A 124269-nucleotide genomic window follows, 5' to 3' on the forward strand; every position below is an offset into this window, starting at 1 on the left:
CCTTGGCCCCTGTGCTTTAAAAGGTGCCATTCTGGTCCTGCCCCAGCTCCCACAGGTGAGGAGGGGGCCCTGCTCCAAGTGGGTGTGCTCACCCGGAACCCGTACCACCTCCTTTCAGACCTCGTTCCGGTGACACAGGACCCTGGAATTCTCCACCGACAGGCCCCAAGCCCTCTTCCAGGGTCTGTGGAAATCTCTTGCCTGGGTCGCTCCTGAGAGCTGAGACACAGCAGCTGTGAGCATCCCTAAACTGGCAGTGGGACTTGTGGACGGATGTGTTTGCAGGGGGTTTGGACAGAGCTGCGTATCCTCGCACACACATTCAAAGCCTCGTGGTACAGGTTGAGGCCTGGGGTGGGAAGAGGAAGGGTGCAGGACGAGGGCTGATTCTCCCCATGTTGCTGTGTTCTGACATGGAAGCCTGAGCCGGAGAAGTCCATCTTTTTTTTTTTTTTTTTTTTTTTTTGTAGAATTCCATCTTTGAACCTGGGCTTCCAGGTTCTGCAAAGGTGTTGCTTGTCAAGGAAGGAAGATGGAATGTGTGTTTTTGAACACTTACTATCTTGACATATAACTTTTAAATATTTATTAGTTTAGTTTAGTTTAGTTTTAATGTTTATTTATTTTTGAGGGGGGTGGCAGACAGAGGATGTGAAGTGGGCTCTGTGCTGACAGCAGAAAGCCGGACGTGGGGCTTGAACTCACAAGCCATGAGATCGTGACCTCATGATCAAGCCGAAGCTGGAAGCTTAACCCACTGAGCCACCCAGGCACCCCAACTTTTAAATATTTACACTTACTGGATGCAAGGCCACATCTGTGTGTCTGCCCCAGAGCCACAGACGTCAGCAGTGTGCTGTGCTTTCTGCCGAAGGGGGCCAGTGCCCTACATCACCTACTTCTGAATGTCTGCTATACCCTGTACATCAACACAGTCCTCCCTGTGTGAGATCCGTCCTTGGAGACAGACCGAAGACAGCATCAAGGATGCAGTGCCTGGAGGGATGGGGCCAGGAGCTCATGGCTCTCCAGCACCAAGAGGTGGTGTGGGACAGCGTTTAAGAGGCAGGCTCTAGAGCCAGACTGCAGGGCTTTGAATCTAGCTGTGTTGCCTTAGATGAGTTCTTTGACCTCTCTGAGCCCCAGGTACCCTTGTATAAAAAGCAGAGCGTGATGATGGTAACGACACCTACCTTAGGCAGTGGTTGTGACAGTCTAAGGAGATGACGTGTGCAGGGCAAATGCCTGGCACGCTCAGAATCCAATAAATGATCATTATTACTGTTATTAATCTGCTGCTAGGTGCTATCTCAATAATGAAAACAACAATAGCTGACATGGAAAGAGCATATAAAATGATCGGTGGGGAAACCTGACAGGAGGAGTGAAGTTCTCTTTCTCTTATCCTTTGGTGGAGGGGGAAGAGTCCAGGGAATACGGAGCTTCAAACCAGAGCCCTTTGGGTACCTGTGGCCTTTGGAGTTGAGGACTGAGCACCTTCCAGAACTCTCTCAGAGGGAAGCAGTGCCTAGAGCTGATTTCCATCATAGCAGGTATGGAGAGGAAATGGGCCTTTGGGTGGGCCAGCTTCCTCTTCAAGCTGAGGAAGGAAAATGGAGAGTGGAATGCCAGCAACCCAGGAAAGCCAAGGAAATGACCCAATTCTCTTGAGTTTGTGAAGTGTCCTGTGAGAATTCTAGAATTTCCATGAAAAAAATTCCTTGGGGTGCCTGGATGGCTCAGTCAGTTGAGCATCTGGCTCAGGTCATGATCTCTTGGTTCATCAGTTTGAGCCCCCGCATCCAGCTCTGCTTGGGATTGTCTCTCCTTCTCACTACCCCTCCCTGCTTGTGCGCTCGCTCTCTCTCTCTCTCTCTCTCAAAATAAATTAACTTCAAAAAAAATCCTGCACTTTCACCAACACTTTAGCGAGTGCCTGCTTTGCATCTGTTACTGTGTTCTAGCAAGTGAGATTGTCATAAAACAGCCAGGGTTCCTGTCCTCACACTCTTACATTCCAGTGGAGGAGACAGATTTCAAACACATCATTGCAGATGGCAGTGGGTTCTGAAGACATGGTGGAGGTAACCGAGGAGTTAGCAACTGGGTTGAACCCCGGGAGGAGGAGGAACCAGGCATGGAGCAATCTACAGAAAAAGCCTTCTAGGCAGAGGTGACAGCAAGGGCAAAGGCACTGAGGAAAGAGCAAGTTGTGAAAATCTAAACAAGTCACTAATTGTCACAGACTTTGAGGTGTGTAATATTAAATGGAGAAATGAAGGCAGCTTCTGAGACAATATCCATGGTGGGCATGAAAGGGTCCAAGGTACAGCCCCCAAAAGGCTAGTCTTTTCTTTAATTGTTTAACTTTATTACTGTTGCACCATTTATACAATTACATATAACTTCAATGCATCCATTGTATTTTTTTTTTTTTTTTTTTTTTTTTTTTACCATTTTCCAATGAGTGGTGGGTTGGTGTCTGTGACACAGAATGGAAGAGAAACCAGAACTTCAATAATGCAGACTTTTTTTTTTTTTTCATTTCCACTGACCATTAAACAGAACTACAGGTGCACCCAGCCACGGACACACATTAACAGGTCATGAGAAATCTAGGGAGGCTAAGTAGGATGACAGAATGTTTGTTACTCCCCAAAATACCTGGGGACGAAGAATGGAGTCTTGGCATCAAGATACGTGTGGACAGGCTAAGTGGGCTGTCTGAAAGTTGGCGTTCATCCACAACATTACAAAAATGTCAAGAAAAGCTGTAAATTAAAAGGAAAACACAGAACATACTACTTTCAGAAAGACCTGCTTGCCTTGGCATAAGCCCTGTGGGTAGAACGTATCATTCCCCAAACCCTTTGTGAAAGACAAGATACTCGGATTTTAGTGGCAGAGTGCACGTAACGGCAGTTCAGGTACAAAACTTGCACTGCGCTTTCAGACATTGATTACGAAGGCTAGTCTAAGAGATCTGGTAAAGATTTTTTTTTTTTTTAAGTTTTATTTATATGTTTTTGAGAGAGAGTGAGTGAGTGAGCAGGGAGGGATGGAGAGAGAGAATTTCAAGCAGGTTTCTGTGCTGTCAGCGCAGAGCCTAACTCAGGGACTGAACTCACAAACCGCAAGATCATGACCTGAGCCGAAATCAACAGTCGGAGGCTCAACCCACTGGGCCACCCAGGTGCCCCCGGTAAAGATTGTTTCTAACTCAGGTGTTTGCAATATCCAAGCAGATGAATTTACAAACAGGGGCTTTGGAACATAAGCTCTTCAGAGACCAGGACTGTGTTCTGCTGGATACCCTGCTTGGTTGCCCCGCCCCTTCCCTCAGATTAACCAGTGACAGCAAGAGGCAGTGTGGTTGGCATATAAGTGTGTGCTCTGTCCCAATTGGGCTGCTTCCCAACCGTGTGATCCAGGTACACAGCCTCAGCGGGCCTCTCTGGGCCTTAGTATCCACATCTAAAAAATGGGTGAGGGGGGGGCGCCTGGGTGGCTCAGTCGGTTGAGCGTCCGACTTCGGCTCAGGTCACGATCTCGCGGTCTGTGAGTTCGAGCCCCGCGTCAGGCTCTGGGCTGATGGCTCAGAGCCTGGAGCCTGCTTCCGATTCTGTGTCTCCCTCTCTCTCTGCCCCTCCCCCATTCATGCTCTGTCTCTCTCTGTCTCAAAAATAAATAAATGTTAAAAAAAAAAAAAGTTAAAAAAGAGGGGTGCCTGTCTGGCTCAGCTGGTGGAGCATGTGACTAGATCCCGGGGTTGTAGGTTCGAGCCCTGTGTTGGGTGTGGAGATGACTGAAAATAAATATATAAATAAAGAAACGTAAAAAAACAAAAGGGAGGTCTAATACTGCTATGTCATACAGTTGTGCGATATTAAAAGGACTTCTTGTATGCAAAGCACTTGTATCTGGAGTTCAGGAAACCATGAGTAAATGTTAAGAAGTGACATTGATAGTCTGCTTTTTGCTGATGCCCTAAAAGGGGCACAAAGTTAGCACAAATCCTACCGTACAAAGAGTTCTTCATTCCAGCTTCCATGATCTGTCCATTGGCCTCTCCCATAGAATGGTGCTTGGTTTTTGCCTGCTTCTCAGAAAACCATAGCACCCTGGACAAGAGAATCAATATGCCATTATTTAAGCTCAAATTCACTCAAGGTAAGAAGTTTACCAGAATGCATGGTATTTCTTGAACATAAATCAAGATGAATTTTAGGTCAACGAAGAAGCAGCTACAGAAGCTTTATGCAGGGATTGGGAATCTCTGAAAAAGATGAAAATTGACATATAAAATTATCTGCAGAGGCTCAATCTTCAGTTGATTACCAGAGACGGTTGGCTTGCATCTAGAAACGGACATTTCAAAAAAAATACTAAAATCATTTTTGCCAGAATCCTTGGGGAATCCCCACCCCTTCTTTTGCTGTGAGCATGTAGTTGCCTTCACTAAGCTGGATACTCCTAAGATGTGACACAAATAACTAACTCAAGGACGATTTTGCAGATTTCTTTAACTGGACAACAGGCATGTTACACAGCTTTGCAAAAATTCCAGGGAACTGGGGTGCCTGGGTGGCTCCGTCAGGTCAGCGTCTTTTTTTTTTTAATGTTTATTTTTTGAGAGAGAGAGATAGAGACAGAGTGTGAGCAGGGGAGGGGCAGAGAGAGAGAGAGAGAGAGACAGAGAGAGAGAGAAGACACAGAATCTGAAGCAGGCTCCAGGCTCTGAGCTGTCAGCACAGAGCCCGACTATGTGGGGAGTTCGAACTCACGAACTGTGAGATCATGACCTGAGCTGAAGTCGGACACTTAACTGACTGAGCCACCCAGGTGCCCCGAGCATCCAGCTCTTGATATCGGCTCGGGTCATGATCTCACGGTTCATTAGACCGAGCCCCGCATTGGGATTCCCTCTCTCTCTCTCTCTCTAAATAAATAAGTAAACATGAAAACAAAAACAAAAACAAAACCTCTAGGGAACCACTCTGGTCCTTTGAAAAAGAAAACGTACTTTTGCCTCAAACATGTTCCAGTCTGTTGGCACGGTTACAAATGCAACATAATGCTGAAATTACCTTTCAAAATGCTTAAATAAGTAGCACTTTAAATAAATAAAGTGGAGTTGGCCCTTCCTCGACCAGTGACCTCAGCATGCCCTCCTTTCTAAACTGGGTAAGCAGAAGTGACTTTTTTAAATAAGGCCAAAGAAAGCTGAAAGGGTCTGCCACAGATGGGACTTTCGGGTTTACACCACCACGCTGAGGAAACCCTGTTAGACTGAGTCGATTTAGTTCAGGGTTTTTCAACCTTAGCACCAGCTAGACCTTGAGGCTGGTATTTATTTAAAGTTTATTTGAGAGAGAGAGAGCCCTTGGGGATGGTAATTCCTTGCGGTGGGGGTTGGTTAGCAGCATCCTACCCACCTCTCTCCTGCTGCGACAACCCAAAATGTCTCCGGCCATTGCCAAGTGTCTCGAGTGCCTCTTGGGGACAGAACTGAAAACTAGTGATTGGCAGCAGGTTGAAAACGACTGCTCTAGATAAAACCCAGGCACCCTCTGCTGTGGAGAGATAATGACGCTTTGGAAGCCTTTTCCTTTTGTTCTTTACTGGAAGCACCTGAAATGTAGGACCACAGAGAGTCGCAGTTTTACTCCAATCAATTAATAAAGATGCAGAAGTATCAGTCGATTTCAGGGGAATATTTTAAGTACAATAGTCATTTACAGTTTTGGAATATTTTAGAAAGAATATTCTGAATTCAGAAGCACTAAAGCCAAGCCATGTCCTCCTATGTTGGCAACCTCTGTGAACCTTAGAATTGTATCCCACTCAGTGCCCAAGTTGGCTACCCTGTGAGTCTTCCTTTGTAATCCTGCCCCTCAACGGCAGCAAGAGACTTCTGTCTTCTCTTGGGAACCCACTGTTCAAACTAATGAGTTAAAGCGAATTCAAGAGATAAATAAGAATCTTCTCATGACTGGATTTTCCCCTCTTTCATGGGGAGGGAAGGAGTAAGAAGAGAACCTTACTTAAAATAATTAAAACCCACTGTTAATATTCTCCATTAAAAATTATTTTTGTTAGTTACTGAGGCCAAATTTTACCACCAATTGAGAACTACATGCTTACAGCTGCCATAATTACAAATGACCCCAAAACTATAGCTTGATATATATAAATATATATATTTATATAAATTGATATATTTATATAAATTACTATAATAAAAACAGCTCTATTTTTTAAAACTTTATTGATTTATCACCTGATTAAAGCATGGGATTTTAACAGTATTATACATAATATTTTTACATAGAAAACTTTACATAGCATTTCATATTATATAATTCGGCTTATTCTTTCAAAAATGTATACATCCATTGGGCAAGGAATGCTTTTCATTAAATTACCAATATTAAATGCACTTAATCATCATGTATAGATTAAACAAAAGTAGCTATTAACTAACTTTTTAGGCAATTTAAGGAGGTAAAACACATTTTTGCACATAAAGAAATATTTGATGCAAATATGAAGATAAAATTTTTTAAAAATTAGAACACTGAGAAAAACTACACCTTTGATGAGTGTCTTTGAGAGCAAGGATTTCCAGATATAATCATTCTTTTAAATATTCAGCTTTGGTTTCTTTGTTTCTCAAACTACAAAGCTGCTGATAGCAAAACTCCAGGATTTCACAGGAGTTCATGCTATTTCTACTTTAACAGAAATGGTAAAACAGAACTCAGAAAACGTGGTACTAAGGATCTAGCTTCTGTCTCAGCCAATATCCGTTTGCATCGTAACAGCAGACATCTGAATGGGGTGCTCATACTTGTATCTGTCAGCAGGTTCCTTCAAGAACTGTGACGGCTACGAAATGTATAGCCATAATGACAAAAGAACAACAAAAAGGTTTAGGGTTTTTTTTTTTTTGTTTGTTTGTTTTTGCATGTTGTACAAAAGTCATCTGTCAGAGGAAAAGGTTGTGTTTCCAGATATTATCATACAATTTCTATAATGTAGTTCTTTGGTTGTACGTGACGAGTAACAGGGAAAAGGTGTATTTGACTCTCAAGATGCAGATTAGGAATCAAATTTCCCATCCACCGTTTGTTGTTACGATGCCAGAGCTGGTGATTGCCCTAAAGGACAATGAAGAGAAAACAAAATTGCTCAAAGTAGCAGTATTATAACAAACAAAACTTCTCTAGAGACCCAGCACATATAATCAATACTTAAAGCATTCTGAGAAAGAAATAAGGCCTTGGAAATGCTCCATCTTCTCTAACTTTGTGAACGGCGTCCTGGCCCGGTGCTGCAGAGTTATACGCACTCTTTTCACTAGTGTTTGAGTGGCACAAGCCACGTTTACCATGAGATAGAACAGACTGATTCACAAAATAGAATTTAGGCTGAATGGCTTATTAGTAGAGGTAAGGAATTCCTCTGTATGTCACGGGCCCCCTACGAGAAAGCTACCCCAAATGGTTTTACATCCCTGTTTTCAAAAGGTCCGTGCTGGTACAATTCAAATGCCTCATTCAGAGAATCCAATCTTTTAAAAGACAAAGTTTAAAAAAACTCCAAGGCTGAGTGTTTCAGCATGTAACAAAATGCGCTCAAACATTTCCTGCTCTGCAAAAGGAGGCAAAAATGAAAGAGAGGCAGGAAGACACTGGTGATGCAGTCAGAGATGATGAAGACAACGTCACACGGGAACCCCAGAAGGAAAGGAAAAGTCTCCAGTCGGGAACGCGGCGATATGGTACAGAAAACAGAAGTACGAAGGGACACGCGCGTTCCTGTGTGTACTTTTAGTACAAAGGCGGATGGACGGCACGGACTTGGGGAGGCTGTGACGGGCTACAGTACCAGGGATGGGTCTACAACACAGGTTCCGTGCTGCGGCATAAAGATGTCATGGATTTCAGGACAGGCAAGTCAAAGGTGCTAATATTTTCCATTCACCGTAAGATACTCTCCCACGGTCCCTTCCTCCTAAATTATACAGCTCCTCTTCTCTAATGTATGTGAATAACATAAAAACCTAAACCTGCTCTTTTTTTCTTTGGTAGAGAAATTAAAATACTTTGGGGGAAAGGAAAAAAAAAAAAAAAGTACTGCTGGCCCAAACCAGACATTTCTCAAGGCTGTTACAAACAAAAAACGTTGAAGAAACCGGTCTCTTAGTAAACAAAAGCACCAGAAATCCTTCTCTATAAAGAAAACATAGCTGATCTTAGATAGTTTCCCAACTTGCTAACTTCTAAGGCACCAGAGTTGACATCAATACAACCCAATTTACAGGACGAGAGGGCATAGGTAGAAGTCTGAATGTTTTAATGACTCTGTGTAACGCTTTTTCTAATGCTGAGTGCGGCTTGTGGTGAGCACTGGATGAGGGGGCAGAGTGAAGCGTGTGTCCTCTTTCTCGCTGACTCAGAATAAATTCAGCTTCCAAACAGACTGCTTGCAGGCGTCAGGCCCTGCCTGTGTACTGCAAACCTTTACAGAAGCTGCCGCGTCAGGACTCCGTTCTAACTGCGGTGAGGGGTACTGCGACCCACCCTTCCCAAAGAACGCAGCCCCTGAGCTCAAGTTGACGGAAGCACTTGGGCACGGGCCATCTCCTGCCGCGGTCACGGTTCAGCTGTGCTGGCCCCACAACAGCACAGGCCTACTCCGGGTCAACGACTCAAGGTTCACAGACGGCCCCTGTCACGCACAGCCACCGTCCCTCTCGAGGGCCCTTTAACGGGGACTGTGCACAGCAGGGACGCTAACAATTGGTACACGCGCTGTTCTGAGGTAAAAATAAAAGGTTTACTCAAATATAAATTAACTCTGTTAAATTACTACTTCATTTTTGTTACTACTTCATAGATTAGGTTTCAATGTGTGAGATGGACAATGCATTCTGGAAATTTTAATACCCATCCACAAATACTTATTTCAAAGGAAGGCTAATCATCTTCATTACATTTTTTACTTTTTCCTACAGACGTTTTCTCCCCAAGTTACTCAAAAAGGGAGAGCCAGGAGGCACTACCTGTTTTTGTTTTTTAACCTTGCAAGCTCTTACTTCTAACTTAATTACTAAACTCTGCTGTCAATGAAATTTTCAATAATATCTTTTCATAAAGTAATTTAAAAATCACTCAGACGTTAACAAAACAGAAAAAAAAAAAAAAAAGCAACAACCCTTTTCCCCACTAACTTTCTCCAAACTAATTTAACTACAGCTGACTCACAACTGACAAAAACACTCAAAATTCTCCAACACGCTCAAACAACAACAAAAAATCCAGCATATTTTAGGTGGCACTTAGCCGTTACAACAAGAAATTTTATTAACATACTCTCTAATAATCACAAACCTACACAGCTATGTTCAGTGTTTTCAAGGAGAGCAACTTCCTCGGACAAAACACGGACAGCCAATCGTGGGACTCTGCTAGGAAATGACCACATGTGCAGTGACAGGTTTGACAGTTTAATCAGTAAAATGGAATGACGGAGAGGAAACAGACTCCCCACCTACTGTGTTAACTGGGTATGCAACACTTGAATGAAACGGCACAACGTCTTAGTCAGGGACCGATGGGGCCAGCGCAGCGGCCGGCTTCCTCCAGGCCGTTCTGAGCTCCCAGAGGCCGACTCCTCGTGTCTAAGACCTGACCCGTCACGAGATGTGCCAGGCAGAGGCGGCATGGTGAGCGTTCTGCAGAGCTGCAGCAGTGGCCCGCCGGGGCCGGGGCTACCACACTGGTGACAGTGTCCCCGGTAGCTGCGACGGCTCTTCTGGAATCCAGATCTTATACACAACGCCTATCCGCAGGAAGAACTTGCGCAGGACCGCTCGGAGCTCAGGGATGAGGTCAAACTGCATGATTTCACACAAGTAGGGGTAGTACATAGAAGCGTGTGCTTTAAACTTGAGGTGGGAGAGAAGGAGAGAGAGAATTAGACAGGGAGCTATTTTTTCTGGCACTACTTTGCCAAGAGTATTCATCTCACCCTGGAACTTCTTGCAAGATTCTGGTGGTTTTTCTTGCTATTAAAAAGTTGATGTGAGAAATTTGCAAATTAGACTGTCTCTTAATTACGTTTAACTCCAAACACAAATTATTTGGGGGACAGCTTTGCTACCGGAGTCAACTTTCATTTTAGCAAAGCAGATTCCCAGCTCTGAACCACTGCTTCACAATCGCCACCCTCTCTTCCAACACAGCCGCACTGAAAATCACCGCCGCTGTTTCACAGCTGCATGGACGGTCTCAACATCAGCCTTTCTCAACTGGGCTTCTTTGAGAGAAAGAGCCCCAATGGGCCACAGCATCGCTGTCTGTCATGAATTAACTTTTCTCCAATGCATCTAGAATGGTGCTAGTTATGTAACCATCCTTAGAAGAATTGAGAAAAACAGTCTTGAAATTCTGAGTAAAATGCCAACCCAAACCTATGTCCTAGTGGAGACATTAGAGTTTCCTGGTTTATACCTTGTCATCGTTTATTTTGAGGGTTTTTGTTAGAAGTAACAACAGAAGACTTGTCCAGGCCTCCCGATGGCTTTCCGAATTCACGGTGATGAAATAGGCAAGGGCCTCACTGCACACGCTAGAAGAGTCGGAAACAGGGAGGCACATCAAACCCAAGATTAACCTCAGGGTGCCTGGGTGGCTCAGTCGGCTAAGTATCCGGCTTAAGCCCAGGTCATGGTGGGTTTGAGCCCCATGTTGGGCTCTGTGCAGCTCAGAGCCTGGAGCCTGCTTCAGATTCTGTGTCTCCCTCTCTCTCCGCCCCTCCTCTACTCACTCTTTCTCTCTCAAAAATAAATAAACATTTAAAAAAATTTTTTAAAAACCCACAAGATTAACCTCTCACATTTTACTAGACAATTTTTTTTTTTTTTTAATTTTAGAGACAGCATGTGAGTGAGGAAGAGGGGCAGAGGGAGGGAGAGAGGAAGCGGGGGTGGGAGGAGAGAGAGGGAGAGGGAGAGGGAGAGGGAGAGAGAGAGAGAGAGAGAGAGAGAGAGAGAGAAAATGAATGAATGAATGAATATCTTAAGCAGATTCCATGCTCAGCACAGAGCCTGATGCCAGGCTCCATCCAACGACCCTGGGATCATGACCTGAGCAGAAATCAAGAGTCAGACGCCCAACCGACTGAGCCACCCAGGTGCCCCATGTAGTGGAAAACTCTTCATTCTGGCAATGAGTATTTATTTCCTGGGCACTTGCTCTGGCTTCTGGCTATGCCATCTTGGGCAAAGCTATAAAACAGGGATAAATAACTGTACCCAACTCAAGGGACTGTGGTAAAGATTAAATGAGACTGGTGTGTTGAATGTTAGCATAGCTCAGGGCCTGCTCAGAGAAGAGGGCCCAATCAGCATTTGTGCACAATGAACATAGAGCCTATCATCCACAGCTGGCTACACACTGCCTTTCTCTTCTCCTGTCACATACAATTGCTTTTTTTTTTTTTTTTTAATGTTTGTTTATTTTTGAGAGAGAGGGAGCACAAGCAGGGGAGGGGCAAAGAGAGAGGGAGACACAGAATCTGAAGCAGGCTTCAGGCTCTGAGTGGTCAGCATAGAGCCCAACACCGGGCTCGAACCCATGAACCATGAGATCATGACCTGAGCTAAAGTTGGACGCTTAACTGACTGAGCCCCCCAGGCACCCCACTACTTTTTTTTTAAAGTAATCTCTACCCCCAACATGTGGCTTGAACTTGCAACCACGAGACCAAAAGTAGCATGCTCTACCAACTGAGCCAGCTAGGTGCCCCACAAATGCTACTTTTATTTAACTTTTTGGTTATTATTTCTTTCAGTTTATTTTTGAGGGGGTGGGGCAGAGAGAGAATCCCAAGCAGGCTCTGCACTGTCAGTGCAGAACCCAACATGGAGCTCAATCCCATGAACTGTGAGATCATGACCTGAGCTGAAATCAAGAGCCAGAGGCTTAACCAACTGATCCAGTCAGGTGCCCTACAACTGCTACTTTCAAAACACATGTTATGCTGGGGTGCCTGGCTGGCTCAGTTGGTGGAGCATGTGACTCAAAATTGTGAGTTCAAGCCCCACACTAGAGGTAGAGCCTACTTAAAAAAAAATGTTATGCTAGAAATTGCAAATTTATCTCCTTTACAGAAACTTTATGAGACTATGTAGATAATTATCCTTTGAGCTTGATTTAAGTTAATATGAGCTATTGGTGTCTCTATAATTAATTATGATGAACGAAAAGTGCAAAAAATTATAAAGGAGAAAAAAATACCCGTAATTCCATCATCCTAAGGGACATATATCAAAATATTGTCCTATTTCCTTCTAGTCTTTTTGTCTGTGATATTTAAAAAACATTGCTGAAAAATCAGATCTATATGGTTTTACATCCTGTTTTGTGGTGAAACTTGTATCATGAGCACATTCCCACATTCTGGAAAATTATTTTGTAAAACTTCATTTTCAATGCCTGCATAATATTCTACCACAGGATAGACTGTAATTTAGTTATCCATTCTACAGCTGAGCTGTTTTAAATTTCTTCTCTTATTTTCGCATTTTTAATTTTTAAAAAGTAATCTATGCCTAACATGGGGACTCATGAGAGTGAACTCATGAGAGATTACTTTAAAATCTTAAAAGAAAAAAAAAAAAAAAGTCTCATGCTTTACCAACTGAGCCAGCCAGGCACCCGATATTTCTTCTCTTTATAAGTAAGTCTGCAGTGAAGAGTTCTTTGTGGGAATCCTGGTTCCTATTTCTAACAAAATTTCTTTTTTAAAAAAAATTGTTTTGTAAGTAATCTCCATGCCCAAAGTGGGGCTGGAACTCACAACCCTGAGATCATGAGTCGCACGCTCTATAGACTGAGCCAGTCAGGCACCCCTCTAAGACATTTTAGATTCCATGACAGTGGAATTACTGTGCCAAAGAAAGGCACTGAACATTTTCACGTTCCTGATTTTAATGCCACCTGCTTTCTAGAAAAATCCCCTCACTGTACACTCCTCCTAGCAGTGCAGGAGAATACACATCCTATCGTGGTTGCCAGAACCACAAGCTAATGATTTGAAATCATAAAGGAGTGAAAAGGGGGCGCAGACATGGTGTCTTGCTCACAAGATGCTGGGTGGCGAACGTCTACTTTTCTAATTTTTTTAATGTTTTACTTATTTTTGAGACAGAGACAGAACATGAGCAGGGGAGGGGCAGAGAGAGAGAGGGACACAGAATCCGAAGCAGGCTCCAGGGCCTGAGCCGTCAGCACAGAGCCTGATGCGGGGCTCGAAGTCGCGAACCGTGAGATCATGACCTGAGCCGAAGCCAGACACTTAACCAACTGAGCCGCCCAGGCGCCCCTCAAACGTCTACTTTTCTGTCTGGGACTCTCAGTGCCACCCCCCATCTCCTCCTTATGCGTTTCTGCATAATCTAAGTCAGGACACCCTGGTATCCACAGGATTCCAACACATGCTTCTTGGGAAGAAGGAAGGGTGGGAAGTTTAAGTGGACATTGCCCTAAAGAGGACTTAGTCAGGACTTCACTCCGGACCTGCTGACTCAGAGTACTTTGTACTGCCCATGTTTTTGTGCCTTAAGAAATTTATGAATGAGGGACGCCTGGTAGCTTAGTCGGTTGAGCGTCTGACTCTTGATTTCAGCTCAGGTAATGATCTCAGGGTTGTGAGATTGAGCCCCACGCTGAATGGGGAGCCTGCTTAAGATTCTCTCTCCCCCCCCCCCCTCTCTCGCCCCCTCTCAACCTATAAATGAAAGAAATGAGGCCCCAGCCTCCTCAGGGCATGAAGAAAAGTGAAGTAGAAGTGTCAGCAAAGGGGCACCTGGGTGGCTCAGTCGGTTGAGCATCTGACTTCAGCTCAGGTCATGATCTTAAGATCATGAGTTCAAGCTCCACAACAGGCTCGCTGCTGTCAGCACAGAGCCCGCTTCAGATCCTCCGTCCTCCCCTCTCTGCCCCTTCCCTGCCTACGCTCTCTCAAATAAAACGTTAAAAAAAAAAAAAAAAAAAAAAGCATCAGCAAATAGAAAACACAAAAAAAGAAAAGCAGTTTGTGAGGGTGTCAGCATGTATATGTTTTTTTTTATTCTTTTCAATTCAGAGTATTACTGTGATGCAGTTTGTGTTTTACAGATAAGACATTTAATCAGGAACCAATCTTCTTACGTTAAAAGTCGCTGCTGGATTTCATCCCAGGAATCCCTGCGGTTCTCGTCAACATACATCCGAAACAGGATCCTCAAACAACAGGCCAGGCTGCTGGTTTCTTGCTTTAGAAGATTGGGTTTAGATTTGCCTTTAAAACCTAGAGATTAGACAGTCAGATAAACAGTGCACACTTCTAGGATAAGACTGAGAAGTCACGCGGGAACCTAATCTAGTTACCTTAGGGAAAGAACACTGAAACATCTCACCTTCTTTTTAACTGAAGTCTGGCTGACATATAACATTACTCTTAAACACCTTTTCTTAAACAAAGCAGTACCAGTCAGCCACAGAGATACGTAAACAACTCTCACAAGCAAAGCCTTATTACAGGCAAAGGCATAAAATACCTAGATCTGTTAAAGTCATAAAGGAAAACAGTATTATAAAACTGAGGATTAAAATAAGCACTTGGGAAGAAAATGAATGGTTACCCAGTAACAGTAACAATACAAACATTATATAAAGTCTCACTTTTGTGCAAAGTTCACAAAATGAGACTCTTACTGGCACCATGCATGCACACCTATCTATATATAAATATATCTATATAAATGTGTGTATGTATCTATATGTATCTCTATATCACCTCCAGAGTTTATGTATTTATTTTTGGAGGTGGGAAGGAGAACCCCTAAAAGCCTCAGAAAATGTCTGAATGCTTTTCTGTTTCTCCTAGACCACCACAATTTTTGATACAAAAATATTTAACTACATAATTTTACCTTGATTTGCTAGATCAGTTCCGGTCTCTATGAATTCACTTTTCCGCCAGATACTTACTGAAAATCCCCCGCGTGCCAGGCAGTATTCCTGGAATTCCTGGTACCGGGATGGAATGTACCCAGCATTCCTTCTTTTTCCCTCAAGCATGAAAATTATCTGCCAAGTTATTCCAGCTAAGTGTACAAGTATCAGGAGTTTCCCAAGGGCTTCCATGTTTTAGGGTGGTGACCGGTGTGGCCACCTGTCCCATCTGCTGTGTGGCCTTACCTGCTCGCCACAGGACAGTCCGTTGCTCGTAATTGGAGTTGAAGGCCTTTGAGAACGAATGGGACTCCTGCAAGCAGTCCAGCAGCTTGAAGAGATGCTGGGAAGACATGCACTTGTACATGCCCTGGTCCTCTGTCTCTATGTGGATGTCTGCATCCAGCGTGTCTTGCTAGAGAGGGGAGGGTGGGAGAGCTAAGTGAGGGTGGTTTTGGAGCCGTCACATCGAGGCACTCATTACTCGCCACAAGTCATACGCACACTTCGTTCCTCACCACCCTGAATGTCTCCCCTTTACACTCTGTTCACCGGCAGGGGCAGTGGGGAGAATTACGCCGAGCTCTTGCGTGACGTCAGGCTTTGCTGGCCCGAGTGTCCGTTCTGTCGGTACTGCCTTCATTGCATGAACACAAGTACTTCTCCAGTTATTTCACAATAGGACTGCACGGTCCTCTACTTATCAAAGAAACAATTTTTTAAAGACTTTATTTTTAAGTAATATCTACACCCAACGTGGGGATCAAACTCACAAGCCCGAGATCAAGAGTCGCACGCCCCTCGGACTGAACCAGCCAGGCGCTCCTCCTCTTTTATTTATTTTTATTTTATTTTTTATTTTTTTTTAATGTTTATTTATTTTTGAGAGAGACAGAAACAGAATGCGAGTGGGTTAGGGGCAGAGAAAGAGGGAGACACAGAAGCAGAAGCAGGCTCCAGGCTCTGAGCTGTCAGCACAGAGCCTGACGTGGGGCTTGAACTCACGAGCTGTGAGATCATGACCTGAACCGAAGCTGGACACTCAACTGACTGAGCCACCCAGGTGCCCCTATTTTATTTGTATTTTATAACGAGATTGGAACATGAGAAAGTCAAACTGTACTGTATGTCATAGAAGGTGTGAGTCTCAAACCATACTTATTGAAAGACCAAAACTGGGGTGCCTGGCTGGCTCAATCAGTTGAGCATCCAACCCTTGGTTTTGACCCAGATCTTGATCTCATGGTTCAGGGGTTCGAGCCCCAGGTTGGGCTGTCCACTGATGGTACAGAGCCTGCTTGGGATTCTCTCCGCCCCTCCCCCCCTGCCCCACTCACGTGCTGTCTCAAAATAAAATAAACTTAACAGCAACAACAAAGAAACTGCTAAGTGAAGCCTGAGTGGCATCTTTAGCTTCAACTTTGTTTACAAATGTGAAGGGAAAAAAACATAAAAATAGGTACAAAATGATAGACATTTTTATCAAACATGTTGCCTAAAATGTGAGACGTAATTAGGGATTTTATATTTGTTGAGCATTCTAAGAATAGAATGGATCTATCCTTCTTATAAGCCGGAGGTTAATGAAAAATGGAGTTGGCCATGTTTCCTAAATTGATCTATGAATTCAATGCAATCCTTATCAAAATCCCAGATTACTACCTTTTATTTATTAATTTTTTTTAACGTTTGTTTATTTCTGAGACAGAGAGAGACAGAGCATGAGTGGGGGAGGGGCAGAGAGAGAGGGAGACACAGAATCCGAAGCAGGCTCCAGGCTCTGAGCTGTCAGCACAGAGCCCGACGTGGGGCTCAAACTCACAAACCGTGAGATCATGACCTGAGCTGGAGTCGGTTGCTCAACTGACTGAGCCACCCAGGCGCCCCAGATTACTACCTTTTAGAAATTGACAAGCTGATCCTAAATTCATGTGGAAACACAACTGACACAGAATAGCCAAAACAATGTTGAAAAAAGAAATGCAAAGTTAGAAGACTCACACTTTGATTTCATTCAAGACAGTATGGTGGTATTGGTATAAAGATGGACATACAGGTCAGTGGAACAGAACTGAGAACCCAGAAATAAATCCTTATATTTAGGATTAAGTGATTTCCAACATGCATGCCAGAACAATTCACTGGGGAGAAAACAGTCTTTACAATAAATGGTACTGGGACAACTGGGGATGTCCATGTGTTAAAAAAAAAAAAAAAAAAAAAAAAAAGATGATCTCCTATTTCCCATTATACACAAAAATGAACTAAAAAATGGATCAAACACCTACATGTAAAAGCTAAAATTATAAAACTCTTAAAAGAAACCGTGGGCCTAATCTTTGTGACCCTGAATCAGGCCATGCTTTCTCAGATATAACACTAAAAGTACAAGGACTCAAGTAAAAATAGTAATTCAGAACTTCATTAAAATTAAGTTTTGGTGCTTCAAAGGCCACCATCAAGAAACTGAAAAGACAATGCACAGAATGGGAGAAAATAGTTGTATCTGATAAGTGGCTAGTATCCAGAATATATAAAAACTCATATAATTCAATGGCCGAAAGATAAATACTCCAACTTAAAAGTGGGTACGTGATTTGAAAAGACATCTCCCCAAAAATACAAATGAGCCAATCAACACAGAAGATAGCTGTTCAAGGTCATTAGTCACTAGGGGAATGGGAATCCAAATCACAATGAGATACCACTTCACACTCACTGGGATGGCTGTGATAAAAAAAAAAAAAAAAAAAACAAAAAAAAAAGAAGAAAGAAATAAGAACAATAACAACCATTGATGAGGATGTGGAAAATTAGAGCCTTCATCAATTGCTGATGGTAGGGTAAAATAGTCCAGCTGTTTTAGAAAACGGTCTGGCACTTCCTCAGAAAGGTAGGCATAGAGTTATGGTGTCACCTGGAAATTCCACTCCTAGGTACAAGCTCAAGAGAATTAAAAACATGTCCACATAAAAACTCATATACAAATGTTCACAGCACTGTTATTCATAATAGCCAGGCAGTGGAAACAATCCAAATGTCCATCGACTGATGAAAGGATAAATAAAATGTGGAACAGCTGTACAATGGAATATTCTAGACATATATATACACATATATGCGTGTACACACACATCTGTATATATAGAACAACGTGGATGTCACATGCTACAACACGGATGAACTCGGGAAATGTTATGCTAAGTGGAGGAAGCTGGACACAAAAGCTCATGTATTATAGGATTCTATTAATATGAAATATGCAGATTAGGTAAACCCATAGAGCCAGACGGTAGATTAGTGGCTATCAAGGGCTGGGACGAAGAGAGAAGGGGGACTGACTGCTAATGGTTAGGGCATTCCCTTTTGCAGTGACAAAAATATTCTGGAATTAGATAGGGGTGATGTTTGTACAACTTTGTGAATATTCCAAAACACTGAACTGTACATTTAAAAAATAAAAACCAGGGGTGCCAGGGTGGCTCGGTCGGGAAAGAGTCTGACTCTTGACTTTGGCTCAGGTCATGATCTCATGCTTTGTGAGTTTGAGCCCCACATCAGGCTCTGCACTGACAGCGTGGAGCCTGCTTGGGATTCTCTCTCTCCCTCTGTCTGTGTCCCTGTGCCACTTGCTCTCTCTGTCTCTCTCTCTCTCTCTCTCAAACAAACAAAAAGGAGGATAGCCTTTGGGCTGGATCTAGCCCACAGATATATTCTGTTCATTGGTAATTATATTACTTAATAAACAGGAGATTTCCTATATGAAAAAAAATCTCGATCTGGCTCCTGTTGAAAAACTGGGAGCCTGTCGTGACTTGACCCATCTGTTAGCAACACACCGCTGGGCTGGGAGGCGGCTGCGGCTCTGGCGGGGCTGGAGGTGCCTGGACTCTCTGCTCCTGGTCCCACCTAGGCTGAGTAGGCATTCACAGGATGTTAGTCCCAGAACCACGTAAGTTTACAACCTATGGTGTAATGTTATGGTTCAGCTTTTGGACACCCAACCCTCCGTCGCCAAGAACAATAGGTTGTACATACAAGACAAAAAAGTAAACTTTCTAAAGGAAAAAGTGGTATCTTCACCCATATATTTTTCTCTCTCGGTTACTTATGGTTAAACCATACAACAATTATGTGAAACAGGCCTGTGATTAACAACACTCTTTTTCGAAGCACCGGGGAGGGTGGGATCTGAGCAGTGGCATGCTGGTAGACCGGCTCTCTAGGAAATTAAAAAAAAAAAAAAAAAAAGAAAAAGAAAGTTCTGATTTTTAGGGTTTGCTGATTTCTGTGGTATAAACATTCTCATCATGGCCAATTTCAAGCTACCAATATGCCGTGACTGATCACAGGGCTGGGGAGAGATGAGCACGATCTACGAGCTGGCTCCAGCACACCACTGCATCTGAGCAACCTCTCCAGGGGCAAGTTGGTCCTCCTCGAGGCTCGTCCTATTACCTGGGCAGCAACCATGTGTTCTGCATCTTCTTTTTTGCTTGTTGCAGGGTAGAACACGATGTTGTCAATGGTCTGTATCAATTCCAGCTGGACCACACACTTGATGAGGAGGCTGGCAAACAGTTTCTGATCTATATTAGATGATAAAGATTAACCCTAATAATGATTCAGCCAGTGTTGAGTAAGTATTAACCGAGCTCCTTCTACATGCCAGGCACAGTCCTTGATGCTGTGGCATAACAATGAATAAGCTGGACAAAAATCCCTGCTTCCATGGCAGAGACAGAAAATAAACAAGATGTTTAAGGCACATGTCTACCTATGTCAAATGACGATGACAAAGGTAGGGATGGGGACAAGGTAGGGATGTCATCAGGATGGGGCTTCAAGTTTAAACAAGCTGGTCAGGAAAGCTCCGAGAATGTGATACTTGAGCAAAGACCTGAAGGGGAGGAGTCAGCTACGCAGGGCCCACGTCTTCCGACAAGCTTCTCTGCCACCTGCAGCTACTGACTAGACTCTAGCTAACAACTCCTCCCTCCATCTTTGTCTTCTCACTCCCTGGGCTCAGTGGTGGTCCATGTCAGGCACTTCGGAGGTGTGGGTTGATTTGACTATAATAAAAGTAGAGATTCCTCATTCAACTTATTGTTATAGAATCAGGAAGTTGAAAACATTAAATAAAGCATTTAGTGATGTCAAATGAGGTTAGGTCATTCTCAAGTTTTGGAAAGTGACTAAAACTGTCTTTCTGTCTGTCTATCAATTTTCTATGTAGAATCAGTTTAATTAAAGAGGACTGTGGTGGAGCTGCAAAACATGTACATTTGACTCATGCCAATTCAGTAACATCAAAAATTAAAATTAAATTAAAAATTTAAATTAAAATTTAAAAGAACCAAAAATTAAAAATTAAAAAGAAGAGACCAAAAATTAAAAAGAAGAGAAACAACGCAAGTGCTGTGAGCCTGTACCTGCTGCCCACAGGGCAGGCTGAGATGGGAGACTGGAGGCACGTTCCCAGGAGGAAGGACAGGGGTCTCAAGGCCCAGGCACCTCTCAGAGTATAAACATCCTGCTGCACCAAGAGCGGTTCTAGTTAAAACGTGCCTCCTCCACACGAGCCAATCCTTTATCTGGAGCCAATGAGGCAGCACAGTTCATTCTCTCACTGGCTACTACAGAGAGACTGGCACGAGCTGCAGATATGGAGGAACATGGTAGCTTTTCAATGGATCCCAAGGGTGCTTCTGTTTTATGCCTTCAAAAAATAGCGGTGAGCACGTGTGGCTTTGTCTAATGCACTGGTTGCGAAGTTAACAGCGCTGTTAACACCTACAGCCTGGCGTGTGGAGAAGAGGGTGGGGCTGCTATGAAGGAAAACAATATGGCCACAGCTTGAAAACAACCAGACCAGGAAACAGGACGGTTCCAGTTTCTCAGTCAGCCAGAAGTGCGCTAGGTCCCAAGGATCCAAATGTCAACAGTACCTCCTCAAACGGTAGAGTACCAATTATGTGAGATCACATATTTGAAACACACAGTGCTGTGCCTGGTGCATAGCAACTGTCAGACCTGTTTTTTAAAATGACAGGCAGTAAAATAGATCACAAGAACACTGTGGGACAAACTGATAAAAGTCATCTGAAACTCATATCCAGAAAAGGGATCTCTAACACATAAAAAGCTTCTCCAAACCAATAAAGACTAACAGCCAATATAAAATGAAGATTTGAACAGATCATGAAAAGATCTTAGACACACGAAAAACTGCTCATTTCACTCATAATTAGGAAACTGCAAATTAAAAATACTCCAAAGGTATGAAATATCACCTGTGTGTTCCTGAAGATCACGTCAACAGAAACAACATTAATGGGGCAAGAATCTAATCATCCGTCAAAATGGCAAGTGCACTTCACCCAGCAATCCCATTTTTAGGAATTTATTACACAGATAAACTCACAAATGACACACACATTAAGTGATTCAATGTTGTACTGTTCGTCACGAAGATTGGGAATAATATAAATGTCCATTAGTAGGAAACCCAATTAAGCAAACAACAGTACATCCACATCCTTGGATAACATAAATAGTATAAAAGAATGTGAAAGCTTTTAAGGTACTGATTTTGAATGATCTTAAAGATATACTAACTGAAAAAACAATGTATAGTATTCCCTAATTTGTATAAAAAGGACAGGGACAGGAGAATTCATGTGTATGTGTGTACACGTACATATGTGTTTACGGATATGCATTTCTTATATATGGATAAAATGTCTTTGGAAACGTACAGAAGCTGGTGACACTGGCTGCCACAGGAAGGGACTGGCAGACTGAGGCACAGAGTGGAAGGAAGGCTTATCGTGTTTATCCTCTTGTACTTTGCAAATATTTAAATTGCGTAAGTGTGTTACCTATTTAAAATAAATAAATGAAAACAACTAGAAAAAGTAGCCTTACTTGCATATGGTCTACCTTTCCAGCTGTCATCGGTCGGGTTAGAGAGTTGACTCTGGCCTCTCTCAGAGGCATTTCTATCTATGCTGCTCAGAGACTGGCGGTCCAGATCCACATCCTAAAAGTAAGCCAGAGAGAAATACAATGTTCACTTTATCCACAATTGAGTACCTGGGCAGAGATGTGCCCGGCTTAACACTGGGGCTGGCCCAACTTGACGGTAAGTGCCTTGCTTAGACTTCAGTAAAATGACATTCCATGCTGGACTGCACAGGAGACATTATAAATTTCACTTATTTCTCCCTCTCTCTAAAATTTCACGTTTTCTTGGGGTGCCGGGGTGGCTCAGTCGGTTTAGCGTCTGACTTTGCCTCAGGTCATGATCTCACGGTTCGTGAGTCTGAGCCCCGCATCGGGCTCTGTGCTGACAGCTCAGAGCCTGGAACCTGCTTCGGATTCTGTGTCTCCTCCTCTCCTCCCCTCCCCTGCTCACGTTCTGTCTCTTTCTCAAAAATAAACAAACATTAAAAAAAATTTTTTTTTAAATCTCGTATTTTCTTATTCTGACTTCGAAGGTATTTCTCTACATATTATGATTTAACAATACATATGACCAATTAATGAGGACAAGCTCAAAAATACACTAGTGCCAAGAGCTAGCTTTTCAAAAAGTTGACAGAAGACAAACAAAAAATGTTTAAATAGGGTGCTTCATTTTTTAAGTTGCTATATCCTAAATGCCACCCCTTTTTTAAAGTAGGCTCCAGGCCCAATGTGGGGCTCGAACTCATGACTCTGATATTAAGTGTCACATGCTCCACTGAGTCAGCCAGATGCCCTCCAAATGACTTTTAAAATCTAATGGCTTTACAGTTATTTGGGAAGAGACGTTAATAATACAAACCCCGTATAAAGCAAAATATTGTAAAGTGAGACTTGAATTAGAACTTCTTGATGTGGCCTCACACAAAAAATAACAATCACTATTTCACTGGTGGTGGAAGAAAGCACTCTTTATTTAGGAGAGGAATAAATGAGGATAATTACACCAAAGTATTACTTCTAACCGGCAAACACCAGACCTGAGAGTCCAACAAGGGAGAATTCACTAAATATAATAATGTATAGCCACTGAAAAGGCTGCTCTCAAACAATATTTAAAAACATGGAAGACTGCTTACACGTTGTTAGGTAAAACAGTCTGTGCCAAGCGCGCCCGAATTTCAAACACGCGCGGGTTATACGTGTGCCGTCGCACAAAGTAAAAACTAGAAATGTGAACTGTGGCTTTTACTGGGTGAGGTGACTTATCTTCTGTACTTTCTAAAAAAACGTGTTAATGAACATAGTTTTTAACTCTTTTTTTTTTTAAAGTAATCTCCATGCCCCAAGTGAGGCTCCAACTCACGACCCCAAGATCAAGAGCTGCACGCTCCACTGACTGAGCCAGCCAGGCACTCCTAAAGCTTACAGCCTTTTTTGCTCACTTCCCATCAGAAAAGCACAAACTCCTTGGGCTACTTAATTTTTTTTTACCTAATACGAGATCAGAGAAAAGATGACAACAAAAACCCCTACCAAGTGTTTCTCCGATGGATCTTCCTCCATCCCTACAGGTCTCCATGTCAGCAAACTGAAGGGAATGCAAGAGAAGGAAAATGGTCAGTGTGAAAGGCAATGTGGAGCCTTAAGACATCTACTGAGCTCAGCAAGAATCAGCAACAATCACATCTGCACTCACACGTGTGGAATGGTTGTCTTGAAGATATCCAGCATACAACTGCACGTTTCATCCCAGACGTCGGGACTGAATTTCTCCCCATTGGATATCACTAAGTTTTCTAAGCAATTTGTACCTGAGCGAGCCAACTGCTCATTATCTGCAAAATAAAGCAACATCTATCATCAAACTTCCGCTGCTGGTTTGATTCCCACCAGGGCACTGATGCTTCGTCTTGCGAGGTGGGGACATGACAGAGGGTTTGCAGGCTCTTACTTAATGAAGCAATGATACAGTGTTAAAACTTTTGTTGTTGGGGTGCCTGGGTGGCTTAGTCGGTTGAGCGGCCGACTTCAGCTCAGGTCATGATCTCGCGGTCTGTGGGTTTGAGCTCTGTGCTGACAGCGCAGAGCCTGGAGCCTGCTTCAGATTCTGTCTCCCTCTCTCTCTGCCCCTCCCCCGCTCATGCTCTGTCTTTCTCTCTGTCAAAAATAAATAAAAATTAAAAAAAAAATTTTTTAAATAAAAAAAATAACTTTTGTTGTTAAACAGGCTATCAAGAGTTAAAATTACTTATCACAGCTTTACTGCTGGGATGGAAAAAGGTCAGTTTGTTAATTAACTGGCTTCTTATGTGATCAATGATAGAAGACGGAAATATTAGATCAGTGTCTCTCAAAATTTAGTCACTCAAACATTGCACTTCCAGTTTTTGCCATACTGGTATTGATTGTTTTTTCACTTATTTTAAAACTGAGTCAGTCACTTTTTGAAAAACTTTGCGAAATTAAGCTTTGTCCTAAGCCAAAACTATCTACGGAATCCAGGTCTAATGTGCTATGTAGGTATTCTTCCTAGGATGTACTAAAATCAACACATAAGTACTCAAACGAAAAATGTCCACTGATGAAGCTGTTGTTTATACTGACTCCCATAATATATTAAAAAAAAATGTTTATTTATTTTTGAGAGAGCAAGTAGGGGAGGGGCAGAGAGAGAGGGAGAGAGAGAGAATCCCAAGTAGGCTCACACTATCAGTGCAGAGCCCAACGAGGCCTTGAACTCAAGAACTCTGAGATAATGACCTGAGCCAAAATCAAGAGTCGGACACTTAATCAACTGAGCCATCCAGGTGCCCCTCCCACAGGACATTTTAAGAACATTATGGAAAATTTCAACTACGACAAAAGCAGAAACCATAGTATAATATAGAAAGGCACATCTTTTTTTAAAAATTTTTTTTAAATGTTTAATGTTTTTTTAATGTTTTATTTTTGAGAGAGACAGACACAGATTGTGAGCGGGGTTGGGGCAGAGAGAGAGGGAAACACAGAATCCGAAGCAGGCTCCGGGCTCTGAGCTGCCAGCACACAGCCTGACATGGGGCTCGAACTTGCAAACTACAAGATCATGACCTGAGCCAAAGTTGGGACGATTAACCCACTGAGCTACCCAGGCACCCCTAAAGGCACTTCTTTTTAAATATAATAATAACTACATCCATCTTTAAAAAATGCTTTAGGAGCACCTGGGTGGCTCAGTTGGTTAAGCATCCAACTTGGGTTCAGGTCATGATCTCACAGTTCATGAGTTCAAGCCCCGTGTCAGGCTCTGTGCTGACAGCTCAGAGCCCGGAGCCTGCTTTGGATTCTGTGTCTCCCTCTCTCTCTGCCCCTCCCCTGCTCGTGCTCTAGCTCTCTCAAAATAAATAAATAAATATTAAAATAATTAAACAAACAAACAAGGGGCACCTGGGTGGCTCAGGCAGCTAAGCGTCTGACTTCAACTCGGGTCATGATCTCATGGTTCGTGAGTTCAAGCCCCGCACTGGGCTCTGTGCTGACAGCTCAGAGCTTGGAGCCTGCTTCGGATTCTGTGTCTCCCTCTCTCTCTTTGCCCTTCCTTCACTCACGGGCGCTCTCTCCCTCCCTCTCTCTCTCAAAAATAAACATTAAAAAAAAAAATTAAAAAAAATAAAAAACGCTTTATAACTGACTTCAGATTGTTTCTATGTTCTTATTAAATAAAAAAATACACATTTTCACTGATTATATATTGTACTCCTTGGCATTACATTCTTGCTTTCATATACTGAAATAACGAACCTCTCATTAAAAACTACGTCAAGAAGGATGACGCCTGGAGACGGAGAGAGTACCTTGTTTTACACACCACTGCAACTGTGCAAACACATCAGAAAGAAGAACTTCATTCAGAGCTTCATAAAACTGGGTGAACACGTCACAAATAGCATAGAGCGCGTGATTGCACGTTGTCGTCATCCACTCGGATTTCTGAAAAACAACAAGGTAATGTTTAAAAGCTACTCTCCTTGTGGTAAGATGGGCCCACTCCTACCTCAGGGGAAAAACCGCTCTGCTGTGCAACCTGGAAGTATGTGTCTACAGTCTTTACAACGCTCACACCCACGGACGCAGTCACGCTGCCCAAAGGAGTGGATCCTAAGGAAAGCAGTAAACATCTGTGGGTGAAGTCTTGTGAATAAAGATGTTTATGCCACACTGGCACTTACACACTGAAAACACATATGAACAAATGCCCAAGAAGGTGGCAACTAAATTAAATTTATACATATGTCAGGACATTAATAGTCATTCAAAGGGATACTGACCAAAGGCTTTAATGATTTGGAAAAAGTGAGTAGGAGATTGTGCTAAGTTATACCTTACACCCAAAATTTACCGCTGGTAATTTCATGGCACTATTTTAAGTATTTAATGTATACAGAGATTTAGAAAATCATCGAAAAGGGAAGGGTTGCTAATTGCAAAACAAGATTCCAGAAGTGGAAGCCATAAGGGAAAAAGACTGATGAATTTGGTTCCTTAAAAGCTAAAATTTTCTAAAATGAAAACAAAACGAGAATAATAAAGTGGGCAAAAGCATTTGCAATTTATGGAAGGATATGCTATGTTACTTATACACTAAAAAGCTCCTAAATCAATAGAAGAAAGATAACTAACCCAATAGATCGGCTAAGGATGTGAAAAAGCAACTCATAAAAGAAAAAAACTGTGAATCAGCAATGTGAAAAAAAGTTTGCAACCTCACCAGCAATTACAAAACTTTGTCACTGTGATACTTATGGCCCATCAAATGAACAAGGATTAAAAAAAGTATGGGGGCACCTGGGTGGCTCAGTCAGTTGAACATTCAGCTCTTGATTTCAGCTTAGGTCATAATCTCACAGTTCGTGAGATTGGGCCCCGAGTTGGGCATTGCGCTGACACATTGGAGCCTACTTGGGATTCCTTTTCTCCCTCTCTCTCTCTGCCCTTCCCCCCACACGTGCTCTCTCTCTCAAAAATAAACATTAAAAAAATTCATTAAGGTATGAAGAGTTGGAGTGGGTATGGAGAAACGGGAACTCTTGTGCACTGTTCAAATGTAAAAGGCTGTAAATTTATAAAGATTGCGAATTTATTTGGAAGTAATTTGAAAGTACGTATCAAAAGCCTCAGTAATGTGTAAGCCCCAAACATGACATACCACTTGTCCCAAGAGAAAAAAAAAACCAAGAACAAAGGTAGCAGCAAAGAATGTTCATTTCAGTGCTGCCTTCTTTCTAATGTTTATTTATTTACTTTCGAAAGAGAGAGAGAAAGAGAGCGGGTATGCGGGGAGGGGTGGAGAGAAAGGGAGAGAGGGAATCCTAAGCAGGCTCTGCACTACAGCTGACATGGAGATCAATCCCACAAACGCATGAGACCAGGACCTGAGCTGAAATCAAGAGTCAGGTGCTTAACTGACTGAGCCACCCAGGTGCCCCAACAGTTTGCAGCTTTTAAAAACAGTATGGAAGAAGACTTAGGGTTGGGAAAAACACTCAGGTATTAAACTGATAAAGCAATTTACGGTGTGTGGGCTGGGATCCCATTTTTGTAAAAAAGAAAACACACGAAGAATGTGAAGGGGTTAACAGTGGTTGCCTGTGGAAGCTGGAACAGTGGCTGTTCAAATGTTTTCTTTGTTTTTCTGTCTTCTGATTGGTTTTACAAGGAAGAAAAATTTAAGTTACTTTAAAATAAGATTAGAAAGTTGAACTCTTATACTGTGACCTCAACCATACTTTAACCATGTAGAAGACAGAAATTTGCCAAAACATTAACTCTTATTTCTGAATGGTAAAATTGTGAGTCTTCTGCGTATTCTTTTCTTTTTTTTAAGCTTATTTATCTTGAGAGAGAGAGAAGAGAGAGTGTGAGTGGGGAAGGGGCAGAGAGAGAATCCCAAGCAGGCTCCACACTGTCAACAGAGAGCCTGATGTGGGGCTCGATCTCATGAACCGTGAGATCATGACTGGAGCCGAAGTTGGATGCTTAACTGACTGAGGCACCCAGGCGCCCCTGAGTTTTCTATATATTCTCAATATTCCATACTAAACCTATGTTGCTTTTATACCAGGGGGAGGGAGAGAATGGTATTCCTCAAAGTGGTTAAGAAAGTGACTCTTTCCCTTCTCAAAGTCTTAGAATATCCTCTCCTCCTCCCTCTATCCCTGGGGGATAAATAACAATGACAACTAGAGGCATCAGATATCCTTTAAAAAAAAAAAAAAGCCTAATAATTTGCCAACATCATCTCCAACTGTAACTTCATTAAAAACTTTTTTTTTTAAATTTTATTTTTAATTTTTAATTTTTTTTTCAACTTTTTTTTTTTTATTTATTTTTGGGACAGAGAGAGACAGAGCATGAACGGGGGAGGGGCAGAGAGAGAGGGAGACACAGAATCGGAAACAGGCTCCAGGCTCCGAGCCATCAGCCCAGAGCCTGACGCGGGGCTCGAACTCACGGACCGCGAGATCGTGACCTGGCTGAAGTCGGATGCTTAACCGACTGCGCCACCCAGGCGCCCCTAAAATTTTATTTTTAAGTAATCTCTATGCCAAATGTGGGGCTTGAAGATCAAGAATCCACATTCTTCTGACTGAACCAGCCAGGCACTCGTAAAAGTGTTTTAAATGGGTTCTTTTAGGGACCAGAGACATCCCATTGTTTACTGACTGCTGAGAAGCTGATATGGACCAAAGAACAGACAGGAGCAGTGCCCTGTTGAACTGGCAGGTGTAATGCCCAAGGGCCAAGCAGGCCGGCCATGGTGACTTCTCTCCCCTTACCCTTCCTCAGATGGGGACAGTTTCTTAGCATTAGTTGCTTCTGGTATAAGAGTTCCAAGGAGGGGGTTTTCATTTTGAAACACACCTCGTGGGGATGATGACACAATCCTGCAGCAGACAAAGGCAGAGACTCCCCCACCCCCACGCCACCTAGCCATATCTAGGGCACCGTGTTAGTCATCACCTACCTCTGACTGCTGCTCAGGGAGTTTCATGTTGTCAAAAATCCTGAACACGATTCTGAACAAGTCCTGCCACCAGTGCTTCTCGAAGGTGTGGCCATAGCTCTTCATGATCTCGAACATGACTGTGAGTCCTCTGGAGGAACAAAGCCAGGCACAGAGAGGGAATGGGTGAGGTGGAAAAGAGCAGAGAAGACGGTGGGAGAGCACGGGTCAACTAAGCCGGTGACCGAGGCTCATTCCATGACAGAAGGGGCACCGTCCGGGACATGGTTACCTTGTCCGAACATCCAGCTTGCATCTATTGATGATGCAGGAGAGCTCGAACAGGATAGGGAACCAGCCTCGGACCCAGACCCGATCGCCAGGAGCCACATTCATGTCGTCACTTGTGTATTCTTGTAGCACCTACAAGGAGGGTCGTCTCTCAGATGCAGGCCAAGCAAGCAAAGGAAGAAAGTCAAAGAGAACTACATGAAGCTCCAGGCCCCACACATCTTCCCCTCCTAAAAACATCCACTCAGGAAGGGTGGGACCGGGAATCCGGAGGAGGCAGACACAAGCCTCTTCTCCCAAGAGCACACGAGCAGCTTCCACGTATGAACCTCTGGACCTCTGTGGGTTTTAGAATAAGCCGAGTGGGCAGATCGCGAGGGTCCTGCCGGTGGGAGGTGTTCCATTAAGAAAAGCACCAAAGGTCGGGGCACCTGGGTGGCTCAGTCGATGAAGCGTCTCCCTCATGGTTCATGAATTTGAGCCCCATGTTGGGCTCTCTGCTGTCAGCACAGAGCCTGCCTCAGATCCTCTGTCCCCCACTTCTCTCTGCCCCTCCCCTGCTTGGGCGCACACTCTGTCTCTCTCTTTCTCAAAAATAAACATTAAAAAAAAAAAAAGAGCATTAAAGGTCAAAAGGTATTCAAGATGATTCCGTACCTTAGGTCTTTCTGGAATATAACTGTAATACACACTCCTTAAAACAATACCACCAGCAGCTCTTTATTGAGGGCTTGCTTTGTGTCAGGAACTGTGACAGTGCTTTATGTGGATTAACAACCCTCACGGTAACACCATGAGCCAGATACAAATAAACGTCCTACTTTACAGATGAGTTAACTGAGGCACCGGGATTATAAGTAAGCTGCCCGAGGTCATGCAGCTAGAAGCTGACAGTCTTTCCCAGTCTGGGTGGGAAGCCCTACTCCCTGTCCCACCTCTGGGATTTTGAGCCTTTTGCTCTGGAACCACTCTTGAAGCAGTGCTGTCTCTGCTGTAATGGGATTTCTTTATCAGCTCAGCTTATCCAACATTAGGCAATTTCTCTCTCTGTTTCAGTGAACTCTCCAGTACAATGGGGACATAATTCCCAATCTCATAGGTCTGATGTGGAGACTAAATAAGTCAATGCGCAGAAAAGATCTGAAGAAAAGATCTGTATGAGCCATCATAGTTTAGATGTGCTGATTCTACTTAATGTCACTGTTTGAGATGGTCGTTTAAACCAAGCAGGCTTCTTTGGAAAGGTGAGACATAACAGAATAAACTCGGACATTTCTGGGAGAAAACAAAAGATGATTTTTAAAGTGTGATTTCTCAGTCATGTCAAAATGGTAAAATGTTGTGTTTTTTGGGGGGGGTGGTAAAATGTCTTTCCTTAAGAAGTAGGTTTGTTCTTTCTCTTGCTTTATTTTTTTTTTTTTTATTTTTTTTAAATTTTTTTTTTTCAACGTTTTTTATTTATTTTTGGGACAGAGAGAGACAGAGCATGAACGGGGGAGGGGCAGAGAGAGAGGGAGACACAGAATCGGAAACTGGCTCCAGGCTCCGAGCCATCAGCCCAGAGCCTGACGCGGGGCTCGAACTCACGGACCGTGAGATCGTGACCTGGCTGAAGTCGGACGCTTAACCGACTGCGCCACCCAGGCGCCCCACTCTTGCTTTATTTTTTGAGAGAGCGAGCACGTGTGCGAGAGAGGGGAAGGTGAAAGGGAGAGGGAGAGAGAGAATCTCAAGCAAGCCCCACACCTGACTCAGGCCTTGCTCCCACCACTGGGAGATCACAACCTGAACCAAAATCAAGACTCGGACGCTCACCCGACTGAGCCACTCGGGGGCCCCAGGTTTGTTCTCTTACAGATAGAAAGGTCTAGCTTCTTCAGCTTTGCCAAACTTCAAAGCTAAATACTATTATTTTCCACAAAAACAATTAGTAGAATACTACAAAGAAGTTCGGTAGGGGTAAAACAAGTCACCTCATACACACAAAACAGCAACAGCGGCATTCTGAACTGAACGCCTAGCTGAGGGCAAACACGCACTTCTAAAAGCACAGCTGGAAAGTTCTTTGCCAGGAGTAAGGGTTTTTTGCCCCGTGATTCCTTTTCCCTCAGTGCCCGAGGGGGAGGAGAGGAAAAATGTACCCGAGGCCTCTCAGAGACATATTTCCCACAGAAGCGGATGAGCCGGATGGCCTCCATGCTGGTGTCTGGGAAGGCGGCATTGCAGGCAAACTCTGATAAGCACTTGACAGCATCCTGAAAGGAGTCGATGGCTGCAGGGAAATGGTGCTGGAAAATAGTTGCTGTGGAAACAAAGCCACACTGTTTATAAGACCAGGACTTAGAAATGGGGATCAAACACCCCCTCCCACCCCAAGACAATTACTTTTGTGAAAATCTAGGAGAAACATGTCACCATCTCCGGAAGACAACTTTTTATTAAGTTATTCAGGGATGAATCCACTGCGCACCACTTGGGCTAAACTGGTTCCTGAGCTCAAGCAACGATGCAAAGGTCCAAATATTCATTCATTCGACAAACGTTTAGAGTGCCAACTATGTGCAAAGCATGGTTGTGGGCCCTGGGGACAGAGGTGACCAATCGAATTCCCTGTCCTCACAATGCTCTTGCTCCAATGGGCAAGACAGACAGGAATCACCTGTGTCAGTACATTTATAAAATATCATCTCAGGTCGGGTGAGTGTTGGGTGAGGGGACAGAAGGCAGGAGAGGCTGCTTAGGCTGGGGGTCAGAGAAGGACTCTCTGAAGAAGTCCTACCTGACAAGTGTCCCCAAAGAAGTGAGAGAGGACAAGCCATAAAAAAACCAAGCTTCATCAGGATGCCAAGGTGTCCATTTCAATTTAAGCTACTTTAGGATGGAGTTTAAGGAATGATACAGGATAAACACTGATGTGTGTGTGAAATGGCCCCCTAGCTGCCTTCGCCGACAGAAGGTGAGCACTGAGTTAGGCCCTGGCTGGGTGATCCCGAGTGCGTCCTTTACGGCCCTGGCCGTTTCTGTCCCAAGACCACCCCTTACCTGACTGTGAAGACAAAGGGAGATAAAGAAGGTCAATGAGCTAAAGGTGAAAGGTAATTTAGAAATCTAAAGTTTCTGAAAACCTACAAATATCACCTAAGACAAAAATATGAATAGCAAGAAGCTTACAAAGAGTTAAAAGACCTCAAAAAAGATCAAAGATGATCTGCTTTATACTTTTTATGAAGACCGGGGCGCCTGGGCAGCTCAGTCGGTTGAGCGTCTGACTTCAGCTCAGGTCATGATCTTGCAGTCTGTGAGGTCGAGCCCCATGTCGGGCTGAGTGCTGACAGCTCGGAGCCTGGAGCCGCTTTGGATTCTGTGTCTCCCTCTCTCTCTGCCCCTCCCCCACTCACACTCTGTCTCTCTCAAAAATGAATAAACGTTACAAAAAACCCGATCAATATATAACCTTGTTTTATGTGTGTTTCAGGATTTAACAAATAGTGTTGGTTCACAACACAGAACTTTTCGCCAACTGCACTTTAACTCAAGCTTGAACAAAGCTTATCGAGAACGTGTATTCTCTCCAGGGACACTGGACAGCACTCCGGCACTATACTTCAGGGCCATCTTAAATGGTGAACTCACCAACAAAAAAATCAAAAATGAAAACAATACGTGGTAGTAGGTAGACCATGGAAAGGACCTTTATTTATTTACAGTGGGAGACCTGAAACAAAATGGCAGAGCATCGCCTCGCTTCACCTCAGCTGGGAACACGTGCCTCGGGCGACTCAAGTGTCTCCCTGCTGGATGCACGCATGTTTCCGCAAAAGTGCTGGCAGCACTAGTTCTGTGGTTGCGAACCATGAGACTCGACCGTATCCCCCTCACGGGGTTCTTGCGCACAAGCCTCAAGTGCTCAGAATACCACCTGCCACGTTATTATATGACGGCAGATCTCAAACAAGGAAGCCCCTTCGGGGAGTAAAAAGAGACAGGAAATAAGTGGTCACCCTTTGAGACTTGCAGGTGGGACAGGAGAGCCACTTACTGACAATGTGGCCCGTGGTCTGGAAGGCCAGCTCCACAATGTTCCCGTCGTGATCCGAGGCTGCCTGGTGGAACACGGCAAAGATGTTCTTCCAGCCTGAGCGGATGTTGGCCGCCTGGGAGTTCACCATCTGGGCGATGCAGCGGATCACCATGTCCCGGATGGTCGGAGATCTGAGGAAAGAACGGGGCAGCCATGTCAGCTGTACTTTGCATGGTGGGATGAAAGTGACACGGCATCACCTTAGAAGCAGCATGTTAAAAAAAAAAAAACCCACATTTTTAAAAGCACATAGTAATCCACATTCATTAAAAATAAATTAAATTAGAAACAACAAAAAGAAAAAACATTAAGATGATCACTGTGGCAGACAGTTAGCTGCTTTCCCAGCAGCCACCTCTCCCTCACCTCCTTGACAACAGGACTCTAGTTTTATCCAGGAAGCAACATGCCTGACCTCAGGGAACCAACCATAAACGGGACAAGACAACATGACAATCTTGTCTCATCTGTCAGGTCCTCAATTACCCAGACTTCTTTGGAGCCTGGGGAGCTATATGACTCGTTCTAATTACATATAAGAGACAGTCATGGGAATGGCATGGGGAGAGGTTTCTACTATGGCTTTGGTTTTACAAGGAAAACAATTCCTTGTCTTACAAGGAATACACATGGTAGGTTCTGCCCCCTTCCCTGGCATCCCCATTGTGAACATAGCATGATGCCTGGAGATAGAGCCTCCGTTCAGCAGCATGAAATAGTAGGCTCCAGGATAAAAAATGATCCTGTGGGTGGCCAAAGGGACAGAAAGAACCTGGGTCCTCGATGACAATTTGGGCTAAGGAATCAAAGTTGGGACTGCCTGCCTCTGACTTAAGTAAACAACACACAACCTTGTGGTTTAAGCCATCGTCGGCCAGTTTTTCTGGCTGAAAACCTTTACACGAATATAATTCTGCCACCCAGACATGACCATTCCTCAATTCTTAGCGCATATCCTCTTAGATTTTTGGGCAGGGATATACGTGTACGGTAAACACATATGCATGGATGGGAGTAGACATATATAACTTAAGATGCAACCTTTTAAATTATTACAAAACAAAACGTGAAGGTAGGAAAAATGGCCCATTTTCTGAAGCAGCTGCATGGTTCACCATGGTATTATCTGGGTATCTGTGACAGATTAGCGTATATGCCTTGGAACCTATTAAGACATATACAGTCATGAAGTAAGTTCCATTATTTTACAAATAAAACAAGAAGCAAGCTCTTATACCACTAGCTTTGAAAGTCACATTAGAGTGGCTTTAGGACTGCAAACTTGGCTTGCAAATTTCATCTGTCTTAGATAACATTCATGTTAGTCTGCAGGACTCATGCTAACTGATAACAGGTCATTTAGAGAAGGCAAACAAAAAGTCCAAACAGAGTCGAAAATTATCTAAAAGTCCACAAAGTAAATATGCTGCCCACAGATGACAAAAGACTGACTACATACTTAGGTGACTTTAATATGTAATATAACTGAATTTAGGGTTGCCTCCTAATGGGGAAAAAAAGCAGCTTGATGAGATGAACTACACGTACTGATTAATGCTTGGGGCGCCTAGGTGGCTCGGTCGGTGGAATGTCTAGCTCTTAGTTTTGGCTCAGGTCATGATCTCACAGTTCATAGGATCGAGCCCCACATCAGGCTGTGTGCTGACAGTGCGGAGCCTGCTTGGGATTCTCTCTGCCCCTTCCCCACTATCTGTCTCTGAATATCAATAAACAGTTTTAAAAATACAAAAAAAACAATGAATAAAATAAAATGTTTTTTGCCTGATTGTTAATGTGTGTCACACCGTAATACGTGATGACAGTTAATATTCTGGAAAATGTAGAAAAAACATGATGAAAAAAAATTCCTGTGATAGTACAGTATTCACATGCAGAGATTGATCTCGCTGTCTTTTTGAAATTTTCATTTATTTGTTTATAAACGTTTACTCGTTTTTGAGAGAGAGTGCAAGCAGGGGCGGGGTGGGGGAGGCGGACAGAGCATCCGATGTGGGCTCTGTGCAGACAGCAGCAGGCCCATTGCAGGGCTCGAGCTCACAAAATGTGAGATCATGACCTGAGGTGAAGTTGGACACTTAACCGACTGAACCACCCAGGTACCCCCACTTTTTTTTTTAAGTGTATTTATTTTAGGGGGTGCCTGGGTGGCTCTATCAGTTAAGCATCCGACTTTGGCTCAGGTCATGATCGATCGCGCAGCTCATGGGTTTGAGCCCCACGTCGAGCTCTGTGCTGATACCATAGAGCCTGGAGCCTGCTTCGGATTCCGTGTTTCCGTCTCTCTCTGCCCCTCCCTCACTTGTGCTGTCTCTCAAAAATAAATAAACATTAAAAAAAGTTTATTTATTTTTGAGCGAGAGTGTGCATGTGTGTGTGCAGGGGGAAGGCAGAGACAGAGAGAGACAGAGAGAGAGAGACAGAGAGAGACAGAGAGAGACAGAGAGAGGGAAGAGAATCCCAAGCAGGCTCCGTGCTCAGCACAGAGCCCAACATGGGGCTCAATCTCACAACAGTGAGCTCATGACCTGAGCCAAAATCAAGAGTCAGATGTTCAACCGACTGAGCCACCCAGGCGCCCCGATAGCACTATTATTACACTGTCCAATTCTATAACCTGGCCTTTTGACTAAACTCTTAAGCATTTCCTATGTCATAAACTTTGTGAACATCTTTTTTCTTTTTTTAAGTTTATTTTGAGAGAGAGAGCACGAGAAGGGGCAGGGCAGAGGGAGAGGGACAGAGAAGAGAATCCCAGGCAGGCTCTGCACCATCAGCATGGAGCCTGATGTGGGGCTCGAACTCACAAACCATGAGATCATGACCTGAGCCAAAACCAAGAGTTGGGTGCTTAACCGACTGAGCCACCCAGGCGCCCCAAACTTTGTGAACATCTTTCACAGCTGCACAATATTCCATGTTGTGGCTGTACCAAGAATTACTTTAACACTCTTGTATATTTAGGTGGTATCTGGCTTTTAAAAAATTATTTTGTGTTATTTCAACATTTCGTTGTATTTCAAATTAATTCCTTACAAGAGTTGCAAAAGTGTAGAACTAGTGAGTCAAAAGGCACAAAAATAGTAAGGTTCTGGATGGACACTGCCCCAATGATTTTGAAAATGTTACAGCAAGTTACGGTTCCATAAACAGTGTCTAAGAGTGGCTGGCGATGTGTGATTCTAAACTCACTCTGCCCCTTACTCAAATGCTGGCTGGGCAGCCACGGGATGGGCAGGGAGGGCCTGGGATTCTGGGGCCATCAGTGCCACCAGCCAGCCAGGCAGGCGTGAGCACACTGCTCTGCTACACGAGGCCTCGGTCTCCTTGGCACTATCAACAGTGTCCCCAGAGGCGGGAGGGTATTTCTGTGTGCACATTAAACTCAGGGGTGAGGCCAGATTCTGGGATGAGCTTTATTTTCTATTAAAATAAGCAGTAAGGTGAAGAAGAAAGACACCAAGAGAAAGACACATCAAGCAGACTTTGCTGCTGCCCTTTTTATTATCCTAAGTGACCCACGCTGGCTAATAGCCTTTGAACTTGTAAGCTCTTTTTTTAATGTTTATTTTTGAGAGACAGAGACCAAGCGTGGGTGGCAGAGGGATAGAGAGAGGGAGACACAGAATCGGAAGAAGGCTCCAGGCTCTGAGCTGTCAGCACGGAGCCTGACACGGGGCTTGAACTCATGGACTGGGAAATCATGATCTGAGTTGAAGTAGGACGCTTAACCGACCGAGCCACCCAGGCACCCCTCTCATTAAAAACAAACAATCCAAGCAGATCTCATGGACACATTTTAGGGATGGGGACAGACACAAAGGGTTACAGCTAAGAGTCATCCTTGACATTTTGTTTTATGCCCCACAGCTAACTCCTCAGTGCACACAGTAGGCTGTCCTTTCAAAACATATGCAGAATCAAATCCCATGGTGTCTCACCCCCGGGTCCAAATCTGAACTATTACAGTAGCTGCTTAACCCATCCTACTGCTTTCCATTTTCCACAGGTAAATGCAGGACAATCCCTTAACACTTCAGACCATTTCACTTCTCTGCTCAAAAGCCTCCAATGGCTTCTGTCTTTCACAGAGAACAAACCAAAGTGCTGACAAAAGCTGACGGCTCCTCTATGACCTAGGCACTCTGCGACCCAGGGCTTCATCCTTCAGGACCTTCTGCCTTTACTCTGTCCAGCTACACCAGCCTCCTTGCTCCTCCTTATCTATGTCCAGCATACTCTGTCACAGGGCTTTCGCTCTTACTTCTCCCAAGACCACATACAGCCACTCCTGGCTTGTTCCTCGCTTTGCATAAGGGTCAACCTACCAAACGCCTGCTTACCGGCCTGTATAAAAGAGTGCTTCTACTCTTAGCCCCTTACCTTGATTTAAACATTTATTTATCTATCTCACTGGAATCTAAACAAGGGTTTACTTTTGAATTTCATTATGGAAAATTTCAAACACGTACAAAAGTAAAGAGAATATGGTAACGAACACCCCTGTACCCAGTTGCGATGATGATTAAATCAGGGCCAGATGAAAACAGGAATTTTTGACTGTTTGCTTCTGTGCTGTATGTGTGGCACTTAGAACAGTACCTAGCGATGGCAGGCTGCAATAAATACAGGCGAAGGGAACAAATGATGAACAGGGAGAGTGCTTCAGAGGGACAGCTGTCCTGATCTCTTCTATCGCCTTCCGGGGCAGAAATGAAGGATCATGTAATTCTTGACCTTGTTTTGGGATGCCTCAGCAGTGGCTCTTTCTCTGGACTTCAGCACCCACCCCAGTAACGATGCATGGTATGTTTCTACTAGTTGTGGTGGTGTAACCTGTTCTTCTGGTGAAGGCCACACACAGATCTCAGTGATTTACTTAGAAATGACACGTGTGGGGGCGCCTGGGTGGCTCAGTCGGCTAGGCATCATGGTCTCATGGTGCGTGGGTTCAGGCCCCGCATTGGGCTCTCTGCTGTCAGTGCAGAGCCCGCGTTGGACCCTCTGTCCCCCAATCTTGTCTCTCACCCGCTCATGCTCTCTTTCAAAAATAGGTAAACATAAAAAAAAAAAAGATACAGATGAATTATAGGCTGTTCATTTTATTTGCTTCCATCAACAAGGGAAGAAAATATCGTGTGATTAGTGTTAGGTCTTTTTGGGCCTCCCCTGGGGAGTTTGACCAAAGGTCTTCTAGAACAATGTACATACCTGTTTTTCTTCATGATATGCTCAAAGGGCCTCAGAAAATCTTTCTGGAAACGGAAGTTGGCTAATTCTCCTTTCTCGAGAAACTTCATAGAGAGCTGCCTTAAGGAGTCAACAGCAAAGATGGCCACATCTTCATTGGGGTTACAGCCAACCTGAGCAGGAAAGGGAGGTGAGGTGACACAGGCACAGTGCAACTGTGGATGTGGGGTTCTGAACATCAAAAACGGATAGGCTGCCTTCAAAACAAATGCTCTGGAAAAGCACGCCGAAGGAAAAAAGAAAATGGCATTTCTTGGCTATGACCTGTACAATTTTTAAGTTTAATGATGAAAGATCAGTACTGCACATTTAAAGTGCTTTCAAAATATGCTAAAAAAATTTTTTTAATGTTCATTTATTTTTGGGAGAGAGACAGAGCACCAGCAAGTGGGGGAGGGGCAGAGAGAGACACACCCAGAATCCGAACAGGCTACAGGTTCTGAGCTGGCAGCATAGAGCCTGATGCAGGGCTCGAACTCATGAACCATGAGATCATGACCTGAGCCGAAGTCAGATGCTTAACTGCCTGAGCCACCCAGGCACCCCGCTATTTAAATTTTTTTTTTAAGATTGTGGCCAAATACATGTAAAACATAAAAGTGACCATCTGAAGTGCACACAGTTCAGCAGTGTTAAGTACATTCACGTTGTTGTGCAATAGATCTCTGGAACTCTTTATGTAGCAAAACTGAAACTCTATACTCATTAAATAATTCCTCATGTACTAATTAATTTTATCTAAACAAAAGGAGAAGTCAAAAGACTTTAAAGTCTCTAAAGCCTTTTCATACTTGCCTGTCACCTAAAGCAAATTATAAATGTCTATCGCCAGCCTCAAAGAATTCAGCACATTGAGGCTTTTGATTTCCTTAAAACTGTACTTGTCTATAGTCCACCTACTTTTAGGGACTGGAGCTGTGGCTATATATTTGGTTGCTCAGGCTTTTGCCTCAAAAAGAATCCTAAAAGCAGAGCAAGGGGATGTTTCCCACCAGAACCCATGCGAAGGGACCTGGGGCATGTTGCAGGAGCCTGCTCCAAGCAAGGAACTTCGCTAGCATGTGGTCTGACCTGAAAATGCGTTACTTTTAACGAAAGTAACATGGCAATAACATTTGCAATAAAGAAAAACTGGAGGTGCGCCTGGGTGGCTCAGTCGGTTAAGGGTCCAACTCTTCAACTCAGGTCATGGACCTCATGGTTCATGGAATCAAGCCCCATGCTGGGCTCTGAGCTGACAGTATGGGGCCTCCTTGCGATTCTCTCTCTCTGCCTCTCCAGCACAAGCATGCTCGCTCGCTGTCTCTCTCTCAAAAGAAATAAACTTAAAAAAAAAAAAGAAAAATTGGAAACATCAATAGGAAAATGGTTACATAATGGTATATTCACATACATGCAATAAAATTTGGCAGTTAAAAACAAATACGTCCAAGCCTTAAAAAAAAAAAAAAAAAAAAAAAAAGAAGAAGAAGAAAAAAGAAGAAAATTCTATCACAGGCTACAGTACAGATAAACCTTGAGGACATTATGCCAAGTGAAATAAGCCAGTCACCAAAAGATAAATACTGCATGATTCCACTTATACGAAGTCCGTAGAACAGTTGAATTCACAGAGACAAGAAGCAGAATGGTGGTTGCCAGGAACTGGGGGAGGGGTGGTGAAGAATGGGAAGCTGGTGTTTGATGAATTTGGAGTTTCAGTTTTACGGGAGGAAAAGAAGAGCTCTGCAGATCTGTTGCACATGATGTGAGTGTACTTAACACTAATAAATTATATGTTTACCAACAGTTACAATGAAAAATGTTATGCGTATTTTACAGTTATAAAAATAAATTCAGGGGCGCCTGGGTGGCGCAGTCGGTTGAGCGTCCGACTTCAGCCAGGTCACGATCTCGCGGTCCGTGAGTTCGAGCCCCGCGTCAGGCTCTGGGCTGACGGCTCGGAGCCTGGAGCCTGTTTCCGATTCTGTGTCTCCCTCTCTCTCTGCCCCTCCCCCGTTCATGCTCTGTCTCTCTCTGTCCCAAAAATAAATAAAAAACGAAAAAATAAAAAAATAAAAAAATAAAAATAAATTCATACACTCTAATAGCAGTCAAATCTTTAAGATTCCTTGCTAAGTGGAAGACGAAAGTTACAAACTGGTATGTAATACTAATCACGTTTTTTAGAAAAACAAAACAAACCAAGACAAGATTATCTGTATTTCTATGATATATTTCTATATATCTATATTTCTATTATATTTCTACAAAAATGTTTGGGAAAATATATACCAAACTGGTAACAATTAGTTTGGGGCAGGGCTCAACTGGGGAGTGGTGACGGTCGAAAGTGGTTTTAGCTGTAATTTTTTTTAAGGTGTTCATGGAGTGTTCATTTATTTAAAAAAAAAAAATCTTTTTTTAATGTTTATTTATTTTTTGAGAGAGAGAAACACAGAGTGCAAGCAGGGGAGGGGCAGAGAGAGAGGGAGACACAGAATCCCAAGCAGGCTCCAGGCTCTGAGCCGTCAGCACAGAGTCCGACATGGAACTTGAACCCACAAACCGCGAGATCACGACGTGAGCTGAAGTGGGACGCCCAACTGACCGAGCCACCCAGGCGCCCCTCATGTAACGTTCGTTTAATTAAAGACTAATAAAGAGAATATTCCTCTCGTAAAAATCAGGGGGATTCAGGAATTCCTGCTGCAGAGCACATTCCATGCTGATTGAGCAGCTTTGCACACACCCCAGGACACGCATGCGCCCTAGTTTAAAAGAGGAACATGGGACTGTGCCAAAGACTCTGCTAGAATTCCAAGAGCTAACTTACAGCTGTACTCAGCCAACCATCTCTTCAAACCTTGAGACCCTTACGTGCCCCGGTTCCCAAGGGGAAGCACAACATCTTCCTGAAGTGGTAGAAAGAATGACGAGCTGCAGACGGAGGGACTGAATTTTCCACAACTTTGTGCTAAATGGTTCTGATGAGATGGAACAGACATTTGTAATGAAGCTGACAACCACGAAAAGTCTAATTACTACCTGCCAGCCCATGTCCCAGGCCTGCCCATAAGCGGCCCAAAGATAACTGAGAACCGGCACGTAAAGACTCTTGACAAAAGGGGTGCCTTCAGTCAGTTGAGCATCTGACTCTTGATTTCAGGTCAGGTCATGATCTCACGGTTCGTGGGATCGAGCCCCACATCCGGTTCTGTGCTTGGGATTCTCTGTCTCTCTCCCTCTCTCTCTGCCCCTCTCTGGCGTGCACTCTCTCTCTCTCAAAGTAAATAAAAGAAAGAAAAAAACTCTTGACAATAGAATCACAGGTGGGAACAGTAACCTGTATAAACTGATGTTCTCTCTCAAGTCCCACCGAACATAAAATCTAGACTCGAAAGAGTTGGGAAATGTTTACCAAAAAAAACCCACTTTTGGATGATCACTTCTAAGAGAAAACAGTCCAGAGGCCGGACTGGTGTCACCAAGCCCCCGCCCCGGGAACTCCACTTGGCGTCCTCTGGCATCAAGCTGCCAGAGCTTTGAACTCTCACTGAGCACCTGGGCTTTATCTCGATTCCGTGCTTCGTTAGCAAGATGTGTCCTGAAGTATCAGAAATGCCTGAGAGAGGTTATTCGGGGGGTCTGGGGACGCTCAAAAAACTTTTCATACAAATTAACGGTAACTACCTCTTTGCTTTACATCATTTCAGCTTACAAAAGGTTTCACAGGAATGCTCTACTCTCGGATAGCACGGAAATGTGTACAGGCACCTACACTCTCAATCACTTCTTTTTTGAATACAGTTGCCTGCCTTTTTCTGGACATCGATGGAGTAGTTTTTGAATGTGAAGAGTTACCTTATTGAAGTGATCTCCAATCACATGCCATATTCGGGACCATTGCAGCCGAATCCGATTCATGTTGTAGTATGAGATCTCCACGATCTTCTGCAAGCTGAACATGCGGGGGTGGTGGGGGGAGGCCAGCTCGTCCATGGACACGGCACACAACCAGCGGACAAAGTCAACTGCAGGCCGGACCCAACAACACATGCGAGGCTTCATTAGTAACGGCCAGAGAGTCACAACATGAGGATTCTGTAGCTGTCACATGTGAGTGACAAATACATACCTATGGCATTTCCATCCAGTCTGGTAGATCCAGTAAAAATTCTAGGAAGATAATTTCAGACACAGTAAGATCAAAGTTAGATTTGGAAGCTGAATTTCAATTTCAAACACTGAAGAAAAGGCAAAAAAGGAAACATTTTGGGTCTGGCACCTCTACTAAAATAAATGAGGAGGCATCAGAGGCACAGAACTGGTAAATGAACTGAGTTGAAAGCAGAAATGCCTACAACGGTAGAAAGAAAAAGCGACACATCAAAAGGAGGAAGGGGGAGTAAAGTATAACAGCATGTGATGTCACGACAGTGGGACACTGTCAACTAAATCAACTAAAGTTGATTATTTCAAATGTGTTCCAAGAACTTAAGGAAAGGATAAGGACAATGTCTCTCTAACAGAGAATATTAACAAATATACTAAAAAGGTGCTCCTCCATAAGATGAACACAAACACACAAAACAATTTTTTTTTGGCAAAAAAACTTACCAAAACCAACTCTTCTAGGACTGACTCTGGAAATTACCAAAGGCTGATAAAATGCTCATTCAAGAAAAATGGCTAAATCTTGGTATGAATAGAGGACACAACGGTGTTTTAACTTGGCCTATTTCCATTACTGTCTCCCCAGCTCCATGGGAGTGTTGAAAACCAACCGCTCTGAAGTCAAAGTAACTGTGAGACCAGCAACCTAGCTCCACAGGAGAGAACAGAACAGTCCTGGAATTTCCCCCAAAATACCATTCTCAGGGAACTGACATGTGACCTGCCTGGCACAGTACCCTGGGAACCCTCATTTCTAGGATTTGTCCACATTTGACACAGACCTCGTTCAGTTCAAACAGCCTTTTCTCTGGGGCTTTTGTCACAAGCAATCTGTGTAACCAATGAACAATGCAGCTACCTGAGTACGACCAGGTCAAACAAGGACCTGGGCAAAAATTTAAAAGGAAAAGTTGGGAATAAGGTGTCCACGGGAGGCTTTAAAAAGGTACACCAGGGGCGCCTGAGTGGCTCAGTCAGTTGAGCGTCTGACTCTTGATTTTGGCTCAGGCTGTGATCCCGGGGGCATGGGACTGAGCCCCGCATTGGGCTCTGCACTGGGTGTCAAGCCTGTTTGAGATTCTCTCTCTCCCTCTGCCCCTCTTCCCTACTCGCATGTGCACACATGCACATTCTCTCCCTCTTTCAAATAAAAATTAAAAAAAAATATTAAAAAAAAAAAGTAACAAAAAGCTCTACCATATTCCTGGTGATCTAGATAGCCATCACATGGGTAAGGCTTTGTACACACCCACGGAAGACAGGACAGGGCCCTAAGCGCTCATCTTTGGCAGGCCTTAAGGCACAACACAACATGCCAGAGCATCAGAGGGGCACCCCAAAACACACTCAAAACTCCGCAGCAAAGGCTGGCATGCTTAACAGTCCCAGGCATATGGGATCTTTGTCCAATTCTTAGCTGATCACAAAGACCAAATGAGTAGACAGTGGCTATATGCGAAAAGAATACAGGCTTTATATAGTTAGTTCAGGAAAGTCATTCAACAAACTAATAGCAATGACAACAATAATAAACCCTGGGTGTGTGGTGGGCAACCTGATACCCAAAGCTGTCTCAATGTATTTTTTAAAGTATCAATTTTCAACAAAAAATTGTTAAGACATGTAAAGAAACAAGAAACGATGGCCTATTTACAGGTAAACAACAACAGATCCAGTCCCTGAGGAAACCTAGATATTGAATTTACTAAAGTTTTAAAGTTGATTATTTTATTTTTATTAAAAATTTTTAATGTTTATTTTTGAGAGAGAGAGAGAGAGAGAGAGAGAGAGAGAGAGAGTGTGTGTGTGTGTGAGAGAGAGAGAACAGGGGAGGGGCAGAGAGAGAGGGAGACAGAGGATCCGAAGTAGGCTCTAGGCTCTGAGCTGTCAGCACAGAGCCGGATGCAAGGCTCGAACTCACGAGCTGTGAGATCATGACCTGAGCCGACGTTGGATGCTTAACCAACTGAGCCACGCAGGTAACACCTAAAGATGATTATTTCAAATATGTTCAAAGAACTTAAGGAAAGGATAAGAACAATGTCTCATTAATAGAGAATATTAATAAATATATTAAAAAAGTAATAAATAACCCAACAGAAATTCTGGAGTTGAAAATCATAAAACTGAAATGAAAAATTCACTGGAGGGGCTCAACAGTTTTCAGCTGACCAAAGAGTTCGTGAACTTGAAGATAGGTCAGATGAGATTATGCAGTGTGATAAACAGACATAAAAAGAATTAAAAAGAAAGTGAACAGAGCCTCAGAGACCTGTAGGGCACTATCAAATATATAGACATACATAAGGGATGTCTGAACAAGAGAGGAAAGAAAGGGGTTGGAAGAACTTTTGAAGAAATAATGGCTACAAATACCCCAAATTTGATGAAAAACAATCTACACATTCTAGAATCTCAACAAACTCCAGTAAGATAAACTCAAGAGCTCCACATTCAGACATATAATAATCAAAATGATGAAAGGCACAGACCGTGAGAGAATCTTGGAAGTAGAAAGAGAGCAGAGATTTGTGACTGCATAATGGATCCTATGGAAAATGAAAAGCTGATTTCCCATCACAAACCACGGAGGCTAAAAGGCAGTGGGATATCATATTTAAGGTGCCAAAACAAAAAGACTATAAGCCAAGAATTCCAAATGCAGCAAAACTTACCTTCGAAAATGAAGGAGTAACTAAAATATCCCGAGATACACAAAATCGGAGATGATTCATTGCTAACCAACCTACCCTATAGGAAATATTAAAGGAAGTTCTTCAGGTTCTAATGAAAGGATGACAGAGAATAACTCAAAAGAATCTGAAGAAATAAAGAGCACTGGTAAAGGTAAGTGCGTGGGGAAATAGGTATTTCTTGTTTGTAACTCATTTTATTTACCGGATTCGAGGACAGCGAAGGTAATCATTGTAAACCGTGTTGATGGGCAGGTGTGTATAAACATGTAAGTCATATGACAGCACAAAGGAGAGGGGAGAGAATGGAGCTATACAGAAGACCTGTTTCAGACTATTCAAATTAAGTGGACATTAATTCAAAGTCAAATGTTCAAAGTTAAAATGTTACTAATCATGATCCCCAAAGCAATCAGTAAGAAAAACACTCAAAAAATATAGTAAAACAGACGAGGAAAGTAAAATGATACACTAGAAAATATCTTACCATATAAGAAGGCAGTGATAATGAAGGAACGGGAGAACAAAAGTGACACATTTTTAAAAAGAGCAAAAGAGCGGATATAAATCCTATATATCAGCAATTAAATTATAATTAAATGTAAATAGATACTTTAATAGATATAATTAAAAGTAATAGACACTTCTCGGGATTCTCTCTCTCCCCCCATCTCGTGTTCTCTCTCAAAATAAATTAAATAAAAACTTAAAAAATGGTCCAACCATCTGCTGTCCAAAGAGACTCGATTTATTGATTATTATTTTGCTAAAGTAGGCTCCATGCCCAACGTGGGGTTTAAACTCATGACTCTGAGGTCAAGAGTCACATGCTCTACTGACTGAGCCAGACAGGTGCCCCCAAAGAGTTTCGCTTTAAATTCAAAGACACAAATAGGTTGAAAGTAAAACAATAGAAAAGACACAGCATATCAAAAAGTAAACAAGAGAGAGCTGGGTGGCTGCACCAATGTAAGACAAGAGATTTAAAAATCATTACTAGAGGGGTGCCTGTGTGGCTCAGTCGGTTAAGTGTCAGACTTCGGCTCAGGTCATGATCTCATGGTTTGAGTTCAAGCCCCGTGTCGGGCTCTGTGCTGACAGCTCAGAGCCTGGAGCCTGCTTCAGGTTCTGTGTCTCCTCCTCTCTCTCTGTCCCTCCCATGCTCATGCTCTGTCTCTGTCTCTCAATAGTAAATAAACGTTAAAAAAAATTAAATAAATAAATAAATAAATAAAAATCATTAGTAGAGACAAAGACTGTTTTATAACATAAAAGGTTAAATCTGTCAAGAAAACATATGATTACAAACATATGCATCTAACAACAAACCCCAAAGTCATGACGCAAACAGATAGAACTGGAAAGCAGAAATGGACAATTGAACCATGCTCAGAATCCACAAATCCATATAGACGGAATGAAGATTACGGGCTCAGGGACCACTGGCAGAGGAAATGGGGAATGACTGCTAATAAGCACAGGGAGATGAAAATGCCCTGAAATTCCACAGTGGTGATGACCACACAACTCCAAATATACTAAAACCCACGGAATTGTACGTTTTAAAAGAACAGATCTTATGGCATGCGAATTGTATCTCGGTTTTTAGACATGTAACAGCACAAGAGTGGTGCTAGGCAAGACTGCCTGTGGTCCGTGATGTGGCTGAGGCAGAGAAACAGAAAAGAAGTAAGTGTGGTTAGTGGAAGAACAAAAATTTTGTACTATTAGCCTAAACCTAACTGAAAAATGTGGGGGAAACCAGTCAAAAGTATGTTATAGAGAGTGTCTCTCTTAGAAGCAGAGAAGCAACAGGAACAAGGTAATTAAATACACTGACAAAGAATTCAAAATACTAAGGATTGTCCTGAGAACAATACAAATTATGACAAAAATTCTGTACGGCTGTCATCGCAAAATGGTCTATATTTAACGCACCGGGCTGGGTCAATAACCAAATGAACAGCAGCGTACATGATTATTTGGTGGTAAGTTTCAGGAGCGTGTTCATTTTAGAAAATTCACATTTCACGCACAGGTACCTAATGAATGTCTTCAAATGAGAGTACCTGTGTTTCTCTCAGATGTTTAGGTCAAGTTTCAAGTAAACAGAATGGAAAGGTTCGGAGGAAAAACAAATGGAAACTATCAATTTGGCCAAGTCTCACTCATGGATGTAGGCTTTAAATCTTAAACCTTTCTTGACATTTTTATGAAAGTAATTTCTATTAAGGAAACAAGGTAACCTAAAACATGAGCACAAGCAAAAAATCTTGTTTCTGACATGATTTGGTCACAAGGTTAAAGTTATAATTTTTCTTCAAAAGGTCAGGAGGCAATTCAGGTCCCAATTCAGATGAACGTGAAGGTTATGAGTGGCTGTGGATGCCACTTCCTAGCCTGAGTGATCTGGAGCTCACCACACTCACAAGAGGCAAACGAGCGGAGAGTCCAATAACGACACAGACGATGTGCCAAGCTACTGGACAGTCCAGCTTTGCTGGAGAACAAAATCATTACCTGTCCACAGCTACAACCACACTCTGCGAGCTGGTCTCACCAACCGACTCCTGGAAGCTGGCCATCTGTCTTTTATCCACGCCACCACTCACCAAATTACCTGGAAGGCAACGCGCAAAAGTCAACAGTGCTTCAAAAACAGTCAAATATTTAGAACAAAGTATTCTGTGGCATCAGTCTGCAGCAACAAGAGACATATATGCGAAGGGTTTGTGGGGGGAAAAAAAAAAGCCCCAAGCCCCCTCAACTGATGACAGAATAAAATACATTCTTATTCTGTAAATACAAACTCCTTTGCTTGTACCAACCACCTCCTTTCCTTTACAGTCTTTTACATTTTTATAGTATTGAATGCCTGTATTTAGGAAAACAAATACGAATTAAACAACCCTAACTTAGAGCTCCTGGAAGATGTGATGGCCTCCACCTGCTGAATGTCCGGCATGCTTTCCAGGACTTCAGCCCAGCCATCCCTGTGTGCACCCTAAGGAGGCGATGCTATGACAACCCCTCCCCTCTCACACCATCTGTGCTTTTAGCATTACCCGGCACTATTCCAACCAGTGCAGTGGGACCTAGGAGCCTGCCCTCTGCCCCGAGACAGCCTGGGTTTGACACCCGCCTCTGCTACTCCTTGCAGTGTGGTCTTGTTCGGGTCACTTCACCCCAGCCTCACCTTCCTCACTTACAAGATGGGGATGACAATCGTGCCAATCTCAATGCGTTGTTCAGAGGAATGAATGCGTTCAAATGTGTAAACGGAGGGTTTCGAATGTGGTCCCACACATCTGTTTGCCCTACTTACTGTTACTGTTCTATCACTGATGGAGTCTCTCGATTCAGTGAGAAAGAATTCTACTTTCATGAGAATACCATCTAGTTAAAAGGTCCCCAAATGAACATGGAAGAGACGGTGAAGAATCCTTCTAAAAATCGAGAGATGCAGATATCCACTAGGTACTAACGCTGCAGCCTTTCTAAAGCAAATGGCCCTCCACCCAATAGTTCTATGCACAGAAAGAAAAGTAATGCACCCTGATTTTGACAAAATAGGCATTTACTCAACAGTTCGAGCACAGACATGACAGCCAGAGCAGCACTTGCACTTCCACGAATAAACATGCTGTCAGCTGGCACACAAGGAAGAGGTTTACACAACAGTCCTGCTGAGACAAGAAGCGTTTCATTCCGGTTAACTTGTGACTCCAGGATGGCCAGCCGTGGGGCCTGGTGTCTTACCAAGGCCAAGGCCCATGAACTCTTCTCCTGCCAACGTGTGGCTCTTCAGGCTCCCTTCTCTTTCACGTCCAGATCCAGACAAGTAGCGGGTTTTCACACCGGTTCCTATGAGCTGAGCAAGCTCCAGCTGGCTGATGCATTTCAAGATCTAATGAAGAGAAGGCATGAAGAAATGAGTTCCTGGGGCACCCAGGTGGCTCAGTCAGTTAAGCATCTGACTCCTGATTTTGGCTCAGGTCATGATCTCACAATTGTGAGACTGAGCCCTAAGTAGGACTCTGTGCTGGTCATGGAGCCTGCTTAAGATTCTCTCTCTTTCTCTCCCTCTGCTTCTCCCCCCACCCCCCGCCCCCAAAAAAGAGTATACTTATCTTGATGAGCACTGAGTAATGTATAGAAATGTTGAATCACTGTATTGTACACCTGAAACTAATATAACACTATATGTTAACTGTACTAGAATTAAAAAAAATAAAAATAAAAAACAGTATCGGGGCACCTGGGTGGCTCAGTCGGTTAAGTGTCTGACTGCGGCTCAGGTCACGATCTCATGGTTTGTGAGTCTGAGCCCCGCGTCGGGCTCTGTGCTGACAGCTCGGAGCCTGGAGCCTGCTTCGGACTCTATGTCTCCCTCTCTTTCTGCCCCTCCCCTACTCGTGCTCTGTCTCTATCAAAACTAAATAAACGTAAAAAAAAAAACAAAACAACAGTATCCGCTAAGGCTGACGAAAAAGAAAAAAACCTCACATCTTTAAAATACAAAAAGAAACCAGTTCCCATTTCTAGCAATCTTAGTCATTAAAGAGTTCTTTGAAACACACAGCTTTTCAGGTGAGAATAAAATCTGAGGGTCTTAGGGTGGTTTCCCTAGTCATGGTTAGGCGACCCGTTGAGTGTGGGCCTGGAAGACAGACTTCGCTATTTTTTTTTTCAAACTATTAAAAAGGAAAAGAGAAAATGACCAGGAGAAAAGCTGGTACAATGGAGTTATGCCATATGGATGTTTAATGAACTCCTCAGACACATAAAACACTAGTCTCCCTGCTGCTCCATTAACTTGACATGGCTCGTCGTGAGCCTTTGTACCTGCTGTTCCTTATTCCTAGAATATGTTCCTTACGCTCTTCCCTATGGCTCACTTCCACCTCAGACACGTGTGTCCCTCAGAGACCTCCTTTAACTTGCCCTGAGATCACACACCCTCTCCACCACCATCCCCTGGTAACATTTTTTTTTTTCCCTCAGCGCTTACCACGTTTTGGCGTTTTGCCATCTATTTGCTTGTTCTCTGCCTTAAGTCCCAACAGGGCACTGACTGTTTTGTTCACTTAAAATAGCTGATTATTGTTTGGCTGGCTGGCTGGCTGGCTGACTGAGAACATGCCCCAGAATGGGGGTGCGGCGGGAAGAAAGGCTGCACCTTTCCAGCCCTGTGGGGTGGTTCTGGGGCTGAGAAGTCATACCTGCACACAAGCCAGGTGTGCAGTTCACACCTGAATAGTTTGGAGAACTAAATGATTGTTTACCTGAAGAAACAGAGATTGGTCCCAACTTCCACCAGAGGAAAAACTGGTTCCAAGAAACTGATTGTGGGACAGCGTGGAGATCCCCAGGTAAACCCTTCCCAAGGGATTTTCACGGGAATTTGTGACTAAAGCTGAGTATTGCCTTTCGTGTTGACTTTATCATCCGATGTCAGAGTATGGGAGCCCGTTATACCATGGAGCGCTTCTGTTATTATAGACTGCCTTCCAGCTGACTGAGAGAGGTACTTAACTCTACCAGAAAGAGCTATCCTCTGATTGCTCCATATACAATACTATTAAATTATTACCAGTAAACTATGAATTCCCTCCCTTTTCCAGAAGCTGAGGATGGCCAGAGTCTTGAGTATGTCAACAACCTGTGGCTGAGGGCTTCTTGGTTCCAAGTCTGATTTCTCAAGGTTTCTGACCATCACATAGGTGGTAATTCATTTTCACATTTCCAGGTGTTGCTACAGACTTGGCAACCAGCAGGAACCCCACATAGATCATGCCTCCCAGGTTAAAAAAAGTTCTACGAAACAAAGTGGCTACTTATTGACTCATCAGACGTTATGACTCCTCAGAAGACAGGAAATTATTTCTTAAAAAATAGGGGCGCCTGGGTGGCTCAGTCGGTTGAGCGTCCGACTTCGGCTCAGGTCATGATCTCATGGTCTGTGAGTTCGAGCCCCGAGTCGGGCTCTGTGCGGACAGCTCGGAGCCTGGAGCCTGTTTCAGTATCTGTGTCTCCCTCTCTCTCTGCCCCTCCCCCGCTCCCCCGCTCATGCTCTCTCTCTCTCAAAAATAAATAAACTTAAAAAAAAAAAATACACACAAACAAAAAAACCAGGGCTCCTGGCTGGCTCAGTCACCAGAGCATGTCCCCGATCTTGGGGTCATGAGTTCAAACCCCACACTGGGCATAGAGATAAAATAAAACAAAACAAAACCCAAACCAACCCAGCCCTCTCCACCCCCACCCCATGCAACTTCATCTTTTCTAATACAGAAAACTCCAGGATTGTGACAGAGAAAGGAAAGGCTGGGTGGAGGAGGACGAAGGTGTGTGCCATGATAAGGGGGAGGAGGACAGCTAACACCTACTGAGCCCTTACCACCTGCCAAACGCAGTTCTGATCCCTTTCCCGCGCCATGACCTCCCTTCTCCTCATGGCACCCCACAGAGGTACGGCCTGGGGACTGAGGGACTTGCAGGCCACACACAGGCAGGCAGAGGTGCACACCCAGCCCGGCCCCCCGCAGTGCAGCCCGGGGGGGGGGGATGGGGACCGGGGACCCTTCCCCCTTAAGGACTCTGTGGGGCAGGAGGCAGCAATCTTCCCTCTAGGTGCCCACAGTCCCCGCAACTCTGCACTCTCTCACCTCCACTTTTTCACAATTTTCTCTTTAAAGCAAGAAGCAATATACACAAATGGTAGAGAAATCAGGTAATGTAACTTAAGGGAAAAAAAGCAGAAAATAAATTGCCTACCTAATTCTATCACTCAGGATGTTAACGTTTTTCTTTATCTGTTCAAACCTCATTCTCTATGTACGTTTAAAATGAATTTTTACTTCATATACTGTGACCACCTTTCCATGACACAAAATCATTTTTATTTTTTTCTCTAAAGTCTTTTTAGAGACAGAGCATGAGCGGGAGAGGGGCAGAGAGAGAGGGAGACACAGAATCCGAAACAGGGTCCTGAGCTGACAGCACAGAGCCCGACGTGGGGCTCGAACTCACAGACCGCGAGATTGTGACCTGAGCTGAAGTCGGACGCTTAACCGACTGAGCCACCCAGGCGCCCCTAAAGTCTTTTTTAAGACTCCATTCATTATTTTCCTTGTCACTTATTTGTTGAAGAGCTTGGTCATTCAGTCGGGGGGGTTTTCATCTCCTATAGTTGATGGACATGATCTCATTTACACATGCCTCTGGCCCCTAGATTTCCCGCAAACTGGCAGTACAGGCTTGGACTGACTCGGTTTGCAGGTGGGGGCAGAAGCATTTCATGGGTGGTACTGTGTGCTTCCATCAAGGAGCACGTATGTCTGGCTGTCCCCCCCTTCAGCAACATTATTTCAAATGGCCTCATAACACTCTAAGGAATGGCCGACCACACTTTTGTTCTATTTTCTTTTAAAGAGCAATGTCTCATTGCTGGGACATCCAGGCTGTTTCTCATACAATCTTTTTCCTATGATAACTAAAATTTCAATGAATGACCTTTCAAACACATGTCTGTACCCACAAATAATTATCTTTAGGTGAGCACCTTAGAATGTTATTGAAGGAAAAACGTAAACCCACCGGCAATCTCCTTAGTGGCTTACTGTAAATGTTGACCTTTCTTTCCAGATCAGGCTCCCAGCTTTTTCTAAATCTATACACTGGCATTAGGAGCTTCCAGGAGGCGCATAAGGGCTGGGGAAGCAGCACTCGGGTGGGAGGAAAGCCACTGCAACACAGCTGTGCTTGTGCAACATGAACTGCGGGGGCACGGGAACCCCACGAGGGGGTGCATGTGAACCCACCTGCCGTCTGCAGCCACACAGGCTGACTCTCAGATATGTGACATATTTGAAAGATAAGGGAAAACCCAGAGTTAAAGTCAGGCATCACTGTAGTTCCAAAAATGCAATTGACCAAAGACAGATAGACAATAAATGAAAGGAATGCTGGGAGTCACCCTAAGAAAAGGCATTTACCAAGCTTTCAAAGGAAACACACCTCATGCCAGGAATTCCCAAGGTAGTTGCCATCGGTGTGTGCCACCGTAATAAGCGTCTTTATGGTGTCGATGTTTTTCTGCTTCATTTCTGTGATGCTGGAGCTGGCCGTCAGCAGGGAGAAGCGAGCAAGAGCCTGAACATAGGCGTCTCGCTCCAGCTGTAACGGAAGCCCAAACAAGAGACAACGCTCAGATTCCACCCTTAGCGTGACCGTTTTCACATCGACTGGACTGTGTACTGGGCTTCTGACACCTTCTGTATACATATCGCCTAACAGACTTCACGCACATTATCAGGCCAGTTATTCGGTGCTGGCGTCCTCCTGCTCCCGGAACATCCCTGCACACCTCATGGCTGAGAGCCAGCTCTCTCCCTTGCAGCTGACCTCAGACTTAAGTTCCAGGTTCTATTCCCTCTGGAGGGAGTGGGAGAGGAATCTGTTGAATGTTAAGATCGTCACATACACTCAGGGCGCCTGGGTGGCTCAGCTGATTAAGCATCCAACCTCGGCTCAGGTCATAATCTCACGGTTCGTCAGGCTCTCTGCTGTCAACACACAGCCTGCTTTGCATCCTCTGTGCCCCCTCTCTCCCTGCCCCTCCCCCTGCTCTCTCTCTCAAAAATAAGTTTTTTAAATAGACATTAAAAAATGTTTAAAAGTGTTGAAATGTTTACACTGTAACATCTGCAGTAGTATCTGCAACAATCTTGCAAAGTAGGCCTATTTTCTCAACTCTGCAAATGAGGAAATCAAGAGTGTCTTACAGAGAAGTTAGCTGGGCCAAGGTCACATGGTTCTGAAACCCAGACTGAGGTCAAAGCCTGTGGTCTTGGTACAGCAGAAAATGTCTAACTGTAAAGTAAGCGGGAATAGATTTGAGTTTTTCAAAATAAATGGGTGCAAATTCTTATTTAAGAAGTAATGCATGGAACTGACGATTTCCTAATTTCCTAGCAGTTTGAGAATCGTATTCTATTCAGTTGCTTGCATTTTTCAAGATTCAAAGGTTTACAGACACATTCATTTTGCAGTAAATTATTAGTCTCTCCCAGAGAAGACCTAGATATGAAGGAAATTATAATAAAAACGGATCTTAAAAGGGAAAGTAATATTTTAAGCACTAGGGCACACAAATTAGTCAGACGGATAGGAAGTCTGTTTTGTCAAGCCCTGTCAAGTAGCTTGAAACCCACCCACCCCTAAAGAAGGTTATAATCCAAATCTCCAATTCTTCCCGCAGAGGAGACTGTTGTCAGCACAAATCTGTGGGCTCCCTCTCAGCAGGCATGAGTAAGGAGCTTGCTGAGAATTTCTGGCTCGGTGGAAATATCTGGTAGCTTCTAAGTTTTGCCAAATCCAAAGGCACACAGCCCACCAGGATCGCTGGAGCTTTGTTAAACTCACCTGCATTCCAAAGATGCAGGCAATCCGGACTGCACACCGGATGCCCTCCAAGCACAGGGAGGCCACTTCTGTGTCATCACAGTTCTGCAGTCCGATGCTATAGGCGGCCAGCAGTGGTGTCCACACCAGCTAAAAGGGAGCAAAGTTTCAAATGCTACAACTGTAGCATGGCAACAGCCATTAGAGACCACACTGCTACTTATGAGCACAGGCAGGATGCCAGAGTCATCACTATTTTGCTTTCAGCCTATTCCATTCACAATATAAAATAGTTCCTCCTAATCTGTGGTCAAAGGTATCACAACAGCACTACAGATACTCTCTTTACTAGACGTGTGGTTCAAAAGGAAGGAAGATAAATACGTGGCTGGAGTACCTGCGCTCGTGACAGACATCATTAATCAACTGGAGGGCCCACTCCCTCCTGAGTCTATTCAGGGCATGAGAATCCTTCATTCACAGCGCAGCAGGCAGCCATTGCCCATCAGAGGCTGGCATGCAAAATAAAACCTATAAGTAACTTATATTCTATAAACTTAGTTTATTGAAAGTTTCCTAGTTCAAATTATTTAGACTTTATTTTTCCTCCAATTTTGTTGTGAATTCCCTGGAAATAAAGCTTCACAAAAATCTAAGAGGATATTGATAGTTACTATAAAAATATCTTAGAGAAAAATTATGTGCTATGTATATAAAACATGTATCTTTTCTAGACATCTTAAAAATAGAAGGACTTCAGGACATTATTCTTTACTTCCAGCTAATTTCATCTGGTAAACTAACCCTGAGGCCACTGAGGTGAGATGTTAAAATGATCTCTTTTGCCTGAATAATTATTCATTCATTCAATACCCCCGCAGCTCTAACAACAACCCTGTATTTGTCCCCATTTTACAGATGATGAGACGCTGAGTAACCCGAACCAGGTCACAGAGCTATGAAGTGGCAAACCAGCCATTCCGACACAGAGCCTGTGCCTGTGGCCAGTGCTGGTGCATCCCCGGCATCATAAGGGCTTCTGGGAAGGACTCACTTTAGTTACCGTTTAGACAGAAGCACCCAGACTTAGCCTTTCCTCTCCTCAACCTCTTCACCGTCACAGGGTGGCTGGTTAGCTTCTAGCTGGTCACCTCCAGAATCAGGCTGAGCCGGGTCCTCACTTCTCAGTATACTCACCTTGAACATTGGCCGGACGTGGTCCAAGTGTGTGGCACTTGTGAACGGGGCTTTGGCATGGCTCACGGCCTCCATCAGGGCCTTGGCTGTTCTAGCCATTTGCTCCATCTCCAGATTGTACAGCAGCCGTCGCTGTTTTTCACTAGCTACGCCTACAAAGAAATAGGGGAGTGTGACACCCACGGACAGCTTGCTATGTGCTAGGCACACAAGTCCCCCTGACCACCTCCATGAGCATGTTCTGAATATTACCATTTTACTGAAGGAGGAAATGAGGCAAGGAGAGGCCTAGTACCTCGGCCAGTAAGCAGTAGAGGTGGGACCTGAGCCCAGCCAGCGTGGCTCTACAGCCGGTGCTCTAAACCCCTACACTGGGCTGAAACTGATCGTGCCGTGGGCCTTACTTAACAGAATCCTCACCAACGTTGGCACAATCACCAGTGGCATTAAAGCAGTTTCAGGGAACATTTTGTGGGGGTAATTTGGCTCTCAGATCACTCATTGAAATTCTTTCTTGTAGCTAATCACAAATTTAGCAAGAAGATGGTTATAATTATGAAAAGACTCAACATAATCACAATAACTAATTTAAACACATTTGCTATTCAGATGTCTAGATACACAAATTAGATTTATTATCAAGGGACTTAATCATGCACTCTAATACACTTGAAATTTAGAATAAAAATAATTTGCCATTAGACCTTACTCTGCTTAGTTGATTTGGTTGCGATCGTATGCTCTTTTGTTTCTTTCATTGCAATTTTCTTGCCTTCTATTTCTTCATATATGCTTGAGAGGTATTCTTCCGGTAGGTCTTTACTATCGTTGATACCCCGATTCATTTTAATATACTGTTCTTTTGTCATTTTATTTTTTACCTGAAATTAAAAAAAATAAAAAACAATTTAGAAAACATCCAGTGGTCCAAATAAAGCTCCTTATTTAGCTGCTGCAATATATAAATCACTAAAATATTTTACCTGAGGGCTGTGCAAGTCTGTAGTTAGCATGATAATGGAGTATGCTAGGACATATGCAGTGTCAGCACTAGCGAATAGGGTTTGCCTGGAAGAGAAGGTTCCAGATGTAAGAACATGCACAGAGAGGAGGCGAATGGAGACATACTGCACTGAAAGCAGGCTGACCGTTCCACGTGATGGCAAACTAGTCAAAAGCATTCATCCTTTCATCATCACTGAATAACAATTACTAATGACCCTGAGTGTAGAAAAAGCTAATCAAGAAACCGTGTCAAGCTTTAGATTTCTTTGCATAACGCAGTTTTAAGTGAAGTTTTAAAGGCCTAGGGATCAGGGTGTGGCAAGCAAGGCACCCAGAGCACAAAATGCGAGGAGACCCTCACTCCAACCATGAGCGTGAGGCCCCCTTCTAGTCTGCACCTTTGTGCCTCACTTGCCTCACCCTGGTCCTGTTCCTGAGAGCATCTACTTTGTGCCGGGCACTGGGTGTAAAGAGGACAAGAACCGCTGTTCAGGGACACCTGGCCGGCTCAGTCAGGGGAGCGTGCGACTCTTGATCTCGGGGTCCTAAGTTTAATAAGCCCCATGTTGGGGGCACCTGGGTGCCTCAGTTGGTGGAGCATCTGACTTCAGTTCAGGTCATGATCTCACAGCTCATGGGTTCAAGCCCCGCGTCGGGCTCTGTGCTGACAGCTCAGAGCCTGGAGCCTGCTTCGGAGTCTGCCCCCCTCTCTCTCCGTCTGCCCCTCCCCCGCTCATATTCTCCCTCTCTCTCTCTCTCTCTTTCCCCCTCTGTCAAAGTAAATAAACATTTAAAAAAAAGTAAATAAATACAAATAAAAATAAAAAAATAAGCCCCAAGTTGGGTGTAGAGATTACTTAAATAAAATCTTAAAAAAACAGCTGTTCAGTTATTGTTCATAGCTTACATTCCCCACTGTAATACTGAACAGCAGACATTTGAAGAAAAATACATTGTTCTAAATAATAAGCTGAAGTCTGACTGTTTTTTTGCCCAAGGCAAGAGAAGAAAGGGAAAAACTGGTGGATGCATAGCCTCAAAAACATGTGAGGCTGAAACTACAAAACTGGTCTGTGTCCACATCGCCCCCGAAAGGAAAGGGAGACACTCTGAAGAACATAACGAAAAGACCGATTCCAAAATAAAATTCAACTGGGTCGCATGTTTACCGATGAAGAGAAACAGATCAAGGCACGAGGCTCGCACAGGAGACTACGTTCAAAGGAAACAAAATCTCCTTACGGCTTTGTAGCAAATTCTAATGTCCACTGGGTTAAAATGACCAGGTGCTGCCTTTATTGTCCATGTGTCTCAGAGGGAACAGCCGGCTGTGCACCTGGAGCATCAGGACCAATTAATATGAAAACCAAGTTGACCTGAGGCAAAACTGTTCTCGAAATGTCTCCACTGAACAGTCTCCATATCATGTTCAAGTACATTCAGAAATTCTGCACTTCGTGCCCACTGGGAGCAGCATGAGCTTTTGAGTCAGACAATTCACATTCAATCCTATTCCGCTACTTGCTGGCCGATCAGCTTTTGGTCAGGTTGTTCAATCTCCCAGAGCCTCAGGTTTCTCGTCTATAAAACGGAGACCTACTCGCAGGATTACCATTAATTATGAAAAACCCATGGCATGACAGACACAGAAGAAATATTTAATAAAGGTCAGCCCTCTTTTTAATTTCCACTTCTACAAAAAAAACATGAACTACCCACCAAAAGAGGCCCTAAGATGAAATCATGTATTTAAGGCAGGTTTTATTAGTTATATAGCCATTTTTGTAACCTGCTCATTAGTTACGTAACCAAAGAAAAACCAAAATCCTTGAGATCTACTCTGTATGTTAAATCAGGGAGCTGTTTTTTGTTTTTTTTTTTAAACAGTACTTTTTTGTTTTTTATTTTAGAGAGAAAGAGAGAAAGCAAGCGGGGGAGAGGGGGAGAGGGACTGAGAGAGAGAGACAGAGAGACAGAGAATGAATCCCAAGCAGGTTCCATGCTCAGCATGGAGCCCCATGTGGGGCTTGATCCCATGATCCTGCGATCATGAGCCAAGTCAAAATCAAGTCAAATGTTTCACTGAGCCACCCAGCACCCCAAGGAGCCGTTGTTAATTAGGGAAGAGATGCCCAAGGACCTCCCTCCAACTCATAAAATTACTCTTATCACAATAGCACGGATTCTAGGAGCACCTGGGTGGCTCAGGCAGTTAAGCGTCCGGCTCTTGATTTCGGCTCAGCTCATGATCTCACGGTTTTGGGGTTTGATCCCTGCATCCAAGTGCCACACTTGACAGTGCAGAGCCCACCTGGGATTCTCTCTCTGTCCCCCCCCAAATAAATAAACATAAAAATAAAAAAATAGGGGCGCCAGGGTGGCTCAGTCTGTTAAACGTCCGACTTCAGCTCAGGTCAAGATCTCGCAGTCCGTGAGTTCGAGCCCCGCGTCGGGCTCTGGGCTGATGGCTCGGAGCCTGGAGCCTGCTTCCGATTCTGTGTCTCCCTCTCTCTCTGCCCCTCCCCCGTTCATGCTCTGTCTCTCGCTATCTCAAAAATAAATAAAACGTTAAAAAAAATAATAATAATAAATAAATTAAAAAAACCAGTATGGGCTTCAGCTGTGTGAACGTGGGCAAGTTACTTAAGCATCTCCAGTCCTCTCCTTGTCTGTAGAAAGGGGACACAGACAGAAGCTGTGAGGTCCTACATAAAATAATCCCTCAGCACAATGCCTGGCACATGGTAACAGAAACTTCAGTTGCCCAGCACAGATTTAGAAAGATTAAACTCAACTGCTAACCAATCGAAGACTAGTGCTCTGAGGCAGGCAAAAAGGTGATGTGGAAGGGACTTAGACACAGTGCTCACCCCTGGTTGCACTCTATGTATCTCGCTGCAAACTTCTCCATCAATCGATCAATCTTCTGGGCTTCCCCAGGTAGGCGGAAACCTTCCAGAAATGTCCGCAGGGCTGAGACAAACTCCTTTTCACAGAAGTCAAGTTGGTCCACGTAGGCATACATCACTTCCTTGTTGAACCTTGTGCTCTCTCCCAGAAAATCACCTACCTGGGTCTGAAACATATGCACCCACTCACATCTAGAAACTGTCATACGTGAACCCTCAGTAAGGCACACTTCAGGCAGAGCGGAGAAGGCAGAACACCCTGCTCTCAACACCCAGAACAGGCTGGCCCACTAGAAAAGCTGGGCGACTCCGAGCCTGCCCACCCGCCCAACCGGTCCGGGCTCAGGCTATCCTGCCGTGGACGAAGCAGGAGGAGGCAGCACGAGAGACTTAAAGATGGCAACACGATGAGACGCACTCAGGAGGGGGGTTAGCTGCAGATGGGCAGCCAGAAGTCTCCAGCAGTCAAAGGGCACTTCTAGTTCTGACGCTGTTCCACCAAGAACACAACTACCTCTTGGGAGCTTTTTGCAACGCTGGAGCAAGTAGGACTGCTGTCAGCAGGGGCGTGGACAAAAGCCACTGCACTCAGGGTCAGTCACACTGTAGGTTAAAGCCGGAAGGGTCTCAGAATCACCTGATAAAACCTACACGCAAGTGCCCCACCCCGAGGCTTACAGAATCGAGGCGCTCCTCCTGGTGCAGGAATTGGGCAATATCTTCGACGGACGTTCCCAGCATGCCCTGCTCCTGAAGGAACTGGATCCCTCTCTTGGGTTTCTTGTTGAAACTGTTTCGAGAAGAGACAGGACATGGGTTACTTATTTCAACGCCTGGAGAACAGAAAAAGCTGGCATCTGAGCCATGAACAAGTCACGTTTATCAGCTTAGGAAGGTCGTGTGTGTCCTGGCAGCTTCTCCAAATTCCGCCTTTAATTTCTGACCTAGCTGTAGCAGAGTCTGACGGCTGTCACCCAACATCAGTTCTCCTCTTCTCCCACATGAACAGAACTCAAGGATGTTTAGCCGGGCACACGACTACCTGAAATAAAAACTACATTTTCCTGCCTCCCTCAAACAAAGTATGGCCATGTGATAAAGTTCTGGCCTGTGACATACGAGCAGAAGCGGTGTGGGTACTTTCAGGAAGGAGCCTTAAACAAAGCTGGCTTGGCTGGGAGGTATATTCTTTTTGCCCTTTCTTCTTTATTCCCTAGGATATATGGGACGGCTGGTGCTCCAGCAGTCACCTTAAGCCATGAGGTAACACGGAAGGTGAAAATTGTGTTAAGGATGGTGAAGCAGAAAAAGTAAAAGAGCCTGGATCTCTGATGTCCGTGAGAGCCAATATAAGAGCCCTAGACCGTCCATGTTGGGATTTCCTTTACCAGTGCTTAAGTACTGTTTGTATTTCCTGTTAAAGGTAGGCATACTTAACTATGTATAAATTCAACTCACTATTTACCAGGCCCTGCACTGGAGAAGGCTATTCACATGTCAGCACGGACTGGGGCAAAGGCTACAAGGGAAGGACATGGATAGTGTGCAAGCAAGAGCAGCTTGGGACCTGTGCAGACAGGTGGCTACAGAAGGCCTCCTTGAGGAAGAGAGGTTTTGCCAAGTCTTAAGGAGGAAAAAGACCCACGAGTATTCCAAGCAGAGGGCACGATGGTGAAAAGAGCTTGAGGTATTCAAGGGACTGAAGTGTATCTTACGACGTGGATACCGGCAGGAGGATGAGGTCAGTGAGGGGGACCCAGAGGTGGGATCAGGCTGTGATGAGGAGAGAGACACCTGGAATGATTGTAGGCAGGGGAGTGGTATGACCTGATTTAAGTTTTTAAAAGATTAGCTCCGGGAGAACAGACTGGGGAGATGCCAGTCTGGGGAGAGCAGAAATAAGACCAACACTTCAATTAATAAGTGAGTATTCTAACATCAACTTTTTTTTTTTTTTAATATTTATTTACTTTTGAGAGAGAAAGAGAGACAGAGTGTGAGTGGATGAGGGGCAGAGAGGGAGGGGGACACAGAATCCGAAGCAGGCTCCAGGCATTGAACTGACAGCACAGAGCCCAACATGGGGCTCGAACTCATGAACGGCAAGATCGTGACCTGAGCCGAAGTCAGATGCTTAACTGACTGACCCACCCAGGTGCTCAACTATTTTTTTTTTTTAATGTTCTATTTTTGAGACAGAGAGAGAACAAGTGAGCATGAGCAAGGGAGGGGCAAAGACAGAGGGGGACAAGGATCTGAAGTGGGCTCTGTGCTGACAGCAGAGGGCCTGATGCAGGGCTCAAACTCACAAACTGTGAGATCACGACCTGAGCCGAAGTTGGACACTCAACTGACTGAGCCATCCAGGCACCCCTCACATCAACTTTTAAAACAAACTGAATTTACTAAGTTAACCAATCATTCAAAATTTGGACATGATGTAAAACTGTGCTTATATATTTTTGTGTGTGAAAGACTGGAAAGAAATACATTAAAATTTACCAATGATTGTGATAATGATGTGCTTATATGGGAGAATGTCCTTCTTTTTCACAGATGTAGGGCTGAGGTATTATGATGGGTGTAAATTACTTTCAAATGGCTCAGAAAAAAAGATACACAGATAACCCTAATAGGGTAACATTAATTCTTCTGTGTGTTGAAATTTTTCATAAGATCTAGTTGGAAAATAGTTATCAACAGTGATTTCCTCTACATGGTAATTTCATGAATGATTAAACATTCCTGTGTTGTAGTTCTATTTTCTGAATTGGTTTAACTTCTTTCATTAGGAAAAATAAAAATAAAAAGACCAGGCATCAGTTGCACGAAGCTGTTCAATTTCAGTCTCGATGTCCCTCTCCCTCTCCCACTCCCTCCCTCTGCCTGGCACAGTCGAGCTCAGCTGCAAGTGCCAGCACTGCCCTTTTGTGATGGGCATTCCCCTCGTGGACTCAGTCCCAGGGGATGTGGCTTTGTCAGAGGCCCCAAGAGATTCGGCTGGAGTAGGAGCCATACTCACAGCTCGATGCCGTGTTCAATAATCTCCTTTTGTTGCTTGATGACCTCAAACTGCTCCGGATCATCTTGGACAGCCATCTGGGTCCCTGAGGACACTGTGGACTCCATGGATGTCACACTGCTCCGTCTGGCCATGTCAAGGCCTTTCCCGTCCCCCATTTCCTGATCTGTGGGCCTCTCCTGACCTGACATAAAAGCAAAGGAAACCAAATAAGCAGATGGGATACAGACACACCTGAGCTCAGATGGGGCTCTGTGGTTTCCTTTCCCAGACCTGTAACAATAAAGCTTGTACTGGAAGAATCACAAGCCTGAAAACTTGATATCACTCAGATACTTAAAAACTTACTTTTTTGTTGAACTTGATAAGCTAATTCTAAAAAGTACAGAAACTGTCAAGACACTTGAAGAGCAGTGGCTAGGAAGACCTGCCCTAACAGGTACAAACTCACTAAGAACTCAAGGCATCTGAAAAGGCTGGTATTGGCACAAGAACAGACAAATCCATGCAACAGAATAGAAAATTCAGGAACAGGCTTCCTTCTGCAGGGAAATGTGTGTATCATAAAGGCGGTGCTTCAAGGTGGTGAGGGAAGGAGAGACTACTAAAAATATGTCAGAACAACTGTCTCTCCATTTGGGAAAATGACATTAGAGCACAACTCACACTATTCCCCCCAAATTCCAGTTGCATTAAAAAGCAGAAGCTTTCAGGTAGTCTGAAAACTACAGCGTTTTGCTAATTCTGAGACAGCGACACAAACACAGCTTTCCCCAACAGTCGGAAGCAGCCTATCTTGAATGGAGGTGGCGGTGCAAAGTGCTCTCTCACCGAGGCTGGTCTGGTGGTTGGGATTGACATACAGGTCTTTGCTCCATTCCACCATGCACTTGAGAATGGACACGAGGCACTCCAAACCTTTCTTCCTCAGACTGAGCTCCTAAAGGACAGAAGGGACATAGCACAGAGGCTTAACAGACAAATTGAGTGCAGACATCTACAGGGCTCTTAGGGAATCCTGCGAGGATACAAGATAATCACCGACATTCGGTGCTATTAACCACAGAACCCAAGGAAAAATTAACAGGTGACGTAAGTATTAAGGGCTCATCGCAAAACCCCTGAAACTCTACCGCTGTTCATCACAAACTAGGACCCTAGCAGCAAAAATGTGAGATGTGTGCTTTCCAAAAATGAGCAGTGTGATCTGCCTTTTTTTTTTTTTTTTTTTAAAGTAAACTCTACACCCAATTAGGGGTTTGGACTCACAACCCCCAGATCAAGAGTCATACGCTCAAGGGTGCCTGGGTGGCTTAGCTGGTTGGGCATCTGACTCTTGATTTCTACTCAGGTCACGGTCCCAGGGTCATGGGATCGAGCACCATGTTGGGCTTCACACTGAGCGTGGAGTCTGCTCAAGATTTTTTTCTCTTTCTCTCTCTGCCCCTCTCCCCTGCTTGTGTGTGTGAGCTCTTAAAAGAAAATTAATCTTAAAAAACAAAACAGTTGCACACTCTTACCTACTGAGGCAGCCAGGTACACCAAGTGTGATCTGAATTTTTAAAAGGAAGCTATTCACTGTTTATATAATTAAAAAAAACACTTAACACTTTTCCTTTTTAAAAAACCAACAGGGTCTTAACGAGTGACTGCCCTCCCTCCTGAAAAAAAGAAAAGAATTTCACATCATCCAGCAAATGAGTGATTCTGGACATATTCTTACTCCTCAGACACTCACAAATGCATTCCATTTTAAGGTTTACTCTACAAGTAAATAAAAATACTGTTTGTTTTTAAGTAGCATTCCTTAAAAAATCGAATGTGAATCACAGATAACCTAAAGAAATACAAATAGTTTAAGACTCAAAACAGCATCTAAGGTGGCACAGCTCTCTCTGCAAGTCTAATGACAGCTATGGACTTTCTACGGAAAATGCCCATACACCAGAATTGTACCCATAATTCCAGGCAGCACACAGACCTTCTGACCAGTTCCCTCAGAGACCTTAGGTTAAGATCCTGTTCTCTGTGTAGGCACACTAACGAGGCAATCTGATAAGAGGCAACGTCCTTTGCCTTACTGGAGCCTGGGATCCTGTTTTCATTCAATCTTTGGAACAGTGATTAAGTGTGAAATCACTTCCTACAGTTCTAGGCTCAAATGTCACCCTGGAGGGACTACCCTCATGACCCCATTAAAAGTGGCAATACCCTTACTTCTAGGACTCCTTTATCCCCACTTTATTTTTCTCTACAGCTTATTTCTTCATTGTCTGCTAGTAAGCGTCATGACCACAGCAACTGTGCATGTTCATGGGAGTGTCCTTTCACCACTGTATTCCAGCACCACGGACAGCGCCTGCCTGGCACAAGGTCATGCTCCATAAATGTTTACTGAAACAAACACACATTAAGTAGAAATGGGTGTTCTCAGTGTCCTTACCTGCAGAGGTGTCATTCCCAGCTCATGTCCACTTCTTCCCTGAGCGATTTTGGATAAATCGTTTACGAGGCGCTCAAAAATGTTAGCAGCATTTAAATCACAGTCGTAGTTGACGTAAATATCTACAACACACTGGGCATCTTGGAAAATAACACACAGATATTAGAAATTCTGATCAAACACACACAGCAGTTACATTTTCTTATCACATGAGATTCCTTTTATAAAAATGCTTCCCTGTAAACTACGGACTCAGGTGGACACACCTCCCTCAGGAAAAGTGTGTCAGACGTTCTAGAAGTCGGGAGGCCCGCTTTCCAGGCCTGCCTCAGCACCGACTGAAATCTCAGGCATCTCATTCCACCTCTCCAAGGCTCACTCTCCTCAAAAGAAGTAATGATTGCCTGATCCACCTCTTAAAGTTATGTAACTAATGAAATCATGCTTGATGACAAACAAGAGGGGGCTTGATTGATAGCCCCACAACTGTGCGTTCATAAGGTAAATCCAAATTTACCGTAGCATCCAACCAGGGCTTAGCAGCACCAACACCTTGGGTCCTGTGACTAACAAACTGTTCAGTTTGTAGGTAGAGTGACCAAGTCTCCTAGTTTGGCAGGATGATGGGGTTTCCCACGATGTGGGACTTTCTGTGCTAAGACCACAAAGTGCCAGGCAAACCAGATTGAGCTGGTCATCCTCTAAGGGAGAAGTGGGGCAGGACTAGACAGTACGTTAGCAGTAGCCTTTAAGGTAAGGATTTCCCAGCACTGCATTAAAACTCTAATAGCATAAAGTAAAGGGCTCAATCTGGATTCTGGAAAATCAAAGCTTCAGAAGCATTTCTGGGTAAGTCAATGGATGAGCACATCCTCAGGGTGAACATACCTGCACAGATCCTTGTCAGAGTCTGAATGACCATCCACCTGTGCTCAAAAGAACTTGTTGATGTTTCTAAAATGTTCAGGAAAATCTCTTTGAAAAAGACCTACATGGCATGGAGACAAAGGAGGACACCAATTAATCCAGTTTAAATTAGGGCTCAAAAACCCCAAAGGCTTCAGAGGATGGGCACAGTGAAGCAGCCTGGGTACAAGTCAAAGAGCAAGGCACACACGCACTGCTGAGGCGCCCTGGAGCCCCGGCCTCCCGTGGGAACGGCTAGTGGGGTGGGGTGGGCCCACGGTGACCTGGAGAACATGGGCCCCACCAGAAACAGGACCAGCTGCTCCTGAGCAACGAGTAAGAAGAGCTGCCAAGCACAGTTATGTGCACTAAGTTATGATTTTGAGAGAAACCAGAAATCTGGATTTTCACGTAAAATCTGACTTCTCGATTTGCCAACTATTTAGGTTATTTCAAACAATTTATAGGCTAAACATGTTGAGGGGACTGAGTCCAGCATACAGACCATTTGATTTAAACTTCTGGTTAAAATGAAACGCATGCAAGATTCTGGGGCAAGGACTTTTAGGAAAAAGTACTCTCTTGCTCATTCAAAAAGTCCTTCTTTGGGGTGCCAGCAAGTAGACTGTGTAACTCTAGTTCCTGGAGACTGTGTCACCAGGGGTTAACTGAGTGTAAGTGTCATCATCATTAAAAAAAAAAAAAGTCATTTCAGAGCCCGTACCTCTATCTGCATTTTCAAGTGCATTTTAAAGTTTGAGAGAAGAGTAAGAAAAATGGCAAGAGAGAGCTCAAAGACATCAGGCACTGAAGAGACGCCGTTTTTGGACAACGCCACACAGAGATACTGCTTGATCGCGTTGATGAACATCTCGTGAGTCCTGAAGACGGGGCCCGCGTTCTGCAGCACGGACAGGAGCAGCTGCAGGGAGACCACCTTGGAGCGCAGCTCGTGGGATCTGGGACAGAAAGTGAGAAACGGTGACGGCGCTGCAAGATTCCATTTCAAGGAGCATGTTTCTTGACAAGGCTTTGCTTCTCTACCAGCGGGTAGCGTTTTCTGAGAGCCAGTGAGGTAAGGATTGTCACCTGCACCTAAATGCCAAGAGAGTGAGGGCAGACGGCATGAGGTGGGCCCTCCCGGAGGACTGTGAGAACCGGAACTGCCAACTCCTGCTTTTTTTCTCTCCGTGCCAAAAATAGGGAATACAGCAGGAGCAAAATGAGTGTAAACTGACTCCAGAAAGCTGGTTCTACAACTAACCTAATAGAATCAATTACTTTACATTATACATGTGAAACTAAACGTGTGTCCTGCTCCATGTTTATGGAGAATGCAAACAGTGCTCTTTATCCACCTGTCTCCTGCTCCCCACCACCACCCGCAGGGCTGCAAAGAAAGGGAAATTTTCCTGAATCATCTCCTTAATGGTCACTGTGTCTCAACAGAAAAGCTGAAGATTATTATTAGCAACTAATAATAACAGTGACTATAAAACTCATAAAGTGCAGGGCCCTTGCACTCAGGATGCGATTACATCATCTCATGTAATTGATCCTGCAAGGCAATTTTCCACATTCCCATTTTTTCAGATGAGGTACAGTAATTCATATGGCTGTGGAGTTGGTCTCAAGCGAGCTAGGAGGGAATGCAGCTTTCCGGCTCCAAAGGGCTATCATCCTTGCAGTAACTTGTTCACTACAAAGAATGTTTTGGCTTCTCTGGGTTCAATCTGAGTCTTAAATCTGTACTCAGGGAAGCAGAGGTTTCCAATGAGGGCAGGGAAGTGAGGTTTGTACACATCCTGCCTCTGCCCACCCTGCTCTGGATTAAATTCATTAGTTAGGAAACAGAGGGGGCACATTCAATATAATGACTATTTTTCACACACAAACCAAGGAAAGCAACACCGGGCAAAATCTTGGTTGGTGTGGGCACAGAGACAACACATTATGAAAGGGCTGTCGGGACACCAGGAATGTGGAAAGCTGTAAATTCCTGCATTTGCAGCAACCATGGGAGAAGGCACTGAGGTTTTCTGGAACCCCCAAGATCCTCCGGGGTTATCTGGGTTATGTTATACACAGTCAAGAACTGCTGTCCGCTTACTTTGGATCTGGGGGGCCTTCACCAAGGGGCTTCATGGACAGCTTGCAAAGGGAGCGAAACACCAGGAAGGCGTCCTTCTGGAGAATGTGAGAGAACCTAGCGGCCACCTGATGTCCCTGTGCATCTGATTCCTGAGATTAGAAACAAATAAGAGAAAAATCAAACCGTCAAAACCAAGTAAGAACTCTTCTCAAAAATAACAAATATAATTATCTCATGGAAATTAAATTTTTTTATTTATTCAATGGGGGAACTGAGGAATGTGGGGAAGGGGACAATACGTCAAAATAGGAGCGATAGGGGAGTCATTATAGCAATTCTAAAACCTTGTTCCTTGTCCTTTAAAAAGTGGGTATGGATGACTTAATGATAAATGAGCAAACATAAAACCATTAAAAATCTAAGACAAACACAGTTGACCCTTGAACAACACGGGTTTGAACTGCACGGATCCACTTATCTGCAGATTTTTTTCGATAAACAAAGTACTGTGAATGTATTTTTTCTTCCTTATGATTTTGTTTAGTCTATTGTTAGGAATATAGTATATAATACATATATATGAAATATGTGTTAATCAACTGTTTATGCTATGGGTAAGACTTCCAGTCAACAGGTTAGTAGTAGTTAAGTTTTGGGGGAGTGAAAAGTCATATGCAGATTCTCGGCTGCCTGCCCCTAGCCCCGGCATTATTTAAGGGTCATGTGTATAAGTAATTCTATTAGCTTGGATAGCAGTATTTCTAAGAACACTATTGCAGGGTAGATAGGGGAAAATGACAGGCATTTTAAAATATACTTCTTTAACTAAAAAGACTATATTTAAAAATTAAAAAAGTATTTGTAACATACAACAAAGATTAATACGCTCAACATACGAAAAGTTGTTATAATTCATTAAGGAAATACAGAAACCTTCCACCGAAATGAAAAGCAGGCAAAAAAAACATGAACAAGCAATTTACCAAGAAATGCAAATGACAGATTCACCTAAATAATCTTACTACTGATTATTAAGGCAGGATCCTTCTCCCAACAGACTAGCAAAATTCTGAATGAATTCTATTGCCCGGTTTTAATGAGGGAATGGGGAAATGAGCACTGATAGCCTACAGGTGGGCAGAAATTTGAGCATTACCTTCCCAGCAGGCTAATGTGATGTTAAGGAACAAAAGCCTTAAAGCTTCCAACTCGTGACCCAGCAATATCACTTGTAGGAATTTATCCTAAAGAAAGAATTAAGGACGTGCACAAGATTTATCTATAAGGATGTTCATTATAGAACCATTTCCTGTGATAAAACTGAAATGACATAAAAACCTAATGGGGAATTGGTAAAATAGATTACGGTAATCTATATGACAGAGTTTTACATGACCACTTAAAAAATTTGTTAGGTCTATACGTACTCATGTGGAAAGATGTCCATAAAATAGTGCTGAGTGAACAAAGTAAGTCACGGCCTGGTATACAAGGCATGTGTCCTCATATAGATTTAAGTACATCCCTGTTAGTGCATCCTTTCTTAATGGAAATGACATAACCCCATGGGGACTGCAATAGACTGAATGCTTATGCCTCCCACCCCCATTCATAAACTGATATCTAATCACCAAAATGATGGTATTTGGAGGGTGGGGACTTTGGGAGGTGATTGTATCGAGAGGGTGGAGTCCTCATGAATGGGATTAGTGTCCTTATTAAAGAGGCCCAGAAAGCTCTGGGCCACAGTGAGAAGACAGCCATTAGTAAATCAGGAAATGGTTTCTCACTAGACACCAAAGCTGCTGGTACCTTGATCTTGGACTTCCTAGCCTCCAAAACTGTGAGAAGTAAATTTTTATTGCTTATAAACCACCCAATCTATGCTATTCTGTTATGGCAGTCCAAACAGACTAAGACTGGGACAGGTATCGGTACCTGGTGGAAGGATGGGGGGGCGGGTTGAAAAAAATCTTATTCTTTTTATGTATAAAGCACAGACACACATATAATACATAAACAGATATCCAGTTTATCAGTGGCTTTAAAATTCATGAAAGGGGGTGGTAAGTCAGAAAAAGGAATATATAAAAAGGCTTGGGGGGTGCTAATAACGCAAAAGGTTGAGAAACACTAGTAAAAAGGTGCAGGCAGTGGGTTCAGGTGGGATGTTAACGTCATATCTCTCCCTGTTTTGAATGCTTACATACAGCATTTTCAAGAGAACAACAAAGCTATTAAAGAAAAATAATATGGCAGACAGATCTAGGAGTCTGAAAGATGTTCGTAACACACATTAAGTTTAAAAAGTAGGTTACAAAACAGCATGTATCTCGTGTGATTACATCTAACTGAAAAAAAAATATGAGAAGGGGAGAAAAATCTAGAAGGATGTAAGTAAAATGTTGGCCAAGTGTTATCTCTAGGTTAGGGGATTATAGATGACTTTTACTTCCCTATTTTTCCTCCTCTGTATTTTCTTATTCTTCTGTAACGAATGTATATTAAAGAAGAAAAAGGGCAGGAAATCTAAGTTTTTACAAGTCTGAACAACAAGCGTTAACAACAATGTCCTATACAACCAACAGTAACACATTCCAAGAATGGAACCTACTAATAATACAAAGCGTATCAGGCCAGGACTGTGTGACTAGCTGAACAGGGGTTGCTGGTTTTCACTCGCTTCTTCTGCTAGAGATTTAAATCTGCATCTTCTAAAAAAGGAAACTTCGAGAGGCATCTGTATGGGAGGATCACCAGCATACCAGATTATCCGCTGATGACAAGGACTGTCTGTCGTCCGCTATCCCGTTGGTCTGTGAATCTTCATCAGCTGCTGGGGGCACAGCACACTCCTGGGACTCCATTTCACCTGGGACCCTCTCAGGTTCTGTCAGACCGTGCTTTTGTGCTGCTTCTTAAAACACAGGTGCAGAAGTCATCACCAAATTAGTACTTGGTCTAAAAGGTGGCCTGACCCCAGGAAGAAGTTATTCACATGATTTGCCAGCTCCTGCTTTTTCCCTTTTCCCTTCGCACTACCTTAAGAACGGACACAATATCGAAAAAGGCTTGGCCAAAGCGGTGCTTAGACTTTACATGTGTCCATTATCCACAGTCCCATTCCCTGGAGGTTTCATTCATACCACAGTCCACGTCAGTGGTGTCTCTAGAATTCAGCAATACAGCGGCCTACCCACCCCTGTCCACTTCTGGAAAAGGTTAGAAGCAGCTAAACCTGCAAAGCACAGATTTTCGTTTTTAAAGGGGCTACTAATATAGGTGTTAAAGAAGAGCCATGTAAATGAAAAGAATTTGATAGTTATGACAGAAGACCTTAGCCATGGAGCGGAGGGAGAGGGGGACCCCCCCCAAAAAAAAAAAAAGATCTGAGCTTCCTGACAGCCATGTGAAAAGGGAAAGAAAAAGAATTAAAACTATTCTATTTTACTTTTTTTAATTTTTAAATGTTTATTCATTTATTGAAATAGAGACAGAGCATGAGTGGGGGAGGGGCAGAGAGAGAGACAGAGACACAGAATCCGAAGCAGGCTCCAGGCCCTGAATTATCAGCACAGAGCCAGATGTGGGGCTCAAACCCACAAACCATGAGATCATGACCTGAGCTGAAGTTGGATGCTCAACCAACTGAGCTAACCAGGCACCCCAAAACTATTCTATTTTAAAGACATTTCTACCAGAGTGTACATTTTTATGTTCTATTAATTTAATTCTACATTACATAAATAATGAAATCTATGAATACAGATTGGTGGTAACCTAAATTAACAAAAGGACAGGGCTTAGAGCAGTGTATCAAACTTCTTTGACCATGACCCTCAGCAAGAAATGCATTTTAATGGCTTGCCTGGGTGGCTCAGTTGGTCAAGTGTCTAACTTCAGCTTGGGTCATGAGCTCAAGGTTCTTGGGCCCGAGCCCTGCGTCTGGCTCCATGCTGGCAGTGCAGAGCTTTCTTCGGATTCTCTTTCTCCCTCTCTCTGTTCCTCCCTCCAACACGTATGTGTGTGCGTGTGTGTGTGCATGTGGGCTCTCTCTCTCAAGGTAAAAAAAAAAAAAAAAAAAAAAAGACCCAGTACACGTGTGCATATAGTAACTGAAGCACGTTTCATGAAACAGTGCTTAACATTACCATCGTGATGTATTCAGTTTCTGTTCTATTTTCATTTTATTCTCTCTCCTTTAAGAAAGGCTGATTGTAACCCCTGTTAAGTTAATGATTTCTCAATCCACTAATGGTTTACTGCCCCTGGAACCAAGTGTTCAACACAAAGGCACTGACGTAAGATTTGGGGCAAAAACAAAGAAAAAACTCATCCAACAGTCATTCTGAGCTATACAAGTTTAATTCCACCAAAACCACACCATAAAACTGAGGCAGCTATGAGTGAAGACTAACAAAACAAAGGTTCCCTGTGCATCGGATACCCACTGACATGATACATCAATGGTTGGCCATGAACATTCAGCAGCACCTCAGGACTCCCAGCCACTCCTGGGAAAAGCTGGATATATATGGGAATGGCTTTCTGTCTTTCGTGTGGAGCGCCCAATTCTAGCACCGTCAGACTGTGCTTTCTGAACTCTGAACCTGGCCTAGTGAGAATAAAATTAATCACTAAAAAGAAGTAATTTCTGAGTTCCACATGAAAGATGGGCAGATACAGGCAGACTCAGTTTCCATGACTTCACCGAGGGTGGGCACTCCACCACTAAAATCATCTGCCCAAGGACTTTTTTGGAGGAGTGTGTAGGAAGAAAGGCTGGGCTCTTGGTTCTTACCTTTAACAGCAGATGTGACCACATCTTCTAAGATCTCCTTGACCACCTCCTGGGCTCCGTCATCAGTCCCTACACACACCCAGGGACATAAACAAATACATATGGGTATTTCCAGGGAAAGCAAAGGAAGGGGCAGAAGGTCACATCTCAAAAGGCAAAGGGGTCAAACGAGTCCTCTCCAAAGCCAAATCGGATTATGCCAACGAAAAACAAGTCCTGTGCAATCTGGAAACTCTCAGGCAGTGTCTGCCATGACTTTGAGTTTCCTTTTGTGGATCTCTCTTCCTTCTTAAGTCACAGCTATGCGGTCAAGGGCCCTCTCCACCACCCCAGAGTTTGAGGCAGGAGCTGGATCTCATCCAGCTACGCTGCTCAGCAGAACAAAAGACAGGGCTTTCTCTTGTGCCTTCATATCCAGTACCCCAGGGCCTTGGGAAGTGACATGCCCCCTGCTGCCTCTACTCCTCCACAATCTGACCCCAGAACTCAGCATGAGACTTCTAATGTGGTGAGGATTTAGTAAATTTTAAGTAAAATTATTCTGTACACTGTTAATACTTAAGCAAAGAGCTTCAGCACCGATTGTTCTAAAACTAGTTTTGGGAGAACTAGTAAACAGTTCTGGACTTGACTTTTAGGAATAAACATTACTGCCTTTTCAAACATCACACTGACCAAAACTTAACAGAGCTAAAATACCCCTTTAAATTCTTCCTCAATGAGGACTTGCAACCAAGCCCTTACTTTTATGAGTTCTGTGCTTGGCCCAAAAGGTCCTAGAGAGCAGCACAATGTATTTTCATTTCCACTGAGCACTTGACCCACCCAAACTATTTATTTGCTCCCCCTCCCCGACCACACACACATGCCCCAAGTTTTATGGAGGTACGACTGACAAATGAAACTACATAGTAAGTATGTAAATGGCTAAGTAAATCTCTGGAAAACGTTGATGTTGTGTGCCCTTTTCTTAGAGGGCAAAAAAGAGCTTGAATGAAAGAAAGTCCACAGCCGCAGTGACAATCTCCGGTACCCACGTCTTCACCTAAACAAGAGGAGTTAGCCTAGCTCCGCGTGTGACTTCGGGCATCCTCGTACTACCTTTGCCATTTTCACGCATCACTTGTATCAGTATATTACACGTGTACATTTAACAGTGCTCTTTACATTAACTCACCTTAAACAAGAATATTCACAAAACCGCAGGTTTCATGCACTAATTATATTCTCTGAATGCATGTTAAAATAAACGTGTAACTATTAAAATAAAAACTGTTTACGCATGAGCCACCTAAAATCACCTCATCTACATGTGACAAGATGTTTCCAACTTCCTTCCCAGCTCCAACATTCTCTGATGCTATATGTGCTGCTCCCCGCCACCCCCACCACAACCAAGCTTCACTGAGGTATAAGTGACGATTAAGACTTGTATATACTTGGGGCACCTGGGTGGCTCAGTTGGTTAAGCATTCAACTTCGGCTCAGGTTGTGATCTCACGGTCTGTGGGTTCGAGCCCTGTGTCGGGCTCTGTGCTGACAGCTCAGAGCCTGGAGCCTGCTTCGGATTCTGTGTCTCCCTGTCTCTCTGCCCCTCCCCTGCTCACGCTCAGTCTCTTTCTTTCTCAAAAATAAACATTAAAAAAAAAAAACCCAAACCTTGTATATACTTAAGGTACACAACTTGATCATTTGATATACATATACACTGTGAAATAATCACTACAGTCAAGCTAATTAACGGATCTATCACCTCACAGTTACCATTTTCTTCCTTTCCTGTGTGTGGTGAAAACACGTAGACCTACACTCAGCAAATTTCAAGTGTACAACACAGTACTGTTAACTATGTTTATACTGTTGGCATTTTGCACCTCCAGAACTCTGCCCCTTACATAACTGAAACTCTGTACCCCCGACTAGTACCTCCCCATTTCTTCAACCACCATTCTACATTCTGTGTCAATGACTCTGACTACTCTAGGCACCTCATCTATGTGGAATCACACGGTATTTTTCCTTTTTTTTTTTTTTTTTTTTTTAATGTTTTGGTTTTGAGAGAGCGCAAGCAGGGAAGCAGCAGAGAGAGGGGGACAGAGGATCTGAAGCAGGCTCTGCGCTGAAAGCAGCGATCCCAATGTGGGGCCCTAAGTCATGAAATGGGAGATCGTGACCCGAGCCCAAGTCAGACACTCAACTGACTAAGCCACCAAGGTGCCCCCAGCAGTATCTGTCCTTTTGTGACTGGCTTATTTCACTTAGCACAATGCCCTGTAGATCCATCCATGTTGTTACAAACATCAGGATTTTCTTCTTTTTTAAGGTGGAATGGTATTCCAGTGTGCGCGTGCATGCGTGTGCGAGCGTGTATGTATGTCTGCACTTTATCCATTCATCTTTTGACATTTAGATTATTTCTGTATCTTGGCTATTATGAATAATGCTGAAATGAACACAGGAGCGCAGATGATCTCTTTAAGATCCTGATTTCATTTCCTTTGGAGATATACCTAGACATAAAACTTCTGGGTCATAAAGTAGTTCTATTTTTAATTTTCTGAGAAACCTCCATACTGTTTTCCATATGGGCCGTACTGATTTACATTCCCGCCAACGGGGCACAAGGACTCCCTTCTCTCCACATGCTCACCTAGCCCTTGTCTTTCACCTTTCTGATAACAGCCATTCTAACAGGTGTGAGGCGATATCTCATTGTGGTGTTGATTTGTATTTCCCTGATGATTAGTGAAGCTGAGCACCTTTTTAAGTATCTGTTGGCTATTTGTATGTCTTCTTTTGAGAAATATCTATTCAGGTTCTTTGTCCATTTTTCAGTGGGTTATTCGGGGTTTTTTTGTTTGTTTTTGTTTTTTTTTGCTGAGTGGTATAAGTTCCTTGTATATTTTAGATATTAACTCCTGATCAGATATATGGTTTGCAAATAGGTTCTCCCATTCCACAGGTTGCAGTCAAGCTCCACTGGTTGTTTCATTTGCTGTGCTTATGCACTGTTTTTAAAGACAGCTGAATTAGCTGTGAACATTTAAGGACTGGGAGACATGTCATAAAAATCCAGATGTGGCTTCAGAAAAATTATCTGGCAACATCAGGCCACAGTGGCTGGACCCAGGAGTAACTGCCCCCTGTAGCCAGGGTGTGAACTCTGCAGATGTCCTGGTGCCTCGGTCCTTGCCAAGGTCAACGGTCTTTCATCCACTGAGGACAGGTGCTATCACAGTCAGCAGGAATGTGACACATGTCTGTCAAGAGTGCGGAAAAAGGGAGACTGACGGGGCTGGGTATTTGAAAGACATCAGAGAGACAATGTTCCCTTGTGGAAGTGACTTCAACACGGTAAGGAGGAGTGAAGGCTCTGGAGCCAGTGTGTCTGGTTCAGGTCCCCACTCTGCCACTTCCCAATGTGGGGACTTAGGTCGCCTGACCTGCTCGAGCCTCAGTTCCCTCAGGAGCGAACAAGGACGATTTCCACAGCACTTACCTCTGGGGCCTCGTGAGAATTCAATAAAAATAATACCCAGAAAGCGTTTCAAATGGCGCCCGGAGAGTGAGGAGCGCAAGGTTCATTTTTCTTAGGCCTGCAGAGTGTGACTGTGGTAAGATGCTCATAAGGTGCCCTCAGGACAGAGGACGTCTCATCTCTGTCATCTGCCTGGCCCTGGAGACTAAGTCCATACTGAACTTTCCCAACTAACCACGCGGAAAGCAGTTTCAGTTACTTCAAGCCATCACTATCTTTCATTCTGAAGAATGTCCATTTCTACAGGGATCTTCCTCTTCCCTCACTGCAGTTTTCCACTTAAACAGCATCAGGCCCACCATTATTTGGAGGGATAACAGTGTTTAACTCATTTTCCTCAATAGGCTGGATCCATAATGGCACCTGTGCAAAATCAAAATATTCTCGGGCTAGGAAGGGGTGGGAGATAACAGGAAGCCCTAATTCCAACAGAAGGTTCCTGCACAGGGAGCTGCTGCTGAAGAGTCCCCAGAGAGGCCCAGAAGTAGCAGGACTTCCCACAGTACCCCTGGACTGCTTCATGTCAGCCTGGGATAGGTCTCAGGAGAGGCCTTTCTGGATGACATAATAACCACTGAGAAGTCTGCTGTGTTTAACTTTCAAGCATGCTGTCAAATGTTAGGAAACCAAATCAAATCAAATCCTTGGAAGGTTCAGAGTATACTTAAACACTCCGGTTTTGCTGGTTCTCTGGGATGTCCAACAGTCACCATTTGGCCATTACTGATTAGGCACCAGATCCTACCTGTTTCATAGACTCTGTCCCTAAGAGGGTCACCTTGAATACGTTCAGATGAAAGAAAGCCTTGCTGCCATTCCCTCCCTAGCCAGCAGGAGAATAACCTCCATGGTGGGTACACCAGGTCCTGACTCATATCCTTAGTCCTCTAACAGAGCTCTAATTTTGTTTTGGAAGGGGCTGTCCCTAGATTCCTGGCCATCCTAGCAGAGACGGTAGCCATCTGACCAAGTTGCAGCCAATGAGGGGTAAGCGCAAATTACTGGGGATTGCATCGGGTTCCAGAAAGTCTCCTTAGAAAGGGGCATGACTCAGCCGGGAGTCCTTTAGTCCCACCCTCTTCCTCCTTTCTGCCTAGAGCAAAATGACAGCATCTGGAACCATGAGGTAACCTGGAGGATGAAAGTCACAAACTAAGAATAACCGGGGAAAAAATGGAAGGAATCTGAAACAGACCCACCCACATCCCTGCTTTCTGTCCAGCGAAGCAAGGACCATGGGGGGTGGGGGGAGGTGGGGTGGGAAGATGCACTCACTCATTCGTGCAGTTAACATATTGTTAACATATTGAGTGCCTACAAGTTTGGCACCGTTCCAGGCGTTTGGACTCTATCACTGTTTAAAATGAAGATCCTGATCCTCATGGTGCTTACATTCTAGCTGGGATAGTAAATAACTATACATGCTGTGTCCTACAGCGCTAGGGGAAAAGTAGAGTGGGAAGAGGCAGATGTGGGATTGGAAGGGACAAATGTGAACCCATGGTGACAAGAAAACGTGACATGCCTGTTTCCTAGAAACTGGGGTTTGGTTGTGCCCAATGTCCAAGCACTTGGTAACATGTAAGAATACTAGAGGGAAAAAATCAGGGAACATAGCTGTTTGCTATCACATTCCAGCCACACACCAGTATGGTTCCTCGACAGGAAGAAATACATTAGGCAACCTCCTGTTGCACAATAAATGTCCCTTATACAAATGTTGTAACCCCATGAGTTGAAGCCTCCCTGCCAGACAGCCTGTGTCAAGAACAGGTCAGAAAGGAGGGGGGCCTGTGGGTACATTTTGTTATTTTCATAAAGTGTTGTTCTGAGACAATTTTTGTCTTCTCCACAAAAAAATAAATAAATAAATAAATAAATAAATAAATAAATAAAAATAAAAATAAAAATAAAATAAAATTCCTAAAGCAGAAGATCGGGTGCTAACAAGGAAAATAGGCTCATGTTATTCTACAGGACCGTGCCTACTACCTTCACATCTGGTTACCATCTTAACTCTTTGCCACTGTTCCCTAACTCCTTTTTGAAGCTGAAATTTACTTGAAAGCTAATTATAGCAAACACTTACACAGGTCCCAGGGCCAGTCACTGGTCTCATTGGACTCTCACAGACCCGCAGGGCAGGTACTAGCTGTAGACTCATTTTACAGATGAGGAGCCTGAGCCCAGAGAGGTTAAAGATTCTCCCAAGGTCACAGAGCTACTACAGGGTAGAGTCATGGTCTGAAACCAGGCTGTCTGATCAGAATCTCCATATTGGTTGAAAAGAGGATAGCTTTTCTCTAGTGTATAGTACTTAGGGACTGGGTTGTTTTTCTCTTAAAGAATGAGATGCAAGAAGAAAAAATGAGCTAAGAAATGTTTAAACCCACAGGTATTTATGTACCCACAATACTCATTAGCTGTATAAATGCAAAAACGCTAATGTCTCATGCATGGTGGGAGTCAAAAAGTCAGGATCTTAAAAATGATCTTAAAAGAAAACAAGAAGTGGGGGGCCTGGGTGGGTCACTCAGATAAGCGGCCAACTTCAGCTCAGGTCATGATCTCCATGAGTTCGAGACCCCTGTCAGCCTCTGTGCTAACAGCTACGAGCCTGGAGCCTGTTTCGGGTTCTGTGTCTCCCTCCCTCTCTGTACCTCCCCCGCTCATGCTCTAGCTCAAAAATAAACATTGAAAAAAAAAAAAGAAAGAAAACAAAAAGTGACTGCTACTGGGTACAGGATTTCTTTTGGGTATAATGAAAATGTTCTAAAATTGACTGTGGTGATGACTGCAAGCTCTGCGAATATACTAAAAATAACTGAAGTGTACATTTTAAACAGGTGAATTTCTGGTACGTGAACTGTATCTCAATAAAGCTGTTTTTTAAAAAATCGACAAGACTAGCCAGGCAATGAGGAGGAGTGTAAATGGACAAATGGGGTGAGGTCCCCTAGGGAGACTGCTGGCTGTGCCCCCAAATTCACAGAAGCTAGCATATCTTAGGTTCAAAGATCATTTTGTAAGTTTACAAAGAGCAATCTAATGCATGTCTTGGACAAGCTGATAAAAATTTACCAAATGATTACTGACTTATCAACTTAGAATGAAAAACTTCTCAGCGGAAAGAGATACTCAAGTCTGCTGGTGAACTGTCTCCATGTATGCAAATTTCACCGTGGGAGGCAAGTGATCCCAGGAAGGCCGTGGGCAGGGTTCTCGGTGAATTAAAAAGGAAAATGTATGTGGAGTGCTCAGATGGAGAACTGGGTGCCTGACACAGTGACCAGCTGGTGAGGGGCGGCTCCAGGATGGTGAGGACTACAGGACAGACCCCACAGAAGGGCAGGCTGTGTCATCTCCATCGCAGAGACACTAGAGCCCGGGCCTCTCAGTGGGCCTCGACAGCCTGGACTCCAGCCCAGGGTGCCGTCTCCCAGCACCGTCCCCTCCACCACCTGCCTCTCACGCTGTCCTTCCTCTTTGGCTTCTATGGCTGCTCAACCCCTTCTTCTGAAGGAGAGGTTCTTTCTTTAGAGCTACATCTTGAGAACCAGAAGCCACTCACTCTTTTTAAGGGGAACAGACCCACTTCCATTCTGACCCACTATTTTGTGGGTTTGCTACTGGATTCTTACCGGCAATCCGGTTCCCATATTCTCGGGAGAAGCCTTGCAGAGGACACCAAGTACTGGCAACAAAACCCACAGCAATACAAGAATTACAAATCATTCTTTGTTGCTGCAGAAGTTTAAGTTACGGTGTTTCTGCAAAACCGCATTTTAGAAATCAAGCTTTTTCCCCCCATTCATTCAAAAAAATGCATTTACTGACAGTCTGCCGTGAGTGTTGGGCACCATTCCGGTGTCGGGCACACAGTGGTGAACACAGCGGTCTAGATCTCAGCCCAGGGATAAGTGAACATAAATCCTTCAGTGATCTCAGGTAACAATAAGTGCTTTGAAGGAAAGAAGAGAGGCTGATGGGGCAGAAGGAGTGGCAGCTTCAGAGAGGGTGATCAGTTCAAACAGGGATACCTGAAGATGGGGGCGGGCGGGGCAGGGAAGGGACAGGAAGTGCAAAGGCAACAAGAGTACGCATGGCACTTTCAAGACAGAAACACTGCCTGCACACTGGGTGGCAAACAAGGGGGAAAGAGGTGTAAGAAGGGGATAGAGAGGTGGGCAGGAGCTGGTCACACTGGGCCTCAGAAGCCACGGGGCAGTGAGGGCACAGATTTCATTCTGAATAGGATACGATGGGAAATTACCAGAGAGGGTTGGCTGGTGGGGGGGGGGGTGCTGGATCTAATTCATGCTTTTAGGACATCACTTTGGATGCCATGTAGAAAATGGGCTATAGTGGAAGCACTTTCCTGCAGCTAAAGAGACTGACATTTGTATCTGCACAGCTACGCTTACTACCTCGCATGTGTTTAAATATTAATACTTATGGATTGACCACAGCCTGATAAGGGTTACAGTAAAAACCTGGTCCTTGCCCTGAAAGCTTAAGAAGGCAAAGACGGTAACAGACACAGAGGGTGGGCCAGTAGTTTCTGAGCACGTTCCCTGAGACACAGGGCAGCAGGACCGAGGAGACAGCAACTCTGTGCTGGCGCTCAGGCACATGCCAGTCTTAGTGGCAACTGTTTCTTTTGTCCTTTCCTTGAGTAAAGACACAGAAAAACCTTCCAGCAACAGCACTTGGTCCGCTCCTGTGTATGCCAAGCATTCTGATAAATAATAGAGGAACAAAAGCTCTCAAATATGCATGCTTTCACAGAACACACGACCAACAGAAACTGCCATCAATAATGGGACAGAGGAAGAGATGAGATAAAGTATAAAGATGGGTCAGATATTTCATGCAGACCAAGCAGCCAGAGTGAAGAATTACTGGACAAGTATCATCGGGAAGGTACCTTCCTGAAAAAAATATGAATTTGAGAACTGGTTCATAAAAACTGCCCAGGGCAACATGCAAACATTCAGAAATACTCTTATGATAATCCAATCCACCGTCTCATGCCTGATGCTTCATTTACGTGGAGACTAGAATCAGCTGTGGGATAGCTCTTTCATTTAAAAAAAGCAAACAAAAAACCATGCAACGTACTAGGTCACAGAAGGAGAAAACAAAGCTATCTGTCTGTCCATCTATCTGCCCGCTCGCTCATCCGCCTTCCTGCTTCTTTCACAGATGTCCACGAGTAGCCACTAACTACCAGGCTGTGGGCACAGTGCAGAGATCCCGTCCGTGTATACGTGACATGACAGATGAGGTCCCCTTGTCCTCCCCTGAGCAGATAAGGCAGGCACTGAGTGACTAATTACCCAAACAGTTAACCACTGGGAGAGAAACACCCCAAACTGAACCCACTGCACTGAAGCTGTAGCCTGATGCATTCCAGGGGCTATTTAGAGAAAACCACGCAGCTGACATCGGACATCATGCCTTGCTGACTATGTTCAAGAGAAAAGCAGCAGGGAAGGGGAAGGCCCAGAAATAGACAAGCTGCTATCAGAGCTTTCCTGCAGATGTTACCAGGCTCCTTCAACTGCCCCTCAGACACAAAATAGGTCCCTCTCACGGTGGGAAAGGGACATTGCCCAGGACATACCTGACAGCGACGGGCCTCTTTCTCCAGGTACATCTCCGTTCTCTGAGCTCTCTTTTCCAGAACCACTCCTGGCATGTTCACCATTAGTTAAATCTGTCTTTTCAGGAGTCGTTGGTTTGCTTTGTGCCTGGCTCTGCTTCAAATGACTGAACTTTGGGGACACTGTTGCAGCTTGGATCACAGGGGATTGGGGTTTTGACTGGACTGGTTTTTCCAATTCTCTGGCCTCCTGCAACTAAAAGGCAACAAAAAAGGGATTCGATCTAAATGGTCCCAGCATTGAGGCACCTGGCTGGCTCAGCTGGTGGAGAGTGCGACTCTTGATCTCAGGGTTGTGAGTTCGAGCCAACCCCTCCCCCGCCCTTGGGTACAGAGATTACTTAAAAATAAGAAAATCTTAAAAAAAAAAAAAAAAGTCCCAGCATTTTGAGAAGGATCGGAAAATATGCCAGCCTGTTGCTTAAAAAAAAAAATCCAACCAGAAGGATAACATTTTAAAAAGGAGATAAATTCTTTTGATAAAACTCAGAACAAATTCTCAATGTTGATTCCAAAACTCATGCTAGTTTCTCTGCCTTTTAAAACAAGAACAAAAACAGAATTCAGAGGAAGAAGGGATAAACTTTAAAGTGAAACAGTCACATATCAGAAGATGTTGCATCCCTAGGAGCTGATAACTGCTACCACTCACCACTTGGTTTTCCATGCGGGTGAAAATGACGTTCAGCATCTGAGTAAGGGTAGCCTTGGCAGTGGTTTGATTGATGAGATTTTTGCTGGCCAAATAGATATTGTAACATGTCCTAACTGTCTGCAGAATAGTACCCTCATGAATTTCAATGTGTGGGGACGTCACCGCTGTCAGAAGAGCCTAAAACGAAAACCCACAACATTCACCTTCACAAACACCCACCTGCTTCCCATCCTCCCACAGCCAAACTTTCATACAGGGTTTAGCTTTGTTTTGGTTTCATAAATTTTAAGATGGCTCTGCACACGAAAACTCCCCATTGCTCTGAGTTTAAAGATAATTATTAACTCTATAAAATCCAAATTATTTGATGCTAATTAAGTTGTGTTGAAGAGGGCTTTCTACCAGTTTACTTTTTTAAGAGCCAAAAATACAGACCATTCTCTCAGGAGGGAAACTGCTCTAATTCTATCTCGTCTATATTAATCACAAAATATACAGGTTTTGATAGGCGGTCAGTGTCCTAGTTCCCTGGAGGGTTTCCAAGAGAGCTTTGGGAGTGGCCAACACGGAACCATCCCACACAAAGCTAATACAGTTAGGACTTAAGATCTGGAATGTTGGCTACACCCATCCAGATCCTGTTTCCCAACAAGCAGATGGTACTACTACATGCTAAACCACTCCTGGCAGCACAAATGGAATGGAACAGGGAAATGGGATAAATGGGATGGGGGGAGGGGTTGGAATGGAACAGGGAAATGGAATGGGGGCGGGGGTGCAGGACAAGGGGCAGACTGGTATAAGATTATCAACAAGGACCCACTGAGAAATGGCAGATTGGGAATCCAGAATTTCAAGGAGAAAGACCAGGAGATTTCAAGCCGATCCAATTGACAAGCAATTTACATTGTTATTAGCGGAACTGTTTACTCTGAAAACACACCTGGTTCCACTCTTCTTGTCTCAGCCTGGGCTAATAAATTCTGACACTTAACAAAAGATGTAAGTGATGCTTACACTCTTCTGTTCCAGCTCAGCACCACCTGAGACAACTAACACATGGCAAATTAGAAATCCAAATTCCCAAAAGACACTAGCTTTCTTATTTAAAATCCAGATCAGGCAAACAAACAGAAATACCTTAATTATTTGTAACTGAACTCCTTCATCGGTCTGAGGGCCCTGAAAGCAGTTGCAAATGGTTTCAACAATCCTGTCGATAAGCCGCTTCCCTGGGGCTCCACTGTCGGGGGCGTTGCCGGTGATGTGCCCATATGCGATGAGTTTCTAAATACAGAAAGAACAGACATGAAAAGTTTCTGCCTGACAAGGACTGAGGCTGCCCATGGCAGCAAAGGAAGTGCTTAACCTCTGGTTCCCACAGATGTCTCTGTTCTCCCGGGGCACGGCGGACACAGCCACCCTCTGGGCACAGTGTTCACCCTGTGTCCCCTGGCACGAGAGCCTCAGGATGGTGAAACGGTGTCCAGTGGAACAGAGTGTAGGACAATCGCCAATACACAACCACTAGTGCGAAGGACTGAGGGACTAAAATCTGTACGGAATAGAGACAGGAAGTCATCAGTGCGAAACGGGCAGTGATTACTCACGAGCCCACTTTCTTTCTGAAGTGATAAAGATGGTCTAGAATTTGATCGTGGTGATCGTTGTACACCTGTCAACGTACAAAAATCACTGAATTGTACACTTTCAATGGGTGACTTGTGTGCATATAAATTGTATCACGAGCCGTTAAAAATCCGTATGTATGGATTTTTCTTTTTAAAAGGAAAGATACATAGGAAACAACTGATCATGTGTCTTGCTTGAGGGGGAACTCAATTCTGCACCTATGTATTAGACGTGTGTCAACCCCGTGGCTGAAGAGGTGAGGGGTCACTTGGGCCATGCCCTCTGGGTCAGGCGACAGACTGGGTTGCAGAGGGGCTGCCTTTCAAAGGCCTGTGCCACCTCACTCATGACCTGGATTTCACCACAGAGAATCTGAAAGCCGGAAAGGAACCCAAAGGTCAGGGGCAGGATGATTTCCAAGCCTCACAATCACCTGAGGGAGCCCACTACACATACGGATTCCCGGACCTCAACCCGGACCTGCGGAATCGTAACTTCTGGGGTAGAGCCTGGGAATTGGTGTTTTTCTCCAAGCTGTCCAGGTTATTTTGAAGGCTGCCCAGATAAAAGAATCACTCATCTGACACAACCCCTCTAGGATATGTGACTTCTAAGGCATTCTCTGCTTCCACTGACTCAAAGACTCTTTAAAATGCTGTTCTACTCCCTCTCTCTCTGACCCTCCCCCATTCATGCTCTGTCTCTCTCTGTCTCAAAAATAAATAAACGTTAAAAAAAAAATTAAAAAAAAAAAAAATGGGGCGCCTGGGTGGCTCAGTCGGTTAAGCGTCCGACTTCGGCTCAGGTCACGACCTCACGGTATGTGAGTTCGAGCCCCGCGTCGGGCTCTGTGCTGACTGCTCAGAGCCTGGAGCCTGTTTCAGATTCTGTGTCTCCCTCTCTCTCTGACCCTCCCCCATTCATGCTCTGTCTCTCTCTGTCTCAAAAATAAATAAACGTTAAAAAAAATTTTTTTTTAAAAATTAAAAAAAAATAAAATAAAATGCTGTTCTATTTTTTACCCTTTTTGGTTCCTGATTGGTCACATCCTTGCCTCTACACACACAAAATGACACAAGGTCCTAAGATTATCTACGGTGCTAGGAAAACCTGCTACTCTGCAGAGGCCGGACTCCGTTTCTCACTGGCTTCCCCCATCACTGACTGTGGAAGCATCGCCATTCAGTAAGCAGAAAAAAACAAGAGAGAGTGGCTCAGAGTAGAACATGATACTGCCAGATCGTATGACTGACGGAGCAGAAGAGGCCTGCACAGCCTCTGTTCATCAAGTCCAACCCCAGAGGTCACCACACAGGGGCAGGGGGTGGGGGCGGGAGTGGGGAAGTTGCGGGGGAGGGGAGGCGTGCTAAAATGTGTTTCCGAAAAACAGGTCAAGATGCCCTTTACCTCACCCCCCCTTCCCCCACTGCTGATGCACATGCAGGCTTCGGAAGAGGGCAGCACGGGCTGCCTGGTAAGTGAGTTCCTGTTCTTGACGTTGCTTCTGCCTTACTCCTAGTGGATGCATAAGCCCATGTGGAGCACTGGGTTATGAGTGGGATGGTTATAAACTCCTCAAATGTGACGTTAACAAGTAGGCCCCACAGAACTGATGCTGCAAAGCAGGACTGAGGTGAAGGAACCACTGGATATTTAATTCAAATACGAAAAGGACTAGAAGTAGTCTCTCTACAGACTCCTGTGAGGGCACATTCCCCTTCAAACTGAACAGGGTTTTTTTTGTTTTTTTTTTTAATTTTTTTTTTTTTAACGTTTATTTATTTTTGAGACAGAGAGAGACAGAGCATGAACGGGGGAGGGTCAGAGAGAGAGGAAGACACAGAATCTGAAACAGGCTCCAGGCTCTGAGCAGTCAGCACAGAGCCCGACGCGGGGCTCGAACCCATGGACCGTGAGATCATGACCTGAGCCGAAGTCGGCCGCTTAACCGACTGAGCCACCCAGGCGCCCCTGAACAGGGTTTTAAAGCACGACATTATTCCCTTGTCTGTGCAGTGACACAGGGCCAGAAGAAAGAGTTCCCGTGACCTTCCTGTTCTGCCTTCTCACTCCTTGTGCCAGATATTGTTCTGGGCACTGGAGGTACAACAGGGAGTAAGATGGTCCTTCTTCTCACGGGGTTTATATTCTCCCGGGTGGGGGCAGGCCAAAGCCAAAAGTCCTGGCTGCGATCTTCAGGGCCCTGTCTGATTTGTAGACACTTCAAAAAGAGCAAGTTGCAGTGATCGTGCATAAGACTATCTCATTTTTGGAAAATACAAACTGTGTGTGTGTGTGTGTGTGTGTGTGTGTGTGTGTGTGTGTATACGCGTGCGTAAATTTTTGTCAATGCACAGAAAAAAACCTAGAAACATAGCAGAGGTCCAGCAGCACGAGCATGCTTGGCAAGCTCACTTGAGGAAAGCGCTTTGCACAGTGAGTGGGGTGGAAAGTTACTGGCAGGTTTAAGCAAAGGATTAACATGATGTGATACATTTCTAAAGACTCCCCCCGCCTCCCCCCCTGCCCAGTTCCTGCATGGAGGACAGACTAGAGGACAACAGGAGGAGAAGCAGGGGACTAGTGAGGAGGCTACCGAAGCTGTCCAGGAGGGAGAAGCTGGTGGCTTGGACTCTGGGAGGGTGACAGAGATGGAGGGTAGAAATTCCTGCTTTATTCCTTGTCAATGCAATGAGATGAGAAGAGGGAAGAGGAGGGAGGCCTCTGGGTAGCCGGCTCGCTCACCCCTGTGTCTAAGGAGGCTGCCTGCACAGGGATGTTCACTGTCACCCTATTTATCCATGCCCCTCAACAGAACAAGAGATAAATAAAATGGTGGTATCACATATCATACATCAGTCAAAAGAAACGCCCTGTATCTGCAGGTAGCAATACAGCCAGATCTTAAAAACACTACTGAATGTAAAAAGCTGCAGAACACCTGAAACTAATATTACAGGTCAACTTCAATAACATTTTTAAAAAATTATTTTAAAGAAAAGTATTAAATACTTTTGATAAAGAGGAGTGAAGACATGGAAGAGGCTGTGTGGGAGAAACATGACTGATTTGTGTTTGGGAAACACTGAGTAGTTACATTTGGTCCCCATCATCACCTACGGAGGCAGATGACACCACTGTTATTCTGTGTCTGAGGATCCCGGACCCTGGAAAGGTTAAAGAACTTGTCTCAGATGCTAAGCCATCTGTAAGCCAAGTCTGTGCTCTCAGTCTTGACTTATCTGCCTTCTTTATGGACAAAAAGTTGTCATACAAAGTTGGGGTCGTACGAAGTTACTGATATTTGAGTTTTTCAGTCCATGAGAATGACAACTTCATGTGGTTCAACCTAAAACAGTATTAAAATGAGAAAATGGGGCACCTGGGTGGCTCAGTCGGTTAAGCGTCCAACTTTGCTTCAGGTCATGATCTCACGGCTTGTGAGTTTGAGCCCCGCATCAGGCTCAGTGCTGGCAGCTCAGAGCCTGGAGCCTGCTTTGGATTCTGTGTCTCCCTCTCTCTGCCCCTCCCTCCCCCCCTCTCAAAAATAAATAAACATTGGGGCGCCTGGGTGGCTCAGTTGGTTGAGCGTCCGACTTCGGCTCAGGTCATAATCTCTCAGTCTGTGGGTTCGAGCCCCGCGTCGGGCTCTGTGCTGACAGCTCAGAGCCTGGAGCCTGTTTTGGATTCTGTGTCTCCCTCTCTCTGACCCTCCCCTGTTCATGCTCTGTCTCTCTCTGTCTCAAAAAAAAAAAAAAATAAACGTTAAAAAAAAAAAATTAAAAAAAAATAATAAAAAATAATAAATAAACATTAAAAAATTTTTTTTAAATATTAAAATGAGAAAGAAATTCCACGTATCCAACTAACATTTTAAAGATGCAAATAAATTAGGGAAATTTGTCAAATTCATAAGATAAAATTCTACCACCCACAGGTAAGGAAAAAAACAATGAAAAAGACGAGAGGAAAAAAAGTATATTACCTACACAGGCAACTGGGTTTGGGGTTAGCAGTCTAAGGGATTTCAGTCTTACCTTTTTTTTTTTTTTTTTTAAAGCGTTTATTTATTTATTTTTCAGAGAGACAGAGTTCGAGAGGGGGAGGGGTACAGAGAGAGGGAGACACAGAATCCAAAGCAGGCTCCAGTCTCCGAGCCGTCAGCATGGACCCCGACGGGGGGCCTGAACTCACAAACCGTGAGATCATTACCTGAATTGAAGTTGGACACTTAACTGACTGAGCTACCCATGCACCCCCAGTCTTATCTTTAAAGTTCTAAAAAAAATATTTAACAGAGAATGTAATCATGTACAAGCTTTGATAATTATGAATGGCTTTTATTTTTAAATTTTTTAAAATATTTATTTATTTTTGAGAGAGAGAGAGAGAGAGAGAGAGAGAGAACGAACGTGGGGGGAAGGGGCAGAGACAGAGACGGAGACACAGAATCTGAAGCAGGCTCCAAGCTCTGAGATGTTAGCACAGAGCCCGATGGAGGGCTCAAACTCACGAACTGTGGGATCATGACCTGAGCTGAAGTTGGGTGCTTAACGACTGAGCCACCCAGGAGCCCCAATTACGAATGGATTTTAAGATATGCATTAAAAAATCCAAAGTTTTCTAGAAATAAGAACTAAAAGATAATGTTTGTGGTATGAACAAGACAGCTGAGACCAGTGGTTCCCTACAGCCTTCACTAGGACATAGAAAGAACTCTATTCATGTTTTTCTTATCCTTTTAAAAGTTCTATTTTTGTTTTATAATATAAATAATTTAATAAGAGTCGTACATGTACATAATCTTACCACTGAAGATATATGAACGTATTAAAAGGTTATTCTCAAAAAAATTTGGTTATTGACATATGTCCAGGGTACCCTGGAGATCACTGAGTTAGGCAAGACAGACCCTAATGCTCCTCCCCTGGGAAGGGGGAAGTGTGTGACAGACCAGGTACAGAAAGGAAGGAATAAAGAGGATCTTTACCTTTGGTAGAAGTGAGCACCAGGAGAATTCGGTAGGCTTCTCCCCGTGGGGAGAGGGAACTCTAAGCTAACTGTGCTCAGGACAAACCAAACCCAGAAGCATCTTTGCTACCCCATCACCTCTCCAAGCTCAAAGAAGGAATCCTTTATTTATTTATTTATTTATTTATTTATTTATTTATTTATTTATTTATTTAACGTTTATTTATTTTTGAGACAGAGAGAGACAGAGCATGAATGCGGGAGGGTCAGAGAGAGATAGGGAGACACAGAATCTGAAACAGGCTCTAGGCTCTGCACTGTCAGCACAGAGCCCGACGCGGGGCTTGAACTCACGGACGTGAGATCATGACCTGGGCCGAAGTCGGACGCTTAACCGACTGAACCACCCAGGTGCCCCATGCCTTTATTTATTTTTAAAAATTTTAATGTTTATTTAATTTTGAGAAAGAGAGAGAGAGAGAGAGAACGCGCAGGTGTGGGGGAGGGGGCAGAGAGAGAGGGAGACACAGAATCTGAAGCAGGCTCCAGGCTGTCAGCACAGAGACCGATGGGGCTCGAACCAACGAACTGCAAGATCATGACCTGAGCCAAAGTCGGCTGCTTAACCAACTGAGCCACCCAGGCACCCCTAAGAAGGATGCCTTTAAATGCCCAGAGCAGAATGCGGATACGTCTGCAGCAGTCTTCAATTCTGCCTAAACCAACTTTTACCCCTGGACACTGACCTTCCATTTCCAAGTCGGAAGTTACCTCTCCCACACTGGGAAAAGCCAGTCAAACAGGCTTTGCAAGGGCAACCTCCAAGAGGAAATGCATTTCATTTAGTATTCCAGAGGGCACTGGGTCACTTTCTAATGTCATAAAAAGGACAACATATTTTGCATTTTGTATACAAACCAAAGAAATTCAAGTGTACCTATTAAATCATTGCATTTTGTATACAAACCAAAGAAATTCAAGTGTACCTATTAAATCACAGAGAACTTTCATTCTGCGGGGGGGGGGGGGGGGGGGGGGGTGGAGAAGAAGAGCTAACCATATGTCATAGGTCTCAAGACACTCTTAAATCTACAACTCGAGTCAGGACTGTGGCCTAAAGTAGAGCAGGATGTCAGTGTTTCCGTTCCAGAGTTCTACAAACAGACTATTTCTAGGAAAATATAGAACATAAATCATAAACAGCATATTTTTAATCAAAGATGCCAAACCACAGGGTAATAGTTAAGAGGGGTGGTCAGCAACCTTTTTCTGTAAAGAACCAAATTTCTAGGCTTTGCAAGTCATGTGATCTGTTCCAACAACTCAACTCAGCCGTAGTAGTGGGCAAGCAGCCAGAGGTAATACATTAACAATGGGTACAGTTGCTACTGTGGACTAAATGTTTGTGATCCCCTGTTCCTATGTTGAAGCCCTACCCCCAGTGAGATGGTATCAGGAGGAAGAGCCTCTGGGAGGTGATTAGGTTTAGGTAAGATCAGGAAGGTGGGATCCTTCATGGGATTAGTGTCCTATAAGAAGAGAGCAGAGATCTAATGTGCTCTCTCTGTCTTGTGAGAACTTGGCTGTCTACAAACCAGGAAGAGGGCTCTTACCAGGAACTGAATCAGCTGGCACCCTGATCTTGCACTGCCCAGCCTCCAGAACTGAGGGAAGTAAGTGCCTCCAGCTTAAGCCACCCAGTCCGTGGTGTTCTGTTAGAGCAGCCTGAGTGGATTCAGGCAGCCGTGTTCCAATAAAATTTTATTTACAAAAGCAGGGAGCAGGCCAGATTTAGCTCACAGTTGCAGCTTAAGGACCCCTGGTTAAGAATTCAGACAGGGTGGGGAGAGTCCTAGATGCCCACTCAATCCCACCACTTTCTGGGCACGGGAGCTCCGTAGGGTGGTCACTTTATTCTTTAAGCCTCCGTTTCCTCCATTCTGAAATGAGGATGAGAGTTAAGTAACCAGAGGGGTGCTGGGAAGATCAGACACGATGCTGTGGACAGAGTTGATGCAGCACTCTGCACAAGGCCCAGCACTGGCTGAGACCTCAACACGCATTAGACACCATTCTTTACACTCAGTTAACTCTCAGCACCAGCTTCAGAACTAAACCGTAACTTGAGAAGGAAACAACTAAAGTTAAACTTATGCCAAATTTCCTCAGAAAATTTCACGGCCACAAATATTTCAGGATAGAAGCAGGACTTGGGTCTGCCATTTAAGAATTCTGGGCTCACAGTATGTTTCACATAGGACAATCTGTACAGAATCTGGATGAACGAGAAAAATGGCTTTTCATTTGGAAGAACTGCTTCCATGAAGAAACTGTCACCAACTTTCAAGCACAGACATATCAAAGAAGCGAGACTGGTAGACATTAGACCACCAATGCCAAAAATGTGGCATGCCCACTGCCACTTGGCAGTCCTGTGCCACGGCAGACAGAACCAATCGATCACAGTCCTTTCTCAAGAAACCCAGATGAAGCTTCAGATAGCTTTTCAACACAGCTTCTGGGCAATTACAGAACCTGTTCACTATCCCTGCTCTAGAAAGTCCTGGTAAACTGTGGGCTTCTGACCATCATTTTTTAATTTATCAAGCTTTTTTCATTGATGCTGGTTGCTTGCTGGGATTAAGAATCAAAGTGAGGTAACCACAAACCTCAAGAGTAGATCTTAAGAAAAAAATACAAGAATGCTGGACCAGGAAGAATTAAGAAACCGTAGTTGTAGTCCTGTTTCTTTCACGCTACGTATTATCGGACAAGTTACCTTAACTTCTCTGTTCCTGCTTCTTCATTAAGCAAAGGTAATTTATAACAAGGTCACTGTGGCTCTAATACAGTCGATCCTCATCATTCCCAGATCCTGTGTTTGCAAATGTACCCACTCACTAAAATTTATTTGTAAGCCCCAAATCAATACTTGTGATACTTTTATAGTCATCTGCGGACACATGCAAAGCGAGGAGAAAATTGAATCACCCGATGCACACATTCCCAGCCGAGGTCAAACACAGAGACACTCTGTCTTCTCGTTTCAGCTCTTTTACTATAAACAGGGTCTTTTTCTGTGGCCTATTTCATGCCATGTTTTTTACATTTCGGTTCATTTTGTTGTTTTTTTTTGACATTAAAAAAATTTTTTAACATTTATTCATCTTTTTGATAGAGACAGAGCGTGAGTGGGGGAGGAGCAGAGACAGAGGGAGACACAGAATCCAAAGCAGGCTCCAGGCTCTGAGCTGACAGCACAGAGCCCGAGGCAGGGCTCGAACTCACGGACCGAGAGATCATGACCTAAGCTATAGTCGGACGCCCAACAGACTGAGCCACCCAGGTGTCCCAATTTTTTTGACGTTTAAGATGGCCCCCAAGGGGTGCCTGGGTGGCTCAGTCAGTTGAGCGACCGACTTCGGCTCAGGTCATGATCTCACGGTTTGTGAGTTCGAGCCCTACCTCAGGCTCTGTGCTGACAGCTCAGAGCCTGGAGCCTGCTTCGGATTCTGTGTCTCCCTCTCTCTCTGCCCCTCCCCCACTCATGCTCTGTCTCTCTCTGCCTCTGAAATAAATAAACCTAAAAAATTAAAAAAAAAAAATAAATTAAAAAAAAAAAAGATGGCCCAAACACATTGCTGAAGTGCCGTCTATCGTTCCTAAGAGCGAGAACGCAATGATGTGCCTTACGGAGAAATTACACGTCGAGATAAACTTTGTTCAGGCATGTGTTATAGTGCTTTGACCGTGAGTTTGATGATAATGAATCAGTAACATATATTAAATAAGGTGTCTTTAAACAGAAACACACCAAGAACAAACTTATGTACTGATTTATGTATTAATCAGTTGATGAACATGTTGAGGCCAGAGGCTCACAGGAACCTTACTCTGTATTTCCTGTGGGAACCATGGTTCAGCATTTGCTTATTCAGGATTCACAGGGACTTTATGGAATATTACCACAAATGATGAATATTGCTTATATTTCTCTACTGGATATTATAAATTTTAATGCCATCAAGAAAGAGGTGGCGTAAAAATACCACGTGCCCACGTATACCAACTCTTCCAACAAATCCTAAAGGTTTCAGTTAGAAAACCGCACATAAGACAGTACAACACAACATTTCTAGGGAAACACATTCTTCTTTAGCTGAGGTCAGATCAGACCTCTTACTTTTCCCTCCCTCATGAGACCTCCATAAAGAATACACTGGATGGCTCCTTTCCTCACTGCTCCTGTGAAAGGACCCCCCTGTGGCTTGGAGACAACCCTCCTGACACCAGCAAGTTTAAACGTGGTACCTGCAAGCAGTCGAGGGATGTGCTGACCACCCGGGGGGACTTGGACTGGCAAGCTAGCTCAAACGGAAGGAAGTACTTGTCGGCTTCGATGAAGTTTGCCTTCGGGGGTGCAGCAGCGCCACGCCTAGGGAAGAAGCAGGAGAGGGTGGAGAGGGGAAATGGAAAAAAGTCTGCTTTTCTACACCTCACTCTAACTGCCCATCCCACTTGTAATCACTTGACTGGAAGTGCCTGCAAACTGCCTCTGCGGGGCCAGACAACTGAAAACCAAAACACATGCATTAGGACAAAAGACCATAGGGCCACATGCAGAGAGCAAGGTCTCTGACTGGTAGGCTATGTCGACAGCATCCTGGACTGAATCCCGGCATCAGCTACATCGGGGCTGTAGTTTTGAAACGCGACGAACTGGCTTCTTGACCATGAAGACGAGGCACAGCCACTTTCGGGACAAGCTGTCCTCCTGCCTAAAGAAGCCGGACACAGAGGGCAAGCAAGGGCTTTGCCTCGTCTGTCAAGAAAAGGGACAGCAGCTTTAACCTGATCTTCCTTACCCTTTCCTGCAAATATGCAGTTACCGAGTCGGTAACCTGCTAACCTAGCATCTGTTCAAACACACACAGAGTCGGGCCCTGTGCCCGGCACTGTGCTAGGAGAGCATGCGCTGTCCATAATACAATATGAGAAAACACGCACAGAGAGGGGTTCCCGTAGCCACTACCTACTCCCTTAATACTGTATTTCAGCCAGGAGAAGAGCTTACCTCTGCTTTTCTATTTCTGCTTTAATTTCATCTGTGGGGAAAAAAGAAGGGCACGTTAAGAGAATGCAATAATTATGTAAAAGAAAACTTTACTGAAAGATTTGGAAAATATTAAAAAGAATGTTTATCAGAATTTTAAGAATGAAATGCTGATATGAAGTAATAAAAAGTGATTACGGTAACAATAACAATAGCTAACACGTGCACAGCAGCTATGTTGTGCTAGGCATTGCTCTAAGTACTTTACATACTTTTAATTTACTTAACCCTCAAAACAACCCTATAAGGCAGGTAGTATTTATCTCCATCTTATCTACAGCAGGCCTTCTCAACCAAGACACTGCTGACATCTGGGAGCAGCTAATCCATTATGGGGCTGTCCTACGCACTGCAGAACGTTCGCCAGTATCCCTGGCTTCTACCAGTGGGATCAGTAGCAGCCCTCTGCGGTCCGCAACACCAAAAATGTCTCCAGACGTTGCCGACTGTCCTCTGGGGCAAAACTGCCCCAGGTGAGAATCACTGGTTTAGATGAGAAACCAAGGCACAGAAAGGTTAGGTAACTTGCCCCCTGTCAGATATCAGGAACTGGGGAACTAGAGTTGGAATCCAAGCATTCCGGCCCATAGTGCAATGTTCTAGCTATTTCCCTGTCGTGCAAAATGCATGTTAAGGATAGCTACCGCAATAATATGGTAATACTATCAACATTTCAACTGTGCAAAAATATGTATAGGAGATTGGCAACAAATATAACAGAAAGCTGTGTTAGTAGAATGACTATTTTTTTTTCACATTTTCTATAAGCATATATACTTTGTTATTTTTACATAGAAGTTTTTTTTTATTGTGGCAAACACAAATAAAACTTACCATCTTAACCATTTTAAAATACACAGTTCAGTGCATTAAGTACACTCATATTGTTGTGCCAAGGTATATAAAAATTTTTATGAATTTATAAAAAATCTTTACCATGGAGGTTATACAACCTCACAGTTAGGGTTTCAGAAATAAAGCGTCATTGTTCACAAATCACAATCTCGGATAGTCTTATTTCCAGGAGAACAAGGTTTTGTGCCCTTGAGGCAACAGAACGCCCCATCTAAATATGGAGAGAATTCTCCCCCATTCTCTTGGTCAAAAGTATTCCTGCACATTAGGCTTCACAGGCTCAACATATTATCAAACCAGGCCACTGAAGTAAGCCTGCTGTGTACTCAGATAATCTCCAAGAGCGGTCTTCTTTATCCAATCTGTTGAGAACCAGTGGTCTGGATACAGCATTAGTTATCCCAGCAACACAGCTCTGGAAATTACAGATTTCCTTTTCTTGGACAACTATTGTCCTAGACTGAACTAGGAAGTGAAAACTCAACAACCAGATTCACTAGAGGTGGCAATTTCTAACCCTGAAGCAATCTTCCAATGTCTTCTTACTGCACACATCAGACAACGGGGGAGAAACACCCAGATGATCGTTAGCAAGCATTTTGCTCATGGACCATCGGGGCTGTGACACACAGGGTCTGTTACAGAGAGCTCTGTGGCATTCCCTTTTGGGACAAGAATCCACTAAGGACGTAGCTGTGGCTTCCTCTAGTGGAGGCCTCCGGGCTGTGGGAGTGGCTCAGGAGACCCATCCAGCCCAGGACACTGGTAGCCAAGCTTTCAGCTGGGAGAAATCTGTGCCCATAACGTCAAGGCTTTCTTGGTCCTTGGTGTCACCGTGTGACAGGCCAGAGGCACACCGCTCCTCAAACTCAAACGTAAGGTCTCCTTCTGTTCGCGGTTACCTTGTTAGCGTCTAGATGTTAAATATATCTGAAGCAATTAAGCCTTCACTAGAGTCTGAGCTGGCCTCTGAGCTCCAAAATCATCTGTTTTGGAATGTCACCGGTGCCAACTCACTAATGGATGAGGCAATCACCAGGAATGCCAGCTACTCAGTCACTGGGGCATCAAGGGTAATAAACTCAAGTGCAACACTCAAAGGCCTACGGAGGCCAGGCAGTGGACATCAAGGAGAGGCACGGGTGGGTTTAAGACATCATTGGAGGGGGGGACCCCTCCACGTCCCACAGGGCCTCAGTCCCAGCGGAGCCCAGAGGTGCCAGCTGTTTTGATTTTTCCAGAGGTCAAAACCCGGATTTTAAGTGAAAGTTTGACTGTAATCCAAAGCAACCTTAATTATTTTTAAAAGTATTATGCTCAAAAAAAACTAGTTTGCAACCTTTGCTTTACCGATCAGGAAAAATCGAGGAAAATGTACTTCACTGGCTGCAGAGAAGTTAACAACTGCTGGGGACAAAAGTGGCTTTTAAGGACTATGGCCAGCACTATGAAGACAAAACATCCAAGTTTTACAGCAGCTAAAATGCTTCTCAGCCAAAAGGCATGTAAGGAGCCTGAGGACCAGGGTTCAAGGCCCAACTCCACTAAATATTACAGATGAAAACACCAGACTCAGAGACATTACAGTCTAGTAAGCGGTAGGGCTGGAACTTGAACCCAGAAAATTAAGGCCCTTGTTCATAACCCTTGGGTACGAGGGTGACTCCCAAATAAGCACCCAGAATTTCCTGGTAAGCTATAAATGCAGAATGTAAATGTTGGCTTTGCTATCACTAACGCAGACTTGATTACTGCGACCATAGTTCGAAGCACCAGTGTTTGGACCGCTCTGAGCCCCATCCGGCCTCGGGAGGCTGAACCCCGGCTCTGGACTCTCTCGATCTCCTTTCCTGGCCTGCTGTGGCAGAGCCACCAAGATGGTACGCCCTGGTTTTCCAAAAGAACTGAACACAGGCCAGAGTGACTTGTGGCAGTGAGTGAAGGGCACAGCCCTCCACAGTGAGCAGGACAGAGGACACTACTGGCGACAGCTATTGCCAAAGGCCAAGACACCAAGGTCACAAATCGTATGTTTGCAGATTTTCTTCAGTTTCTCACTTTATGCTTAAGTATTCCCATAAGAATGAGGAATTGTTGCACTCTCTACACCATTCTTGAAGAAGAAAAATTATGAAAAAAACCTCTTCATTGGGCACAGCTGGGGTCCCGATGATGCTGGAAAGCCCCGGGGGGGGGGGGGGGCAGGGGGAGGCAGCCTGAGCTGACCTACCTATGTTCTGACAGATCAATCTGGTGGCTGTTTTGAGTATAAAGAGGAGGGTGGCCAGGACAGAAGCAGGGACTCCAATCAAGGGGCTACTGTTACTAATCCAGGAGAGCAGTAACAGGGGCCTGGACCAGGATGGAGTCCATGGGGGAAGGTGAAGCATCAGAACCACAGGAACGCGCCACTTCTGTAGGCTGGGAACGGCCGAATAGTAGCAGTTTCATATGGCCTGCCCTAACAGTTGGCTTCTGGATATATCTGGATAATAGGGTATGTTCTTCCCATTAAACAGAGGCAGAAAAAGAAACAGGGGAAAGGTGTGTGGCAGGGGGCCTCACAGATAGCTTGGCACGGCCTGGTGTGGTGGAAGACAGGAAATTCGTTTGAGATTCAGCAAGAACTAGGTTCAAGTCCTCGCATGGACATCTATTAGCTGAACGAGGCCAGCTGGGTTAGTAAGCCTTTCTGACTCTTGACTGCCAACTTTAAAAAATGGGGATGATGAAAAGCAGCCCCCTCTGCCCCACAGACTGTAACCAGGCCTTTGGGTGCAGGTGATTCTCTTGACAAGCCCATGAGAGAGGTATTGTCAGATTAATGGCTAAGGCAGGGTCCGGCCTACAGCAGGTGGTCAACCAAGTGACAGTTCTCTTGCTTTTTTCCTAAAAGAGGAGTCAGAAATTGCGCAAAACCTCTAGTGCTATCAGTGGAACCAAGCAGAGACAAGGGAAAAAAGAAAATGAGGGGCAGGTGCCGATTCGGTCCTCCCCAACACCCAGGAAGCCAAGAGCACTCTTATCCCGTAACTGTTACCCAGGTGAGGAATCTGGGCACACGGCCGAAGTCACCTGTCCACCGTCACAGCCACCAAGTGCTGCTGCATCATACCCAGGCTGTCTGCTCCAGAGCCAATACTCCAGAAGCCCTCAATGATGAGACAGAGGAGGAGGAAGAGGAGCGTATGGTAGGACACACCTGCTCTGGTTTATTGCTCCACATTTTAACAGGTGTTCCCAGTAGCCAACCGGGCAATTAGCAGCCATAAATGAACAGGCTGGAGAGGAGGAAGACCTGAGTGGGGTGGAGCAGCTTCAGCTGAAAAGCCACACTCTTCCTAGGAAATCCTTTCTGGGCATGGCTGCCATCTACCAACCCCTAGGGTCAGGACCACCCCCCCCCCCCCCCCCCCATTCATCAGTGACTTTGGCACAAGCCTCTACTCCACTCCCAGGCTGAGTCCAAAGACGACCCACATCAACCTCAATGATCCCATCACTGGTCAACTCACCCAGAGACCCCAAAAGTCCCTGCAAATCTTCAACTCTCCCCACACATCTGACCTGCCACACACACCCCTGCCTCCTATGCAAACCAAGGCTGCCCCCAACTCGTGCAACTTCTCCTCCAAGGCCCTCTTCCCCCACTCCAAGCCAGCCTGGGGAGGCTGGTCACACTCTGAATCTTGTCCCTATAGGGAATGGTGGACTTCCAGCTCCTTCCTGACCCATGCCCTCAGTCTTCTCTCCTTCCAGCTGACCAGCAGGGCCCTTCTTTGGCCTGTCAGATCTTGACAAGGCCAGCATTAGCTTTCCCCTTCCTTCAGTTCCCAGGATGGGTCCCATTAGCAGGACTGCTATCAGAATGGTAGGTGATCAACAGTCATGACTCTCTCTGACCTTCAGTCTTTAACTTCTGGCAAAATCCCAAACTGAGATTATACTACCATCTCCTTCTGACCTGTCTCCACCTAGCAACCAGACCTCTGACAGTGGGGCAAGTTGGTAGGGCTAGAGAGTCATAACCGCCAACCATAAATGGAGCCCTAAATAATGCCGGGTGAGCCCATCTCCTCTACCCTCCCTAAACTACTGCTCCTTTCTCCGCTCTTCTCAAACACCCCACCTCCCCTCCTAACTAACCACCAACCGGTCCTCCTCTTTCCTCATTACCCACGAAGTGGCCTCCTATTTCATACAGAGATTAGAAGCCGCCACAAGGAGACTGACTCAGCTTCCCGTTAGAGAACCTAACTGGTTCTGTACCCAGAATTTCACTCTTTCCTGCCAGAAGACAGTGTCCAATCCCTCCACCTCTATAATCTCCCATCCCTACCTGCCTCTGCATGCTCTCCGTTCTGCCTGGAATCTGATTACTTCTCACGGTACCGGGCCACCACCACTGCCATCCACGCTGCTCCAGCTCCCACCCTGTCCTCCCACAGCAGCCAGAGGGATTCCCTTAAAATGTAAATGAGATCACATTTGCTCAAAACAGATTATCCATAACCCTTACGACGGAAATCAGATTACATCTGCTCCTTTGCTCAAAACTTTCCACTGGCTTCGCATCTCACCCTGAGTAAAATCCAAAATCTTGACCTTGGCCTCCAAGCCTCTGTAAGATCTGGCCCCCTGCCATCCCTCTGATCTCACCTTCTAGACACTCCGCTGCCCCCACCCCCAGCCTGCTCGGTCCAGTTTGAGGGACTTTGCAATTGCTATTCCTGCTGCCTTGGAATGCCCTCCCTCCCCCAGATATCCGCAGGGCTCACTCCCTCACTTCCTTCAGTTCCCCCTTCCAATGTCACCTTCCCTCACCACCCAAACTGCCACCTCTGCCCCTCCTTGTCATTCTCTATTTCCTCACCTGCTTCACTTTTCCACTTCACCCTGGTTTACTTTTCTCATCTTGCTTCACAGTACCTCCCGCCCTTGACGTATTATTTATCAGTTCATTTGTTTTCTGTCTTCCCCAGGAGAATATAAACTATGATAACTGAGACTTTTGTCTCTTCTGGTCACTGCTGAATTCCCAGCACCTAGGAATTCCTAGGCAGAGGGGAGGCACTCGATATTTGTTGAATGAATAAACTGTCCTTTCTCTATCCTGCATTATTTAACCTCTCACTCAGCTGGACCCTTCCCAAGTTTAAACCTTTAAATAAAGAAAAGATAAGACAAAAAAACCTTCCGGGATCCACACCTCCCTCCTCCCCTTCACACCAGAGCCAAATTTGGGGAAAGAGCTGCCCATGCTCACTGCCTACTTCCTCACCTCCTACCCACGCCCCAGCCCACTCCAGTCTGGCTTTCACCTTCACCGACCGTACCACCAAAGCAGCCCAAACTAAGGTCACCAATGACCCACATGTTTCTTGATCTGATGGGCATTTTGCCACTCTCCATCTAACCCGACCTCCCTGCAGCGTTTGACCTTACCGACCTCACCCTCCTTGAAATGTTCTCTGCTTCTATCTTCCTAGGCACACATTCTCATCTGCCCTCTGCTTCTGCCCCAACTCCTCTCTATGGCCTTTGCAGGCTGCCTCCTCTGCCCAGCCAGGCAGGGGTTCCCGAGGCCCAGGCAGACCTCTGGCTCTCGTTCTCTGTACACTCTCTCCCTAGGCCACCTCACTCTCACCGACACCTCCGGTTCCCACCTAGGCTCTCCTGACTCCCAAATCATGACTTCCGGCCCCAGTCTGTCTCAGGAGCAACAGGCTCATATGTCCACCTGCTGCCTGCTCCACCTAACTGGATGCTCGAAGGCAGGTGAGCCTCAACACATCAAGTCCCAACTCAGATCAACCTGCTACCCCCACACTCCCACCTTATGGCACGGCACCACCATCCATTCAGTCGGGTGAGTCAGAAACTTAACAGCCAGCCTCTTCCTTATCCAATGTTGTCATTCACCTTCTGGACAAGTGGGGAATACACTCGCTTTGCTTGGTTTCTGTCCTCACCACTGAGGCCAGGAACCAACATCTCTCACCCGGGTGACGGGAACTGCCTCCTCACTGTCCCTGAGCAATCCCTCTGGTCCTCCTCTAAAATGTTCTGAACACAACAGTCCAAGTCCAAGTGATCTTTCCAAAACACAAACCTGGTCATCATGGCACCTTCTCCCCTGTTTACTACTCTCCAGTGTTGTCTCACTGCTTTTGCTTGGAAAATCAGACTCCTCACCATGAAAACCTTGCGGTCCTGCATGGTAGGGCCCTGGCCACCCCTCCCACCTTATTCTCACACACTCTCCCCTTTCATTTACCGTGCTCCCACCACACAGTGGCCTCTTTCAGTTTCTCTCTCTCTCTTTTTCAATTAAATGATCACATTTTTTTTTCTATTTTGAGATAACTGTCGATCGACTTTTTAGTTTAACAGTTGTACTCCTCCCTGCCACGGGACCTTTGTACATACTATTCCCACATCCTGCCAAAACACCTGTCACCCTAACCTATTTAATTTTTTTTAAGCTTTTATCTTTAAGGAATCTCCACACCCAACATGGGGCTCAAACTCACATTCCCAAGATCAAGAGTCACTCTACTGAAGGAGCCAGGCAGGTGCCCCACCCACCTACTTAATTCTTATTTATCATTCAAATCTCAAGACTTCCTCAGGGAAATTTTCCCTCACAACTTTGCTCACTCCCCTGCAGGACCAGGTTTCTCTGCTTCATAGGACTTTTTAGGTTAACTTTTTTTTTTTTTTAACGTTGATTCAGAGGATGTGAGCATTTGAATAATGCACTTCTTCCCCATTAACTGCAAACTCCATGAGAAGAGGGTCCTTGTTTGCTTCCTCTGCATCATGACACCAAATGTGACACCCAAATAAATATCTTCTCAGTGAATGTCACCCTTGTTTAGTCAACAGACAAAAGGACCATATAAAGAGCAAAATATGCACTAACCGCTCCCTGGGACTGAGGAAAAATTTAAGAATTTAATGGCACAAGAAGGCTGTTCTCCCCACAAATCTATAAAACTTAACAAAATACATTTAATTAAAAAAAAAAAAAAAAGCAGCAAAAGACTTATTTACAACCAAGACAGTAAACTGAAAGAAGCTCCTTTAGGAAGACTCCAGGAATGAGTCAAGGTTTTCTAAGATAACCTTGCTGGAAAGAACGTCAAGTATTTTCCTGGCAGGCCCCCTAAGCCTGGTGAAATTGGTGAGGACTAAATACAGTTCTGAGCTATTTATATAGGAAACTCCATGTACTTGCTGATTAAGTACACATTTCACAAGTCTGCTCTCTTCCATAAAGAATAGTCTTACTGTTTTCCCCAGACTCTCCCCTGAGATTTACACGTACAGGACAGAGCTCTAAATTCATCCAACGGCTTGCTTCACCAGCATCGAAATGTCAGAGGCCAGAAAAACGTCCACAAACCAACTAATACGGGAGGCAGAAAAGAGCAAGCATTCAGTTTCTTCTCCTTTAAATATGGTTAACGCCAGAGCCTCTAAATTTTAACAGGTTATCTGTTAGGCACCAGACTTTACTACACTGGGTCACTTAACCTTCACAATAATCCCGGGACAAAGGTATTATCACCTTTAGCATTTCGGGAAACTGAGGCTCAAAGAAGCTAAATTATCAACCCAGCATCACAGAACTAATCAAGAAGCAAAGTTTCCAACTCAGCTCTCAGTGAATTTTCTGCTAATCCAATAAACAAACAATTTTCAGTAATCAAAATCCAACTTTTAGATGCTGCTTCTAGGCAGGTGACCGCTTCCTGAAGAATCATCATAAAGCTTTTCAACAAAAACTAATCTGTCAGGGTCCTGAGTCCTGGTATTTCTCAAAACATTAATCTGCACCACGTGCAAACAAAATGTCTCATCCAAACACCAGAGTTTGCCAAAATTAAAGGGTTTATTTTGTATTTCACCAGGAAGGCTTACTTTATTTGCTATGACAATTTAGAGATGGTTTTCATATTTTTCAAATTTTGCACTTAGGTTCTTCCTAGTGGTGAGAACAGTTATTTTGAACACATCAAAATTAGAATAACAACAACATCATATGGAGGACAAAGCAGTTCACTTTATCATATGGACGTGTAAACGTTGAATTTTTTTTTTTTGCACATTAATATACAACTAAGATTTATGAGCATACTCCCTTAACTGGCTTCTTCCCAAGGACATTTAAACCCGTTCGAGTTTTTTCTATTTTGAAATAATAAGGAGAAAAACCCTCCCAGGATCCACATCTCCTGCCTCTCCTTCACGCCACAGCCAAACTTTGGAAAACAGTTGTCTGTGCTCGCTATTTCCTCACCTCCCACTCATGCTTCGCCCATTCCATTCTGGTTTTCTCCTTCATTGTGCCACCAGAACAGCTCAAGCTAAGATCACCAATGACCCGCACGCCTCTCAGTCCCATATATCAAGCGGAGTGGCAGATCTAAAGCTGGATTTTACGATTTGTATGTCAGGCCAGGGCACGTGTGTTCCGTAGGTCTCCCGCCTGGCTGTGCAGATGTGGCAAGACTCTCTCTGGGCCTCGGTTTCCCTTTGCCTGCGGTACCCAAAGACGGACACCAGCTACATGCTACACCTCCAGAATTCATCAAAGGCACTTTACCGCTGATGGAGACAGAGGTCATAAATCAGAAAGCTTCATCACTCAAGCGAAGCTTATGGGCCATCGGCTCTTCACCCTCATTTCTTTCTTCCCCTTAGTTCCTAAACTAAAGTAAACCGAAGATACATGCAGCAAAAAGCTGCAGGGGAACAAAGCTGTCATCATTGTGACGACAGGCTTTCAAATATATCAAAATTCAACTATAGAAAATATGGTCTCTCTACTTACCAAATGCTTTTACTTAATGAAACTTCAAAACTTTACTGCAGTGCAATTATCGCTTAAAGACTCCACTGAGTATTTTACATACAATAACTCTCCTACGGAGAAGCAGCGCAAGCGTGACAGTAACGGTTAAGGTCCTGGGCTCTGGAGCCAGCCTGCCAGTGTTCCATCCTGGCTCCACTGCTTCCTGGTTGAGGTATGCTGGCCAACTTCTCTGGGCCTCAATGAGGATAATAACAGTTAAGAAGTAAACTGCCGCAGAGCACATGGCATGGTGCCTGGAACACAGAAATGCTTAGTACATGGTAGAGACCAATAGTTATTACATAACATGTGATTTTAAGACGTTACTCAATTGGGTGACAATGATGTGTCAGTGTAGCGTCATCATAGTAATAAATGTTCCACTCTGGTGAGGCATGTCGCTAACGGGAGAGGCAGCGCATGTGTGGGGGCAGGGAGATGAGAATTCTCTGTACCTTCTGTGCAGCTTTGCTGTGGACCTAAAACTGCTCTAAAAAAAAAAGTCTATTTAAAAAAAGAAATCACTCTATTTCATACGAAAGCCATACAGATATGTTTGTTATTCTTTTTATGTTTTCTTGATAATGACTAAGAATGACACCAAGTAATTACGGAGCACTCAGCTCTTAGCACTCTGTGTGGATTAAGTTACGAAGTAAGATAATGCATCTCTTATCATATATAGATGAGAAGAGTACTGTTAGAACTCAGTTAACGTTTTCCAGATTTCCAGGCAAATTTTTCCATACTCAATTTAAAAACACCCAGATTATCCTGTCAAGTCTCCAAACTCTAGAATTTATAATTTATAACTCAATAATGTAAAGAGAGATCATGACAGAAAATGGCCCTTAAGACACTTATGAAAGGGAGGTTTAGGAATGTATGTGTGGACACCAACAAGAAGGCTGAAGGGTTCAAGATTATTAATACACATCAGAGCTTCGTTAACAAGGTAAAGACCAACAAAATCCTTGGGGTGATGAATACTCTTACAGGCTATTTTGATACTTCAGATAAAGGCTGGCAGGACAAAATCCCCTAACTGGGTAGTCTATACCTACCTATGCATTTGGCATTTAGTGCAGATAAATCACTGAGATTACTCCAAACCTGTTCGATCCTGATCATCACTGCTGTTACAAGGGACAACCCCTGTCTTCATTGAGCTTTAGCAAGTTAACACTGCGATAAACACAGCCTCCTGGTCGTGTAATTACATTCTTATTTACTGCAGCAACAAACCAAATAGAGCAATAAGTCATTCCTGAACGAGGAACCAATGCAGGTTAAGAACATCAGGCTAGAGCCCTCAGTGTCTGTGGTCTGTTACAGCTTAAGCTAATAATAAAAAACAAGAGGGGCGCCTGGGTGGCTCAGTCGGTGGAGTGTCCGACTTCGGCTCAGGTCATGCTCTCGCGGTTTGTGGGTTCGAGCCCCGCGTCGGGCTCTGTGCTGACAACTCAGAGCCTGGAGCCTGCTTCGGATTCTGTGTCTCCCTCTCTCTGCCCCTTCCCCGCTCATGCTCTGTCTCTGTCTCTCAAAGATGTATAAATGTTAAAAAAAAAAAAAAAAAACCAACCAAGAGCAAAACCAAGAGCATCCACTATGTGCCAAGTTCTTTGCACATGTCAACTAACTTCATCCTTACAATAACCCAATGAAGAAGGTATAATACCTGTCCAAGATCACAAAGATAAGAAGCGGAAGGCAAGCGACTTGAACCCCGGCAGTCTTGAGTCCAGAGAACACACTCCTAACCTCCCTACTATGCAGTCCCTGCAGCCCTGATCCCCTCCCCCAATACACTACAACAGACGAATCCTATCACAGCTGCTTCCTGTAAGTGCGCTCCATCATCTAAGCACTTCAACTTTGGGTGGTCATTTACAGTTCCTCTTATCAAAATTAACGATAATCTGTATGTGGTAATCTCCAAAACGCTGGCCACGTTACAAAACTTCTTATACAAAAGCTCACACACAGGCTTGTTTCTGGGCACAAGACTGTGCCTGGAGATGCAGAGTGAAGCATCAATCACCATGTACTTTGCTATAGGTTTTCTACTGTTTACAAATAAAAGCAGTCATTTCTATTCAACAGCAATGACACAATTACTCTCTTAAAAAAATGGCCACTTTGACTCAACACTGTGCACAGGTTCCCTTATAATAGTTTCTATGACCCAATTTGATGACAATGATGAGCCACCATGTCCATTTGCTTGCTATTCATTTAACCTATGGTCAAATTACTTCTTATATGAGCTATTTCTTACAATCCACTACTAAAACATTGAACGTGCATTCCACAACTTCTGAATAAAGATATGATCCAAAAACATCTAAAAAAGCTCTCAATGTTATGACCCTTTATGACCCATAATACAATTTTAGAAGTAGGTTGCAAAATTGTGATAAACAACTTGGTGAAAATGAGGAATGAAAAATTTTCTGCCAAATAGTTATCTTTAAATTTCTGCGACAATACTCTTAAAGTAATATTGACAGGATAGACTCCAGGCAGGTTTCAAAATGGAGTTCTAGCTATTGGGCTTTTGCCTAACAAACTGCTTTGAGGTGTTTATCCTGCATTCCTGATAAAACAATATCCAACAGTTAGCCTTGGTTTTCTGAATAGAAAAGCTTTACAAATCTAAATCTCAGTAAATTCCTCCAATTGATCCTGGATTTCACAGGACTAGTTTCTGTTTCCAGATTATCTAAGCAACTACAACCTCTCAATCAATAGTTCCTGACCCCTGAGGGAGTCTCAGACCCTTCCGAGAATCAGATAGAGCCAAAGACCTTCTCCTCGACAAGTGCAAAGTTCACAAGCTCGTTCCTAGGCCCCAAGAGAAGAATCTCGGCTCTGTCCCTTACACCAAACGTAGCGAGAAAAGTGACGGCAACTACAAACTCCCTAACAGAAAATCAAACTTTCCATTCACTCGATGTGTTAGGGCAAAACCGGGTCTTTTTACAGATGTCAAACCAAAGGCACTGGGGTCGTGAATGAGCTTGAAGCTAGCGCTCGTCAAATGTATTGATCCTCAACACCCAGAACTCTTCTCCTGGAACTCCACATGGTGGACACTTCTTGCCTTTCGGTACTCAGCTCAAATGTCACCTCCTCAGAAAGGATTACTTTCTTGACACCCTATCAAAACCAGTCCGCAGGCCCCCCCCTTTTTTTTTTTTATCATATCTTGCTCTTTTACTTTCACAAAAGTATTTATCAGTACTCAAAAACGTCTCAGTAATTTTAGTTTCCCCTTTTAGAGTATAAGCCCCACAAAGGCAAGTATCTTGTCTGCTTGCAGTGCCCATCACAGCACCTAGTAGACAGTGGCCACTTGGTAAATATTTCAACGATTAAAAGACAGGATGTCGATGCTGTAATCAACTACCAAGGTTTTAACTAGCTATGAGTGAGAGTCCTCTCCCTCTTTGCATAATCCGTGGGTCCATTCAATCAGCACCTACTATGTGCCAGGCAGAGCTGCAGACGCAGGGAATCCAGCAGTGAATAAAACAGACGAGCCTTTTTGCCCTCAAAGAACATCTATTTCAGTGGACTGCCCGCAACGAGCGGATCTCTTGCACCTACCTAAGAGTTATGGGAGATCCCCAAATGAAAGGGAAAACATTCTCCAATCCAGGACTTCCAAAACAAATGTCAGGGGTTTCCCTAAGGCAGGTGAGCAAAGCACTTGCTCTGCTCACATGGGGGAACCCTAACCAGCAGAACGCAGGTAAAGAGAAAACTTGGGGCAAGGACTACCGCTCCTGAGGTTGGTGAGGGGAGGAACCAGGAAACAGGACGGCAAGGAGTCGTGGCAAGAGCCCGGGGCTGGGAGGCTGGATTAGCTAGCGCTGGCTGTCACTAACTTGCTAGGTGACCTTGGGCCAGTCCCGAGCTGCCTGGACGTCAGTTTCCCCGGGCTATAATAAGGGGGTCGGCAGGGTGGGATTCGAGGTCGGGGGAGGTGGAAACCAGGAGGCCGGGCGGGGTAACGGCCGGCGTGGGGAGGCCGGCGCGGGGCCGGGCCGGGGCGGCTCACCCACCGAGCGCCACCTGGCAGGCCCTGCGCAGCTGGGAGTGCTGGGGCCGCTTCACCTCCTTGTCGGCTAGGATCTTCTCCAGGGCCCGAGACACGAACATGCTCTTGGTCTGGCTCTCCTGCATGGCCCCGGCCCGGCGGGGGCTGGCAGCCCCGCGGGCGGGCGGTGCGAACAAGCGGGCGAGCGACGCTGCGGGCCCGGCGTCCCGGCCACCACCGGCCGCGTTCGTCCGCGCCGCCCCGTCAGGAAGCGACGCCGCGGCCCCACGGCGCCGCCATGTTGGAGCGCGTCACGTGACCACGTGACTGGCGGGGCCGCTACGGCCGCCGAGCGTCCGTCGACCCCGTGACCCCGGCGGGGCGGGGCCTGCGGCTGGGGGCGGGGCCCGGCGGGTGAGGAGGGGAGGGGCGAGGGTGGAGGAAGGAAGAAAAAAAGGTGGGGGAGGAGAATGGGAGTGGGTGAAAGGCCAGAGGGCCCGGGAGGGACAAAGGAGAAAGGTGAAAAGGAGGACAGGTAGGGGGTCGATTGGAGGTGAAGGGGTGAGGGGAGAGAGGAGGTAGGAAGAGGAGAGTTCAGGGGAAAAGAGATGAGAAGGAGAGAAGATAAGGGCAGGTGAGAGAGGAAAGGAAGGGGTGGAGGGAAAGGGGAGGTGAAAGGAAGGCAGAGAGAGGGAAGGGGGATTCATGGACACTCTCCAGACACAGGATTTCTCCATGCCTGTTGGCGAGACACACACCTTTCACCCAACTTTACCGTCACTGCACTGCGTGCCTGGCCGTCCAGTTCAGTGAGCTGTGTGACCAGTGCCACCTCTGTGCACCTCCCTTTGGAGCGTGCCTTTCGTCAGTCTGTGGTTCTTCACAGTGCTGTGCACAGGGCAGGGTGTCTGACAGAGGAAGAAACAGAGATCACCAGTGTCACACAGCCTACAAGTGAGTGTAAGAAGACAAATTCTGGCCCCCGGGGCCCCTTGTATTCTATCCTACTGCCAGTGACATCACAACACCACTGGTGATGTCCCCCGAGCCCTTCCTTTCATACTGCCTGTATCCCACAAGGCAACTGTGTGCTCATGCAAGGAGGGCGTCTCTCTTGGAAACCACGGAAACTTCTCATGCAGGCATGCTCAAATGCTCAAACATCTCAGGAGGTCCTCCCTGACGGTTTCATGCACAGGAGCCCCTTGTCTCCCTATTTGATGTTTTTCACAACACCTTCTGGCCTTTTGCACTTGTTGACTTGTGTGTTGTCAGACTAGGGTGTAGGTGTAGGCCACAGAGGGGCAGCATTCTCCCCAGGGTCTGGTCCAGAGCCAAGTAGAATGTTCCATGGCCATAAATTCCATTTCTGTAATGCAACTTTGCAGCTCTTCTCGGCGGGCAGTGCTGTTTGTTTCTCCACCCCCTTGATTTGCCTTGCCTTGACTAACAGAATGTGGTGGAAGTGAGCCTGTCCTGTGCATCGGGAGGCCTCAGGTGCTCAGGACCATCCTGAAGGAAGAGCACATGGAGAGAGAGGCCCTGTCGTCCCAGAACTCTCAGCTAAGCCCAGCCCCCAGCCAACTCGCCAGCCGAATACAGCAGGTTGAGTAACCCTTGTGAGACCAGCAGAACGGCCCAGCCAACCCACAGAAGAGCAGAGAGCAACACATTATTGTTATGTTACGCCACTATATTTGGGGGTTGCTTGTTACACAGCAATGCATCACTGAGACACCTCTCAATCCTTATGTGTTGAATGAATACGTGAACGAATGGATGTATGACACTCTCAAAAAATGCAGTATGATCCAAGGAGTAACAGATGTTTGGAGTCCCCCCCCCCCCCCAAACAAGGTCAGGCCAAGTCATTTCCTTGCTATAAAACCTACAATGACTCCCAGTTGCCCTTGGAATTGACTCTAAGTATCTCACTGTGGCCGACTTCTCTGCCCTCACTTCTCTCTTCCCTTCTTCCTCCTTGGGACTCTCCAGCCACTCTGGATTCCTTTCTGTTCCCCTTAAGGGCTTGGCTTATGCACCTCTGTTCCTCCCAATCAGTGCCTCTCACTGAGGCCAGTACCAACCCTAGGGACATTTTGAAGTTTTATTGTCATGATAGGGGAGCAGGACTGCTTGATAACATTCTACAGAGAGCTGGACCATCCTGCAGAGTCCCACATGGTTGGAGTACACATTCTTGGAGGTGAAAAACCTATTAGTAGCCATCTGAACCTAGAACGTACATCTGCTTAACATATAAACACAAGCGTTTTTCATAGGCTTAATATACATTTGAATTTTCTAGGAATGTAAGTATTATAGTAATTCCAGAGAAAACTGCATTCTGTCTGGTTGTTCTCTGTTTCAAAACCACATTAGCACCATTTACACCAGCCCTGGTATTTGCGTTGCCACAATAGCACCCCTGATCAATCTGCAGTTGTCGTGATCCACAGGATTCTACTTTTAGGTTCCAGTATCTGACTGCTTCATTATATCTCTTAGTGTAATTGTGCCTGAGCACTTATATGTTGAAATAAAGTTTGTGGATTGTACATTACTTTCCTTTTGTTTTGTCTTTGTTTTTTATTACCTTTAACAAAAAATTATGCATGGGGCACCTAGGTAGCTCAGTCGGTTGAGCATCCGACTTTGGCTCAGGTCATGATCTCGTGGTTTGTGGGTTCGAGCCCCGCATCGGGCTCTGTGCTGACAGCTCAGAGCCTGAAGCCTGCTTAGAATTCTGTATTATTTCCTCTCTCTGTCCCTCCCATGCTCATGCTCTGTCTCTCTCTGTCTCTCAATAATAAATAAATGTTAAAAAAAATTATGCATGTAGAAAGATTCTGTTATCTATGAATTTCATTTCAGAAGAGTTAACAGAGGCTTTGTGGTTATAATAAAGGGAGTGTGGTGTCTGTTGGGGTTGGAAGGCACATCTGGCTGACACCTTCCCATCAATCCACTCTCAGCTCACGGTCACCCACAAGGGAGGTTTTCACCAACCTCCCTGTCATATCATGCCTGCCTTCACCATTGGATTCCACACCATCTTGATTTATTTTCTTTATTACACTAAACTTCATTTGCAATGGAGATGTTTATTTATCTGTATATTAGTTATCTATTGCTGCATAACAAATTATGTGAATACTCAGTGGCTCAAAATCAAATCTTTATTATCTCACAGTTTCTGTGGAATTTGAGAGCAGCTTGGGTAGTTCTGGCTCAGGGGCTCCCATGAGATTGAAGTCAAGCTGTCAGTTGGGATTGCAGTCATCCGAAGGCTTGACTGGGGCTGGAGTTGCTGCTTCCAAGATGTTCACTCACATGGCTGTTGGCTACAGGCCTCGGGTAGTCACCTCACCATGGAGCTGCTTGAAAGTGCTTGTGACCTGGTACCTCACTTTCCCCAGAGAGTGATCCAAGGGAAAAAAAGAGGGAACAGCCATAGAAAGCTGCAGTAGTTTTTATGACCTTGTCTTCAAGGTATCTTCCATCCAGACTGATCAAGGGTGCTGTTTTGGAGACTTGACTGTGGTTGACATAAATGGTGGTGCTATGGCTTTGCAATGGTGAATGACATTTGGTCAAGTTCCAGACAAAAGGCAGCTTTCCCTTGATTTGCATATAGTTGCTTTAGAAGTGAATAAGTCCAGCCCACACTCAAGAGGAGAAAAATTAGGCTTCAGCTTTTTAAAGGAAAGGTCTGTTTTCACACGAGTTTCTTTGCTTGTTGTCTCCTCTTCCCCAAGTAGAATGTGCATCCACAAAGGTAGAGACATCATCTGTCTTGCTGTTAGCTCTCTGCCCAGAGCATGTAGGAGGTGCTCTGTAGCTATTTATGGAATGAATGAATGAATGAATGAATGGAGGTGTCTGGATTGGGCCCACAGGATTCAATAATTTCATCAGCAAGTTCTTTGGGGGCAACTTCTGTGTTTCTATGGGTACAATAACAGTCCCCAAAGATATCCACATTGCAACCCCCTGAACTTGTGAATATATTACCTTAGAGAGCAAAAGGAGCTTTTTTTTTTTTTTTTAAAGGAATCTCTATGCTCAACGTGGAGCTCACAACCCTGAGATTAAGTGTCACATGCTCTACCGACTGAGCCCGCCAGGCACCCCACAAAAGGGGCTTTGAAGGTGTGATTAAGTTAAAGGTTTTGAGACTGGGAAATCATCCTGGATTACCGGGCTGGCTCAATAGAATCACGGGGGTCTTTATAAGAAGGACACGGGAGGGCCAGAGTCAGGAGGAGAGGAGACGTTAGAAGCCAGCAGTGATGTGAGACCACAAGCCAAGGAACACAGGCAGCCTTTAGAAGCTGGAAAAGAAGAAATGGAATCCCTCTCAGTGCCTCCACAAGGAACACCACTCTGCTGCTTCTTTGTACACCTCTGACCTCCCAAACGGTGAGTGAATCAGTTGGTATTGCTTTAAGCCACTAAATTTGTGGTCATTTGTTACAGAAGTTAAGTTTGAATTTCAGATGAACGATGAATACTTTTTTGAGTAGAAGTGTGTCCCGTGCAATAACGAGGACATTGTTATATTACAAAAATTCACCATTTATCTGACATTAAAATATAACTAGAGGGGGAAAAGTTTATAACTGGAGGGGTACCTGCTTGGCTCAGTTAGAAGAGCATGCGACTCAATCTCAGAGTCGTGAGTTTAGGCCCCATGTTGGGTGTAGAGATTACAGTAAAAAAATAAATAGAGAGCCTGGGTGACTCAGTTGGCTAAGTGTCTGACTTTGGCTCAGGTCACGATCTCACGGTTTGTGAGTTCAAGCCCCGTATCAGGCTCTCCGCAGAGCCTGCTTCAGATCCTCTGTCCCCCTCTCTCTGCCCTTCCCCAGCTTGCACTCTCTCTCAGAGATAAATATATATTTTTAATTTTTATTTATTTATTTACTTATTTATTTATTTATTTAAAAAAATTTTTTAATGTTTTTATTTATTTTTGAGACAGAGAGAGACAGAGCATGAGCAGGGGAGGGGCAGAGAGAGAGGGAGACACAGAATCTGAAGCAGGCTCCAGGCTCCGAGCTGTCAGCACAGAGCCTGATGCGGGGCCTGAACTCACAGACTGTGAGATCATGACCTGAGCCAAAGTCGGATGCTTAACCGACTGAGCCACCCAGGCACCCCTATGTTTTTTAATTTTTAAAACATTTTTAATGTTTATTTATTTTTGAGAGAAAGAGAGAGAGAGAGAGAGAGAGAGCAAAAGTGGGGTAGAGGCAGAGAGAGAGGGAGACACAGAATTGGAAGCAGGCTCCAGGCTCTGAACTGTCAGCACAGAGCTTGACGTGGGCCTCGAACCCACCAACCGTGAGATCATGACCTGAGCTGAAGTTAGATGCTCAACCGAGCCACCCAGGCACCCCCATTTAGTTTTTAAATATTTATTTGTCTTTGGAGCGCCTCAGTGGCTCAGTCAGTTGAGCGTCCAACTTCAGCTCAGGTCATGATCTCACGGTTTGTGGGTTCCCCACGTCAGGCTCTGTGCTGACAGCTCAGAGCTCGCTTCGGATCCTCTGTCTCCCTCTCTTTGTGTCCCTCCCCTGCTCTTGCTCTCTCTCTCTCTCTCTCTCTCAAATGTAAATAAACATTTAATAAATAAATAAAGAACAAAATAAATAAAAATAAAATATAACTGGCTACATTGTATTTTGTCTAACTGACACCCCCACCCCCGGCTCCCTTTGCCAGCAGCCATGTTGGGCCCATGAGGCAATCTGAAATAGAAGTTTTTCTCAGCAGAGCAGCGAGAGAGAAGGCACCTGTGTCCCTGACATTCTGGAGAGCCGCACCAGCTCTGGGGTGCTTACCTGTTGCCTTTTACACAAGGCAGCCTTTTATTTTTAGTTCCCCATCTCGTGCAGCGGAACCTAGTCCTAGCTAATCATATTGACACCCAGCAGCGTCTTCTCTGACTCCCGCTTTCCCCTGAGTCATGTCTCAACTTGGAAGCCCGAGCCAGTCACCCAAGGCCCTTGTGGCCGTGCCTGCAGTCAACCTTTCCAGCCGCCGGTCTGGTCTCCTCCCGCTACACACAGGCTCTTTATACCCCTCGTCACACTGGATGGTCTGAGCCTGCTCCCACAGTGCCTCTGTGTGTCACTGTTCTCTGTGACACATGTTTATTTTCTGTGTTTACTTTAAGGCAAAACTCAAATACAGCCTCTCTGATTCTCGTAGCAGGACTGGGGAGGAGCCCCATTTGGTTGGGGCCTTAGATTTAGGGCGAGCCTCGAAGGTAGACTTGTGAGAGTCTCTCCAAAGGAAGTTATGTGTGTAGCGGGTGTTTTCTGTTTGTTTGTGGACATGAGTCCAGTTACTCTAGAAAAATGTTGACTTGTTCAGTGTAAATATGTAAGACACCACCGTTGTGGGGGTTTGTTGTTTATTTGTTTGCCCCTGGATCTTGCTTTGGGCTCCCGGAGGAGAGGACGAGCCTGAGACAAGGATTCAAGTGTGTTTAGGAGGTGACCCCAGGACACAGCAGCAGGGAGTGAGAATGGAGCCAGTACAGGTGTGACATCAAGCCGGTCACCCCCGAGGGCATCTGGGGCTCCATCGGCCTGGAGAGCCCTGGGAGCCAGCGTAGATACGCGTCAGAGTTATGCCAGCCAAGGGATGAGAAAGCCCGGGTATTAATTCATCTAGTTCCCATCCATTGTTGCCTACGGCTGCTTCTCGGGGCATCAGCTCTGACACCGTGTCCTGCACACAGGCTGACCGAGACCCGTGGAAGCGGCCTCCTCCAGCCACGAGAGGTGAGCGCCCGGGCCAGATGGCTGGAGCACCGACGGTGTCTGCTGCGTGCCGTTTGGGTACTTTTTTGTCCTTATATATGTCAGACCCTTGGCTCGAGTACTCTCCCGGGGGCACAGACGTGTGCTCGGCCAAGCGTCTTGGGAGAGCCACCTAAGGATGAACAGAGAGGTCTGCAGCATGCTCTGCTATTTCCCAGAGGTCCTCGGGGCTCGCTGGCCAGAGAGCACATCCCATGGCGGCTTCCTTCCCCTCTCTGTCTCACTTCCCCACTTGCCTGCTGGTTCCTGCCAAGCACACCAAGTCCTTACCTCAGAATGCACCCAAGTCCTTACCTCAGAATGTGCTTCTGGGGGAACCTAACGGTGGTGGGCAGAACGATAGCTGCCCGGGGATACCCACACCCTGATCCCCAGGACCTGTGACTACATGGCCCTACATGGCAGTGGGGATGAAATTAAGGATCTTGAGAGGGGAAGATTATTCTGGATTGTCTAGGTAGGCTAACCATAATCGCAAGGGTCCATATAAGAGAAAGAGGGAAGCAGAAGAGGCAGAGAAGGGAGATGTGACAGAAGCAGAGGCCAGCTCGATGCTACTGCTGACCTTGAAGGTGGAAGAGGGCCGCAAGCCACGGGATGTGGGCTGCCTCTAGAATTTGAAATAGGCAGGAAGACAGATTCTCCTTGAGAACCTCTAGGAGGCAACACAGCTCTTCCAGCACTTTAGATTCGGCCCAGTGAGACCCATCTCAGACCTCTGACCTCTAGAACTGTAGGGTAATAAACTTGTATTTCAGGCCACTAGGTGTGTGTCACTTTGTGAGAACAGCCATAGGACACTAATGCCTGGACCGTGAGTTTATCAGAGAAGTTTCTGAATTACAAACAACAGGCTTCACTCTAGGTAATTTAAGCAGCAAAGGGTTTTATTGAAATACACCAAGAAGCGCACGGAAACTCTGGGAGGCCCGGAGACTCACGTTTGAGGATCGGTAGCCAGATGCAATGTCCATGTGTCACCGCCTCAGAAAGACCCCGCTGCTGCCACCCTGGGGTACAGACCCTCCGTGGGCCTTGTACCCACATAACTGGTCTTACTTCTTGTTTTGGCCATCCACTGCTGTGTGACAATCTACCCCAAAACGTAGTGGCCTAAAACAACGATTTGTTATTTCTCACGATTCTGTGCTCGCCTGGGATCAGCTGGGTGGTTCTCCTGTCGTGTGCGGTGTTGGCTATAGCTATCAGGGGCTCACGCAGTGCCGGGACACCCAGAATGGTTTGCTCGCACATCTGGCACCTTAGGGGAGGACAGCTGAGGTGCTAGGACAGCTGGGACACCTGGCCTCTTTCATAGACTCAGAGTCTGTCCCTATGTAACCTCACCACACGGTCCCTGCTGGCAGGGTAGCCAGACCCCTTATGCGGTGGCACAGGGCTCCCCAAGGTGCAGAACCTGAAGCTACCAGACCTTCTTAAGGCTGAGCCTTGGAAAGGCGCAGCGCCCCTTCCACTGCATTCTATTGGTTCAATCAAGGCAGGAGATCAGGCCACAATAGATGTTTAAGGAGCTATGTGGGTGCGTGAATACTAAGAGGCTGGCTGGTGGTGCTCGTCCTTGAGAAGAGCTGCCACACTGTTCTTCCCCGAACACCTGCAGGTCTCCTGGGACTCGTCGTCGTGAAGAAATCCCACCCACGTGGCCTCCAAAGAAGTATGGTGCACAGAGCGCCTGAGTCCCGAGTTGCCACATAACCCAGATGCACTGTCCTGAGTCCCCCACTCTGAGGAAACCCAGAGGGGCCCCCGTGGAGACAGGGATATGCCAGGCCACCCCAGCTGCCCCGGCTCCCCCTGTGCCAGCTTCAGCAGGCATCGGGCTGCAATCACATCAGAAATTTCCATCTAGGGGCGGCCTGGGTGCTTCAGTTGGTTGAGCGTCCGGCTTCGGCTCGTGTCATGATCTCACGGTTCGTGAGATCTCTGTTGGGATCTCTGCTGTCAGCACAGAGCCCACTTCGGATCCTCTGTCTCCCTCTTTCTCCGCCCCTCCCCTCCTCACGTGCACTCTCTCAAAAATAAATAAAACATTAAAAAAAAAAAAAAAAGAAAAGAACTCTCCAGCCAGAACTACCAGACCATGCTCTTTCCGAATTCCTGACCCACGAAATGGAGACAGGTACGGATTTTTGGTTGTTTTAAGCCACCAAGTTTTGGGGCGACTTATTCTAAGGTAATAGTAACCAGAACAGTTATTGAATGACAGAAGGAAAGATCACCCTGCTGGAATGGCTCGAAGAGAGAAGCTACTCGAAACAGAGAAGCTTCTGCCATTTTCTGGCTGATATAGCAGCAAAGGTGGTCAAAAACAGGCAGATTCAAGACAAATTTAGAAAGCTAAATGAACAGGCCTCAGGGACTGCCTGCATGTGAGAATGAGGGAGAGTAGGGTGTCTAGGCAGGAGGGCCCCCAAGTTTCTTATCTGGGGAAGCAGACAGGTGGTGAGGCCATTTACCAAGCCAACGGTGCACAGGAAAAGCTGGTTTCAGAAAGAGGATGTCATAAACTCCAACTCCAAGACCTCACCTTCCGGTAGATATTCCTCATAAGCAAAGCCAGCCTCTCTGAAACCTCTTGGTATAACCATTTCTCATCACAGAAGGGAAAGGACAGACCCTCCACCCTACGTCCACGCTCAACCTCGATGCAATTTGTGTCTCAGCCACCAGAGAGCGACAATGTTCAGGAAGTTCAGATCGGCCCGGTCCTGCGTCACTCCTCTCCGAAGAAAAGGTGGGGAAAAGGTTTGGGCCTCATCATTTTGCCTTAGACTCATTCTCATGAGCTGCCCTGAAACCAGAGGAAAGTCTGATAGCTATGTCCCGTGGGAGGGTCTGGCACTGGCTTATTTGATCCCTCAGTGCTAATCAGGAAAAGTCTCCCTCAGCACAGTTTTCCATGAGCCCACCTCACAAAGCACGGGGACTTTTCCTCGTATTTTCATTAGGGGAAGGTCAGCCAAGTTTGATTCTAATACACTGATACTTCTGCCCTATGACCTTCCCCCATCTATGAGCTTTATCGTCCCCTTTCCTCGTTTCTTCCAGCAGTGGGAGCTTACAAGAGGACGGTTGTTTCTTTTTCAGTTTATTTACTGATTTCGAAAGCGAGAGAAAGCATGAGTGGGGGAGGGGCAGAGAGAGAGGAGAGAGTGAGAATCCCAAGCAGGCTCCGCACGGCTTGCACAGAGCCCGACGCGGGGCTCGAACTCACAAACCGTGAGATCATGACCTGAGCCGAAGTCGGACGCTTGACCGACTGAGCCACCCAGGCGCCCTGACAGCTGTTTCTTATAATGAGTTCATCTACAGCTGCTCCCAAAAGTCTCCAAGGGGATTTAGGAGCTTGGGGGAAGTGTGTTCTCAGAGCCTCACAGCCCTCCGGTACCTGCTGCCCCAGGTACAGCTTCCTTTCGTTCCTTCATGATGGTGCTAGGACCCCATAAATCTCCTGACCTCCTGAGGGCGGCTGCTTCCCTCCCAAACAGGTGGCAGGCACTTGAGGGTTCATTTCCCAGCTGGCCTCCATCAGAGGTGATGGGTCTCAGAGCCTCTGGGGCCCAGGAGGACAGGGGACCGAACTTACCCACTCCTGTTGTGAATGTCCCAACTGGAAGAGATTGCTTGGCCGTAGAACCTCTGTTCCTAAAGGTACTGACACTTCCAGGAGTTGCAGACTCTCTCTGGTCTGGCAAAAGTGGCCTCCCGGACTTGTGGGCGTGTGGAATTCACCTTGGCTTGCTCAGGTCTCCACCCCTCACCTGCTCCTCCCACGGTCGGAACGAATTTCTGTCTCTGAGTTCTCTTGATGCGTGTGCCTCAGTTAAAGCAATTGTCCTGGTTTTTGTTCTTCTCAGAGCCTGAAGCTCCTTGGGGTAAGAACCGCTGTTTGCACATCTCAGAACTCCCTAGAGCTGGGGTACCTGACATCCCCGTGCGGCACGCTCTCTCTCTCTCTCTCTCTCTCTCTCTCTCTCTGTCTCACGCACACACACACACACACACACACACAGCCTGGCTAGACTCTGAGGAGGTGTGTTGTTATTTTCTTTTTTAACCCGTTCACAGTACTTTGTGGAAAACAACAATGTAGTGAAGTTTGCATAAATTTGAATCGCTGCTGTTTATTCTAGTATTTTAATCTCTTTCCCTTGTTGGGGATAGTGGTGGTGGGAGTTAACATGTTCTTTCTCTGTGAAGTAATGAGGAATTTATTTCTTTGATCTTAAAGTCTTTACTTGGTGGCATAACAAATAGATCATCTTAGATAGATGGCCCAATCATCTGTTTTGTTTTTGGGAATTTTTACTGGCCTTGAGAAGTCTGGAAAGCTGAGAACCCTTGTCCTACCACAGCCAGTGCAGTCCCCAAAGCAGAAAACAGCCAGTTGTCATATGACACGGCCATTCCATTCTGAAGTGTATACCTAAGAGAATTAAAAACAAGGTCCACAAAACCTGGTACAGGAATGCTCATAGCAGCACGATTCGTGACAGCCAAACAGTGGAAACAACCCGAACATCCATCGATCGATGAATGTATAGACAAGATGTGGCCTAGCCATACAATGGAATATTATTTGGCCATAAAAAGGACGGAAGTACTGATACTTGCTACAATGTGGATAAACCTTGAAAACGTCACACTCAATGAAAGAAGATAAATCCCAAAGGATAAAGGTTGTACAATTCGACTTCTATGAAATATCTAGAATATGCAAATTTGCAGAGACAGAAAGCAGGTTAGAGATTACCGGGGGCTGGGGAGTAGAAGGCAATGGGGGGTGATTGTTGAAAGGGTACAGAGTTTCTGTTTGGAGTGACAAAAACTTTGGAAATGGTGTTGACGGTTGTACAACTTTATGACTGTGATTGAGGCCACTGATGTGCACTTAAAAATGACAAATTTTATGGTAAATATATTTTACCACCATAAAAAAGTGAAAAATATGTGGAAATAATCCAAGTGTCCACCGACTAGTGAATAGCTAAAAAAATGTGCTGTATCCATACACTAGAGTAGCATCAGCAGCTAAAAGGAACAAGATACTGATCCATTTATAGGAATTAGAGACTACAATTCCATTCATATCCATATCCAGAAAAGGCAAATGTGGAGACAGAGAGAGGAGATTAAAGTCTCCTGCAGCTGGGGCGGGGGGATCGGGAGTGATGGCAAATGGGCTTGAGGGACCTTTTTAGGGTAATGGACATGTTCTCGAATTGTGCTAATGGCCGCGCTCTATAAATTTCACAAACCTTCGTGACTCATACGGTTAAAGTAGGGGATTTCATGGTATGTAAACACCATTTTGATAAAGCTGTTTTAGAAAAAGAAGGACATTTCCTTCTGGGGTGCCTGGGTAGCTCAGTCAGTGAAGTGTCCGGCTCTTAGTTTCTGCTCAGGTCATGATCTCCCAGTTTGTGAGCTGGAGCCCACATCGGGCTTTGTGCTGACAGCACGGAGCCCGCTTAGGATTCTCTCTTTTCCTCTCTCTCTCTGCCCCTCCCCTGCTCACTCACTCTCTCTCTCTCTCAAAGAAGTGAGCTTAAAAAATTAATAAAAATATAAAATAAAATAAAAAATAAAAAGAAGAAGGAAATGACAAGGGCTGGTGAGGATGTGGAGAAATTGAAACCCTTGTGCACTGCTGGTGGGAATGTAAAATAGTGCAGCTGCTGAGGAATACGGGAGGTTCCTCAAAAAATAGAATTACCATATGACCCAGCAGTTCCTCTTCTGGATATATACCCAAAAGAACCAGAAGCAGGGACTCGGACAGACATTTGAACACCCATGTCCAAATCAGCATGATGCACAATGGCCACAAGGTGAACGCAACCTGATTGTCTAATGACAGATGAATGGATAAACACAATGTAGTGGATAGATAGATAGATAGATAGATAGATAGGTGTACACACTAGAACATTATTCAGCCTTAAAAAGGAAGGAAATTCTGACCCAGGCTATGACATGGATGAACCCCGAAAGACATCCTGTTGAGTGAAACAACTCAGAAGAGGACAAGTACTGTGTGATTCCACTTCGATGAGGTCTCGGGGGTGATCAGACTCAGAGACAGAGAGTAGGTTCCCGGGTATGAGGGGCTGGGAGGGGGGTTAGGGTTTCACGGGGGTAGGGTTTCCGTCTGCAAAGATGAAACAGCTCTGCAGCTGGATGGTGGTGATGGTGACATGACACGGCAGACGTCCCGAAGGCCACCGAGCTGTACCCTTAGAAATGGCGTAAGTCGGGGCGCCTGGGTGGCGCAGTCGGTTAAGCGTCCGACTTCAGCCAGGTCACGATCTCGCGGTCCGTGAGTTCGAGCCCCGCGTCAGGCTCTGGGCTGATGGCTCGGAGCCTGGAGCCTGTTTCCGATTCTGTGTCTCCCTCTCTCTCTACCCCTCCCCCGTTCATGCTCTGTCTCTCTCTGTCCCAAAAATAAATAAAAAAAAAAAAAATGTTGAAAAAAAAAAATTAAAAAAAAAAAAAAAAAGAAATGGCGCAAGTGGTACATTTTATGGTATGTACAATTTGCCATAATTAAAAATGGAAAAGTAGGGAGTAAGCAACTGTGTCACATGCTGCTGAGTGGTCCAGGTTATGGACAGAGACATCACAAGGATAGGAAACTCCAGACTAATATCCTTAAGAGTACGGATGTAAATATCCCCCACAAAAGATTAGCAAACTGATTCCAGGAACATATGAAAAGGATTACACACCAAAAATGTATCCCAGGAATGCAAAGGTGACTTAACATTCAAAAATCAATTAATATCATGAACAATAGTAACAGACTAAAGGATAAAAACCACATGATCATCCCACAGGTACAGAAAAAGCATTTGACAAAATCCAACAGCCTTTTATGATAAAAAAAAAAAAAAAGCACTACATGAACTGTGGACAGAGGGACTTCCTCAACCCAATAAAAGAGGTCTGCAAAAATCCCACAGCTAACATCCTCCTTAATGATGAAGAAATGGAGGCTTTCTACCTGGGATCAGAAACAAGACAAGATTGTCTGCTCTCAACACATCTAGTAAATATTGTACTGGACATTCCAGTTGGGTCAATCAGATAAAATGAAATAAAAGACATCCAGATTGGAAAGGAAGAAACAAGACTATGCTACGTGCAAATAACATCACCTTGTATAATATAAATGGTAAGGAATTTATTTAAAAACAATTAGGACTGATAAATCAGTTCTGCAAGTTTACAGGATATGATTGATGTGAAAAATAATTAAATATCTATAAAATATAAAAAATTTTGGAAATGAAATTAAGTAAAAATTCCACTTACATGAACAATAAAAAGAATAAAATACTTGGTAATAAATTAACAGAAGAAGTATAAAACTTGCACTCTGAAAGCTGTAAGACATTGAAGGAAACCAGGGAAGACCTAAACAAATGGAAAGGCATCCCATTTTCATGGATTGGAACACTTAATATTGTTACAGTGGCAATACTCTCTGAATTGATCTACAGATTCAAAGCACTTCCTATAAAAATCCCAGCTGGCTTCCTCTCACTTAGCTGGCTGACCCTAAATTGATGTGGAAATGCAAGTGATCCAGAATAACTGAACAACCTCAAAAAAGAACAAAATTGGAGGACTCACAATTTCTGAGTTCAAAACTTACTACAAGGCCATGGTAATCAAGACAGTGTGGTATTGGCGTATGATAGACGCGTAGATCAACGGAATAGATTAGAAAGAGTATAAGTAAATCCTTACAGTTATTAGTCAGTTGCTTTTTGACAAGGATGCCAAGACAATTCAATGGAGAAATATAATCTTTTCAATAAGAGATGCTGTGACCGCTGGATATTCACATGCAAAAGAACGAATTTGGTCCCCTTCCTCACTCTATACATAAAGAATAACTCAAAATGGACCACAAACGTAAAGGCTAGGGCTAAAATAATAAATTCTAAGAAGAAAACATTGGAACAAATCGTCGTGACCTTAGGTTGAGCAAAGTCTTCTTAGATATGATGCCAAGAAAGCACAAATGACAAGAAAAAAATAGATAAACTGGACTTCATCAAAATTAAAAACATTTGTGCTTCAGAGGGTACCATCAAGAGAGTGTAAAGACACAATGACAGAGAATACCTGCAAGTCATACATGTGATAAGGGACTTTCATCCAAGAATGTATGAAAAACACCTGCAATCCAACAATAAAAAGACAATAAGCCAGTTGACAAGTGGGCAGAGGATTTGAATAGACATTCTCCGCAGAAGATATACAAATGACAGATAAGCACGTTAAAGGATGGCCGACATCATTAACCATCAGGGAGGTACAAATCAAAGACACAAGATCCCACTTCATACTCACGGCTGTGGCTAAAACAAAAAAGATAGACCATCACAAGTGTTGAAGCCACAGCACGGTTGGAACCCTTGTACATTGCTGGTGCGAATGCAAAAATGATGCGGCCGCTTTGGAACACAGTTCATCAATTCCTCAAAATGTTAAACGTGGGGTTAGCATTCAACCCAGCCATTCCAGCTCTAGGGACATACCCAAGAGAAGCGAAAATAGGCATTCACGCAAGAACTTGTACGTGAAGGTTCTTACCAGCCTTATCACAATAGCCAAAAATTGGAAACAACCAAAATGCCCATCGACTGATGATTGCGTAAGCAAAATGTGGTGTATCAATGAAAGGGAATATTCTTTGGCCGTAAAATATATGCGGTGCCACAGGTAAGAAGCTAGTCACACATCCAAAACATATTGTTTGAGTCCACTTATGAGATACACAGAATAGAGTCAGAAAGTAGGTGAGTGGCTGTTTAGGGCTAGGGGTGGAGACAGGGGAATGGGAATGGGG

General features: G+C 44.7%; 1 protein-coding gene across 2 annotated transcripts; it reads right to left on the bottom strand.

Annotated features, from left to right (window-relative positions):
- Positions 1–9330: 9330 nt before the first annotated feature.
- On the bottom strand, positions 9331–108879 carry ARFGEF2 (ADP ribosylation factor guanine nucleotide exchange factor 2). Of its 2 annotated transcripts, none has more exons than XM_053890167.1 (39): positions 108581–108879; positions 94760–94790; positions 93997–94120; positions 84223–84369; positions 83080–83259; positions 82389–82623; positions 73225–73293; positions 71189–71337; positions 68442–68572; positions 67056–67290; positions 66314–66413; positions 65426–65565; positions 63814–63922; positions 62983–63166; positions 60639–60750; positions 59922–60127; positions 57030–57114; positions 56756–56927; positions 56047–56198; positions 54871–54999; positions 53464–53622; positions 49204–49351; positions 47965–48064; positions 42714–42754; positions 42440–42609; positions 38558–38709; positions 33287–33459; positions 31389–31549; positions 29249–29379; positions 28978–29107; positions 25808–25943; positions 23671–23809; positions 23508–23562; positions 21933–22047; positions 19464–19594; positions 15252–15420; positions 14220–14358; positions 10518–10635; positions 9331–9952 (listed from the first exon to the last, which is right to left on the bottom strand). In XM_053890167.1, the coding sequence occupies exons 1-39, from the start codon at positions 108699–108701 to the stop codon at positions 9776–9778; spliced, it is 5355 nt and encodes a 1784-aa protein (XP_053746142.1). In that variant the 5' UTR covers positions 108702–108879; the 3' UTR covers positions 9331–9775. The 2 variants fall into 2 exon arrangements, with proteins under 2 accessions (XP_053746142.1, XP_019313753.2); XM_019458208.2 differs by having other exon boundaries at positions 71189–71340.
- Between the last annotated feature and the right edge of the window lie 15390 nt (positions 108880–124269).

The sequence above is a fragment of the Panthera pardus genome, unplaced genomic scaffold (assembly GCF_024362965.1).
Source record: "Panthera pardus isolate Hobbes unplaced genomic scaffold, ASM2436296v1 HiC_scaffold_25, whole genome shotgun sequence".
NCBI classification, from domain to species: domain Eukaryota; kingdom Metazoa; phylum Chordata; class Mammalia; order Carnivora; family Felidae; genus Panthera; species Panthera pardus.

Excerpts from the sequence above, each read along its gene's own strand:
- ARFGEF2 (XM_019458208.2), bottom strand. The coding sequence starts at position 108,701 with ATGCAGGAGAGCCAGACCAAGAGCATGTTCGTGTCTCGGGCCCTGGAG. Across the intron at positions 68,573-71,188 it reads TGTCATCAGCGGATAATCTG|GAATCAGATGCACAGGGACA; the intron begins GTATGCTGGTGA and ends TTCTAATCTCAG. Across the intron at positions 31,550-33,286 it reads GACCACGGGCCACATTGTCA|CAACTATTTTCCAGCACCAT; the intron begins GTAAGTGGCTCT and ends TTGTTTCCACAG.